General features: G+C 33.1%; 4 protein-coding genes and 1 pseudogene across 6 annotated transcripts; 2 read left to right on the top strand and 3 right to left on the bottom strand.

The window, feature by feature from the left end:
- Positions 1-4,384: 4,384 nt before the first annotated feature.
- LOC134246017 (uncharacterized) lies at positions 4,385-11,364 on the bottom strand. 3 transcript variants are annotated; one of them, XM_062728274.1, is made up of 6 exons: positions 11,095-11,364; positions 9,972-10,016; positions 9,769-9,843; positions 7,586-8,959; positions 7,092-7,287; positions 4,385-6,710 (listed from the first exon to the last, which is right to left on the bottom strand). In XM_062728274.1, exons 4-6 carry the CDS (start codon positions 8,759-8,761, stop codon positions 5,668-5,670), a joined length of 2,415 nt encoding a protein of 804 aa, XP_062584258.1. In that variant the 5' UTR covers positions 8,762-8,959; positions 9,769-9,843; positions 9,972-10,016; positions 11,095-11,364; the 3' UTR covers positions 4,385-5,667. The 3 variants fall into 3 exon arrangements, with proteins under 3 accessions (XP_062584258.1, XP_062584267.1, XP_062584276.1); XM_062728283.1 differs by having other exon boundaries at positions 11,101-11,364; XM_062728292.1 differs by lacking the exon at positions 11,095-11,364 and having other exon boundaries at positions 9,972-10,208.
- Positions 11,365-15,136: 3,772 nt separating this feature from the next.
- Positions 15,137-17,624, bottom strand: LOC134246001 (putative nuclease HARBI1; annotated as a pseudogene).
- Positions 17,625-48,470: 30,846 nt separating this feature from the next.
- LOC134245993 (uncharacterized) lies at positions 48,471-60,622 on the top strand. Its single transcript, XM_062728239.1, has 4 exons — positions 48,471-48,521; positions 50,419-50,678; positions 52,240-52,304; positions 60,255-60,622. The coding sequence occupies exons 2-4, from the start codon at positions 50,543-50,545 to the stop codon at positions 60,609-60,611; spliced, it is 558 nt and encodes a 185-aa protein (XP_062584223.1). The 5' UTR covers positions 48,471-48,521; positions 50,419-50,542; the 3' UTR covers positions 60,612-60,622.
- A 14,873-nt stretch (positions 60,623-75,495) lies between these two features.
- On the bottom strand, positions 75,496-108,463 carry LOC134246009 (receptor-type tyrosine-protein phosphatase alpha-like). Its single transcript, XM_062728261.1, has 27 exons — positions 108,336-108,463; positions 107,130-107,264; positions 106,183-106,407; positions 105,684-105,935; positions 105,153-105,290; positions 102,791-102,928; positions 86,029-86,169; positions 85,627-85,764; positions 85,020-85,126; positions 84,814-84,923; positions 84,628-84,707; positions 84,199-84,473; positions 84,010-84,097; positions 83,860-83,924; positions 83,205-83,241; positions 82,711-82,808; positions 82,238-82,366; positions 81,879-82,027; positions 81,316-81,451; positions 80,768-80,914; positions 79,954-80,041; positions 79,701-79,774; positions 79,290-79,424; positions 79,068-79,187; positions 76,847-76,995; positions 75,981-76,116; positions 75,496-75,769 (listed from the first exon to the last, which is right to left on the bottom strand). The coding sequence occupies exons 2-27, from the start codon at positions 107,182-107,184 to the stop codon at positions 75,680-75,682; spliced, it is 3,300 nt and encodes a 1,099-aa protein (XP_062584245.1). The 5' UTR covers positions 107,185-107,264; positions 108,336-108,463; the 3' UTR covers positions 75,496-75,679.
- Positions 108,464-119,403: 10,940 nt separating this feature from the next.
- Positions 119,404-135,635, top strand: LOC134245990 (uncharacterized; the record flags this gene model as incomplete). The annotated part of the gene is made up of 5 exons (XM_062728225.1): positions 119,404-119,659; positions 120,040-120,291; positions 124,186-124,416; positions 125,428-125,483; positions 135,498-135,635. Coding segments are annotated over exons 1-5 (933 nt in total), but the record flags the coding sequence as incomplete, so codon positions are not given.
- Between the last annotated feature and the right edge of the window lie 8,544 nt (positions 135,636-144,179).

Here is a 144,179-nt window from a genome sequence, read left to right as displayed (position 1 = left end):
CATTTACAACTTTGAAAGAGGCATCATTGATCATCAAAACTATACACTTAGCAGTTGCTAAGTTTGGTCACTTAATATCCATAGGCAAGGCAGAGGAACAAAAAATGTATTTCAAGTAATCAGTAATATCATAGACCTAAAGCGAATTTAGGTCTATTGTAATATTCAGCAATAATCAGTAGTGCCCCTACAACACATGGACCCCCGACCCTTGGTCCTAGACCCACACATTGCACAATTTTTGAAAAGTTATTTTTGCTTTTCAAAAATATTTGATTAATACCAAGGAGCAGATTTCAAACAAGCCATTCATAATTTTTTAGTACAGCCCCCCTCTATGGTACCCCTGACCCTGGGGCCTTGAAATTCACAATTCTGGAAGATAAGGATCCTTGTTCATAACTGTATAGGTAGTTCAACTGCTTAATACCTTTCATAATTTTGGTAGAGGCACTCCTGCTCATCAAAACTAAGCACTTATTTAATCTATTTAATACCCAGGAGCAGAGAAGGAGATTTTTAAAGAATTCATGTATTTTTTCACTATATAATCAATAGAGCCCCGCCCTTACGCTAGAACCTCTGACCCTGGGGCCTTAAAATTCACAATTTTGGTAAAGGCACTCTTGCTCATCATAACCTTGTACAGTGTGTATGTAATTGGTTTATTTAATACCCAGGAGCAGAGGAGAAGATTTTCAAAGAAGCAGTGGCGGCATTCGATTACGACTTTCCGTTCACAAAGGGAGCGCTCTACCGACTGAGCTACCGCGGACGGTAGAATTGAAAATGATATTAGTTATTATTCAGGCCAGTCACGTCCTATTAAACTATTCATTTACATCACATTAGAGTGATTATATCTTATTTCTATTTTTTTTTCTCTGTGACAACTCGTTGAAAGCAAGCAAAGTTGATTTCTTGATAATTTTACCCGAATGTGAAGTAGGCAAGTCGATAGGTCAGGAGCCAAGGAGGTCTAATACGCATGCAAATCTCGTGCGCATCTGTCTCTGTGTCCGACACCAAGGAGGCCAAATATGCGTGTAAATCTCGTGCGACTGCCTTTGTGTTGTGTTTTTGTCAGTGGGCGATGATTATTGATATTGACATGAGAGTTCTCGTGTAATTTAAATATAGGGTGAATTCACCATGCATCGGATACCCTTGTACTTCAACAAGTTCTAGCGATATCGCTACCGACGGAAAATTATCAAAATGGAGTTTAACATTTAGTTTGTGATTAAAATATCAATTTGGGACACAATTATATGCCCTTTATTGAGAAAATATCCTCAAAAATCGAGTTTTTAGTGATAACTCAAATTTCACCATGGATCGGACATTGTTTACCATGCATCGGACAGACGGTATTTTGACCAGAAAAATATTATACCTTTATCAAAGTGCTTTAAAATGCTTGATATGGATATATTTTTATCTTTTATCTAAGAAATAACCCTCAACTTAAATTTAATTGACGATATCTTTGCACAAATGTAGAACGATTCGAGAGACCTCAGTCTGCCTTAGAAACGCTTTAAAATGCTTATAATGCGGTAATTCGCGCCCTTTTTTCATGGTTTATCATACTATGGTTTGTAGAAATAAATTGAGTCAAATTCCAGACTCATATATCAATAACTTGTATTTTGACTGAAAATATGGAGTTTTTATTTTCTATTTCCGCAAAAAACAACTGTCAGTTAGGTTCTGTATGAAAATGGTAGTGATTAACTTTGCATCAGAAAGTGTCCGATGCATGGTTAATTTTTGTCCGATGTACGGTGAAATGAGTATACTAGTAAAAATCAATTCTAATAAGAATTAAACAAACATTGAAGTGAAATTTCTTTATAATCTATGTAAAATTACCAATCCCTGACAAAATTCACCAAAGTCCGACTCGTTTCGTGACAGTCGAATTTAAAAGAACGATAACTCTAAAAAATGCAAAATCATAAATTTCGGGTTATTCCCCTTTGGTGATGTAAAATATGACGTAACTCCAAGGCCATTCTCGGGGTATTTTTATCACAATATGATAAAAACAATCGGTATCGTTAAAAAAATTAAATCTTCATCTTTAAGACAGAAACAAATACATACACAGAACTCTCAAGTTGAAAGAGAGTTTATTGCCTAAAGTTGTCCGAAGCAAGGTATGTGTCCGATGCATGGTGATCTCACCCTATGTCTACATTTTAAAAGTATAAATGTACAATTTTTTCACAATGAAATGGAATTATTAGGAATCACTGTCTAGTTAGTATAGTACGCCATGGACAACAATGATAGTGGGAAACATTGGATAATTATTGCTTCGCCTTTTATGCAAATTATCCAATGTTTCCGACTTTCGATGATGCTCTGGCCTACTATACTCACTAGACATTAAGTACAGGTCTCTGTAAGAATCAGACAAAATGTATATAAAAGTGAATCATGAGGGTTCTCAGAATTCGATGATTTTTCACATATAGGTTTCTCTTACACTATGAACCACATATGTAAAATGAAAATTATTTTGGGTCCTGGTTACTATGGAAACATGGCCAAAGAAATTTTCCCTAGCAACCAGTCAATTTTCCATGTGGATGGTCAAATATATCACTAAACTTAAAGGCTCGAAATTGAATGTGTATATTACCAGAGGGGTTTTTAAATAATGTTATCAAAAAGATAAACATTTAAAATGATAAAACAATGTAATACATAGACTTTTTATTTTAAGATATTTCTTTTACAGGCAATGGAAGATATGCATGTTTTGCACTTTTTGCTGATTCAGCATTTTTGTTAATTTTGACAATTTTCAAGGCCATATATCTAAAACTTCTGGCATGATACAAGAGTATGGTATATTTTCCATAAGGGCAGAGAAACATCTTTTTTGGAATTTAAATTCAAAAGTGTGTTTTTTATATTTACGGTCGGTTGCCTAGCAACAAAAATGGATGTTTTGATTAAGAAAAAGAGACAAATTGTCAATTTTGCGAGTTATTTATCAATTATAATGTTATCGGTGGATACCAAAATCAAATTTTAAAGTAGGAAAATATTTCTGAGACTTCTTTATAAATCCAGGAATTTTGTTCAAATACTAATCGCCATAGCAACAGGAAATTCCCCCTAGCAACAAAGGAAATAATTTAACTTTTGACATGCACTCATGTATGTTTGTAAAGATTTTTCAGAATTTAATTTACCACAGTGATTAAAGAGCTTCGGGAATTTTTTTTTTTTTATATAATTTATTAACCCATGGCAACAACATTGTTAATACAACTTTTCATGCTCAGTGATCATGTAGATATCATGAAAATTATTTAGCGTCATCTTCTATAATGACTGGAACATTTATATAGGAGGTGCACATGTTGCATGAACTGTCTCTGAATTTCTCAAAACTCCCTTTAAAGTCTTTAATTCTGTTATTTAAAATTATGCAAAGAATTTGTTGCTATGCGTCATTGTTACCATGGCAACATGTCATAAATTTTGGAAACATGACATTTTTAGCATGTTGAGAGTGTTATTCTTCTTCAAAACAGAGCAGTGCTATTTAGAAATAAGCAGAAAAAATATGCATCAATTAAAATTTGAATCAAGAGGCCCAGGGGCCACATCATTATTAATGCTTTCAAATTTTTCAAACTTTGTTCTTCAAAACAGAGAAGTGCTATGGAAATAAGCAGAGGACCTATGGATGTATAATTATGTGTCATTCTTTAATTTTTCTTTTTATTCTCAAGATTACAGCATTAGACAAATTTCAAAAAAGTAAACAGATTAGCTAATATAACATGCGTTTATGCTGAAGTCAGAAAATCTAGTGGACTCCAGTCTCTCAACCTGATTATATCCTTATCAAAACTGCTTGCTTGTATTTCAAATAATGCATAAAGAAGAAATCAGATTCTGCAAAGATAAAAACATTTTTTATTCAATTCAAACAATTTGAAATGAATTTAATCTTTTAAAATTAAGGAGCATTTAATGACATTGTGTATTCTATTTATTTTATCTCTGTTCAGCGTATTGAAGTCAAGAGACATATATCTCACAATCATACATTTTAACACGTTTAACATGCAACATGTACAGTACATATAATATTTCTACCATGTATAAATAAGTTCAAAACACTGTTCTTGATGCACATTTTTTAAAAAATTTTCTAGATTACATTATTCGTTTTCATTCTGTGTACTAACATTACTAAGTAACTGTATCAATTTGAAGGCACTTGGTCTTCAGGAGTATAGTATATAAGTAAATTGTGTTAATGTTTATTTATCTAACAGTTCTGCTGAGTCCAGCCATGAAATTTAATTTTTAACATTGATATTAACAATAACAATAACTGTTTTTGTCTTTTGTTTTTGAGTTTTAACAATAACAAATATTTACAACCCAATTATCATTATTTCCTATCCTTTCTTGGAGACATGCTTGAAGAATACAATTATCATTTTAATTTAAAATAATTAGTATTCAAGGATTTTCTTTTCCCTGATCAGTTCAAGAGGAAATTCACCCAATTCACAATATATTACCATACAGTGATATGTATTGTTTAACCTTAAGTACTCTTTTACCGAATGAAAAATGTACTTATTCAACATCTTAAGCTTCATGCCTTCAGGCCTTCCTTAAAATTTCAGTTTCTAAAGACTACTATTTTTGTATTCTGAACATTTACATACAATGAATCAAACATATTTTGTAGACCATCTGTCATTTATGAGATTTGTACTGTATCATCAGCATACAGAAGTAAAAATAAATAATTCATTTGTAGTTCTATTATGCATGTATATGTAGTTCTAGCTATGGACAATAGGTAGATATAAAATTGTTTTTAAAATCATCAACATATGTACATTTAAAACAATAATGGTGACAAAATTTCACCTTGTAATACACCAGCTGAAAATTTGAAATACTCTGATATAATGTCCCATTATGTTTTATACAAGCTTTCACATTCTGATAAAGCGATTTAATCATGCACATCATCTTTACATTAATGGCATATGATTTAAGCTTCATCCTTAGACTAGATTATAGAAAGCTTTTTCATAGTCAACAAAACAGCAGTGTAATATATACAATTTTTCCCTATTTCTAACTAAAGCATCTTATTTACCACAGTTTGTAAAACAACAAGATGTGCTTGTGAAACACTATGCGCCCAGCAACAACAAAGTTTAAAAACATATCTTTAGCATAAAGGTCTCAGTCAAGGTCAGAAGGTCATAGATCTTGGTGTCATTTGAAAGAACTTGATTAATGTAGTATGCATACCAAATATGAAATCTCTATCTCTCATGGTTCAAAAGTTATGGTGAAGATTAAAAAAAGCTATCTTCTGCATATAGGACACAGTCAAGGTCACAAGGTCATAGACCCTGGTGTCATTTGAAAAAGCTTTATAAGTGGAGTATGCATATAAAATATGAAGTCTCTTTCATTCATTGTTCAAAAGTTATGGCTAAGGTTAAAGTTGGCAGACAAACAGACACACAGATAAACAGACAGACAGACAGGACAAAAACAATATACGCCTCAGATCTTTCGATCCGGGCGCATAAAAATTACATTAGTGGTACTGGTATTGTGTTTAAACTAGAAATAGGTCCATACAAACAAACTATCAATGTTTTAAGCATGAGAAGACTGTACATTGTTTCTGATTTCCTGCATTTCAATTTCATACAGAACATGTTCTAGGTACTCATCCTCCTCCATCTCTTCTTCTCTGTTTTTCTTGAAGGAATCTTTGCATTGAGATGTTAATCTCGAGAAGTAAGACATTATCTGGCTCGGTTTTAAACAATCCTGGGCTGCAAAGATACGCTTACCATTATCATCAGTTTTTTTTCTCATTTCCAAAGCAACTTCTATAGGATTAGCCTTCTTTCCACAATCTTCACCTGTCTTGAATACATCTTTGAGGAAATCTCGCACATGCTGCTTAAATCGAACTTGTTTTCTTTCCTTTCGAAGAGCCCAACCTTTTGGTGCAGCACTTTGTTTGGATTTATCATACCCTGATGTTGATGGAATGGAGATCGGCTCTTCACTCTCTGTGACTAAATTACACTTTTCTGCCCACCTCAGTTTCACTTTGTCAAACGTAGATAAATCTGTAGTTTGATCAAATTCATAGGTGTGCTTTTCAAAGTACATATGTTCCTCAAAGTCCTCAAAGGTACAAAAACTTTGTACGCAACCTTCCTCTGAACAAGGGAAACACTGATGGGGCTCCTTAATAATAGTTGGATTCCGTATGTGACCTTCTTGCTTCTCTGGTTTCCTGAAGTCAGATAAGATCTTTAGACCTGTCGAATTTTGCTGTGAAGAGACCATTGAGGATGTCTCAATAATATTTCCATTTCCAATGCCATATGCATGGTATGTGACCATCTTAGAAGCCTCTACTTCCAGATCTGTAATGAAGCGTACATCCCTCCATTTGTGATTGAATATCTGCTGATGGCTGTAATCTACTGCCACAACTGCTACTTGGCATCCTGTAACTCCACCTCCACTATCTAAGGCCATCTTCATGTCAGCTGGGAACTTGATGTCATTTCCATCCGCAACATGCATTCTCATCTTCTTCCTTAGATGAGCAATTTTGGCGTCACAATAGGATTTTCCTGATTGTGCTTCACTAAAGTTGTATCTCTTAATCTCAATTCCTGCAAAGAAAAATTTTATCATATTAATGCAAGGAAAAAGATACAGCTTTAAAATATAATCAAAATAAAATTTTCTCTTTTTTCTATTAATGTATTCTTGCTCATCATAACTATGTACTTACACATGTCTGAAGTACATACAGTGTACTTGTATGCTTTATTTTTACTGAAATACACATTTAAATTAAAAGTTTTTCTAATTTAAGTTTTTAAAAAAATACCCTTTTCCACATCACACTATTTATCAGCCTGGTACACAAATATCATCCAAAGGACCAGAGGTGATATGGGAAAGAATATGTATTATTTTCTGTTTCTTCATTTTCTTATCCTGGTACCTTATAATATATGCAAGGCAGGTATGTCAAAATGTACATTTACCTGATCTCTCAGATATAGATGGAATCGAACTCCACAGATATCCATTATGGTAGCACCCAGCATTGTCAGACCTGATGAACGCCTCTTTGACAAAAGGATACTGCTTAACCACAGCTGAGAGGGTATGCTCTAAGAGGGATGCTACACTAAACCAGTCCTGTTTTCCACTTTCCAAAATGTGCACCCAAGTGCTATGCTGAAAAAAGAGAAAACATACTATGATATATAATACATGTATATATATATATATATATATATATATATATATATATATATATATATATATATATATATATATATATATATATATATATATATATATATATATATATATATAGTGAACAAAAACACTGGTTTGTATTAAAATTAAATTCTATATCCAGGACTTGGACAATTTTTTTTTCATTTTTTCAAGATCTTAGTAATTTCTAGAGAAAACTAACTGCATGAGTAATAATTTACTTATTTCCTTCTTTTGTTTACTTAAATTTTACCTTCAAAGTTCCTTTGTCATCTTTTGTGATGCCAACTGTAACATGCCAGGAGATCCCTTTTTGGCCAAACCAATCAGACTGCTTCTCTCGATGTAAAAGCGGGAGGCACTTCATGGCCCAGTCCATGATCAAGAGTATTTGACATGTTTGCATGCCATCTAGAAGATCCACTCTACCACGATCTTGGTTTATCGTTCTTATGATGTGAGCCTTCCATGCTTGGATGTTGTTTACTGCCTCATTGACATCCAATGCCTCATCATCCTCTAAGTTTAAGGAGCACAGCTGATCTAGGACCATTGATAGATTTTCACACTGTTGACAGCTGTCTACATGATCATGATTGCACACTGACTGAAATTTGTCATCGTTGGTGTCGCTGCAAGCCCATGTTATACAATGGTCAGCACATGAAGAATTCACTGAAACATGAAACTTGAAGGTTCTCTTCAGATAGTTTTGACTTTCAGAGAGAAGATGTCTCATGGTAGCCTTCTTATCCATGTCTATGATGCCTTTAAGCTCAAGATTGTCAAGGATGTTATTCAAAGACTTGAAAGCAGCTAGGCCATCAGCTGTAATATTATCCAAGCCGTAGAGATTCCGACGCTTAGAAGCCGAGCAGGCACATAATATTCGGAATAATGATGCCCTTGAGAGCGGTAAGAAGCCAGTGTCCTTGCAATGTTGTTCATACAAGTCAATAATTGTAGAATGGCAAGCAGTCCGAAGGACATCTGGGATAACTATTTTTTCGCCTGAATCAAGTTCCAAATCCTTTGTACCATAAGACACAAGTTGATGAAAGGAGGAGTTGAAAAAAAATGACAGACAGTGTTCTAGTTTGGTTTGGTCCATTTTTTGTCTTTTCTTTGGTGGTTCATTTACCTTCTGAAAGATTTGGTCTGGTGTAACTGCTCTAACTTTGTTGATATGGTAATTTGTAAGTCCTGGAATTCTGTTCTTCAGGTTTTCTTTTGTCGACAGTCCAGCCATTATAGAAAGAGTATGGTCTTTCACAGCATTGTAAGAGGATTCATAATAAATTTTAGTCAACTGTTGCATTAGATGCTCAGATTCTTCGTTGGATTTTGTGGGTTGTTCAGGCTCCTTAATGAGTTTCAAAAGCTCTTTCGACTGTCCGGGAGCAACCATTTCCAGTACACTATGGACCATCTGCGATGCTTTTTTCTGTAAGTAATTTCTGTTTTGAGCTGTTATGTCTTGAAGAGGTTTCTGCAGTTGATATTTCAAGGGGCTAAATTTTCCCTTTGATATAGTTTGGATTACACTATTAAATGCCTCAAGTCCGGTTGTATTTTCATCACTCCAGTTTGAGGTCTGTGACAGGTGAGGACTCTCCTGTGATGAAAACTGAAAATCAAAAGAAATCAAATTATTTATAGTTGAGAATCTGAATTACAGTGAAGACATGTTTTGTCATCATCATGTAATCTATGATGCTTATAAAATATTGAGAAACCTAGCTATTTAAAGTTGAGTACGATTAGTAAATAATATATGAAATTATAATTCAAATTTTAATCAGTAGATAGGAGTGCACTATAATAGGAATTAATTATCACAAAGAAGATTTTTTTCATAGATCTCCCCACATACATATTCACATGGAAGACTTTTACATGATTTGAAAGAAGAGGCCCATGGGTCGCAGAGCTTGTGAGAATTTAACACTTCCCCCCAGAGAAAAGCAGATACCAGCTATATGTAGTTCTTTATGGTTTCATTCTACAAGTATTAATCTAGATATTCCCTTGATCATTATGGCAATAGAAAATTTTCAAAGAAAATTCCTACAAAAATCTTTGATCCCCTTTGTGGCCACATCCTACCCCTGGGGTCATGATTGGAACAATCTTAATTCTACAATACCTGAGCATGTTTCCATATATATTTGCTTTATATTCCTATGTAAAATTGTCCAGTGTCGCCCCACCATACCCCGAGGGTCATGATTTGAACAAACTTGTATATTTACACTGTGTAATAAATCTTTTACATAAGTTTCCATTTACTGGCACACTGCTTTTTGAAAAGAAAATTGAATCCCCTTCACCCAAGGGTGCTTTGTGATAAGTTTGGTTGAAACCGAACCAACAATTATAGAAAAGTTAAAAATATTAATAATTACAGATGACAAACAATTAAACAAAATTATGTACCTGGTCTGAATGTTCAAAGTATTCCCCCTCAATTTGATCATCTTCAAATGGTTGCAGACTATAAGCAGCACGCCTCTGTAAAAAATTGTTTAAAATCAATGGTGTTATAATTTTGGTGATCAAAGTCTTTCAATTCTGATTTAAAGATAACCTAATTTATAAGTACTAATATTCCCAATCTGCTTCAGTTAAGTTAAATGTACCTGTGTGACGGCAGATAAGACATTCTTTTCATCTACATTTCCAACCTAAAAATTTAAATAATACATATTAAACAATTGCTGCATTCTGAGAAAAGGCAATATGTACTAGTTCCCTACTAACATGAGTAATGTGATTCCAATAAAGATTGAAAATGCCTCCGTTTCTTCAAAAAACGTAGAAGTGGACAGACAGATGGACAAAACCTATAGTCCCATTGCCTGTTGGGGACTCATAATTACATACATCAGGATATGAAAACTAGCTAGTATATCCTATATGGTTACAGTGTGCTTAAAATGTTGGTAGTCACAAGAACAATTGTGTCCACAAGCTGCAACAAACACACTCATAATCCCCTCTGCAACTAGTTGTGTGAGTGGATAAAAATTATCTAAATCCATATACCCCACCAAAGGTTCTCTTGATATAACAGCTGTTGAAATCCATATTTTCAGTCTCACAATGGCTAATTATTTAAGCTTTGACATCTTAACTGCTCAATTTTGATTATATATTATATACTGTAGTAAGTAAAGACAGAAACAAATGAGGATTAAAAAGGCAAAGAAATTGCAATAACCAGAAAATTTAATGTTTTGTAGTTGGATATATTTCACTTGTCTTTTTTTCCTTACATTTTAATTCATGCAAGTGCTTCACTCTCTAAATATATATCCTTAAAATCTTGATTTTTTTTTTTAAATTTCAAGGTCATTATATAGTTATTGAGATGTCATATACTCTGTAGTTAAACCATTGTGAGATTGAAAATATTGTACATGTAAATGGAATTTCAACAATTGAACATCTCGAGAATATTTGGTACATATAGTCTCCGTCAGGGTCAAATTCATTTAAGCTCTTTCAATCAGAACAGGGAATATTTACAATGTCCATTCTTTATTAGGAGAAGGAAAATATTGAATTGTGTTAAGTCGTTGCATGTTTGAAAATTTACTTTAATAGTACTATGATAAAAAAATCACATATTCTTTCACACTGTGACAAAACCATCTTTTCCCATCAATAAATCATAACATACATGGGTTGGGCAGTTTCCCTTATTCCTAGCAGAAACATAGCCATGTACGTGCTAAAGCATTTCATTTTGATATAAATTACCTTTACCTTCAAGTCTGTTTGAGTCAGGTTTTCTATATGAACATCAGGAAGATTGTGCACAAGATCTATGCACTTGCGACAAATGCCTACAATAAAAAAAATTATTATTTAATACCACAAATTTCCTGTTTACTTTGTGTAATTGCATTTTTAAATTCTTTTATATGATGACTTCATATGGTCATTTTAATTCTTTATGATCTTGTTACAAAAAAGTTATATAATATTCCATTTGTTTTGTCAATGTGAAAGGCGGTATAAGAAAATATCACTGATTATATTCATATAATTAAATTTATTTTTAAAATTTGTATAGTTTATATTTAAAACGGTGTATGTGAAAATGTGCCCCCCCCTTTCCACCACATTCACACTTCCTAAGAACATCCCCTTTCATAATTAGGCCTAGAGCAGTATGAATTCAAAATAGCACTCAGTACTTTTACACATAGGGCCTACCTGATCCAACGGGTACCAATGTGGATAAATTTGAGAAGACCAGCTTGCTCATGTGAAGTGAAAAACTACGGTAAGGCTTGGCTTTCCCTTCGTGAAATGGATACTGGCATGTCGATTTCTTTTGCCAAGCTATGCCGAGAGTGTCTCTGTGAAATGGACACACGGTGTACAAGTTGAGATCAGTCTCAAACAGTCCACATCGAGCTGCAATCAATTGCCCTTCGCTTTCAATATCGTTGCCACTTATTGCACACTGTCTTAAATGATTATAAATAGGTCTGGCACATTCACTTAACTTCTTCAGTCCAGATTCACTCGGAAATCGTGAAGATACAGCGCATTTTGTATTTACTGCATTTAATATACACACGACAGAACAACTGTCACTGACGTCTGACATATTGTTTACATCAGCAACACAGAAGAGCTCTCAGAGGGAAGTAACTCTTATTAGCACAGGGTTTAAAATTAACGCTCGCCCACTCGCAAATTGCGAGTAAAATTTGGTGTGGGCTCATAAAATTTATAACTTGCTCGCCCACATGGCGAATGAAAATTCTGCAGCGGCCGAATTCATTCGACTAGTCCCCTTACTGAAAAACAGACATTTCCACATATTATTTTATTCAAAACTCCCAACCAATGAAATAAATCACAGCAGCATGGTCCTATTGTACGTAAATATCCTTCATCTTTTCCATTTAACAGTACTACATGATTTGTGAAAGCCCAAAAACGATCTTTTTTTTCTAATCCGAATTTCCTCCATTCTTCTGCACACGGTTGATACGTAAAAGATATACAATTTTAATAACTCCAAACTACCTTTTCATATAAATTATAAGTGTTTTTACTTATTACTGTTTTAGATATGTTACAGTTAAAATATTTAACATTGAAAATCTTATTTATGTACCATTGTCACTTCATCGGTTGAACTTGAAGGAGCAAATACATGTATACGTATTCCACCATGTAAAAAAAAAGGATAGTAAAAGTGATGCATGAATTTAATTTTATTTCCTTTGATTAAATATTCATATGACATTTGATTTTCATAAAGTAAGAACTCCAATTTTAAACAAATGTACTCATATTAATACACAATCATATTTTATTTGTATCTACTTTTGTCCCAGTGTCCAAAAAAAGGGAACCATTTTTTTTTTTTAAATCACAGAAACTGATTGTGGGCTAACAAATTTAGCTGTGGGCTCCTAAATTTGAAATGTTAGGAGCCCACATGGCTAGTAGAAATTTCAGTTAATTTTAAACCCTGTTAGCACTTGACCTGTTGAAGGCCAATTTTACAATTTTGTATTTCAAATAAAAACAAAACACAAGTTTCATTTTTTTTTTAATCAGAGTTTTTTTTTAATTAATGAAAACACGTTACAGTATGCATTTTAGTTTATATATCATAAGTTGATCATTTGTGTGTAGCCCATGTAAATTAACGTCTCTAGCTAGGCCTATACGTTATAAAATTATTAATAATAAGTCTCTGTCTTGGTGTCTGTCCAGAGTCATACGCGCTTCAGTTACATTATTTGTTCAATGATTGACTGCAAAATATTAAAAAAAATTAATTTATTAATAAATGAATATGTTACAATAGGCAATTATATATCAACATGAAAACAAAGAAAAAAGTTTATAGTTTTCGTAGTCATGCATGCATGTATTAGCACCCCCCTTTTCCTAATTCTACATATATATTAAATTTTAACTCCTAAATATTTGTACATTTTTTCCAGTAATAGTATTGTTTTTTAGAATAACATTTTTTAAATTGATCAAGTAAGATAAGTATTCACAAAATTGTAATTGTGAAAACCATTTTCATAATCCTTCTTACATTTATGGTTCTTCAATTGCTTTATGTATAGAGACTTTATGATATAGAGAGTTACATGTATATACTTTAGCTCGTCGTAATGTATATTATCGTTAACAGCTCAGAAATGTTGTCATGCATTAATAAAGTACAAAAATTACTATTGTTAAAGTTTAATACAATTTTTTTTTTCAATTTACAATGTTATCATTTCTAGAAGAAAAAAAAATTAAATCTGTAAATGTGCATGTCGAAAGTTAATTTATTTCCTTTGTTGCTAGGGGGAATTTCCTGTTGCTATGGCGATTAGTATTTGAACAATATTCCTGGATTTATTAAGAAGTCTCAGGAATATTTTCCTACTTTAAAATTTGATTTTGGTGTCCAACGATAGCATTTAATTCGATAAATAACTCGCACAATTGACAATTTTTCTCTTTTTCTTAATCAAAACATCCATTTTTGTTGCTAGGCAACCGACCGTAAATATAAAAAAACACACACTTTTGAATTTAAATTCCAAAAAAGATGTTTCTCTGTCTTTATGGAAAATATACCATACTCTTGTATCATGCGGGAAGTTTTAGATATATGGCCTTGAAAATTGTCAAAATTAACAAAAATGCTGAATCAGCAAAAAGTGCAAAACATGCATATCTTCCATTGCCTGTAAAAGAAATATCTTAAAATAAAAAGTCTATGTATTACATTGTTTTATCATTTTAAATGTTTATCTTTTTGATAACATTATTTAAAAACCCCTCTGGTAATATACACATTCAATTTCGAGCCTTTAAGTTTAGTGATATATTTGACCATCCACATGGAAAATTGACTGGTTGCTAGGGAAAATTTCTTTGGGTTCATGGCCATGTTTCCATAGTAACCAGGACCCAAAATAATTTTCATTTTACATATGTGGTTCATAGTGTAAGAAAAACCTATATGTGTAAAATCATCGAATTCTGAGAACCCTCATGATTCACCTTTTGTCTGATTCTTACAGAGACCTGTAAGACATTCCACTTGTGTGTTTCTTTATTAATGTGTATATACCCATGTATGCCCTGGCTAACATATATACTGAAGTACTATGTCGTCAGAATATTTTGAATGAATTTTAGCACACCGTACAGCAGCTGATCATGAGTGGTAGCGGCATATTTAAAATCGATATGCTTCAAGTTTTCTCTTTATTGTTAATAATGGGGTTTCAAATTTTAATTCCGCTATGGGAACCAAATAAGAATGAAGGCAACGCAACATTTTAAATACACTCACTGGGAGATGGTTTAAAAATGATACATTTTTTTAAAAGAAAATATTATTTGTTAAATATTGTGTTCTGTAATTTGCATTGACTTGACATATTGGCATAATTCAGAAGGTGTCCTAAGCTTCAACCTGATTCAATGTTTTCTTGTAGTTTTCTCTTTGTTCTTTGAAATGAAGCTCTGTCTTGTGGAAATTGGATGATCACTGGTAGTGAATTCTCCCTTCACTGAAATTCTCTGCTTGTTGTAAGAGTCTTATTTCTGCTCAGCTCATTAATTACACTTGGGTTTTGGACGGCTGCAATAATGTCTACTAAGCTCTCAGGTTTACTTTTTTGAAAAATGTGATATATATACGTCATAAGGACGAATAGGTTCTTGTTGGAATTCTTCTATTTGCCTGGCGTAGGCCGTATACGGATTGATATTTGCATGATCCGAAACTATGCAATCATACCTAGAAAGACATTTTTTATGCAAGCTGAATTACATTGGAATTCTTTATCTGCATTAGTTTTCTTTTCATTGCTCCTTCGGCATCATTCTCAGACCTGCCTACCCTTCCGCTTTTGGCGTAATTCTTCCGCTTTTTACCACAAAAATACGCTACTACGCCACTTACATCAATTTTACGCTTTTGATATTCTGGTTAAAATTCCTTAATGAACTTCTAAATTCAGAGTAAAGTACGACATGCTGATATGAAATAAGAAGTTCTTATAAAGGTAATTCATAGACAAGTTCGAAATTGTACCGAGTATACCTGGTAGTTATATGTACATGTAAACTGGTTTGGTGAAGATTCGGCACTACTTACGTTAACTATTAAACGATATTGTAAAACAAACAATCTCAATTAAGTTTATTTAACATTTCTTAGAACAAGATAGAGAAATATGAGTGTTAAAAAAGATTTCAAAAACGCATTGTTAAAATGTAAGATTTGTTTTAAATTCAAACGCAAGCATTCATGCAGTTTAGTGATTTGATACAAATTGACCAAATGCTTCTTAAAGGGTGTACGGTTTAAATGAGTTTGATATGGATACTTGTATTTTATTAATTTTTTTTTTTGCTAATGGATGATTCGAAAAATTATGAAAAGTTAATGCCAGCTTTGTTTAGTAATGTACAATTTCGGTTGTTTTTGAATGAAAAAAAAGTATTATAGTAAAACAAACAAAAATATAAAAACATGATTGATTACGCTTTTACCTCTGAAATTCCACCAAAAATATACCGAAATTACACCCCTGCAATGAAAAGGGTACGCAGGTCTGCATTCTGAAGCCAGGGATAAACATTAACATGTCCTTGATCATCTTCATCATCGGAATTATCACTGATAATGTCATCCAATCGGTCATATTGTATAATGCATACATATGTATATTATGAAGTATGCATGTTCAAACATATCCATTTCACTTTAAAGGTTGAAATACTCGAGTCTTATCGTAAATCGTATTTCAAGTATTCCAAACGAACGCTCATTAACTTGTCTTTAAGAGGAGAGCTGCAGATCGTAACGACGTTGGTGGTGGTTCAAATGGTCATTATCGCGGTATGGTGTTAGAGGCCACTGATTGATGGGATACGCTGCATCTCCTAAAATATGGTAGCGTCCATGTGCAAATTTTCAGCTTCCAGACAGTAGAGTTTCTAAGTACTTTAGCATCATGTACATGTACCTCCCGGGCCAGCCAACATCTGTAAACTGTAAATCATTTTTACAAACTGCCTGAAGTATTATTGAACGAAACTAGAATATATTACTTTCTATATTATAATACGAATTGGTATTAAATATTGGTGCTACAATTGGTATCTGGCAACCATCAATGGCTCCAATCACACCAGGAAAATTATAATCCCCCATTTCATCAAAGTCTCTTGCAATGTTTGGAAAATATGCAACATATGGCCATTTTGTTTATATGTTGAAAAAATATCAATCACAGCCCTTATGACCTGTTTTTTGCTATTAAGAAAATAATGTTCACTTACACCAAGGTGGTCACGTAGTTCACAGTTTCTTCAGATGCCAGGTACCTTAAAGTAATTAGAATTCTTTTCTCGACTGGAATTGAGGGCCTTCAACCAGAAACAATACGTGTACTTAATGCTGGATGAAGAGCAAGTTTTTTACACAAAAGTTCAAGAGTTTCTCTGTTCATCTTAAAAAAAAACGTTTAAATAAGTCTGTTAGGTAGATTCTATAATTTTAGGCAGATGATTTTTGCTTAACAAAGGTCTGTGCATACAAGAATTTTCCTAATAAAATTGCAAAGATAGACTGGGATGTTCCTCCCCCCTCCACAGAATAATTTGACCAATATATATATATATCTATATATATAGAAATTCAGTTTAACCCCACCCCACCCCTTCCATATCAAATGCAGTGGGACCCCTTTATAGTCCTGTAGCAATCGGATTGATTGATTGACTATATACAGTTTAAAGTCCCTCTCCAGAAAATTTCACTGATATGGAGACGTCACCATTGCCGGTGAAGGGCTGCAAATTTAGGCCTATGCTCGGCACATACGTGTATAGCCTTTGAGCAGGGAGGGAACTTCATCGTGCCACACCAGCTATGACACGGGGCCTCGGTTTATACGGTCTCATAGGAAGGAGCAATCGGATTGAGAGAGAGAGAGAGAGAAATGTTTTACATTAAATTTATTATTGAGGCCGAGGGGAGAGTACGAATACCTTTTCTTAAACCTCGTGGAAATAGGTTTCTTTTACCAACATATTACAACGGACGTTTGTATACTAGGCTAACAATACATGGGTCTCTTCACATAAAAAAATGAAGAAGTACATTGCATTAGTGTAGCTTACATTATAGTTGCTCCTGAAAAGGCAAAAATATCTTCTAAATCATCGTCTTCCTCATCACCTGCGAGGAAAACATTTATCATGTTTATCGCAGCAACACTTCCTACAACAATAATCGTTCACGGTAGCTCAGTCGGTAGAGCGCTCGCTCTGTGTTCGGGAGCATGAGTTCATATCTCGGCCGCGACTGTTCTATGTCGCTAAAAAATGGGTAGCAACAGTTACTGATCCTTCGCCATGCGCTCGGCACTTTGAAGTGAAAGTTGCGGGTCCTTCGGATGAGACCTTAAAAACCTAGGCCCCGTGTCAGCGACAGGCGTGTGCACGATAAAGATCTCTCACTGCTCAATAACCCTGAGTGCCGAGTAAAGTTCAAAATTTGAAGCTCTTCACTGGCAAACGGTGAATTCTCGAGAGAGACATTAAACGATATACAATCAATCAATCCTACAACAATGGCACCCAATGGCTGAAATTCACTGGTTTCCGTAGACAACCGGATGAATATTGACTCGTGAAAAAAGTAAACCGGCTTGTCGCCCGGATGTCTCAAACAAGTGTTCCCACTTATTTCTATAATCAGCTACACAATTTTAGCCGACCTAAGCGAAGACTAGTGCGTTGCAATGTAGCAGCGAACTTCCAATGATTTTAAATACCCGAATATCTACCTTATACGACTACGTGACTGAATCCTGCGTAGCAGGGATTAAACCTATTCACCCGTAAATAATAACCACAAAGTAAAATTATCATATTAAGAATTTCAATCCCTAATGGTACCAAATTCTCTACCCTTAAATGTCCGTCAAGTACACAATACTCTGATATTGTATTAAAGCATTTTATAGTGGAAAAGGATTACCCACGAGAAATTTTCAAAAAGTTCATTAATTAAGCAGTAGTTAAATAACAAAGATTGCATTGAAGTCTATGGGGAAAGGCGTTTTTTTCAAAATAAAAATTTAATTAATTTGAATATCAGTTAATCCTGTGGTGGAAAGATGCATTGAAATATAAGAAATAGAATGATAATTGAAAACAGTTTTTTTACCAGCTAATTTTTTTTTATTGAATTTTTATTAATTAATTAAGAAAGGGGAGATAACTCTTACCAAAATTCCAGGTCATGAATTGGGACACATCCCTCTAAATATACTTATAGTAATAAATGGGAAGTGTGTCTAAATAAAGAGCTGAGTATTCAATGCCTACTATTATGTCTCCAATTTCATTGAATTTCTTCCTGTTAGGGATTGACGACCTTAAGACACACAAACTCTAGTTAAAGTCACCAAGACACCATAGCTATTAACAGGACACGACTTTTGGTTAGACACAAGCTAAAGTCAGCTAGACACCATAGCTAGTCACAAAGACACTAGGGAACTGGGTCCCTGGGCTGAGTGGTCTAACTAACAATTCTGTTGTTTCCCGACACAGCCCAGGTACATGTACCCTTCCCAAGTCACCTAACTCTTTGTGTCACCTAAATCTGACAAAGAGTTACACCAAAAGTAAACGAAAGCTGAAATGATCTCTATATTTATACTATTTCTCCTATGCCTGATTTCTACTCATTGGTTAATAAATTCTAATGATTTGATTGGCTAAAATATCAAAACTGACTGGCTACACATAATATGATTTGATTGGGTGATTTAAAAACCTATTTCAATCCACTTAACTAATTCTGATTCATTACACATATTATCTCAGAGCAGTGATTGTCCACGTTTTGTACGCCCTTTTTCTTTCTTTTCTGCTTGGGTTCAGAAAACCATTTCTTTGAATACCTTTTCATTGAAAGGTAATTTCTCACCATTGCTTGTGTTCATATGCAGTAAAACTCTCTTACTGACCAAGCAGATTAAAATAAATAAAAGGAATGAAATTGTAAACAACACATACAAACATTTGATTTAAGGTCCAGATGCCTTTAGAAAGAACTTTTTTTATACATGCTTTCAATATTTGTAATTTGTCGACCGTTTCAGGTTGAAAGTCATCATTCAGATAAGTAATTTCTTGCAGTCAGACTTATTGTCAGTGTGGCTTTATCATGCTGGTTTTCTGCACACCAAACATATACCTTGGTGATGTCTTGCATAGGCTTTTATGACACATTTTCTCATTCACTTTAAAAGAAGTCTTACCATTTATGTGTGTAAGTATTCAACCAAGGATAACCCTGCCTAAAATTACAAGTGACAAAGAAATTATTAATGATTGATGATTCGTGTATATCGTCTAGACTTTTTTCTAGACCTAAAAAACCTAGGCCCCTTGTAATGGCAAGCGTTGGCACCTTAAAGATCCTTCAATGCTCAACGGCCCTTTGTGTCAAGTTAATGTCAAATTTTGAAGCCCTTCATCGGTATATGATGACGTCTCTATTTCAGTGAAATATTCTCAACAAACGATCAATCGATTTTCTTTTTAACATCTGATTTTACATTCAGTTAAGATGGAGATCTGGTGAAAAATGGAAAAGAATCGCAGCTTATTTATCATAAATCACTTAAATCAGATTTCGAATAAATGATTCATTTTTTTTTTTTACGTTTTATGAAATGATGAAATCTTTTTACTTTTTTTCAGTGTCATTTTAAAAATACCAGTGTCTTAGATCCACTAACTGAAACCACCACTGTACTTTTTCTATTGCTACTTTGAGGCTGTTAACCGACATTTAAAGTAGAATATTAATTAAATTTACAATAATCACTATGCGCGTATTTTTTTGAATATAGTTTACGGACATCACCCTTTGCCAAGAATATTCTTTTAGAACTAAGGACTCTTGTGCGGTCGTTCCAGAGATCATTTGCAAGAAGAAGGTATGCTTTCCATACAAATTTTTTCCTGTGATTTTCTAAAAAATGAAACTGGTGTAAAATTTGAAAACTCATGCTTTTCAGATAATTGAAATTCAAAGCAGAAAATTCATACAAGTCATTTTTCTCACATGTGTTTTTCAAATGCTATTTATGACGTCAAAAACATGCATTTTCCCGTATTTTCTTATAAAGTTGCAGAAGATACCAATTTTCAATGGAATTTTCTTTCAGATAACATTGTCCACAGGCATCGCCCACAAAAATCTTGAGATATGTGATTTGTTATTGAATTTTGCACAAAATATCAAAAAATAAACGTGGGCGACGGCTGATGACACTGTTTTCTAAAGGAAAAACACCCTTGCAATGTGCCATTTAGAGGCTTTTTCCGTTGAAAATAAAGAAATGCTTCACATTAATTACGTCATATTTGCAGAATGGTAAACCTTCATGCCATATTCTTTCCTGATTTATCAGAGTCATTTATTAATATTTAAGCCAGCTTCAAAATTTTTTGTTGTCATTACATTTTTAGGGCGCTATAAAGCTAAAACCATATCTTCTTCTTTATTGTTATAAACGCTGAAAATTTAAATGCGCCGTGTCTGGGCCCGCCCATTCCAATAAATCGTTTAAATATGCCGTATCTACACAGTGCTTTGCAATGTGTATTCTTTTCTATTTACCTTCAGTGCTTTACTGATAAAACTGTAAAATTCTGGATTTTGTATTCTGATGGTATGTAATGTTTTAATTCAAAACACGTAATTGTAGTTTGTAATTGTTTCGTTCTTGGCCCTAAACGTATTTTTACATTCCAGGTTTTATTCCAAGTACATTTTAGTTTTTATATTACATTGAATCTGGTTTGTGAAATCAGCTTTCTTCTTCGTCTGTCTGTTCCTCCGTCTGTTTATCAATCTGTTCCACCTGATATTTCACATTTTTTCATTACGCATGCAGATATCCCCTGATATTTAAAATGTGATTTGTATGTCTAGTTTTATGTTTAACCATCTCACTGATTTTTTTAGAGAAATTGCGCTTGTAACGTTTTTAATCTAAGTGTTCTAAACGCTGTTACAACTGAGGAATAACTTGCCTTATTATATCAGAAATGTTCCTTGAATATCTTCATTCAAAGATCTTTTGAAATCTTATTTTTGAAAGAAAGGTACAAAAAGAAGTTATTTTATTTTGAAATAAGAAAGTACAATATAATACAATGTACAATATAATACAATGTTAGTTACGAAATAATGCTAGTAATTTAAAGACAGACTTATATAACCAATATTTGTCAGGAACACAAATACATGAATACTGTACTGACTCTGTTGAAGATGATCATCATTATTACTTTGCTTGTCCTAAATATACATCTCCAAGAAATAAACTTTTTCAAACAATTCAAGATATTATTGATTATGATCAAATTAATGACCTCAATTTAGTTTTGTATGGTAGTCCTAATCAAGGACTAGGTATTAATATTAATAATGCTAACATCGCAGCAACCAAACATTTTTTTGACACTGTCAAGTTAAATACTTCTGCCAACATTTTCTAAGTGGTACTACATGATTGTAATTTTTTTTCAACCCTTTTTTCCTTGGTTCTATTTACTGTGTTTGTCTATTTAGTTCCATACCTACATATTATGTGTGTTCATTGTGACCTTGTAGTGAAAGGGCTAAAATAGGCTTTGCCTGCTGTCCAATCCAATTCACTCTGTGAATAGATTTTGTAAAAAAAAAAAAAAATTAATGTAGATATTGTTCTTGAGCGGACATGCGCTCTGTAAATTTTGTAGCAAATTTTGTATATTTCCCCTTTTTCTGAAAATAAATACAAAATCCGAAGAGTTTAAAAACAATTGAAACTATTATTTTTTTTAAATTTTATTATTAAATTTGATTTCTCACACAATACAAATTATAAAGTTTAGCAAATTCAAAAAAATTCAAAATATGACTTTTCTGGGGGAAAAATATGTAATATACTGAATATATTATTCTTTGCTTTTATCATTCATATTATAAGTGAACCACGGCATTATAATTTTAGTGTTTTCTGCTTGTATACACTTTGAGTTTATCTTGATGAGTTTAATGTCAAATTTGCATTTTGTTTTGACGGAATACATATTTATGTTTTTTTAACCTGCAGTTTTGATTTTTTTTTAACAGTGAAAAATGTGTTACATGTTCACGTATTAATGTTATAATATAAACAAGTTACATGTAATATAGTCCCTTTTTGACTATAAGATATATCACTTCTTAAGAATATTTGAAATACATATTTTCTTTATGTGAAAACAATTGTGCATACATAAAGAAAAAAAATATTACATGTACAATTCAGACCTCATGTACCCAAAGCATAAGTTACTATGTTAACGACATTGTTATGCTCTAAAAAGAGTGTGATAATACCCATTTTATTGTTGAATTTAAGACGCAGATGCTCTCTCAAATACTGAAAAAAAATTAAATACCAAGCCCATAAACCTCTTGTCTTTGACTTTAAAACATTTTTTTACATACAACTATACTTGAAGTAGGACAAAGGGTATTTTATGTCAGTTTATGCACCAAAAGTACAGAAACAAGATACTTTTTTATTTTCAGATTTCCATATATTCATCCTAAATAGTTATTTTGTATAATTTCTGACATATCCTTTTTTAGATACCTTATACCTTATTCATGAGATAGCCCTGCTAAACTGTATCATTCTCAGAATATCTTTGCTCTTTGAAATGCACTTTATATTTTTTCTTTTAAACTTTTTTGTCAAACTGTCCACGTTTGACGCGATAAAATCATGTATATTTGATATCGTCTTACCCAATGATTCCGCCAGCCCACAACATTTGACTACGTACAGGTAATAGGTTAATGCAAATATGAGTCATTTTTCTTCATCAAGCTTTGTTTGATCAGCATAATATTATTCATTAAAAGAACATTTAAATTATTCCGTTTCATGCGCGTAATTATAACATAGAGGGACTAATATCGTGCGATGCTATGTGTGTAGTAAATAGACATTCATCGTCAAAAGGCAAATCAACCTCCCTCTGCGTTACTTTCAGATATTTTGGTACACATCACCATTAGTATATACACTCAATTCGCGACATACAGAAAAATTATTTCTTGTGCTTTAAACAAGTTGATTATGACATACAAGCCATCAAAAGGAATTCTTTAGAATATTACCTTTTATTGTCGAAATTATTAGATTGTGTTGTGTAGAAAAAGCCTGAAGATCAAGATAATTGTATATCGTAATTGTTTTTTTAAATTGTAACCTAAGCCTAAAACTAAAATATATTTTAATAAAAAAAACATTTATTATTCAAAATTATACCTAATATATAATATTTATGTTACTCATTGAAATACATATTGACCAAATTTGATTTTTGTATCAAGAATATGGTTAACATGTGTACCAAATGTTAAGGACAGATGATACAAACAAACTTATGCCAAAGAAATTGAAAATAACAACTTTGGCCATGTTTAAACGAGTAAAATGAATAAGTTTCACCGCGTAGTTTTTTTTTTTATATTTATTCAAAATTTCACAAAAATAGGATTTGAGGTGAAAAATATTTGTATAGATTAATAAGGATGAGTTCAGAAGGCCAGACTTATGAACATCACAGAAGGTTTACAATTTCTTTATATTCTTGAAATTTGTTATTTGTATCATTTGCAATGAAATTAGGCCCAAAAAATATATACCGATCCAGGCATCCATTTTGTGTTTGTATCATCTGTCCTTAAAAACGAATTTAAAATTTAAATAGAAAGACACACAAAATTTCTCTTAAATTTCTCATAAATTATTTTGGTAACATTGTTACATTAAAGTTTTGCAATTTAAGAAATTCAAAACTATCTATAACAAGATTGTTATAGATAGTTTTGAATTTCTGAAATTGCAAAACTTTAATGTAACAACATACTTAACTACTGTAACACTATTTCCTCAGTGTTAAAGTTAAAATTGGAAAAAGATATTGCATACCACAAGCAAGACCACAATACACATTCTGTACATTTCAACCTCTCCCATGCCGAGGATCAATTTTCCAAGATGATTAAGCAGTAAATTCTGAAAGCGATGACGTGAGGACTATAAATACCTGTATTTTTTGTCTTGTTTAATAGTTTCTGTAATAAGGATTTAAAATTAGGATAATAATTTAAGCCTTCAACTACCGGTAATTTTTCAAGTTGCACATATGGTAAAACCATTTGATATAGATCTGTAGGTATTTGAAATTCTCAAAAAAGATTATAAATTATCAAACAAACATTAAACTAAATCAATAAAAAGAACAATAATTAATATTTGGTGCGTTGAATGTTTTGTTTAAAGCTCAAGAGAAAAAAAAGACCAACAAAGTGCCGATTAATGAGTAATCGTTTATAGGAATAACATATAGCTGGGTTGACCAATACGGAAATGTTTTCACTCTACTTAAATTAAAGGAATTGAATAAATGAGAAACATACTATATTAAAGACCTTAAACTCTCCCACAGTTGTAATATATAGGGGAAATGCAATTCTTTGTATTTTGTGTGCGCATTGTTGTGCTTCGATTCATCTTGATTGATTGTAAATGTATATTGTGTAACGTTTCTCTCAAGAATTCTTTACTCATAAGGACATGTAGACGCCACTACTTGTCGATGGAGAGCTGCAAATTTTGTCCTTTACTCAGGGTCATTGAGCAAGGAGGGATCTTCTTCACGCCAGTACCTACTGCGACGCGGGACCTCGGTTTATACGGTCTCATCCGAAGGACCGGTATTTGTGTCCCACAGTGGGATTAGAACCCGCGAGGATTGACTCCTTACTTCTCGACTTTAGAGCAGACGCTCGAGTTCATATGAGTTTTACATGACGAGCTTTTCACATAAATATATGATGCAAAAGTAAATTCACTTGAATTTTTATTTAAATTGTGTGAATATCATACAAACGTTTCCACATGATAAAGTATTTATACCCGGTATTATCTTTTCATGAATTTAATGAAATTTCAAATAAAAAGATAGTTACATGAAGATCATCTTAGCCACTTTTCCCTGTGTACATACAGTACAGCTCACGAGTTTTTGCCCCCCCCCCACGGTGGGAAATACACGGTGTAAAATACTCCGTGTACACGGTGTGCGTATATTGCGATTATTCCAGAGACGCACCGTGTAACACCGAGGACATTCCCGTTTCCTTGGTGGACCCTCCGTGTTCCACCGTGCGAAAAAAATACGGAAGAAAATAGTTTGTTTATAAAATAATTTCAGTTATAGAACTTTGAAATTATAAATAATAATCATTTAATAGCTAGAAAAAAAATTAGAAAATGAAGATTGACTTAATACAAACAGCTCGTGTGAGTTCATAATATAACAGCTTCGAGGTGTAAACTTTGGTTCGCCATTGACGGTATGATTGCAAAGTATATTGCATATATTTAATTTTATTTCTCTTGAATTCATATTTCATATTTATTTGAAAACAAGAACAATTATACATGTCTATTGTGCAAATAATTTTGTTTTCAATATAAGCGTTAAATCCGCATGTACAAATCCAAGTACAAGTACATTGCCGTTTATCTTATTCAGTGCGAAACATAGACACGGGTCGATAATTTTAGCGATTATTTACTCTGTAAAATCATTGTTATAAAAGGACATTCACAAATATTAAATATATCAGATAAATAATTCAACATTATCTGATTCCTACATCGTAAATAAAAACAATGAAATAACAAGCAAATTCAAAGAATTGTGGTCCCCCGCTTTCGGTATCTTTGTGGGCAAGATATCATTTTTAGGGTCAAGGTCAATAGGTCAAAGTTTTTGGTATCCCATGAAGGTCTTGCCATAAAGAATACTTATATTTAAAATATGAAAGTCCTAGTTTCTACAGTTCAAAAGTTGTGACCAAGGTTAACGTTTTTAAAAATAGTTAAAACTCCAAGGTCAAAGGGTCAAAGTTCTTGGCATGCAATGAAAGGTCTTCTCACAAGGATTACATACGTGAAGTACGAAAGCCCTAGCCCTTACCGTTTAAAAGTTATGCTCAAAGTTAAAGTTTTTTCAGAAGTACGTAAATCTCTAAGGTCAAGGTCCAAAGGTCAAAGTTGTTGGTATCCAATGAAAGGTGTTGCCTCAAAGAATACATGTGTGAAATATAAAAGTCCTTGTATCTACCGTTCAAAAGTTGTGACCAAGGTTATGATTTTTAAAAAGTAGTTAAAACTCCAAGGTCAAGGTCAAAAGGTCAAAGTTCTTAGTATCCAATGAAAGGTCTTTTACAAGAATAAAATATGTGGAGTATAAAAGCTGTAGCCCTTACCGTTCAAAAATTATGGTCAAGGATATAGTTTTTTCATAAGTACGTAAATTTCCAAGGTCAAGGTTAAAAGGTCAAAGTTGTTGGTATTCATTGAAAGGTCTTGTCACAAAGAATAAATATGTGAAATATGAAAGACCTAGTATCTACCATTCAAAAGTTATGGCCAAAGTAAAAGTTTGGAATTTTTAAGTAAAAGTAGTTGAAACTCCAAGGTCAAGGTCAAAAGGTCAAATTTGGTGGTACCCAAAGTAAGGTCTTATCACAAGGAATACACATATGAAATATGAAAATTATAGCTCTACTAAATCAAAAGTTATGGGCAAGGTTCAAGTTTTTGTGACGGACTGACAGACTGACGGACCGACGGACAGACGAATGAGATTGATTGTCCCCTCGCTTTCGCGAAAGCGGGCGACAAAAAAATGTCAAGTCAGTATATTATGATATTCTTACAGATTGTGAATATACCCCTATTTTGCAGGAATAATATTAAAAATAGTGTAGACCACATTTCAGTGAAAAAAACTATAAGTTGCTACATGCAAGAGAAATAAACCTTAGTATTCACGATAAATTCTTGTATGTACATGTAGTTTGGTAGTTGACTATAGTTGTATATGTTACAGTGAATATGTGAAATCAGGAATTTCATGTACTTCCTAAAACATTCAGTAAATACATGTATTTACTGGCTGTTTAAGGAAATACGTGTAATTACTGAATAGCTAGGAAATTCGTGTATTTACGGAAAATTTTAGCCAATTTTACACGTTTTTACTGAACAAAGCAGGATGAATAATATATGCATACCCTTTAAAACATTCAGTAAACATACAAATATTTTGATATTAAAATATTTGTATGTTTACTGAATGTTTCATTTCGTTGCATTATGTGTATTTTACAAGGGGAGGGGGTGAGTGGTTTGTTGCATTTTTTAGGAGACAGCGACAGCATAAATTTTTTTTTATTTATCAATAAGATGCTTCAGGGTTTTAAAGAAGAAGGTGTGGTTTTAGCTTAATTGCGCCCTAAAAATGTAATGATATCAAAAAGTTTTGAAACTGGCTAAAATATTAGTTAAATAAATGACTCTGATAAAGGAAAGAATATGGCAATAAGATTTACCATTCTGCAAAGATGACGTCATTAATGTGATGCATTTCTCTATTTTCAACAAAAAAAGCCTCAAACTGGCACATTTCAAGGGTAATTTTCCTTTAGAAAACAGTGTCCACAGCCGTCGCCACCGTTAATTTTTTATATTTTGTGAAAAAATTCAATAAAAAACCACATATCTCAAGATCTTTGTGGGCGATGCCTGTGGACAATGTTATCTGAAAGAAAATTCCAATGAAAATTGGTGTCTTCTGCAACTTTTTTTTTTTTTTAGAAAATACGGGAAAATGCACGTGTTTATGATGTCATAATTAGCATTTAAAAACACATGTGAGAAAAATGACTTGTATGATTTTTCTTCATTGAATTTCAATTATTTAAAAAGCATGAGTTTTCAACTTTTACACCGGTTTCATTTTTTAGAAAATCACAGGGCAAAATTGGTATGGAAACCATACCTTCTTCTTTACTGTCAAAAACTGTAGCATTGTATGAATATCTAATATGAAAGTGAGTTAAAGTATGTTGTGATATAGAAAACACATTCCAGTAAAAATGAAAGCAGAGTATGATTATATTTTAAGTTAATATTTACAAATAATACATTTTCAAAATTTATACATACGTGGGTTGTCCCAAAATTCCGTAGACAAGCGTTGTTTTGTAGGAACCCTATGTCATACATTGATGAAACTTCGTATATAGATTAAACCATCACTATCTAATAAACTTATGAACAAATATGAAGTAACTACACAAATTATTCCAATTTAAAAGACACATTTCATTGTCTGGTTTAGGAAGGCGGCGCAATACCCAAATGTTGCAATTAAAATTTGGTATATTAGATTTAAAATCCTACGGAAAAGTAATTACTACCACGTATTTTTTTAATGGAAATGAAAATTCTAAAAATTGTTTAATTAACTATATTTTGTCAAATTTTGGTGTTTATGCTTTGATAAATATGAATTTTATAACGTTTTATATACATGGGGTTGAAATCCAAATTTTTGAAAAATGGCGGCTGCGTTGGCCCAGGCGGCGCACTGGACTATGATCAAGTATTTTGATCCTAAATTCACTCTTACAGAAATTTACCAGTCATAAATGTTTGGTAGATTAGGAAACTTCTTCTCATCCTTAGTATTTAAAATGACTAAAATGGTTTCTCTATGTATATGTGAATAACAGTAACTAAAATAAAAGACAGGGCTTAGAAATAGACAAGAGTTCTATTGTGCAACTCCTTTAGAGAAAACAGATACAAAGACTGTAGAAATATGACTGCCGTCATGAGAAAAGGGCCCTTATTTTTTAACGTCACAATGCTCAGAAAACGACTTCAAAGTTGCGGTATTGTAAACACGGAAGTAAAAAAATGTCAACTGCGTTTCGTGATATAGAAATAAAATTGGATTTCAAAGTGTAACAAAAATTTTGATCATTTGATGCAAACATTTTTAATAGGGATATAGTACGATATTATTACTATTTAATACGTGAATTTATTCATAATTCTGTATAAGTATTTAACTTGATGTTGATATACGCGATTAAACGATTTCTATTCATGACTAAATTAAAGATGCTGCAGATTTGTTTTTGAGAAATTTCCAAATGCTTAAATTTGAATTCATGTTAAGAAGTCTTAATATTAAAAGGTATATTCCATACATGTTATTGTACCTTTTTTCAGAGAGAAAGAAAGAGCGAGAGGTCTATGCACTTCTAGAATTACTGTTCTTATAAGCGCTTCTTTTTTTCTGAGAAATATATGCCATAATTTAAAATGTATTTAGCCGTTTTAATTTTAATCCATAGTGAATCATACTGATGTACCCCGATAGCAAACCTACTGTGAACTGTTGATTTTAAAATGTGTGCTAAAAAAGGGGGAGGGGGTAAGTAAACAAGCCAAAAAAAATCTCCGAATAAAAAGACAACCGGTTAAAGCTAAAGCTAAAAAAACATAACCCCTCTTTGATTGGATAGTAACATGGGAGATCCAATTAAACTCTCTACATCAACAATAGGTAATTATATACTAAATCAACAGTAAGAGAATATGCTAAGGGAAAAAAAAAGAAAGAATACGGAGGATGGGGATGCCATGAAAATTTTGCTAAAATAAATTTTGTTTTAAAGACTAATTTGAAATGATCCAATAAATACATGTTTCATTTTTCTTAAATTGTTCCGATGAAATGAATGAATGAAATCCCACTCGAAACTGAATTGCAATATGTTTAGGAATTAAATACAGCTATTGTATAGACTTTTCCCAAAAGACATTTTAACCAATTTTGAAGAAATCGACAGTGATATTATAAATGAGATTATTTATAAACCAGAAAAAAACGTCGGCCCAGTATAGATTAAGCGAAAAGATAGGTGAAGAAGTATAGCTTTCCGAAAAAAACGACAGACCGGAGAGCTACAGTGCCACCCAATGTAAAAACTTTATATTTATTGCACACAAAAAGTTGCGCTTAGTTCTGGATTAATTCTTCCAAATTCTTAACTCAATCGCGAAAAAGATAGATTTAAGAGAAAATACCTTACTCCTCTATAAAGTACTCTCGTAGTTGACATCTGTAATTTCCAAAAGTTATGAAAATGTTTTAAATCATAAACCACTTTAGACTTTAGACAACAATTAAAGAAATCTAAATTTTAGAATGACGAAAAAATAAATTTAAGCACTGGTGATGTTCATTGCGGAGAAAGGACGTTCGTGCAAAACTTTAATGAGCGTGAAATAAATTTCACTGACTACTGAATTCGTAATATGAAGGAAATAAGTCTTGTTTTACGTTGACATCTTCAACCCTGATAAATGACGTACATGTATCTAAATATCCCGCATATCTCGACATTAAATTTCCGTTGAAATCGACATACTGAAGTTTATATCATAATCCTAAAATGACTCTATAGAAAGGAATTAATAAACAAACAAATATTTCTGCATTGAAAGAAAAATACTGTCTATATTACAGGCGCACGCAAGTAGCATCGGGGAGGGGGGGCTACATTGAAAGTCAAGTTGCCTCCCCCCTCCCCCTCCCACCACCACTTTTTGTTGCAGCATAGTCAAATCAGTGCACAATAGGACAAAAGCAGTGTATTATGTTTGATTAAGAAAAAATGATACTGCACTGCAGGAAGTCTGAACCTACCCCCCCCCCATTACGGCGAAACTGGATTCGAGTTTGGACAAATCCCACTATTTGGTTGACAAGTTCTTTGTAATGGTAAATTGAATTTTTATTCTGGCTGTCTCCCACCCTCTTTTCAAATGATGCTACGTCACTGAGTTGTAGGGGACAGGCGAAATCGAGTCATATATATCTCGAGAAAGTAGTATGTATTGAACTAATAACTAAGAAAAAATGGATTAGAGCGGTAGATTATTACTCATACAAAAACATAAACGTGTGTTGGACGTAATATTTCATTTTTGGTTAAGACAATCGCATCGAAATGTGAAAAGCTTTTATTAGGTCTGGTGTCAGATTAGCCAATGTCACGGAGGAAGATTAATAGATGACCTTTCCTAGCCGTAAACACTTCTTTTGCTTGTCAAGAAATATTTGGTAGTTGAAAGTGCCCACAACTGAAAAAAATATAGCTCTACCCCCCCCCCCCCCCCCAAACTGAAATGGCTTCTTACGGGCCTTCCTTTATTGCGTAAAAATATATTCATTCAGTTTCAGTTTCAAATAGATTTCTTCAAAATTGTAATGGAACCATAATTTCGCACAGAAAATTCAAGCACCGTTTAGTGTGCACATATAAAAAAGATACAAGAACAGCGCAATTAACCATCTCTTATTAATTATACAATATACATAAATCATTTTCTTTAGATCATAGCAGTGATTCTTGTCAAAAATATATAAATTTTATGTTCAAGTGAAACAGGGTAAAGGTGCTTCAAAATTAAAAAAAAAAGGGGGGGATGAATGTGCAGAAATATTTGTGGCCGATTTTAATTGTGATTTTCAAAAAAAAAGATTAGAAGTTAAAAAACAGTTTCAATTTTAGGTACAAGTTCAAAGAAAGTTTCGATTTAAGGTACGGTATATAAACCATTCATAAGACAATCCTTTGACATCTTTTGCCTCTTTATTATGTCTTTACTCCATAACTAAGACAGGCGAAGAAAATAATTTGTATAAACAATTGAAGCTTAGTGCTTTTAACATTTTTAATAAAATATTTAAAAAAGTAAACTTTAAAAAAAATCCGCTTGCATGGAAGTAGCTATAGCGAACATGAATACAATTCATGCATTCATATTGACATTTTTTAAAACAAGTTTTACCTATCTTGGCGTATCTGCATTTATTTCTCATTTTTCGGTGATACAGAACATATATGGTGTTTTGATCCTATCGTAACAGTTACTGAGAAAAAAGTTACGTGTGTGTGTGTGATGGTGAGTGAATGATGAATTTTGATGACTGATGAGAAAATTATTTTCTTTTTAATATCGGGATCGAAGTGCTTTTTTGCGAGGGGATGCACCGTTTTGCGCGCGGTCTCCTTCTGGGATTCTCTCTCTCTCTCTTTCTATTTCCTCTAATGTTTAAGTGTTACAAGTGCTTTATATGTATTATAAATTGAGTAAGGTTAATTTATATCAAAAGAATAATTTGAATGGATTTAAACAAGTATTATTTTTCCTACCGAATATATTATAATTAAACCGTTCCTAGATTTTATCTAGACCCACATCCCCCCTTTTCGATATTACTAGATCTGCTGTAAAATACATGTAGTAATAACATACGAAATCCCATAGAAATAGCCATATACATGACTAGTCGCCTAGAAGAAAAAATATGAATATTTTCTCAAGTTTTTAATTTCCAAAACGATTGAGGTTATCTAGATAGTGTTCTTTTAGGTTTTTGGGGGAATATTGAAATAGACAGAGTCGACGTCATTACGTTTTCAGTGAGTAACGTCAAAGTCGTTTTGGTGCGCCTTACTAAAATGCTTCTAAAATACTGAAAAAGTGAGATATTTTCAAAATTCTTGTATATTTGCATTCAGAAAGAGTCTGGCTATTAAAATTAACCAAAAAGTCAATTTGTGAAAATTTGACCTTAAGGGCCCTTTTCTCGTGACGGCAGTCAATTATAACATTTTCAAATTATTATCATTACATTACTTGTACATGCATATACTTTGTTTACATATTTTAATAATTGACCATATCATTGTTATTAAGATATTTTACATTTATAACTATAACCGTTTCGTTTAATCTAAGAATTTGATTCTGGTAATTGAAATATTTTTTCCAAAAATGTGAACCGTTGACATTTGTATTTTTTGACGTTGCAGATTGCTCCGGGTGTAAGAGAACGATATCACTTTAAATATTATTACTCGAAAAATTTCCAAGTAAACATGATAAAACTTCTTAATTTATCTGCCAAGAACACGCTTTGTCCACCCAGAAAATTTTATAAAGATACATTAATTTCTTTAAAAGATATGCGCTCAGTCTACGAAATTTTGGGACAACCCTCGTAAATAAAAATTTATTTCAAATATTATTTATTCACATATGGTATGCTCACTGATATGAACATTGATTATACTGTGCATCTATTCATATTTTATATGTAAAAAGTATTGAAAAGTTCATTAATTACTGTAACATGTATTTCCTAACTAAAATTAGTAAATATGTGTATTCCCTAAGCAAAACAGTAATTTCATGTATTTCCTAAAATTCAGGAAATTCGTGATATTCCTGATTACACATATTTACTGTAACATATACATTCACAAGAAAATCTGGCAGTTGTATGTCCCATTGATTTAACCTGACATTTTGAGACATAGAAAAATTCAATTTCTTTCAACAGGTCTGGACGATTTCTAAATATGGAAGTCAAGAACGATAACCGAAAGTTGCTATAAATGTACATCAAGTACACGTAATTATTTTTCTGTCCAATCAGACAACAGCATTTTTACACACCCAAAAACATATATTAAAAGAACAAAAAGATAACATGTGCGTTTGTTTTTTTCCTCAAAACGATTTTTTTAACAAAACATCTGTAGAATTAAGATGAAAACTTTTGAAGAATAAGGTAATCCCACATTTTTACCGTGAACAACCTTGACATTTTTATCTCGGTAAAGAAAAAAAAATATTGCACGATAGAATGTAATCGGTTACAAAGGTAAAGATTGCACCAGCAAATTTTTTTATCAAGTTCAATTATAACATTTACTAGAATATATTATATGATGGAAAATATAATTTTGCTTAGCCGTCCGATTTTCATCGATAATGCTTAAATTTCATGTGTATAGATCAACTCACACAAGTGTTGACTATACACATATAGTTTTGAATTATCACGGGTTTCATGAGCGCCGAATACTTAGCTATGCAGAATTTAAATGGGCATAAGGAAAGGCGTGTAACGTGGAAAGAAGAGAATCCTGTAATACTACATGAATGCGTTTTATCCCATACCTCGCATATCAGATTCTGCATGGACTACTAGTATTCTGTAATATACACTCATAAATAATAAATTAAAGACTGATATCTTTTCGATAAGATTTTTATGCCAGGCTCTAAAAACTGAAAATTTACCGTATTGATATCAATTTGTAACGTAAGTAAAACCTTTGGGATTGCTACCTCGATCCTAGAGACAGATTTTTTTTTATCCCACTTAAAACGTATTCTAAGCTTTCAAGTCGTGTTTGTTCACGGTAGAAATGTCATAAAAATTATATAATTCCCAACTGCGCATAAAGTTTACAAAAGGTTTGTTCTAAAAAAACTTTTGAGCAAAAAACTTAAAAACCACGTGTTTTATTTATTTTCTCATGGTTTTGTCTAAATGCTGTTATCTGATTGGTCAGAAGGATTAGTGCCTTGTTTATTCTGTGTATTAATAGCAATTCACGGTTATCGTATTTGACTTCCTTATTTAGAAATCGTCCAGACCTGTTCAAATATGTGGAAGTATTTCTACCTGCGTATCGGTTATTCTTTTTTCTTGTATATAAATCGTCTGCGATCAGTACGAAAACTTTAGGAAAAAAAGTAAAAAGAAAAAAAAAAGTGGCGAACTTCTAAAGCAGCATTCTAAAAAATCATCTTTAAATCATATATAATTTACTTTTTTCATAATAATTAAATCGATTTTAAGGACAGACAAGACGTTCCTTAATAATAGATGATTTTTTAAAGAGTTTGTCATTGAAGTATTGCTACTAAAACATGTTTACTCACAAAAAATTTAGGTACCTTACCAGGCATTTCTGCAAGATACCAGGTGCAGTTTTTCTTATATAATCCTTTGTGAAAGAAAAATAATTTTCCAATTTCAAATGTTTAAGTGTTTGGATTTTTAAAAAATGTTAAGAATCTGGGGCTCGTAACATAAAGCTTGCTAAGTTTTTGACTTAAGTAGGGTCGTAAGTACGGTTTAGGCACAATCTTAGGACCTGTCTAAGTACTACTTAAGTATATCTTAAACCGTAACATAAAAAGAACTTAGCTAGGTCTTAGCTAAGTCAGACTTATGTTAAAAACATTTTATATGAGTCAACCTATGGTTTTTGATTTTATATAGATATATTGCTAAAAGTGATTCTATTAGGGTTTTAATGAGTTACAAATTAAAGTTGACGTCCTTACCTACCGGTTAAAGTTATGTTAGATTAGATTTCGTATTAAAATTATAATTATGTTATAAATTATACGGAATTTGAAAACAAATACCGCACGGTCAGAAAGTGGCGATTTGTGGTTCATTGTAAATGTTCACAATTGTTTTATCACCTGAGATGTTTTCAGTTTACCTTTTGTAACTCTTTTGTTTTGACAAATGTTCACTTACCCTGTTATTATCGCAGACAAGAAAAGATAATCGACCGCCTATCCACTTGAAATTGAAACTCTAAGAAAAAGTTCAATACATTTTGAATCCCCACGATCATTCTCTTTCTTTTCTGTTTTTAACAAATTATCTCAACTCATAATTTCATAGTGAACATACCGATTCATGGTATATTACTGTGTTCAATTTATTTCTATAACCGACGCCCCACTAATTTCAGACGTATCCCTAAAATTTTGTATTTACATGTATGCCGTGTTGGAAGTGATTTTGGAATCAGTGACCCCCCCCCCCCCCCAACGAAAAAATAAAATTCTTAAATCAGCGTCAAATAGAGATAATTATTTTTTTTAATACATAATATGAATAGAGGAACGTTTTAACATCGAAAGTCAACACTTAATAAGTCTAAATATATGTACAAGAAAGTTAAGATATACTTAAGTCACCTCTACCGGCCGACTAAGTTTTGCTAAGATTGTCAAATCTTAGTACGCTTCTAGTTACGGTCTTAAGTTTTAGACTGTACTTAAGTCCTACTTAAGCACGGTCTTAGACTTTAGTAGCCTTTATGTTACGACCCCCAGAATGTTAGTAAAATTCTAAATATTTTGCATACGTTACGAAGATATACAAAACAGATTTTGAGGAACGTCTCGTCTGACCTTAATTCAGTTCTATAGAGAGAGAGAGAGAGAGAGAAAAGAGAGAGAGAGAGAGAGAGAGAGAGAGAGAGAGAATTTACTTTCGTGTTCATCTTTCCGGGTTTTTTTCACATTCTCGTATACATAATATTTGTACCTCTCTAATTTGTTTTCTTCTAGAAATCGAAGTTCCCTGATATCGAGGAATTGCAGATTCTCGTGTAAATTAGTGTACAGAGTCACTGCTTGGTCAATATTTATTTCAAACCTGTTCAGAAATGCAATAATTTCCAAGCGTATTTCTCGTAACAGCAAGCATTATTTTTTAATTCATAGACTAGTGTTTAATACTTCATGTTAATGTAAGTAATTATTTCAAAGAGATTTTCTTTATTTTATTTCTTGTAAAGTGTGTAAAAAAGCAAAACGAGAGAGAGAGAGAGAGAGAGAGAACCCCTTCTTACATTATCTGTATTTTTTTTATTCTTCGTTTTATTTAAGTTACGTAAGTCAAAATAAATCATTCTATATTCTATTTAATGTCCTCAACTTAGGTTAATATTAAACCCATTTAATGCAATTAATTCGTTCTCTATACATGTACATGTATATGCTGTACGCACGAGATCCTAGTGCATCACCTGTCAATCAAAATCGCATGACGCTAGGTGACCTTGAAAGTCTGTTTACGCGGACAGAATTTCTCTCGTGATTTGAAACATTCTTATGGTCAGTTCTGAGTTAACACCTGTTTAAAAATATATTGGGTCTCTGTCGGTGGGCCAGGGGCGCCGCATGTTTAACACACCTTTCAAATTCTGTAGCTCTGATCTTAGAAAGTGTATAACACACTCAATTGATATTGAAACCGAAATTCATGTTCCAGTTGTCACTACAACAATAATTATAAACTTACATGTACTTTGTTAATTTAATTATCCTTTTTCAGACACAAATAAGCATGTATTGAGATTTTTAAAAACATAACATAAATTTGCAGACTTCTGAAAAAGTTTTAATCAGCTGATTCGTACCACTTTCTAGAAGGGGGGGGGGGGTAACAAACCATTTCTAAAATCGCTAAATATCTATTTATGTTTTCGCAAACTTTTTTTTCATACGATCTTGGAAAGAAGTAATATTTGTACTGAAGTTAGTAGATTTCATTTGCAAAAAATTCTTATGATGATTTTTGTATTCAGCATGTAAATTGATTACTACTTTCATTAATAAAATTTATCTGATTATCATCTCTGCTTGTTCAGAAGATTTAATATTTATTTCCATATTTTACATTATTTACTGTATTGTATTGTTAAGTTCTGCACTGTTATGAACTTCGATGACGAGGCTTATTTTTGTTAAAATGAATATTTGCTCCATGTTTTAAAAGCAAACAGAGTAAAACAAATAACTGATTTACTATAAAATGACCGATCACTGGGGAAACAGAAACTACGAATTCTACAATTAACTCTTTTAAATTAAACAAATTATCATCAATGTTCTACATTTGTATATCTATGCATTTATCCTCAGATTTTTTAAACGTTTTCAGGGTTCTCCATCTTTTGAAATTTTACTGTGTTGCAGAGTTTACGAGAAGAACTGAAATTTTGCGGTATTTTCGCGATCAAATTCGCAACTGAACTACTTTTCATTATAATTATAAAAGAATACATGCAAACACTTTTTTTTTAAAAAATCGTTACACAAGTGGTATGGTCATACATGTTGTAAAATAAAAACAAAGTAAATTCTGGTTTATACTGTCGAACTAGTGTACAAATTATTTCGAAAGTAAATTTGCTGAGATTTTTGTAGTTTTCTTGATCGAATATAACCGATTAACAAAAAAAAAAAAAAAAAAGAAAGAAAGAAACCCCAGAATAGTGTCCTCTACAAAAATTTGAATTTTTCAATTAAAATTTGTATATGACAATTTTAATTGAAAAATTCAAAGTTTTGTAGAGGACAATAGTAAAATACTGTTTAGAGTTCCTTGGAAATTTGAAATAATCTATTTATATTAATCATTAAATGATTACAGTACGATGTTATGTTTGACTTACAATGCCAACATACACGTAACTCTAGAGACGTTGCTGTAAAGAGAAGACATTTTTAGATCTTTATTTAATTGAAATATTTTCAATGCAACTACCAATTAATCGTTACATGGAAGTGTGAAAACAAATTATTTATCTTTGTTCTGTCATGCGTCCAGCGAGGGTTTATGAGATAATTGAATATGCAAGGTGAAACTCTAAATAAGTGTTCTACCTTTTAGAATTGAAAGACGGTAGAATTGTTTTAAAAGGATGACTGCACTTAACGCCGGTTTTTGGGTCTTTTTCAATCTCTGTTGTCACATTTATTTTTGTTTTTGTTTTTGCCTTAAGTCATTTGTTATAGGGTTTGGTCTATTTCCAAATGAAAGGCAATGTATTAAAGCTTATAAACTGCGTTGCAATAAAATAATTTGTTGTTTTCTTACCCCACCTCTCTGCAAATATCGGGAAATTAGACTTATCTGCCCTTGATTGGAGATAAGATTTATAAATATGCATAGGAGGCGGAGCTAATATTGTGAAGAGTGGTCTAAAATTAGAATAGTTACTGTATTTATATGTCGTGCATTCTTTCTCTCTCTCTCTCTCTCTCGGCATATGTTTGTCACTGTTATTTTTTAAGTTTTCAAATAAAGTATATAACTAATAACAAATAACATCAACCGGTAGAAGTAGCCATTGATAATCAACAGCAATGGTTTATGTCAACAATTCGCGTGTTCGAATATAAGTGCCGACTAGCTCAGTCGGTAATGCACAGAATCAATAATATTAAGGTCTGGGATCGAGACCCACTAACAACATTAATACTTGCTTTATTTTTTTCTCTTTTTATAAAAAAAAGAAAAAAGAACGTTACAATTACTTAAGTTTTTTCTTAATTTCTTCTCCCCGTAAATCAACGTGATGGGGATGGTATGATTTCATTTTTATTTACTGGATCTTACTTTGGATATTCATGATAAGCGATGGTTCAAAACATAATAAATAAATCTCTTTTTTCTTGTAGACTACGAACATGTAGAGACGTATAATACACTCAAAAATATATAGATATGTTAAAATTAAACGCTTTTGAGATAAATATAAGAATAATCTTATAGATATCTAAGAGAAAAAAAAAAACCCATGGCTCGATGGGAATGGATTGAAACAAATATGGACAATCACTGTCGCCCAGCAAAGTGCGTGTTTTCTTACACATCAAGCAATGGAATTTTAGTATTCACAGAGTTACCTGGGTATAGAAATCACGTGGTTAATTATAATATTCAACAGGTAACAACGTGGTCAAAATGGCCTGTGTACTATAGAGAAAGTGAACACACGAAGAAACAGTTTTTTTTTTCTCTTTTTAACCATGAGCGCATGTTTGTCTATTGATCTCCTTTTAATATGAGGTAATATATATAAATATACAACTACCATAAAAAGGAGAACAATAGACAAACATGCGCTGACTATGTATTAAGCCTGTAAAAAGATGGGCGTACGCATTATCCTATGGAGATTTCAGAATATGCGATGACCCCTCCCAATAAAAATGACTTCGAACTTAGTTAATACGAAATTTTAATTAACGTAATTACACAAAGTTGCATTTAAGACGTAGGCCATTTCTACCATTAAAAGAAATATGCCCATTTTTAAAATTAATTATCTCGCAATTTCTAAGTTTCCTTAAGTGCAGTCATCCTTTCAGTAAAAGAGAATTTATATGTTTGGATTTTCTGATTAACACAGATCTTATTGTGTCGGCAATGTTTTTACTGTGTCATACGCATAAAAGAATAATGACTGCGATGGAGAAAATTCTACTGTGTGGGATCCAACTCAGTAAACAAATCATGGAGAACCTTGTTGTGCATTTTCTTCTCTGTTGCCTTTAAAAAATCATAGATGATTAGTTGACGTATGTTTCTATTTATCGCCTGCAGTAAAATAAAGACATGACTCATACGCAATCGATAAGGTATATTTCATATAGAGGAATATCTAATTCTATGGAACTTGTGTCCAATCCTTTTTACACGTTGTCAATTAAATATTCAAAACAAGCAAACAATATTTCGTGTCTCTCTCTTAATTTTATTTAATGTTCTTAAACAAGCGATGTAACCGTTCATGCTCTTTCTCGATGGCTCTTGATGCCACATCTGAAATATTTACGAGTTATTTATCTGAAAGCCCCCAAGAAGTAAATGTCAGAAAATGTATATTTACAAAAAACTTGAATGCTGTTTGTTATGAATGATTTACATGAATTGTACACTTATATTTGCATTTCTGTTGAGTATGAAGAAGTGTCCTTTCTATTCATGTTGCATACATGTATTTCATTTGATTAAATGAAATATGTTAGAAAGGACTGAACCATTGGTATAATTTTAATTAAGACCGTAAATTATAATTGGCGTGTTTAAAATAATAGTTTATAGTGAAAGCGGATATCGTTGAGCTTAACCATTTTAGTTTGTTTCACTTTCTATATTTATTCAATACTTTGTTTTCTTCAATTTATAACGCCTTTTACGTTTTAATTATGAAATATGTAATAGAATATGTTTTAATTTCGAACAGATCACATTTATTATTTTGTTTTTCAATTTAACATGCTTCAATAATAGCAATGACTACGGATCATGTACAGAGAAACTGGCATATATAACTTTAGTTCGTGAAATGATTTTAGTCGCTACAGCAAGGTTAAATCTACATTCAAACATCGTGTCGAGCCAAGGGTTTCTGATACGCTACTCTCCTCATAAACCTTTGGTTTAGTGCTATAAAAAGGGAAAAAAAAGGGTTCACAAACGTGAACTCAGCTCTTTCTACTAGGTAGGGACTGATTGCGTTTTTGAAAAAAGTATGTAACAAATTAGAGCTTTTAAAGAGTAATTAAGTAGAAGGTATTGAATTGTGTTAATTTTAAATAGACTTGCAGAACAATTATTTCTTCAAAATAAATCATATTCACAAATTTTGCAAATAGCTTAAGATATTTGACGACACTTTAGCTATTAAAATGGCATACTTATGGATTGTTGTTACATTTTCTATCCTCGATATTAATTAAGAATCAAACTATTTCCCGAACGCAGAAAGCCTAATATAGAAAAATTCTGATTGGTCAAACGATGTTAACCTACTCCAACCACAACTTGAAAAATACCTTTCCTTTTTAGCTCACCTGAGCCGAAGGCTCAAGTGAGCTTTTCTGATCACATTTTGTCCGGCGTCCGTCTGTCCGTCTGTCTGTCTGTCCGTAAACTTTTCACATTTTCGACTTCTTCTCAAGAACCGCTGGGCCATTTTCAACCAAACTTGCCACAAAGCATCCTTGGGTAAAGGGGATTCAAATTTGTTCAAATGAAGGGCCACGCCCTTTTCCAAGGGGAGATAATTACGAATTAGAGAAAAATTAATGGCATTTTTAAAAAATCTTCTTCTCAAGAACCACTGGGCCAGGAAAGATGAAACTCATGTGGAATCATCCTCAGGTAGTGTAGATTCAAGTTTGTTCAAATCATGACCCCCGGGGCTAGGGTGGGGCCAAAATGGCCAACCCAAGTTTTACATATGAATATAAAGGAAAAATCTTTAAAAATCTTCTTCTCAAGAACCACTGGGCCAGGGAAGATGAAACTCGTGTGGAATCATCCTCAGGTAGTGTAAATTCAAGTTTGTTCAAATCATGACCCCCTGGGCTAGGGTGGGGCCAAAATGGCCGACCCAAGTTTTACATAGGAATATAAAGAAAAAATCTTTAAAAATCTTCTTCTCAAGAACCACTGGGCCAGGGAAGATGAAACTCATGTGGAATCATCCTCAGGTAGTGTAGATTCAAATTTGTACAAATCATGACCCCCAGGGCTAGGGTGGGGCCAAAATGGCCGACCCAAGTTTTACATAGGAATATGTAGGAAAAATATATTAAAATCTTCGTCTCAAGAACCACTGGGCCAGAAAAGCTGAAACTTATGTGGAAGCAACCTAGGGTAGTGTAGATTCTAAATTGTTCAAATCATGACCCCCAGGGCTAGGTTGGGGCCAAAATGGCCGACCCAAGTTTTACATGGAAATAGTTAGGAAAAATCTTTAAAAATCTTCTTCTCAAGAACCACTGGGCCAGGAAAGATGAAACTCACGTTAAATCATCATCAGATAGTGTAGATTCAAGTTAGTTCAAATCATGACCCCTGGGGCTAGGGTGGGGCCAAAATGGCCGACCCAAGTTTTACATAGGAATATGTAGGAAAAATCTATTAAAATCTTCTTCTCAAGAACCACTGGGCCAGGAAAGATGAAACTCATGTGGAATCATCCTCAGGTAGTGTAGATTCAAGTTTGTTCAAATCATGACCCCCAGGGCTAGGTTGGGGCCAAAATGGCCGACCAAAGTTTTACATAGAAATAGTTAGGAAAAATCTTTAAAAATCTTCTTCTCAAGAACCACTGGGCCAGGAAAGATGAAACTCATGTGGAATCATCCTCAGGTAGTGTAGATTCAAATTTGTTCAAATCATGACCCCCGGGGCTAGGGTGGGGCCAAAATGGCCGACCAAAGTTTTACATAGGAATATATAGGAAAAATCTTTAAGAAGCTTCTTCTCAAGAACCACTGGGCCAGGAAAGATGTAACTCACGTGGAATCATCCTCAGGTAGTGTAGATTCAAGTTTGTTCAAATCATGACCCCCGGGGCTAGGGTGGGGCCAAAATGGCCGACCCAAGTTTTACATAGGAATATAGGAAAAATCTTTAAAAATCTTCTTCTCAAGAACCACTGGGCCAGGAAAGATGAAACTCATGTGGAATCATCCTCAGGTAGTGTAGATTCAAGTTTGTTCAAATCATGACCCCCTGGGCTAGGGTGGGGCCAAAATGGCCGACCAAAGTTTTACATAGAAATATATAGGAAAAATCTTTAAAAATCTTCTTCTCAAGAACCACTGGGCCAGGGAAGATGAAACTCATGTGGAATCATCCTCAGGTAGTGTAGATTCAAATTTGTTCAAATCATGACCCCCCAGGGCTAGGGTGGGGCCAAAATGGCCAACCCAAGTTTTATATAGGAATATATAGGAAAAATCTTTAAAAATCTTCTTCTCAAGAACCACTGGGCCAGGAAAGATGAAACTCATGTGGAATCATCCTCAGATAGTGTAGATTCAAGTTAGTTCAAATCATGACCCCTGGGGCTAGGGTGGGGCCAAAATGGCCGACCCAAGTTTTACATAGGAATATGTAGGAAAAATCTATTAAAATCTTCTTCTCAAGAACCACTGGGCCAGGAAAGATGAAACTCATGTGGAATCATCCTCAGGTAGTGTAGATTCAAGTTTGTTCAAATCATGACCCCCAGGGCTAGGTTGGGGCCAAAATGGCCGACCAAAGTTTTACATAGAAATAGTTAGGAAAAATCTTTAAAAATCTTCTTCTCAAGAACCACTGGGCCAGGAAAGATGAAACTCATGTGGAATCATCCTCAGGTAGTGTAGATTCAAATTTGTTCAAATCATGACCCCCAGGGCTAGGGTGGGGCCAAAATGGCTGACCAAAGTTTTACATAGGAATATATAGGAAAAATCTTTAAAAATCTACTTCTACAGAACCACTGGGCCAGGAAAGATGAAACTCACGTGGAATCATCCTCAGGTAGTGTAGATTCAAGTTTGTTCAAATCATGACCCCCGGGGCTAGGGTGGGGCCAAAATAGCCGACCCAAGTTTTACATAGGAATATAGGAAAAATCTTTAAAAATCTTCTTCTCAAGAACCACTGGGCCAGGAAAGATGAAACTCATGTGGAATCATCCTCAGGTAGTGTAAATTCAAGTTTGTTCAAATCATGACCCCCGGGGCTAGGGTGGGGCAAAAATGGCCGACCCAAGTTTTATATAGGAATATATAGGAAAAATCTTTAAAAATCTTCTTCTCAAGAACCACTGGGCCAGGAAAGATGAAACTCATGTGGAAGCATCCTCAGGTAGTGTAGATTCAAGTTAGTTCAAATCATGACCCCTGGGGCTAGGGTGGGGCCAAAATGGCTCACCCAAGTTTTACATAGGGATTTATAGGGAAACCTTTTAAAATCATCTTTTCAAGTACTTCAAAGCTATGATTAGTGTCATAAAATATTAATATGGAATCATCTTCAGGTAGTGTAGATTCTAGTTTGTTCAAATCATGAACCCCTGGGGGGTTAAAATTCAGCCCCCCCCCGTAAACTTTCAGTTCTGATCTGATATGTGCTTTTTCCTAGCCAATGTGCTCAGGTGAGCGTTGTGGCCCCTGGGCCTCTTGTTTATGCTGCGGTAGCCAAATGATTTATAAGGAGAGGAGCATATCAGAAACCCTTAGCTAACAAAAAAGTACTTTTTTGCAAAGAAGATGGGTGGATAAGGCGGACGAAGCAGTACAACACGTCAGATTTTTATTGCTAGGGGTTCGAATCCCACGAATATCATCTTATATTTTTATAAAATAAATTTTTTTAACGGGATTTTTTTCTCTCAGAATTTTTTTTTCATAATTTCATAAATTTAAATAATGAGAAGTTAATTTAAATACTCAAATCTCATACTGAATATGATTTCTTAATATCCGACGCTATAGGCATTCTGCCCGCCTTGTTCACCCATCTTCTTTACAAACCAAACTTGAACTAGGTACACACCAATTTTAATTTTTGTTTTTATAATTCATGGGAATTAAAACACTTGATTTTAGTATGTATCAAATTAAACCATAACTGGTAATATTTATGAGCCGATTTTTTTTATAGTTGTAACGTGATCTCATAATCAATTTCTCGATCATCTTCATAGGTTGATTTAAATATGGGAGTCCTAAGCCTAGCTACCGAGAATCACCTTTTAACACCGCAGCTGTGCTTAGATATATCGAACGTTCTTTTAAAAAATCAATCAGATCAGAAATCGTAAAAAATAATCATGACAATTTAAAAAACCAAGGCTTATATTATTTGATTTAGGAAACGAATATAATATCTTTCCTTTGAAAATAGGACGGAAAACCTCATCAATGCCCGGTCAAAGGAAAAAAAATATAATATTAATTTCTTATCATCCAGTATGATTTTAAATTAATAAAATTAAACTTTAACTTTAATTACTTTCACTTTACTATAAATTTACGCATAAAAAAGCGCGTACGAAAAATAGCACATTAACGTTCACGTTGCTGAAATTCAAAATGACTATCATTTGTTTCAAAAGAATTAAAAGATTAACGGCATTTCCCAGCTGTGGTAGCATAAAAAAAATTTCTTCACAGTCTATTGTTCATACCAGTTATCTCAAAGACAAACATTTAACAGATTTATTGCCTTCTTACTCTAACTGTATTGTTGTTATGCAGACTTTTGATTTGTTTAGCGAGGTGGTAATTCAAAATGAAAGAAAGTAGACTATTAGTCAGGAAACGGACAAAATTAAGGGAAATATCTATCAAAGTAAAAGTATTCAATAATTCCGGCTGCTTAGTGCAAGCGAATTTCCATTGATACAGTAATCAAAGAATTAAAAAAAAAACATTTTCATTCAGAAGCAATTAATTTTTAGAAATGAAATAATATATTGCATAAATAATATGATGATTTTTTTTCTTTACCAGTAAAAGGTGTCTGGAGAATAAACCCTAGATCATTCATCAGCTTTTCATCATGGATGGAGTTTTAACAAGAAAGCGTGCTAAAATTGGTAATTATCTGAGGAAAAAATTATAAGTCGTCCGTGCAAATGTTCTAGTCGGCATATAAATATTTTTAGCTCTTCTGAGCCAAAGGCTCAAAGAGCTAATGCTATGGCCATTTGTGCGGTGTGCGTTAACTTTTTAGAATATGGGCCATAACTCAAGAACCCCTTGGCCAATCAGTACCAAATTTGTCACAGGGTATCTTTGGCCCAAGGGCTACCATTTATACTAAAATAAGGGTTGGGACCCTAAAACAAGGGGAGATAATCAGGAAAACAAAACCAAAAGTACTGGTTGCTAAAAAATCTTCTTCTCCAGAACCACCAGGCAGATTTTCACCAAACTTACATACAAGGATCAGAATATGTTGAAGATTAAAAATTGTTCAAGGCATGACCCTGGGGCAAAGGGCGTGGTCTCAAGGTCACTTCAAAGTTGACCTTAATTTACAATTAATAAAAACGTGTATATTTTTCTTACTATAAGGACTAGAATCATCAAATCTTGTAAGTTGATGCATCTTACGACTTCACATCATGTTAACTCAAAAGTAGGTCACGGTGACCTACTTTTTAAATTTTGAGGGGATTTGTTTTCAAATTGATTTGAAGGCATATTTTGGACACTTTTAGGCCTATGATCATCAATCTTTGTCAGTTGATGCATCTTGGGTCCTTGAACAATGTCAACTTAAAAGTAGGTCACTGTGACCTACTTTTAGAACTTTATGACTTATCCTTTTAAAAACATTAAATCCCATTATTTCAGACACTGGGAGGTTTAGAATCATCAAATCTTGTGCTTTGATGCATCTAGCGACCTTAAAACATATTTATAACAAAATAGGTCACTGTGACCTACTTTTTAAATTTTGCCGATATTTGTTTTCAAATTGTTTAAAATGCATATTTTGATTACCTTCAGACCTACGATCATCAAACTTGGTCAGTAGATGCATCTTGGGTCTTTGAAAAATGTCAACCAAAATGTAGGTCAAGATGACCTACTTTCGACATTTTATGGCTATATTTCAGTATCTTAGGCATTTATTGGCTTAGAATCATCAAACTTTGTGAGTGGATGCATATTTAGTTTTCGGAGAGTGACGACCAAAAAGTAGGTCATGGTGGCCTACTTTTGACATTTTATGGCTTTATTTAAGTATCTCCGGTACTTATTGGCTTGAATCATCAAACTTTGTGAGTTGATGTATCTTGGGTTTTCGGAGAGTGACGACCAAAAAGTAGGTCATAGTGACCTACTTTTGACATTTTGTGGCTATAATTAAGTATCTCTGGTACTTATTGACCTAAAATCATCAAACTTTGTCAGATGATGCATCTTGGGTTTACGGAGAATGTCGACCAAGAAGTAGGTCACAGTGACCTACTTTTGAATATCTCAGGTACGTATTAGCTTAGAATCATCAAACTTTGTCAGTTTAGGCACTTTGGGTTTTCGGAGAACGTCGACCAAAAAAGTAGGTCACTGTGACCTACTTTTGAATATCTCAGGTACATATTAGCTTAGAATCATCAAACTTTGTCAGTTTAGGCACCTTGGGTTTTCGGAGAACGTCGACCAAAAAGTAGGTCACTGTGACCTACTTTTGACATTTTTTTGCTATATTTGATTATATCTGGTACTTATTGGCTCGGAATCATCAAACTTTGTCAGTTGAGGATCTTACGGTTTCATTGAATGTCCAACAAGAAGTAGGTCACGGTGACCTACTTTTGAATATCTCAGGTACTTATTGGCTTAGAATCAGCAAATTTTCTCAGTTTAGGCATCTTGGATGTTAGGATAACGTCGTCCAAAAAGTAGGTCACCTTGACCTACTTTTGACATTTGATGGCTATATTTAATTATTTCTGGAAGTAATTGGCTTAGAATTGTCAAACTTTGTCAGATGATGCATCTTGGGTTTTCAGAGAATGTTGACCAAAAAGTAGGTCATGGTGACCTACTTTTGAATATCTGAGGTACTTACTTAATTAGAATCATCAGTCTTTGTCAATTATTGTATCTTGAGTCCTCAGAAAATTCCAATCAAAAGGTAGGTCACTTTGACCTACTTATGGTATTTGATAATTATATTATGATATCTTCAGTCTTATCTGGCTAAATATCATCAAACTTTGTAAGTTGATGCATTTTGGGTCTTATGATACTAATAGAGTTGGAGGCTTCTAATAGAAGTGATAGATTGTACAATTTATCAGAAGAGCGATTCAAGGCCCTTGGGCCTCTTGTTTTTCACATAATTAATTTTTCCTTTTCAGATGTGTGTAAAGAAGTTCCGTACAAATGCACAAAAGTTGAGTCAAGGTAATATGTTTTGGTACTCACAGCTTGTTCCTGAAATAATACTTAATTTTTTTTATGAATAATGCTTAATTCTACGAAAAACCATTGAGTTCATTTTCAAAGGTTAATAAAATAATTTTCTCGCGTAATAATGTGAAACTTTCGCGAAGAAAAGCGTAACTTTAGCGTAATAACGCGAGGCACTTTCGCGAATAAACTCGTAGCTTTCGCGATATAATACAAAACTTTCCTGACCAATGCAAGTTTTATTTTTTAACCTACGAAATTGAGCTCAATGTGTTGTTGTATATATCACCGTTAGGGAAATAATTCTGCTTAGAGGGAAAAAAATTAGAATTCTTCTGTAAAGGAAGAGAGAATTTTATGTTAGCTATATGTATGTTTCTTTGAATTACACCAAATATAATACATGTATTCAATTTCCTTTAATATGTAAGTATTTATTTTAATTCAGATATTTTCATTACATGCATATAAAAAACTTTCAAAAAAGAAAGTCTCCTTTCACTTTCATATTCCTCTACAAAGCAGTCTAAAATTATTAGTATTATCTTTAATTAATTATATATTAAGTTTCTTATGACTGAAATTTTGCCATATTTGTATACGTATCTGGTATAACATTTAATATTATTGTTAGCTGACATTTCATTTTAATTGTTGTATTCGTCTAAACCAGACCTTGATATTTTTCTTTATATTACTTTCATGATTGTTCTAGATCTTTAAAAATAGACTTCACAAGATTTATTCCAATTCGCTTATTTCTCGGCCAAGAATATTATGTTTCCGTGACAGTAGAGTTGAGAAGAACATTTATATATGTCTCATGAACATAGTGGTTACTGTGTAAAAACTTACTGCATCGTATGAGTCCATATGACGTGTTTTTTTTTTTTCGAAAATCTGAATTTCTCATGAAACCGATAGGACTTGGATACCCAGAAACATTGGTATGGTATTGTGAGAGAAGTGTCTTGACAATTTATAGCTTACAAAAGGGTAGACAGAGTTCTAAATTGTTCCTTTGAAATTCTGTCATAAAAGTTGATATATTCAATTACAAGTAAAGTTGCCAAAAGGTATAAAATAAGTATTTGTTATACCCCCCGCAAACGAAGTTTGTGTGAAGGGAGGTATATAGGAATCACCTTGTCCGTCTGTCTGTCTGCATGTCCGTCTGTCTTTGCAATCGTGTCCGGTTCATATCTTTCTTACAGAGAGACAGAATCTACTAGTCCACACTAAGATTGCTCATGACCTAAGGGTGTGACATGTCCTCGACCCAAGGTCATTTGGGGAAGTTCAAGGTCACTTAAAGAAAAATGTCATAATTCGTATCCGGTCCAAAACTTTCTTATGGATAAATTTGGTAGGTTCTCATTTCACACAAAGATTGCACATGACCCAAGGGTGTGTCATGACCTTGACCCAAGGTCATTTCGGGAAGTTCAAGGTCACTGAAGAAAAATTTCATAATTTGTGTCTGGTCCATATCTTTCTTATTGATAAACTTGGTAGTTTCTCATTTCACACAAAGATTGCCCATGAACCAAGGGTGTGTCATGACCTTGACCCAAGGTCATTTGGAGAAATTCAAGGTCTCTGGTAGAAAAATTTCATAATTCATGTCCGGTCCATATCTTTCTTATGGATAAACTTGGTAGGTTCTCAATTCACACAAAGATTGCCTATGACCCAAGGGTGTGTCACGACCATGAACCAAGGTCATTTGGGGAAGTTCAAGGTCACTGGAAGAAAACTTTCATAATTCGTGTTTGATACATATCTTTTTTTATGGAAAAACTTTCTTCTGAAAAACCCAGCGGGGGTATTTTGCCCCGTTTGGACAGTTCTAGTTTGAATTTGCTATAATTGACATACGTTTTTCCTTTAGTTCATCATGCGAGTCATCCAAATTATACAGTCCAAAAGTGTCCTTCATCACATTTGAATATGGCCCTGCAGAACTCAATCTTTTCAAATATGTCGCAGATGAATACCAATACATCTGGAGAAAAATGAAAGAAATATGGATTTTAAAAAAAGACAGTGAACTAGCAGATGGACTATTTCTTTTACATGGACACCCTTTAAACATTAAAAAATCATGCATGGATCTGTTTGGTTTTGATGCTACGACAACAAATTTTGAAGGTAGGTTTTATAAATAAACTGATTTTTTATACTCTAGTATGTTAAGTTTCAAAAAGACGTACAACATGCATTTCATATGAAAAACAGACAATGATCCCATTTGGAGAAATAATGTGCGATATAATATAGGCATGGAATTCCTCGTCACAGGAAGTGATCAAAGAAATCAAATATTTCAACTTTTCTTTTATGAATCTTTTTTTTCATAAATTTATAGAATCCTATTTGTAGTTTCAAAATATATAAGTCCCAACGGAAACAAAAACGACAACTTCCGGTTACAAGAGAAAAACTACATAATTTGAGTATTTTTCTCTCCCATTAATTCTTTTAAAAGATAAAGTATTTGCAGTGATTTTTGGATATGTTATTCAAACAGCAAATGTCTAGAGTAAACTCAAATATCTTTTAAAGTTCGTTTCCGGTCGCGTGATTTCTTTTCCTCAAAATGAGATATTACCATAGTTAGATCTCGTAAATGGTAGGAGATTAAGATACCAAACTTTTCGGAGTGGTAGATCTTGATGAGTAGGCAAATCCATTTGGGTTGACATTGTCCGCCGGTACTTCCGGTTGTCACAGGAAGTGATCAAATAAATCAAAAATTTCAGTTTTTCTTTATGGAATCTTTCTAAGTAATACATTATAACATCTTATTTGTAGTTTTGAAATATGTCACTGGAAACAGAAATGACAACTTCCGGTTATGAGAGAAAACTGCATAAATTTAATATCATACTATCCCAAAAATCCCTTTTCGAAAAAGAGTATTTGAAATGATCTTAGGACATTTTAGGACATTTTATTTAGAATGAAATGTCTAGAGTTACCTCAAATATCTTTTTTAAAAAGTACTTCCGGTCACGTGATTTCTTGTCCTCAAAATGAGAAGTTAACATTACGAGATCTCTTAAACTGTACCAGATCAAGACACTAAACTTATATGAATAATAAACCATGAAGACTTTGCAACAGACATAGGGTAAAATGCGTCAGCCGTCTCTTCCGGTCGTCACAGGAAGTGATAAAAGAAATGAAATTGATTTTTGTAAATTTTATTAAGACTATAATTATTAAGACTATAATTGTCTAAAGTAACGTCGAGAATCTTGGCAAGTTACACTACCGGCCATTTGTTTTTCTGTATTCATTTCAAATATTATATGCCTTATTAACATAGATAAAAGCTCATTCATACAGATAAATTGAGGAGAATGGAAGACCGTTTTTGTTGCTGTAGCAACAAGAGTTTATAGTTCTATTTATTGTTGTTGTAAAGTTTCAAGTCCCAACTGCTTATCTCTTCCTTTGTTATAAGATTAGTATTAGCCAGTAGAGCTACAGTCTCGACAGAGACGACGTCTGGTTTAACCTCTTATTTGTTACTAACCATGCCAACAAACAAATAACACACAATTCGTAGGTCAAATTTGGAAAAGAACTTCCTAAAAAAATTATAAGTTGCAAAGAAAATATGTTTAATATGAAAGCACAATTACGACCAGTTTTACTCTGTTGATACATCTATTTTAATAATTATTTACTTTTATTTACTTTTAAGACAGAGAAAAAGTTCCACCAGACGAAGATTGTATTGTTGTTTGCTATTTAAGGAAGAAAGAAAAGGTACAATTATTTATTAATTATAGGTCATATAAGGATTAAAATAAGTGACCAACTTAATGGAGAACAAACTTGTCCCTAACGGACATTTTCGGTTGAGTGAACATTTAAAAAATAGCGACTACAGATCTTCAGTATGGAGTGCATTATGCACAGGAATACTTTAAGCAAAGTATATAAAGTATTTTAAACTGCTTTTTTACACCTTGAATGGAATGTTGTCTAACATCGCTAAGGGTTTTTTTTAACATGAACTACATCGCATATGTAGATGAAATACATACCATACAATCTTGCTTTCTTAAAAAAGATAAAATAAGGTTGAGTTAATAAAATAAAATTGGTCCGAGAATTCCAGGCATTTAAGAATCATTCCAGTTTGAAGACACAAGAAAGCATTTTTGATGAACACCAATATATAAAATTAACTCGGATAGGGAGCATTGATTTTTAAAGGGGTGGGGGTGGGATGTTAGAACAGTCAGAAGAATTATCAAGTTCTAAGAAACCTGACATATAAAATAGGTTCCAATATCTTTCATCACTTAATTATATTCATTAACTACAACATTACCCTTTTTAACTATACTGCAACAAAAATTCGGAAGGGTGGGGGCCGGGCAATGTTTAATGCACATTTTTAACAGTAAAAAGTTTTTTAAAAACATTAGGGGAGCAGGTCCCCCTGATGCTACGTGTCTGTTCCTTCACGAGCCAAAAAAGTCATCAGGTGTGCTTATGTGCGGGATAGATACATAGAGTAGCTTTATTTTTATAATTTTTTTTATATATTGCATGATTATAAAGGAGGTGGGCTCCACCGCCCCCTTCAGGTTCATAATACCATGAATTTCATTTGTCATTCTTAACAATTTATTCCTAACATCTCGAAAATTTTGTGGAATACGTTCCCCGTACTTTATTTGACGTAGTAAAGCTTACGCCGGCTTTGAGCCTCAAACGTAATCGTAAGTTTTATAACCTACGTTTCGAGAATGTACTCGACTTTTAACTTTCGATTCAGAATTTGAAGCCAAGATTTATATCTAAAGATGATTTAGAGCCAATCTCCAAATTTCTCTTTCGAACTTGCCCTAGCCAATGTTGATAACATACTTGCAAGTTTATTCATGTTAGTTTCAAGGGGTCAAAAATACTGAGGTTCATATATAAAGAATATATTTTATCGTTTAATAGTATTACGGTTTTGGCATTTGTTTTTTTTTTTGTTTGTTTTTTGCGCAGATGTAATATGATATTGTATGGAATCCTTTTTTGTTTTTAACTTTTTTTGGTTTCGAAATGCAGAATCGAATGCATCTAAAAACCATTTTGATTGGTTGGATTGTATGTGTTTCATTTGTTTGAATTAGTTATTTCATTTTGGCACAACATGGTTTCCACACTTCTTTATCCATAGTCGCTATCAGCTGTAGAAGTTCACCCAACCGAAAATGTCCAGCAAGAGTATAAAATGAAGGATATGGCGATAACGAACAGTATTCAATGTTGAAGTCCATAATTCAATACAAAAAAGGAGCAGAGCAAACACTGACCTTCAAAACATCAGAGGTAGGATCAGGCGCCATTTGGAAGTAAGAATCCCCTGCCGACTTGTGACACCCACGGTGTGCTCCTTGTCATGATCAGGAAATAACGAAAGTCCGTCGTAAATTCAGTGTAAAATTAATGTAAATTAGTATGAAAAACGTCATTTAGCATTTGACTCAATGATAAATTGTATTTGCTGACAATGGCATTGTATCGACCAAAAACATAGAAATGATGACTTTAAATGAGGCTGTTGATATTCTTGTTTCAACTTGTTTGTCAAAAATTTACCTCCTTTTAGAAATTGTTCATACGTTGACCATGTTCTTGCGTATCGAATCAAGATATATAAACTCCGTATGCAGGTGATGAAGGTTTATTGCTGCATAAGTAAGGAAAATTTGCCGATAGGAAAATTGATTGTTCGATTACTATAATGTCTTTTAAGTTTAGATACCCCAAAACTTTTTATTCTATTTTCATAGTATTTATGAACAGATGATCCAAACATTTTTTTTCTTTTGAGGAGACATAAAATCATGACACAGGTTTAGAAAAGTGGATACTTCCTAGACTTTTTTCTCATAAGAATCGGAAAATAAAAAAAGTGTAATATAAACGTTTAAAAGATATATCAAGCGAGGTGAATTTCAGGAGGAAAAACAGAATGGAAAAAAAACAGCATTATCACATAGGCTGATTTTTAACAATTTGCATTTCTGAATAAAATTCACCTAGCTTGATTTATTTTTCTTAACTTTATATTACACTTTTAGCGCCAAGATTACATTCATTACAAGTTTGTTTTCAACTTAAACCTCCACCGAGTGTGTTTGTCCACATTTGTAATTCATTGAAATATTATTGATATTTTCCAAGTCTATTTCATTTTCTATTTTTTAGGAGAAAAATCCTCTTATACTGAAACCTGTGACATGATATTAAGTCTCCTTCAAAGAAAAAAAATGTTCGTATGATCTGTCCTCGAGTGATTTAAAAGAACTGTGTTAGAACCATGTCATTGGAAACATGTTGTAAAAATGCAAAGTTTCCTTTACGTTAACATCATTAACATCATTTTGATCTCCTTGTAAACTTAAAATAAATAAGATAAACATAAAATTCCTAAGAGGGGGTGTTAGAACATTTCTTGGATATATTATTCATTTGCTACATTCACCAAGTCAGATTATTTATTAGAAAAACCTACAAGTTCTCTTTCTTCTCTAAGAATCAAATGTGCTTAGCTGCAAAATAATCGGTACAAAATTAAATCAAACTGCGCAAAAAATGTTCTTTAGTTAATTTAGCCAAGCTAATAACTCGTGACAGATTATATAATATCTTTTAATAGGAAATTTATACATTCGCACTTTTCTACTCTGATTTAATGTTGATAAGGCCGAGAACCAAATATCATATGACATGAAAATCAATAGACATAGTAAAATATCAATTTAAATGATAAGCTTATCGTGATCAAGCAGCGTAAGAAACTATCGAGCAGATTCCTTATCATGAAATCAAACTCCAGTAGGAGTCCATATGTTTCATAGAGCAAACACGATTAAGGATATACTTAACCATTAAAACAAACTTTAGTGATAAAAATATTTATAAGATTAATAAAACAATTTTGGAGTTGCTGTGGGCCCTGTGGTCTCCTTTCAAGATTCTTACATGTACCATGTAGTTTTCTGCTTTATATTTCAAGACAATATCGTTTTTATGAATGAGTTCTTTAAAAATTGTATTGAATATACAGATGGATACTCAGGGTTTTTGTCATGTAAGTATTTATTCTGTAGACCATCACATATGCATGCTCATGTGCTACTACTGAGGGTGTGCATGATTCATGAATATATCACTTTACGACTTTTTAAAGATTAAATATGATTTTCGAATCAAAAAATTGCTTTACATTTGATTTATATCGAATCTACAGGTTATTAGTCTGATATAAATTTTCCGTTCCGTTCCGCTTTCCATTCCTTTTTCCGTTCAGAGTTTTAGCAACACCCATTTGTATTTGTATGCGAAAGCTGTTTGCTTTGTTTCCATGTTTGTACAGATCATCAAAACTAGTTAGAAGGTCAATGTACCTCCTCAATTGTCTTTCATCTATCATTATTTGTAACTTTCAGAAAATATAAATTAATAAATTTCACCGAAAAAGGGCATTTTACCCCAAATAATGAATTTTAATCAATTGCATAAAATCATTTATTGATAAGAAGTTATACAGTGTAGACATCTACAGTTAAACATGAAGAAACAGAAAATAGTTTTAGTGCACATCAAACGCGATAAGCAATGGATCACCTAGTTGACTTAATGTAACCCAATTACAGGAAAAGGAGAAAAGGATTCAAATTCACATATAAATTTAGCTAATACTGATTAAAGTCATTCTTCTCGTACCCTGGCATGTTTATTTTTTCTTCATTATTGTACTTATACAACTATGTACCCGAATGCAATCCAAAATCTTAAAATGTCGAAACGGACATAAAGTTATAAAAAATTGTGAAGTTTGTTTTCATGGTTTAGTATATCTTTGATCGTGTTTGCGCTATGAAGTATGGACTCCTACTGGAGTTTGATTTCATGATAAGGGATCTGCTCAATAGTTTCAAAAACTGCTTGATCGCGATGCGATAAGCAAGCATTCAAATTGATATTTTACTATGTTTATTGATTTTCATGTCATATGATATTTAGTTTTCTGCCTTATCAACATTTCCCATCAGAGTAGAACAGTGTGGATGTATAGATTTCCTATTAAAAGAGATTATATAATGTGTCACGAGTGACTGGCTTGCCAAAGAGAACTATTATAGCTGATCAGTCGTTTAACTTGAAAAGAACAGAACATTTATGCGCAACTTGGTTTATATTTATATCAATTATTTTGCAGTTAAGCACATTGATTGTAAGGGGAGAAAGGGAACTTGTAGGTTTTGCTAATAAATATTTTTAATAATCTAATCTTTTGAATGTAGAAATTGAATAAAATTGAGTAAAATGCTAATGAAAAGCTCTACCTCCCTTAGAAATTTGATGTGTATCTTTTTGTTTTAAGTACGAAAGGAAATATTTATTACTTAAACGTACCGGAAATAATGCATTTTTATATGCATTGAAAAGGAAGACATTTTTGGATAATTTGAAAAAGACGTTAATGGTAATCTTACAATCAAACTCTATGATAAAAGTGATGCCTTTAACTTTGAATTTTCAATTGTCATCTTCCCTTTTTTATACTCCTTAAGTATTTTATATAATTATAACTATTGAATACATAATTTGTACCTTTGTCACCTAGACATGTTTATGGAGTTTAAATCTCTTAGTTGATGTCATACGGAAGTGAATGTCATAAACAATTTCTAATGGGAATGGTAAGGTATTGAGAAACAAGTTGATGAAGCAAGAATATCTGCAGTCTAAATGAACGTATTCATTTTGTAAGTTCTATGCTCGACACAGTGATCTTGTAGGCAAATATAGATAAATGTATCATCAAGTCTAATGCTGACTGTTTAATGGACTTTTGAGTTTGAATACATATTTCAGTTACTGCTTATACAATATTGAAGAGTTAACAAACTTTTTCAGAGAGTCTGTGCCAACTTCCTAAAAGAAAAAGAAGCAAATAGGGAGCCCCCTTAATTTGGAGATATATAACATGTATATTTTGAAGCAAATAATAAATACAAAAATTTTTAAACAGATTTCATTGCTTATTCCTTATTACCTATCGATTAATTACAGCACCAACCAGAGTAACTAATACCTAAAGTACCCTAATAGATCACTTCTACACCAATAAACCAGATAACATGTGTGAAGTAAATGAACCTTTTATAGCCATCTCTGATCACTATCCAATATGTGCCACTTGAAAAACAAAATGCATGCAACAAAAAGGAAAACACATAGAAATTCAGTATAGAGACTTCAAAAAGTTTGATGAAAATAAATTCCTCCAAGACTTAAAAGATGTAGACTTTAGCATTCTCCTCCAGTTGCATGACCCTAATGAAATACTAACTGAATTCTATGAATTATTCAATAGCGTACTTGATCAGCATGCTCAGATTAAAAACAAACGAGTAAAGAGTGAAATTCGTCCTAAATGGTTGACACAAGAAATAAACAATGCTAGACACTTACGTGACTCTTACCACAAAGAAGGAGATATGGAGAACTATCGACTCTATCGAAACAAAGTTAGACTTCTTATAGACAAATCAAAATCTTCTTACTATAAAACAGCAATTGAACAGAGTTCAAATCCCAAAGAAATGTGGAACTATCTTAATCAATTAACATGTAATTCAAAGAACATAACTCCATCTCATGTATTTTCTGATGGGGAAATTGTTGATAATCTACAGGATATTGCAAATACTTTTAATACCCACTTCACAGATGTCTCTAACAAGCTTCTTTTGGAAATGCCAAAACATGATTATGATCCTAATATATTATGTAATTTTGTTAGGTCTAAGCTTGATGAGGAAACCTTCTTTACTATTCATCAAATTGAGGAAAGTGAAGTTTTTAACATGTTAAATTCTCTAAATGTCAATAAATCAGCTGGCATTGACTTTATTGGGCCGCGTCTTTTGAAAGTCGCATCTAAATATATATGTAAACCTATAACTCATCTTGTTAATGCTAGCATAGTAAGTGGTATTTTCCCGACAAATTTAAAACAAGCCAAAGTAACACCTATTTTTAAGAAAGGTGACAAAGCTGACCCGAATAATTATCGTCCTATTTCTATTCTACCAACTGTATCTAAATTGATAGAAAAACATGTAGCGAAGCTAATACAAAATTTCACTAATGAATTCGATCTGCTAACACAATCCCAGTCGGGATTTAGGGCACTCCATTCTTGTCAAACTTCCCTTACAAAACTAACAGAAAGTTGGCTTAATGCAATGGATCGTGGTGAACTAATTGGAATTACATTTATAGATTTTAGTAAAGCATTTGACTTGGTGAATCATGACATTCTTCTAGAGAAATTAACCCATTACAAATTTGACCAAACAGCTATAAAATGGTTTAAATCGTATCTTTACAATAGGACCCAGTGTGTTAAATTTGGAACATGTGTCTCCAATACTCTACCCGTCACAGCAGGAGTACCACAAGGGTCAATTTTAGGTCCACTTTTATTTTTATTGTACATAAACGACCTTCCTTTACATGTAAACAATTCAAATATTGATATGTTTGCTGATGATGTTACTTTGTACTCTAATAATCATAATGCAAGATGTTTAGAAAATACACTAAATTCAGATCTTTGTGAAATTGAGAAATGGTGTGCTCAAAATCAAATGGTATTAAATGTAGATAAAACGAAATGTATGTTAATGGGAACACAACAAAGAAAATCAAAACTAGAAAATCCAAATTTACAACTTTATGCCTCAGACAAAACAATTGAAATGGTTGAAACTGAAAAAATTCTTGGTGTACATATTGATGATAAGTTACAGTATGCGAATCATATTGATTCGGTCTGTAAAACTTTAAATTATAAGTTATTTACTCTTCGTAGGATTAAAAAATTTCTCCCTCTTCATACCAGGAAACTATATTACAATGCTTATATTTTACCATCTATTAACTATTGTTTGACTGTTTGGGGTAATGCCCCTAAGAAGGACATGGACAGACTATTTAAACTACAAAAAAGGGCAGCAAGGATTATTCTTGATGCAAGTCCTGATTCTTCATCTAAACCACTATTTGAGAAACTTGGATGGTTAACTATTTATGAGCTAGTTGATCTGTACAAATACATATTATTATACAAAATTTTCAGCGGAATGACTCCCGAATATCTTCATAATTTATTTGAATTTCATTCTTCAACTTCCTATAACCTGCGATCTGAAACTAATTACGATCTTAAATTACCAAAATTTCATACAAACTTATTCAAGACCTCTTTTCAGTACTCAGGTGTACATCTATGGAATAAACTTCCACAATACATTAGACTCTCTCAATCTTTACAAGCATTTAAACGTAATGTAGAAAATTACATTATCAGCCGTCGCTCAATTATTTGAGCATATGTTTATGATCGTCATATTTCTGTATTGTCATATTTGTGTACATGGACACTGTATTCGTAATTTGTGATTGTATTTCCTATTATATATGATGAATTGTATCTTGTATCTTTTTGTAATTGATGTATAGAGGGCCCTGGGGAAGAATAGTGCATGCACTAACCAGGTTACCTTCTTTAAATAAAGTTTTATTTTTATTATTATTATTATTATTATTATTATAGAAAAATCTTTCAAATAATATAAATATTTATTGTTTTTTCCAAGAAATTGATAAATATATTCATTTATAAAACAGGTACAATTTGAAGAAATTCGGAAAGCAGTGAAAGATGTCAAGCCCCCCAGATTGTTTTTCGTTGTCGATTCAGAAGTCAATAACGAAATAGAAGCGCAGCTTAAACGTCAACGCTTTTGTCCACAGTCTCATGTCATTAAAGCTAGTGCCGACAAAAGTGTTATCTACGATGAATTCCACAACATATTAGAAGAAAAACTCAAATTGCTATTTCATGAAGTGGAAATGAAAACGGGAACCCGAAAGGTCGCTGTGTTCAAAAATCAACTCGAGTCTCTTCGAGAAAAACTAATAGAAAGAAAGCGAAAAACAACATTCCAGCTTACAGATGCTTGCATTAGAATATTGAAAACGTAGGTGGTGAATATTTTTTTAACTGGGTATTTTTTGTGTTTTCTTACATGCAATATAATATAACTCATCACATCAAAATTTTGAGCAAAAAGTCCATGAGTGTTTAACTCACCTCAACGAAGTTGAGGGGAGCTTATGTGATACCCTTGGCGTTGGTGTCCCTGATTAAGGTGTTTCGAGATTCGTTCTTTGTAAGAAGTTTTATGACCTGCATTGATCATACATGCGTAGAACATGCTTCTTGTGTATATTTCCTCGAACCAGAGAACGTTTGAGACGCTGCAATTTCAGCAAAGGAGTGACCAGTGTTACAACGCACTTTGAATTTTTTTTTCACTTTTTTTAAAATTTTAGTCTTTGATAAATTGATGTAAAGGTGTATAGGGGGCATTAACAGAGGAAAGCTTCAAGCAACTTAGCATTTATCATAATAAAAAGGGGCCAATTTGATTGTTCAAAACTATGAAAATTCTTTCTCTCTCATACGTTTTACTGTACTTTAAAACTTCTAGTTTTAATCTGTTTTAATTAACTTCTTTATTATTGAAAGTTTTCAACATCATACCAGTTAGGTAAATACATAATTATATGAATGCTTTGAGTAAAGCATAGACATCGAGACTGGGCGAAGGGCCAGGGGAGGGGATGGGGGGCTAAGCCCCCCACTTATTTTGGAAAAAAATATATACATCGTATAAGCATTGAAAATGCAGCGTACCCTTTTTAGGTTTATTGCTCCCCTCCCCCGTTCGTTACCGACGCCTATAATGTATTGGAAAGATAAAGATTTGTACTGAGGGATCTTATACCCGTCGTCTCCTCTTTCCGACGGGAGTAAATCAATTCATTTTTGAGGTTAGGCTTAGTATTTTGAAAGATAAGTAACAAATAAAATCTTTCCATGACTAAAACATGATTTTTTTTTTCAAAGTGCGTTAAGGTGGCTAAGGACACCTGACCCCAAAAAAACCTGTCAATAGATTTTGTTGAAATTTTCACAAGGTGTAAAGGGATGCCTAATGAACACTTAGTCAAAATATGAACATGGCATTGTGGGTAAATTACGGAACCAGGGGGTAATGAGTTACCTCCCCTTTCCAGTCACTCCAAAAATCATAATACAAGATAATTATTACCCATAAAAAATTTATTGTGCAATATGCATTCAATATTAAAAATTATTTTTAAACAATATTGATACTATTAACTTATTTTAACAATGGATTGTCTGAACATATATAAATTAAGAGAATAATCCATGTAGAACATTTGAAATTCGACTAATTTGGCCGTTTTCATGCACACAAATTTGACATTTTTTAAATTCTAAAAAAAAATCTGTCCAATAGAATTTTTATTTTTTATCATTATATGAAAGATCTGCCTAATACTATTCTTCACTCAAAAAATCTTGGTCACATTGAGGGCTAATTAAGGTACCAGATGGTCCACAACTATCCCCCCCCCCTCTTTTGGTTTCCCGTCGTAAAGGTAAGAATAACGATTAAAGTGGCTATTTAAAAAAAATGCATAGCAAATTAGGGAAAAACAACTGAAGAAATAAATCAGAAGTAAAAATCAATTGCTAATAAATGGCTAAAGAAAATATTTTTATGAAATAATAGTACATGTAGAGTAATAACTTGAAGAGTTACCTCCCCTCTCCCCTCACAATAAAACATGTAATTAAACCAATATTGAAATTATCCATAAAAAGTTCCTCAACAAAATTAAAATATGAATTTATATTTCAACAATAGATACTTGAACAAAAATGTAATTAAAAAAACAAAAATATAATTAAAAAAAACACATTTAAAAATTCTTCAACATGATCCCTTTTGATTACTTTCATGCAAACAAATTCTGTGTTTTCTTATAGATTTCTAAAAAAATATATTGTATGACAAAAATGTCCAATACTATTTCTCACTCAGATATCTCGGCTGCATTAAGAGGTAATTAACTATTAAGTTACAGAATGGTCTAATACATCCCCTCCTTTTATGCATCTCATATTGTTTTCATTGCAATGTCAAAAATCCCCCTAATTATTAACATGTCAAATGCATTCTACTTTGTCCGAAAATACATTTTGGTCATACAGAATGAAGAAATCCATCTGACATAGCACTGCAAAATTCACAAATTTCTATTTCATAGAATAATAAGAATATCATTGAAAAAATATGATCAGTACTCTTTCAAATTGATCAAAAGTCATTTTATTCCATGAGCAGGTAGGATAATAACATTTAATAGGCCATTCCAAGTCTTTTTTTCTGTTTGGCATCCAATCGCACCTTGGTTTTTGACACCTACATGTATCAGACAATCAAACAAAATCAGAACCCCTACCCTTGATTATTTTTGTTGAAATCTTTGAGTTCTGTCAATTTCTCAAATATGTACAATAAACATGTCATAGGTGGTGTACTTTAGGCATTTATTATTTTGATTTTGCTGAAGAATACATATTTCTACCAGAAAAGCAGATTGATGAAATAAAATCCTCAGATTTACACTATTATTACAACTATAGACATGATACACGTACATTCTGTGTTTTATATTTTGGTTCATATTTTTTTTTACAAATAGATACATGTAGGTAGGTTTTTGATTGAAGGTTGGACGCTAAACAGAGAAAAAAAACTTAAAATGGGCTTAGTCTAAAACCGTCCTTGACCTAAGACATAAAATTACATAAACTATACCTAAAAATTAAAAACAAAATGACAATACTGCACTGGGACATAACACTTGATGCAGGACATTTTATATAAAAAGTTAAAAAAAAAAGATTCTACATGAATATCTGGAGCAGCTTATTAAAAAGCCTGAAAAACACTCACAGTGTAGATTATGCATAATAGAGAATATCTGTTGATTGGCTTATTACTAAACCCGACATCACAAGTCGACATTAAATTATGCATACATTTTTTTTAAAAAAGAATAATCTACACTCTACAGCAGTGTAATACTGCAACTGACATATACAATGCATAACATAGTATGTTAAACATGAAAGGCTGCATGTGGAGTGATCTATTACCACACCAGACATAAAACAGGGTAGATTAAATATGAAAAATGGAAAAAAAAATCTATATGTGGAGTGATTAGTTTCCACTTTAAATGTAACACTCAATCAAGAGATACATGTACCCGTAATATAAAGCTGACAAAGAAAAGTAGTCTATTAACTATGTTAGTTTATTTTCAACAAGCGATTCTTGTCCTGCTCTTTTTTGGAAGGGATAGAAAATCATACTTCCGTCGAGCTGCAGTATAGTTGAATCATCATCAGCATGAATGGTCTGGACTTCACATTCATATACATACCTTGTACTCTGTACTGATGAATCTATCTGTAATTTATAAAATTAAACAAATACAATATTATCTGCAGTCAACGTCAAAATATATTTCCCACAATGTCTATATCTTATATATAGAATTTCGGTGAAAAAACATGTATATGTAACAGGAAAATAGAAAATGTATGGATGGACCGGGAATCAAACCTGAGACCCCTGCATCACTAGTCATGTGCTATACAGACTGAGCTACCCTGGACGATATATATCCATGGCCCAAACCATTACATATTACATACATGTATATATAACTTGCAAAAGTTTACACCTCATACATGTAAATTGCCAATTTTCTACACTTATTAAATCTGGCATAGAAAAATTTAAATGATGACTTAACCATTATCACTATTATGCTGACATCAAGATCCCCTGGTCTGCTATGGGTTGGTGGTCCTATACCAGAAAGTACCATCTTGATGGCTGAAAAAAAAATAGATCAAATAAATATACATGTATACCAGCAAAACCAAAATTTAATTATATTAGTTGATTGGCAAATCACTTTTTAACCAGTAAATCTAACATTAAATTAAAATGCCCCACTGCCTGGCCAATATTCTAACTATACAGCAGCAGTAATATAAAGATTTGTCAATTTCATCAGACCAGCAAACAACATGTAAACAGTTTCAATGTTTACCACACTGACACAGTTTTTACCAGTGAAGAAAAACAAAATTAATCTGTCCAGGGTTCGACACTAAGGGTAGTCCGCTGGCCCGCGACAACTGAATATTGAGTTTGGACTACTAAAAATGCCTTTAAACTTGCCCAGGGCTACTGTAAATTTTACCAAACTGAAACACTCACTCAGAGCAACAAAAATAATTATAACTTACACAAAATTTACCTGATTATTGATAAATTAATTTAATTTTCAAACATGTTTTATCCTCAAAATTATTTTTGTAAGTCAAAATGTAAATACTTTAAAGGTGAATCGAAATATCGTAAATGATTATAAATGTGGAATTTTTTTAATAGAAAAATATCTTAGGTACAATCTGACAAAAATTAGGCCCCCAGTGATCTTGGAAATAAAAATAAATTATCTGTCCTTCACTGTAAATACATAATCTGACACCCATAAAATTTGCCCCCCCCCCTCCCACCCCCATCAAATGAATGACAGTCCCTATATTACATTCTCTGAAATTACTAACGTGAAGTTTAATGCTGAATTAAAATAGGCCTATTATTATGAAAGTATGTCATGTAAATATCTATAGATATGACTTACCAAGAGCTATACTTTTAAGTTGATATCAAAAGTGATCATAATCCTCTCCATCGTATTCCTTTCGGGGCCGGGATTTCCCTTGGAAAGTGTCGGTAAATCCATAAATAGTACAGTACTATCAGTCCCATTTACATGTAGGCCTAATGTATTGATACAATAAACAATAAAGTACCGTGTCACCATCGCTTTCAAAGTTTTTGGAAAAGATACAAACGATTGCCTTTATCACTGTGACTGAGAGCATATAAACTGATTTCTCAAGTTCCTCATCTCAACAAACTTCGTCCCTCTTTCGTTTTCATCCATGTCATATCATGAGATTCAAACCAGCTGCGTCGTCTGCTTTGGAATAGGGGGTGCTAGTCGGTCGTTTGCGATACACAGACATTTTAGTTCATAAAAAGGTTTTATTGTTTTCTGTTTCTTAAGATGTTATATTCTCTCATTCGCTCTAATTTACTTGATCTACCTTTACAGCTGAGCGTTCCTATAACGTTTCACGTGTACTTTTCTCGAAGCACGTTGTTTACAAGTTGCAGTCCGCCATATTGAACTATGCGCATTTCCGGAATAAGCCAACCGAAAAATTCTTAATTTAGAATTCACATGCAATGTCACGTGATCGCTATCCGTAGCTACGTTAAGTGTCTCCATGGTAAAATATATTGATGTAGACTCTTAACGCACTTTGAAAAATTTTTTCAAAGTGCGTTGAGTTGGTCCCAAATTTAAAGCACTTTGAAATTCTTTTTTCAAAGTGCGTAATTTTTTCAAAGTGCGTTGCCACAGACCAGGTTCATGTTTTTGGAGCAGGTTTATATTTTTGGTAGAGTTTTTGGTGTAGGTCTCATGTCCAAGTAACTGTAAGCAATATGATGACCCTTACTTGCAAGGATGATACAATTTAATATAGCTCTACGATGCACAGTATCACACTTACTTCCGATGCTGGATCTGACCTACATTTTGCAGTTCAAGTGAACAATTTAATGTTTATGGTTCAATTTTCATTTCCAAGCAACTATGAAACCTATGATGACCAAACTTGCAAGGATGATACATCTAGGGATGCACACTGATAGATTTACTTCATATGCTGGATTTGACTATCATTTTTCGAATGAGTGAATACATGTAGGTTAATGAGTTGGTTAAGGTCCCATATCCAAGTAAATATGAGCCCTATGATGACCAAACTTCTATGGATTAAACATCTAAGGATGCACACTGACAGACTTGTTTCGGATGCTTGATCCCACATTTATTATTCAGATAATGGACAAGGCAAACGTTATGTACCCAAGATTAACACTAAGAAACTACAAGGCCTATATCAACCAATTTGCATAAATCATGCATCAAGTATGAACACTTTTTAACTTGCTTCCGTGCTAGATTTGAATTACATTTGCTTGATTGGCGACTAGTTTGAAGTTTTTGGATATGTCTATTTCCAGGTATCTGCAAGACCTGTCAGAAAAAACTGCATAAATTTTGTATTTTGAGGTGTGAACTTCAAAAGTGTTAGTTAATTATGGGACTTTACATTACTTAAACACAACAATCGTTAAGGTGAGCTCTGTAATCTCTGATTACATATGTTTGTATAAAATAAATATTTCCCCATATAATTCTATTGTAAATGTACCTGTAATTTGAGATAGTCCATAAAGAATACCTAGACGGAATATTTTTGTCTGGGCATGGCATGTATACTTGAGTCGCTTGAAGTTACACATGGTATACAATTAATCAGTTTTCTTTTGTAATTTTCACACAGTATAAGCTCAATCAGCTCCCTTAGGTCAGCATTTGTAATGTAGTCGTTCTTAGTAAATACCTGGTAAAGCTTATTTTCTGATCGTAATATTGATTAGGGTTTTTATTCTAAATTGTTATGTTTTAATTTCTTTACTGAATTGTACTATCGAGCTTTTATTCTTCCTGTTCAAAGCATAGTTCTCCAAGCGTATGCGACTAATTAATAGGAAATTCCGTTTTCTCCCTGAGCAGTTAGTTTACCTCTGACTGTACTTTTCAAAATTGTTTTAACGCCATGGCCAGTTCCATATTTGTATAAAATTGATATAGCAAAAGAAATCCAGAAAACTGGAGCGACTACCAGACCAATAGGTCTCTTGAACATGCATAAGACAAAATCCTGTATCTGTTGATGCATATCTCAAACATTTTGATCAAAAGTATTGATAAAACAAAACATTGTAGAAATATGACCATATAGTACTCGCTTTCAATTTCAGTGGCCGTACTCTTGGCGTTAAAGGCTACAGGCTTAGAGGAAAGACTTTATGTATTTTCGTAAATGAAAATGCCAAGGAGAACGAGTCGAAACTTGAAGAATTAAAAGATTCAGTAAAAGATAACTTCAAAGGGAAAGTTTTGTTACATACCTTAACGGATTCATCGTATAATCCCCACTGTTCTATCAAATGTGGTGGTTATATTGTGAACAGTGCCAGAAATATGCAAGGAACGATAGGTGTCTTTGCCGAAATGGGAGGGAAAATACCAGAAAACCTAAATTCAGCTGAAATGGCAGGGAAAATACCGGAAAACCTAAACTCTTCACAGACCATTGCATTAACCTCTGGACACATCTTCATGCAAGAAGAATTTGCTTTCACAGAAAATCAGTGCGATGAAATAGGAAGCTGCATTTGGCCAAACAAGAATTCACATCCACGAAGAAACCTGCACGATATAGCTGTTATTCAACTCCACGCATCTGTTCTTGAAAAACTCAATAAGCACATATTAAACGAAACATTGCTTGAAAAAGATCTCGAAGATGCCTTTCTAAATCACAGACAAGTGTTTAAATTTGGAGCAGCAACAGGAAAAACTATCGGAACCATCGAGAAAATAGATAATTTTCAGATGTTCGGTGAAAAAGTAATGATTATTATTCAAAAACGCACAGTCGGTGACCAAGAGAAATTTTCTGATAATGGAGACAGTGGGGCAGTTGTTTTGACGAGAGATAGAGGTAAACTATATGCAGTCGGAATGATATATGGAGGTGATTTTGATCATCGGCAAGCAGAATGCAGAAGTTCTTCCAATGAATCCATTGCTATCAATTTTAAGAACGCATTGGATCGTTTTAGGGGAGAAAGACAGATCACCGTCAAATTAAACAAAATATGAGGGACAAAAATGACCTTCCTATAAAAAAAGGGGGGATAACAATACTGCAAACTTTATATATATTTCTTGGTTTAATGCTTACTGTACTTCGGAATATTATAATAATCATTAACTTTGTTCATAGTTCTGCTGAATTGTAAGTATTCAAATTCTACTGTATAAACATTTTTTTGCATATTGCATTTAATCGAAATATATGGAGATGGTGAACAGGAAATTAAGCGAAACAGAATAGGTGCAGAGCAAACAAAGACCCTCAAAAAAACATCAGAGGTGGGATCAGGTGACACGGAGGAGTGACCATCAACTGCCAATCAGGCACACCTGCTGAGTGTGCCATATCATAATTTGGAAAAAAACGGGATTTTCTATTATTTTAGTTTCATCATGTTGTTTGTCAAAAATTTTCCTTATTTTTGAAATTCTATATACACATACATAGAACATGCTCTTGTGTATCGAATCAACTGAGATATATAAACCCCATATGCAGGTGTGAAAGATATTTAGCTGCATGTATAAATAAAGGAAGTTGACATTTATCCATCTATGTAAATAAAAGGTAGTTCATTTTGGGGGGGGTCATTAGAGATTGATTAATTTTAATGTTCAGAATTCTTTTTGTAAAATCACAAAATTATATTAGGAAAAATAGGCTTCTAATTTAGGGACCCGAGTAAAGGGACATATTACTTCAAATACAATATACGTTATTGTGTCTTTTGCGTTTTTAAAAGTCAAATTTACCTTTTAAATGGCTCACTCGTTTTTGGATTTAATAATGATAATGATAATAATAATACTTTATTTAAAGAGGATAACCTGATTAGTTCAAGCACTAGTCTTTCTCAGGGCCCTTATACATGGATAGTACAATTATGAATACAACAGTACAGCGGTATATTACATAAGTGAAATACATTTGAAAAAAAGTATTCATTAATTATCAAAACATAGAGACAAGTTACAAGAAATGTTGCGTCCATTGGTAGAAAATCTTTCTATAATTTTAGGAAAGGACTGTGCAGTTGGGGAAAAACAAAGTTGTAAAGGTAATTTGTTCCATAAATGATCGCATAAATATTGTTAAAAAAAAATTAAACAGATTTGTTCGTTACTTTGGTAAACTGAGGTCATAATTGGATTCAAAATGTATAATTTAATTATTGAAAGAAATGAATTCAAAGGAATCTCTCAGGTAATCAGGTTTCATATCATGCAGTGTTTTGTAAAGTAGTATACATATATATTTGTGAAAATCTATCAATTCATATAGAGTCGGCCAACCAAGTTTCACAAATAATGGTGGTAAATAGCATCTAGTGCCACATCTAATAAATTTTTGCTGCTCTTTTTTTGTAAATTATTAACTCTTAAACAATAATTTAAAGACGGCAGAATGAATGCATTATAAAAAAAGTTTTCGTGTCTGTAATGGGAATTTTTTTTTCCTAATGTAAATAGTAAAATATATAGACATCATTCATTTAAGATAATTATACCTACCTTGATTCATGTTTGTATTTTTTATGCTTTGTTTTTGATTTGATTTTGTTTGTAATTATAATGATTGTTTTGCTTTCTGCAATTATACTTCTACATGTGTTTAAATTTATGCAATCAGAAACTGTATATTTATCTTTCTCTGAAAATTGTTATGTGTACTACTAGTAATCAGAGGTTCAGTTTGGTTTAAAATTAACATAACAAGTTAAAAGAAAAATGGCCGCCAATAGGTAATCGAAAGAGGGACATTATTCAGTTATTACGAAAGGAATAGCAAATGGCTTGACGAACCATCCAAAATTTATTAACCACCTTTTCAGCAATATCGAACAGTTAAGCATTTTTTATACTATCTTGCTAACAGTATTTGGACAGAACACATTAATATTGTAATGAATTAAACTGCGGCCCATGACATACCTAATTTGTTAACACTACTATTATCATCATACTATTTATCACATGCCTTACATCGAAGGAATGAGTTATAATCATAGGCGTCGGAACCGGGGTCTACCCCCCCCCCCTTTGGCAAAGATAGACATTATATAAACATTAAGAATTGGGTTTTACCTTTCCTTGTTGGTAAAGCCCCCCGCCTTCAATTTTCTTAGGACGCCTATAATAATGCTATACATCTTAATAGTCTACAAGGAACTGGATACATAAAATAAGATGTGAGAAATACATGACGTGTAAAGGCTTCCTGTATATATAAGTTTTACATTCAAATCTGCTATTTTTTGTTAAATATTTAAAATCATCTGTGAGAAATACAGTATAACAGTTTCTGGTAAATAATTTTAAATTATTTAAAATTAATCTGCTATTTTGTTTAAAAAAAGGGAAATTTTATAGGATTTCTTTATGCTTTTTCATTAAAACAAAAGATATAAAATTACACATCGTGTCATATTTTTGAAAGAGATAGCGTTTTTTTGCAGAAAATTTGCATGATGATAGATATAATTTCATAAATCAATATCAGTAGTTTCATACATGTATGTCCTTTAGCAGACAATACTTTTTTTAACACCAAAGTTGCAAACACATAAAAATTATTTATTTAATATGTATTTCATTTTTTTAACCAATATATTGATACAAATAAAAAGTAAAAGATATTAAACAGAGTCCGAGTTTTCTATTGCTTATTTGCACCAACCACAATGTCAAATATCAGATAATGTTATTCATGTATCGCTGTATAAAATTTCCCAGAGTAAAGATGTCATCAATAAAATTAAGAGAGAAGCAATTGAAAGTACATTCGGGTTTTCAGAATGTACGTATATCATCTCAGTAAATGAGACCAAGGAAAAATATATTCAGTATTTTTACCTGCAATTCAGAAGATAACAACGGGTGGAAAAACACAAAACGGTACTTCTAATAATATTATTTAATAAAAACTTGATAACGATCCAAAACTTTGCGTTTCGCCACTATCTGTGTGTCGGGGTTGACAGTACAAGGTCGTATACGACGATCGTGTATGAAACAAACAATTTAAAACAAATACAATGAAGGGTAACTCTAAGTAGAAGGACATATTTGATAGAATTTATTAATACTAAACATTTGATCTCAAGTAGATGTGGCACCAAATGGCTTGCGGTCAAGGTCTTTATTTATGCAATTATTATGCACATGAAGACATATTCAATAAAATTAATAATAATAAATATTTAAAAGCAATAACACGTGGGACCAAATGATGCCATTATTACGCAATGCCATGTACATGGAGCACTATAACAAAATCAAAGTACTGAGAGTACTGATAGGCGGAAGCATGACTGCAAGTTCTTATGTGCAAAACTTTAATGACACGTGTTTGAAGCATACTCTATCTTATAATGGGGGGGGGGTGATAAATATTTTGATGGATTGTATATGTAGTATTGATGCCAAAGAAAAAGAATAAAGAATTTGTCTCCCCTTTGAGGAGGAGCCATGAGAATAGATGAAGTCAATAGCAATATGAATATTCTAACTTTTTTTTGTAATGTATAAAATGTTGACATTGAAATGCAAGTTGCAATTATACACTAAATTTATTATGCAATCTTGTAAGATATGGTTTATTGGGACAAGAAATGGATAATTATAAAATTTCACACAAAAATGAGTACTCATGGGTAATAGAAGACAATAAACATCACAATTACTGCTTTTTGTTTTTTCTGTATAAGTTGACTCAGTACCAATGAAACAAAGTCTGATTAAACAGCAAATTAAATAAGAATGTAACATACATAGAAGACCTTACACAGATTTACAATAATTATGCCTGTGATTCGAAAAAATGTTTTGACTCAAAGCACGTATTACCGAGGTAGAACAAATCACAAATCTTTTATGCTGATGACAGGTGTCACTATGTCCAAAATAAATGAAATATTTTTTTTCATATACGTATAGCTTCTGCCATGTAAAATCCTTGAACGCAAAACATTTTTTTATTCCTGTGGTAAATTTGTCTTTTGGGATTGTAAAACATTGGTAAATGCATGTGTCATTTGTGGAAATCCCAATATCAGTGAAGATTTCTTTTCTGGAGATTGTCTCCACCATTCCCCTGAAAACTGTCTCTCTTGGCAGAATTTTCTACAAATTGTGTAAGTGAAAAAGAAATAACATGATGTTTATTTAGCAAAAATACCTTTACAATTTATCCGATTTTCAATAAATGAATCAAGGACTTCAAATAACCTTTTTATGATACATTAAATATATTTTCTGGAGAAGTCAACTTAACCGGATACTGGATCCAACGTCAAAGTATCGAATGCTAAAAAAAGGTACTCGGATGTATATTATTTCTTATTTCAAAGTACATATTATTAATATCAAAAACAAAAATAGCTGAAATATGCAAACAGAAATAAGTATGTCTTTATTATATACAACTGTAATATACCATTATTGTCTTTACATGTAGCTATAAATATACAGTAAAACCACTAATTAGTGATCAATAAGCAAGCAGTCACAGGACTGTTTTTTTTTTATTTTTTGCTGAATGGCTTCAATGATTGTTTTTAGTAATTATATAAACATCATTTAAGTATTTTCAGTATAGAGCAGTGAAATCTGACATGCATAGAAATGCCGCTACCCACTTCAAAAGTGAGGAAATATTTAGAAATAACAAAAAAAAAATCAATACAGTTGAAAGTAGTTACTTAGTTACTTTAGTGTATATACTGGGAACAACTAACAAATGAAAAAAATATGAGACTAGCGATCCCAAAAACATCCCTTCCTTCTCTTTCGCTAGTTTGATAAACAAACCTGCACAACAGTTTATCCTCCTTTTGCATTAGTCTAATAGATTAAAAAAAAACATTTGTAATTTTTGGTGTATTATTTGTGCATTTGTTTTCTATCTGATAAATTAAATTAAGTACCAAAAATAATTTCCGATAAAAATAAGGTTTATTTAATAGCGTCCTCTTATTCCACTACCTTAACAATAACTCAACCGACATCAACAGCCAAACAAGATACAACTTTAACCCTAACTTCACATGTAACATCACAAACCACAACCGACCCGATAACAAAATGATACTATCATCGAAACCCAAACCAACTGCAACTCCAGCAACAATAGCGGCAGACACGGAAACATCTAGTGAACAAATGGACACGCACACCCCAATCCACACTAAAGATTCTACAGAGTCTACACATTCGAAGTTGTCACGCACTCATTCGATTCTTGGGGCCTAGGCTGCATTTTTTGGCGATGAAGCAGTAATTATGGTCACGGGAATAATAGCCAGATGATGCAAGAATTCGTGAGTATTATGTTTTTTCCAATTCATTTAATATATATAATGAGAATAGAGATTGACCTCATAATATTACAAATTGCCAAAAAATTCTGATGTTATAAAAGCTCAGAAAAGGTTTATTATCTTCCAATAATCCCTGACCATGTTGTGTTACTGACGATGTTATCAGTCACAATTCGGCAGAGTTACATTTTTCTACAAAAGCAATTGTAAGAGATCTAAAACTAAAAAAATAATGTCAATTGACATGCATAAATCCGTTTGTTTTTAAAACAGAAATGATAATCCAGAAATCCAGCAGAAAGACTATAGACAGTTCAAGGATTGGAGAGACTTCGTCCTTTTTAGAAAGCCTTTGTATAATATTGATTATTTCTCAGTCTTCGATGACGATTTGTACATACCACATGCATCTCTACATAATTTCAAATCCAGAGAAGGATCTCTTAATATCAGTCAAAGAGGACATCAGAAATGTTGATTTCTACTTATCCGAATCCATGCCTGAACTTTTGCTCGCCTTTATTTCTACAATTTTGTAAATTCTTTGACTTTCAAATTGTTACATACACATGTAAACACATTTTTTATATAAGGTTTTAATTGCGAATGGAAGCATTGAAATTGCTGACAATTTGTTTTAAAAAAGGAAACGAACATTGCATATATGATATGAAAGGTAGAAAATAAATTCAAACTATTTCCTCCAGGGTAACGTCATTTGTATTTATTATAATGTATAGATAGGTACTTATGGGTTCAAATGTTTAAAATCAGTAATCATTTAAAGACTGTGTTGTTTATATCTGTTGATGAATGCACGACTAGATAGAGAAAAAGAAAATATACATAAGGGATTGAAACTTCAATTTCCAATTGTTATCCAGGTTAGTACTTGGGGTTTGATTTAAGCAAACTTGAATCTACGCTTGCTGAAAAATATGACTTATGAAAGCCATGCTGTTGTTGAGAAGAATGTTTTAAAAGATATTCTACATGTCGTTCAAACCGTTATATCTTATTATAGCCCACCTCTACCCCCATGACCATGATATGAATAAACATGATTATGCCCTAGCTGGGAATGTCTGATTATGAACTTATATCACTAGTCATGGGTAATCATTATTCATGGATGACAAATTTTAGCGTTTACCTCTCTTACATATGTCTTTTAGTTCTGCTATTCTTTAACGGAATGAAAAATGTATTAAACTTTTATAATTGGATTGAGATTGGCATGATTTGTATTGCCCACATCGCTCATCACGACGACCAAACGCGTCTCTAATTTTGAAGATTTCACTATTGGCAGTAGACCGTTTCATGACAAGAATTACAATGGTCTTCACTACTTTAAATATATTTATTAGTATAAATTTGTAATTGAAAGAAAAACCAAAAGAATTTGCACTTTAATAATTCACATCACTGTACTTTTTAATGTTAACTATATAAGAAAGAGCAAAAAGAAACTGTCAAAATTAAACAAAAAACGGATGAATGATTTGGTGTACATTTTAAAACTATTTTCGAATAGAACTTACATAAATAAATAGAATACTTTTTGGTTCTCAATCATTAAATATAATGTAATTTTCTGCAAGACTTTACAAAATTTGGGACATGGCATTACCGATATTATAAAATCTTTAAGAACATCTACATTCTTCATAGTTTTCAAGGTCTCTTTATGAAGGTAACGTAAAATTTTTAGACGTTGTCGATTTCTTACCCAAGAAAAATTCCCAAAGGCAAAAGTTATGTTACAGAAAAAAAAGAAATTTTAAACCAAATATCCTTGTAATTTTATTGAATAATAGGGGAACGATTCTTTGATTGTCAAATTTAGGACACATTTTTGACATTAATATGACATTTAAAACATTTTTTGTCTCTACTTTTGTTTTGTTTTATATTTATGTTCGTATTTTACAGGTGCACCTCTGTATTCATTAGATGTTTTTTTTATTGGTTATAGTAGATATTTTCAGCGGAAGAGTCATCTAGAGCCCGGATATTATTCAACACACAGTTGTATATCAATCCATACTCCTCCTACAATTCAAATTTATAAAATTAGTTTTTTATATATAAAAAAAAACTAACGGATTGTTTTATCCCTTAGCAACTCAAGTTTAAATATCTTATCCTCTTAACACATTTTTGCCATATTTTGTTTTGCCAAATAATTTGCTTTACGTTTGATACATTTGCAAAATAAAAAGAGTCAACTTCAGGAATTATTATTTCATGTTCTTAGAATTACCATTGAAGAACATAGTTCCGGTCGTCTTATTTGTAGTTGTCTGACCGTTGTGAAAATATCCACCTCCCCGTCCATTTGTAACTGTTGTATTATATTGTAGACAGCACAGAACACTCCACATAGATCCGCACCGTTCCTATTAAAAATCAATAACTGTATACAATTGTTATTAAGCGTAGCGAGTCCATGACTTTTAAGTTTTAAACACTTCCTTTAGAGTGGAAATAATCTGTAGTTTGATCTATAATCAGAAAGGGGAATATCGAACAATGTCTTATCTGAAAAATCTGTGAAAGAGCAATTTTTATATAAAACAAACATTTAGGTCAAAGTTGGAAAGGTGTTTTAATCTAAATGAAATATGCTAATAACAAACGGCCTCAAGAACGATTATAAAAGTATAACATAAATTTACTAGGACTAATTGTGTACACAATATTGACTCTACATCGGAAAGAAATAATAAAAATTTTTTGGTACGTTTCAAATGTAAGATAATGTAATGGAACATAATTCTGAAAAAAATGAATGTTTTGTCGACATCTATGTTCGGAAAACTGGCTTTCGCCAAGACACGCATGCTGGATATCGCTCTCGATCGCTATATTGAAGATCCTGTCCATTTTGTCAATAAATTGCTTAATTTGGAATTCAGCATCATAATTCATCATGCTGGCATACATAATTTAGACGGTTATGATTCTATAAACAATACAAATATGTGAAGAGGGCCTTGAACACAATTCAATGCAAACAAATTAGCATAGCTTGAAAGAGTTATCTCTTATCAGAGTATCGATGAATTTTAAGAACATTCTTTAATTGAAATTATTGTGAAAATTCATTCTTATGCAAATCGCTTTTACCTGCTAACAATAGTTACGGGGCCCTCCGGTTCATTGTTTGAAATAAAAGACACTAAACCAAGGAGCTGTGATACGCTTGTTGAATGATCCGATGGCTTCAATCCATACATAGGCTGTACAATTGCAACAGACGATGCTTCATCATTCATCTAAACATATGAAATATAGAGAAAACTTAATAAAAACTCAAAAGCTCATTGAATCATAGCCCGAAATATCTTTCCCGACTTTCTTATGAACGGTTCCTGGCACGTAATATATCAAAATGTAAAAACGTCTGAAAAAAGTTAGATTTTTCGGTATTTACCGGGTGGCAGTAAATACAAATTTTACAACATGCCAACCATGTTGTGAATTTTGTATTTACTGCCACCCGGAAAATTCAAAATTTACAACATGACAGAATAATTAAATCAGATTAAGCAGGAAACAGATTAAACATGGATCATTGAAAATCATAAGAGGTGTAATCAGGTGCCTTTCCCTGGATAAAATCGCGTGTGCTCATTTACAAAACCTTTCAAATGATTTACAAATAGTATTTAAGTATGCTCAAATGCTCAAATGAGAAAGAAAATTAAAGTTTTTGCCACAATTTATATGAAAAAGCGTTGAAAATCAGATGGAGTAGGGTTGTGTTTTCTCCCAGGAAACTATTTAATATATTAAGCAAGTCAATTTAAAAAATGAGGTCGATGTTTTAGTGGATGGGAGATGCAACACAGATAAAATGTTTAAAAATCATTTCAAGAGGTCAAGGCCAAGGGGTCAAAAATCAAAGCAGGTTTGGAAAAATCTTGTCACAGGTAATGTCGAGTTTCATATTCAATATTTAAAGCCCCATCTTTTCTCAATAATTTTTTTTAACCAAGTGAAAGTTTAATTTTTTTGAGAAATAGGTCAAACCTCGAAGTCAAGGATAAAAAACAATGGTATACATTAAAATGTAGCACACACTTCCTTTAAGTATTGGAACTCTTCACCTCTAAGGAAAAAGACAATAAGGCTCAAACTACGTTGCGTATGTCCTTAAATAACAATTACAGAATAATTGTTCACGTGCCTGATTTTGATTCTCTCTTACGAGGGCTGTTCGAACATTATTGAGACACTGTGTATATTTTGCTTTCAAATGAACGTCTTTCGGTGAAAATTTGCATATACATTTGACATACACTGAGAATTGATATAAGCAAAATATTTTTAACAAATATTAAATATTTTATGTACAATGGTCTATAAATGCGTCATTAGTAGGGGTACCCGGAGCAGTCTCGAAATCAGATATTGAAAATATGTAACACCAACTTTCTAACTCTTCGTGGACCCATAATAAGAGCAAAAAATAATTCTGTTTATGTTATAATTTTTCAGCTGTCATTCAAATTCGTGTTGTGCAAATTTGTTAGAATTTTGATCAGGAATATGAAGATTATGAAAAAATTAAGCGCGGTAGAGAAATCTGCTAAGAACAAAAAAAATGGATTTTGACGTCAAGGGCGGAGCAGCAAACATACCTAAAATTTTGTGTAGCGCAATGTAGAAATCTTTTGCAGACTCAACGACCTGCTAATACAATAACAACGAGAAAAAAATGTGTTAGGGTTTGTTATTTCATTGCTATACATTTTTTTAAAAATTCAACCAGAGTAAAACAAAAGCTCCGGACGACCATCAGTTATTACGTACGGTATTAACGTAGTTACGGTACTAATATCGTTGACCTGCGTTGCACAAATCAGCACTGCATGATTTTAATACATCCTTTTCCACAAATGAAAATTTTACACTCAGGTAGCAACAGCATACATTTTTAAGGAACTTTAATAAAAGAGACTGTTTGGTTTTTGTACTGTAAAATGTAATTACAAAGAAGAAAAAGTATACATGCTTCCCGATCGTTTTACATGCGAAACCATCGCCGGCTGACGTGACGTTAAATGACGTAGCGATGCTGCTCCGGGTCGATAGACATACGCATGTTTATCATTTCACCGAAACTTTTCTTATTATCATAGGAATTAGAAATTTTGCAGAAGTGTTTTATTCGTTCTCTATAAAATGTTGATGAATTTTCATGAAAGTATCTCCGTCCTTTATGCAGTAAATGAAATTGTCTCAATAATTTCTGAACAACCCTCGTACATGTAATATATATCGTTGAAACCATGCAGTATAACAAACTTTAAAAATGCATTTGCACTCAGTCAATAATACTTACCCCATTGCTAACAATGTGGACTGTGGTACACTTAATGTTGGTGTGTTGTTCCTGTTGACAATGTACGGTGAATGGCGGTATGTTCTTAGAACGATGAGCGTCTGGAAGCCATACTTTACTCTGAAGTACGTAAATCAATTCAGCTAAAGGTCAAAGTATTAACTATAAAAATTGTTAGAAATACAGCCACTTTTCTTATTCCTAAGAAAAAGATATATTCACCGAGTCAATATCTGTCAGAGGATCCATACAAATCACGATATCTGATTCATGGTCAGTGAGCAGGCGAAGGAAGTCAACAGCGTCCTCCTCTGTGGGGTAGTGAGTTACTATGAATGCTTTCTGGTTAGTGTAGGACTAAATAAATGAAAAAAAAAATTCTAAATGCAGAACGAGACATTATTTTTTTTTAATTTGACAAGGTAACGTGTTTCTTCTTATTTAGATGTACAGTTTTCAAAAAGACATATTCATAGTCAAGATAACTTGTTAAAGGGATTTTAATAGTATGGCCTTCATTGCAAAGACACTGCTTCAAATTAAAAATTATGAACCAAACAACATATCTTACTGTACATGATGCCCAGTGAAGTTTCTTCCTCCATCGATATAGATAAATTTAATAATACGTACCTGAAGTGTGATTGCATTGATATAGTTGCCGCGTTTTGGAACATTTGAAGACAGGAAAAGACTGAACTTGTCAACTGTAAATTAAAACCTTATGTAGAATTAAGCATTCATTTTTATAAAAAAAATATTTTTTTCATTATTTTTTTTAATTTTCTCTCTCATTAAAAAAAATAAATGGTTCTTCTTAGTCTTCATTTTAAGGAAAATTCACAGACCTCTTCCATATTAACTTCTCCGTTCACATATGACTTACGTGGCAGAACAGACGATTTCCTATTTCCATGCTTTAAAGCATTTTTGTAGTCTGCTTCACTGTACAATGGACGGACTTTTAAAAGATTCTAAACATAAACACGTTTATAACTATTAAAATTCCTTCCAAAATTCAGGTCTAAAGCAGATAAGAGACTAAACATAAAAATTATTTTTTTTTAACTTTAGAGAAGTAATGACATAAATAAGGTACTCAAAAATATTCAGAATATTTTCATTTTTGTTATGGCATAAATGAATCTAGATACAGGTTCTTAATTCAAAAAGCCATGTCTCAAAATCCTTCTTTTTTAATAAAATTGTCTATATTTCTAAGTCTCAGGTAAAATGCAAAATAATTGCTAATCGTATACTTAAACCAGGGCTTTTACCAGCCTCAAATTTTTGTTTTCAATATACCCAAAATCTTGTTCTAAGCTATATATTACTATCGTCATTTGTTCATCTTTGAAACCTATTGTTTTTTGCGCCTCTCAGACTCATTTGAATTCTTTTGTGTTTGAGTTTGTTGTGCTCTATTTAACTGAGAAAGATAATTTGCAGGTAACAGTGATGACCATTTAAAACATTTAGCACAATTAATATTTGCCAGCTTCTACAAAATAATTGTCTCTTGATTTTAAGGCCAGCTGCTTCAACATCTTGTTAATTTAATGAGATATAAGATTTGAGTTCGAGGCCCTTTCCGAGGTTGTAATTTGTCTAGCACAATGTCATTATGAATGAATAAGTTCAAATTAAGTTCTTTAAAGATTCTCTTGAAACGTATTTTGTGATTACGAAAATCAGAGTACCTGAAACTCCTTTCTAAGTTCGCTCTCATTCGCTGGTTTATCTCTGGTCAATAATTCTGCCTTCTTGACAAATTCTGTTCTGCTACACACACGTGATGGAGCTTTGAACATTTCGTTGAGAACCAAAAAGACTGTTTTGTATTGTTCCTGAAAAGCAAACACTAAATTAGGTAGATATATACAATGTACTCAAAAGTAATTCGGCTCAATCTTGAAAAGAACTTGTCACAAAAATAACAGAAAATAACATTGATTTTATATTGTGTTATATTTTGTCCAATAAGAATACAAAAACATGCATCACACATAATTAATACGGCAAAACCGTAGAGTCATTGTGTAAAATTTTCGAGGAAATTAAGACTGGTTTCGTTAGCGTTTAATTTCGTGAAAGATGAATTGACTAGTCATGAATATGACATTTTATTTTTCGTGCTTAAGTGCCTTAGCAGGTGTTTTTACCTTGAAAAAAAAATAGTATGCTATTTGCAAAAGTGATTGATTTCATGGTTTATGTTTTCAACACATTACATGTATTTGATAGTTACATATGTTTGGATCATATTCATCCTGTTTTCTCTCATTGTCTTCACGTATTCTGCGATGTTGACTCTGCCATGTTTCTGGCCCTCCTGGTGTAAAGCGTCTATAGCGATATAGGTACCAGTCCTGCCAATACCGGCACTAGAGACAAAGAACTTTGAAGTTTTAAAATAATGTCTCAATGATACGCATCTACACAATGAGGCCAATAACTATAAATTAATTTCGGAGTTGTGGAAATAAAGATTTAAAATGTATGGAAATTTTATGAAACATGTTGAAAATGTGCAGGTAGGAATGACATGAATTTAAATATGGAAAAAAAAAATTCCAACATTTTTATTAAAATTTAACTTAAAAATTTTGAAAAAAAATTTGAGATCACTTAGTAGTTTTTAGAAATATTTATATTTGTCCGGTTGTCAATAGTATGAATGGTATTTTTTTAATACACACCTGATAAAATGAAACTGTGTCTACCATGAAAAACATAACTATGGCAATATTGAACTTTTATAATCACCATATTCCTGAGAATTCTCATATAAAAACATTTAACACTTCTGACCTGCAGTGCACTAATGTTGGACCGCCATATTGCTTTTCCCTGGTTCTAGTCACGTGATCATGGAATACTACAAGACAGAGCGGTTCTGGAGTCCCATGATCCGGCCAAGCAGTATAGTGGTATTGTGTAATCAGTCGGCTATCTTTTAACTGAAGAACAAAGACAAAATTAAACTAAATACAGTTCGTCCTATACTAATTTACTGAGATATTTTTTATTCTACTAGGATAAAAGAACAAATTAAAATGATATTCCAGACCTTAATGTAAAGAGAGAATAAGTTCTAAATTTTGTTAAAGCTTACTTTCTTTGATTTTTTTTTAAATTTCTCGGTAATCAGGTTTAAAAATAGAAATTACCCCTTTATGTGTGATTTTTATTTTCCTAATGATATAAAATGCGTAGATTTTCTCTTCCTCCAAACTCAAAGACAATACACCAGATGTAGACGATTTGTGTAAATCAGGCCAATATTGAATACATTTGACCTGCAAAAGTTAATAAGATGCTAAAAAAAACATGAACTACTTGTCATAAACTTTTTTTTTTACTTATTTGCAAATAATAAATTTAAAAGCCAGGTTATACTGAAAATGTATAATATGTTTTGGGGTAGTTTGCGCCTTTTTAAAATTCCATTTCTTCTCTGTCATTATGTGGAAAAATACGAATTTCAATCATCAATTACAATTAACAACAGAACTTTATCTTCTATACCTTTTTACGAGTATTATATTTGCAATGGTCACTTTATTTTACTATTTTTATTTATGACCCTTTTTCCTTCATATTATCTTAAATGGTATTTTGAAATAATTTTCATGCTGGTTACCTTGTTGTCTTCTTTCAGATTGGTGAGCATGACAATTTGTCTGACATTTTCCTGCCATACCAGGGTCCAAAAATCCGACAGTGTATTTTGTTTCGGTCCTGCAATGTATATTGTATATTTGAAGTAAATGATAATTTTATAAAAGAACATATACCGTATTAGACAGTGGAAATATTATTGAGACGCAAATTTAGCGATTTCTCCTTAAGAAGTAGTAATTAATTCTAAGCGAGAGGTAACTTCAGCGATTTTAAAATGATTACTAAAGAAGCTTTAACATATAAAATGCAATTGATTTTTTTAGCGATATTCACTTTCAGTGATCTCATGACCATCGCTAATAATGCCAAAATTTAATCCTCGCTAAAAATTCTTTCTATAAGGTAAATTAGTAAGTTTTAATCCAGATAATAATGGGTTTGGTTCTCATACATCTTACTCATTCCTATATTATAGCTTTTTCTTGACTGTAACCAGGAATTAATTAAAATTACCTTGTGCAGCAATATATGCATTCATTTTTTCTAAACTCTAAAAAGAAATTGAGAGGATTATTAAATAATATATATGGTGTACATGTGCTGAACATTAACAATGCATATCGTTTAAGGTACCTGAGCAATACTAGGACTAAATTTTATAACCTCAAATTTCAATTGTTTATAAAAATACCCTGGTATCATTTTAGAGCATTTTAGAGTAAAAATGGATTTACCTAGAGGACACTCATTTACATGAGAAGGAATTAATCATTGAAGATTGCATTGAAGTCTATGGAAAGAAGTTAGTTATTAAGTTTTGAAAATTAAAAAAATAAATACTATGAATATCAATAAAAGCTGTGGTGGAAAGATGTATTTATTATTTTCTTCTTTAGATAGATTTTATTATCAAAGGAGGATAACTCTTTAAAGACAGGACAAGGTCATAATTAAGGACATGCTTCACTCTTACATGTTAACACTATGCGAATAAAATTATTTCTTAAAAATATTCTGAATATTCAACCAATACATATCTATTATTATGCATTCAATTCCATATAATCTGAGGCATATATTGGTTTGATACCTTAAGATATATAAATATATTTTCAAATAATTATTATCCCCAAAGTAAGAGTTTGAATAAAATGCTTCCTTTACTTACGTCGATAAAGTTAGCGTTAATATAGTCAGGTTTCCTGTTGGACAGTTTCACTCTTGAATGATCATCTGCAAGCAATAAAATTTTTATACTATTTAAAAAAAAACAGTTTATATCTTTCCATCAAATCTTAAATGAATGTATAAAACCTACATGGAAAGGTTGTTTTGAATCTATTTTTAGGTATATTCTCTGAGAGTTTCCCCGCCTCACAAGCTTTTCGTTCACCATATGGCAACGTCTGTAATACAAAATAAGATACATCTATTCGTTTGCATTGTTAATAAAGTTAACTACCTAAAAAAAAGTTTTCTTTACTTCATATTAAAATACGAAACTTACTGCGTACTCTTTCTTGAATCCGTCATCTTCTTCCTCTTTATATTCTTTGATAATCTTTTCTAATTTATTGATACTGATATCTGGAATTGATTCCTCGTTTATATATAAATCACCGTATGGATTTTCCTCATGTAATTTCTCATCATCATCCATGTCGTCTTCTTTATCGTTGTTTTTGATTTCCAGTTCATCATACGGCTGATCTGATCTTGCAATATTTTGCTGCCCTTTATGGTCTCTGGAGGGCGAAGATTCCTCCAAATTTTCATAAATATCTGTGAAGCCAGTCGTCGTATTTATGGTTCGGGTAACTTTAAGGTAAGTGACAAATAAGCCAATTTGTAATATTGTAGTGTCAAAATCGCATGCATTTGTTTGCTTAAACATAAGAAAACAGGTAAGTATTTCATATATTATACATGTACTTACCATTCCTAACGGCAAAATCTGTTACCTTTTTGTTATCTATATTTATTTCACCTGGCTGTTTGGTTTTCAAAGATCGAAATCTACGTTCAAAGACATATGTATTTTTCTTATTATTCACATTTATATAAATCTAGGGATTAAAAAAAACACATTCTTTTTCAATACTTAGTTCAATGGTGTCCTTACCTTCTGAAAATTATCAAGGAAACTATAATTATAATGACAATTGCAAAAGCTGCGACGACACCCCCTATCACTCCAGCATGGATGGAATCAGATGAATCATCGTTATGGGACTGTAGAAAGTGAACAATGGTTGTTAGACGAATTACAAATAAAACATGTTCATCTTTAATCAGTGTTTGGTAATAAATGTTATAGATATCAATTACCTCCACGTTAAGCAAGCATTTTCCCGACACGTGGTGGCATGTTTGGTTCAGACAGCCTGTACTACAGATTTCTCGACACTTAGCGCCCCAGTATGGTATGCTACAAGCTTGAGAAGAAGTTTTGTCAAGTACCACTAATTTCGTTTTAAGATACAAGTTGAAGTTACCCTTGATATGTTACTTGACTTTTACGATGAACGCTGACTTTTACAGTCGACGCTTACTTTTACACTAGGGCTATGTACGGTAGCTCTTTTATGATATTAATATTTAGCTCAACATTTAATCAAACGGAAATAACGGTTATTTCAATGCACATATATGTTGTCCTTGAAGAAAACGACAACGACCCTACCCTCAGCTCCCGGTCTTCACAAGTTAGTGCCCCTAACACCATACCTATGACCACAAGAAAGGTTTTCTTATGCATTATCAATTCTGTACCTCTGTACATGATACAAGTTTAAATGTCCAAGTAAACGTCAACTGTAGAAGTCAGTGCTTCTCGTAAAAGTCCAATACAAGGTTGCAAATAATAAACAGAAAGAGTTAAACAGGTTTTCATTGAAATTAACACGATTAATTAATAAATTATTGGAGTCCTTACTTTCGTTACAGAGGTTGCCCATGTATCCAGAGGTACATCCGTTAAAGCACGTGCCATTAATATGGTCACATTGTTCATTGTCAAGACAGTTTCCACAGTTCTCATTGCAGTTAGCACCGTACATTCTACCATCACATTCTAAGAATAAAATGGTTTTTATGTTTGAATGTAATATTTATAAGAATAAGATTTAAGTTTATAACAATCTTTACTTTAAAATTTTCAGTCGATATCCTTCATTTATCTTAACATGTTCGAATTCAATTACAATGTCCATTTAAAAACAAGTATTACCAAAAAGATATACACGTTTTCGAAAACGTCAACCGAACTCTTCAGTTTTTTTCTTCTTACATCATTCGTTGGTAATATTTTCCTTAACTTCAGTACAATAATACATACTTTGGTCACATCGGATCCCCTTCCACCCTGGCTGACACCCTCCCACACACTGTCCAGTAAATCTGTCACACGAGTTAGGTACGCCGCAGTTATCACTACATCTATATCTACAGTTCTTATCATAATAGCCCGGCAGGCATGCTGAAATTTTCCAAATATTGAAATACCTTTAATCATTAGAAAAACCTGTATTTAATTTGTCAGTTTAGTATTCTTCATTAAAATGTACGTGGATTGTATGTCAAAGTTAAAACACAACGTTCGTTTGATGTTTTTCTTAATGTAAGAAACTGACAGATTGGTTGATTGTTGTTAACCTCCAATTCAAAATCAATATATAAAAGCTATATTTTTGTATTAATTCGCATCTACAATATCAATTCAAAGACATATTAAAAATAGTGAAATACAATCATCATCATCATTTACAAAAAAATGAAAACTTATGGAACGCCAGAGCTGTCTTAAGGGTACAAAATATGCATCATGGTGTCAGTTCGATATAACATTAAGTCAAACCTTTATATCATTAAGTCTACTTAATATAACATGTCGTCAATTCTTTATATCATTAAGCCCACTTTATATAACATGTCGTCAATTCTTCATATCATTAAGTCTATTTTATATAACATGTCGTCAAATCTTTATATCACTAAGTCTATTTTATATAAAATGTCCCCATTTCTTCATATTATTAAGTCCACTTTCTATCATATGTCGTCAAATCTTTATATCATTAAGTCTATTTTATATAACATGTCGTCAAATCTTTATATCACTAAGTCTATTTTATATAATATGTCGTCAATTCTTTATATCATTAAGTCCACTTTATATGTTAAGTTGTCGATTTTATATATCATTAAGGCCACCTAATGCGTAATGCAGACTATTCTTCATACCATTTAGTTCACTTCATATATTTATACATATAAATACATATTATGTAGGCTATTCTTTATATCATTAAGGCCACTTTATACATTATGTTGTCTATCCATTATATCATGAACCCACTTTATGTAATATGTAGTGCAGAAGCTATACCATGCTGACAAATCAATGTAGTATATAGTCGGATGCATAATAGCATCCAGTCAAAATACAAGAATGAAAGTATAAAATCATCAAAGGACTGAGGGTACTCAGGCGCAATAATTTTTGACAATTATTAATCAATTCTTAAAGAATCAATGCAACAGTTAATAACTTATTAAGACAAACATTTGAAGGAGAAATATACTGAAAGAAACTCTATTCTTTTTCATGTCCATTTTCCCAGAAAGAACAAGGGCGCTTTTGATTGGTATTCGACAGGAATTTGATTGATTGTATATTGTTTAACGTCCCTCTCGAGAACTTTTCACTCATATTGAGACTCCACCACTTGCCGTTGGAGAGCTTAAAATGTTTTCCTATACTCGGCACTCGGGGCCATTGAGCAGTGAGGGATCTTTTTCGGGCCAGCAACTTCTGCAACACGGGACCTCGGTTTATACGGTCTCATCCGAAGGACCGGTCTCCACGTTCCACAGTGAGATTCGAACCCGCGACGTTAGGATTGAATCCTTATTTCGCGATTCCATAGCAGACGCTCTAATCACTGCGCAACGCGGGCGACTAATCTGGGCGCACTTGAAAAGTGAAAATTTCATTGATCTGTTACATGAAAATTTATCATTCTTATGATGAATCGGGTTCCTGTGAAATAGGAAAGAGGAGTATTTTCTAGATGCTTTGTTTTGTTGAAAGATAACTTGAAAAGTGGCTAGATGAGAAATTTGGTACCAAATATTACAATCTTTACACACGTCTTTCTAAACATTTTGTATCTGTGGGTCATCTTATCATGAATTTGAATCGTTATATGTGTGTATTTAAATCAAAAGAAACAAAAATGTGTTTAAAATATGGAGGAAAGACAAGGGGACTACAAAATGAAAAATGAATGATACGTCACCGGACCAGTGCAATAAAAAAGAAATTTGTTTGGTTCGATCCTTGCACGGAGCGTTGAAATTTTTCTAAATAAAAGTACTTGCATTCTTTTGATAAGTTTAATTTTATGTACTGATATATATTTTTGAATGGATGAATTTCGGTCCCATACTACTGAGAACGAAAACATTTTTTCCATCCTACTGATTCGAAAATGCACATGTACTTGGAATTGAATTTAACTATCCCCTATTATCTGATATAAGTGTTACTTATATTTTGGGAGGCGTTTACATTATGTCACAGTAGTAATAAAGATAAGTGGACTTTTCCTATGCTTGTTCCTCTGTAAAGTGTCTCCAGTCTTGGTCAGTGGACCAAATCTTGAACATTTAAACAATAATTATTCAGTACAGATTGATTAATTGTATGTTGTTTGAGTCCCTCGCTAGAATTTTTCACACATATGGAGACACCGCCACTTGCCAATGGAGAACTGCAAATTTGTCTTCTGCTCGGCATTCAGGGCCATTGAACAACGGAGGATCTTTTTCGTGCCAGCACCTACTGCGACACGGGACCTCAAACGGTTTCACCAGTCTCAACGTCCCTGAGTGACTTTTGATCCCGCGACGTAAAAATCAAATCCTTACTTCGCGACTTAAGAAAAGAGACTCTAACCACTGCGCCACGCAGGCGACTGTTCAGTTCAGATGATTCCTGCATATCACACGCTAAATACGCAAATTTTTAAAGACTAGGAGTACCATAGCTGCTTCAAATATGTACCCATTTTACCACTACAATCTCATACTGCCGTAAATAATACTAGTAGTCGTATGGCAACTTTGTACCAGTAACCAGTCAATGAGAAGTAAACTGAGTAATAGCTTAACTTCAGTTTCAATACTAAGAGTAAACAAATTACAGGCCAGCTGTCGTATTCCTTAGACCTGTCAGAGAGCTAAAAAGGAATTCTCTCGGAAGTAAACTAGACATTCAAAAAGTCGGTTTCCTATAGTCGTCTAAGCTGGTAAAAGTTCTTTTTTTATGATTTTCTGAAAACGTGCGACCTTACCTGCCTTCGAGTATTTGTATAATCAAGTAATTAAGTCAAAATTAATTGTCTAATAGTATTAATTATCAATTGTCTAAAATACATGTAAGTATTAATACATTATAACGCCTAAGTACTCTCAGTCCTTTTTATTAATTTTCTTTTACTGGCTGGTAGTTTTTGACAGCATGCATCTGACTTTGTAGTATATCGATTTGTTATCATAGTAAACCTTTTGTATTAAATTAAGGAATCGCTGTCTAGTTTGGAGAGTATGCCAGGGCATTAACGAAGCCCGTTATGCTAAAATTATCCCATGTTTCCCACTATTGTTGATGTCCCTGGCATACTCTCCTAACTAGACAGTGATTCCTTATATTTCCATTTCATTGTGAAATAAAATTGTAGACTTAGACATTAAAAATGTAGACCAATAGATTTAAATTACATGAGGACTTCCATGCCAGTTTCAATTGTCCTCGCGAATTGACGTCAAACACAAAGGCAGTCGCACGAGATTTACATGCATATTTGGCCTCTTTAGCGTCGGACACAGCGACAGATGCGCACGAGATTTGCATGCGTATTAGGCCTTCTTAGCTGCTGACCTATCGACCTGCAGAATTATCAAGAAATAAACTCCCCCAACTTTCAAACATTATCACAGAGAAAAAAAATGGAAATATTATTATATAAAGAAGACTTAATTATTTAAACAATAAAATGCTTTCTTTATTTGTTGTTACTGGAATGAACGGAAGCAGCTGTTGCAGAAAAAAATACATAACCTGCGTAAGCGGGTTATGTAATTTTTTTCTGCAATAGCTGCGACCGTTCATTCCAGTAACAACAAACAAAGAAAGCATTTTATTGTTTATATTTATATCTGTTTAAATAATCAATTAAATTAGGATTTAAAAGATTAATTATTGTATTAATGATGCGAACGTCTTTATACGTTTCATTGATGGAACAGCCACTGATTAAGAAATCTGTACAGGCGACCTGCCTACTGTAGTTTATGCAGTGATGAACGCAATGGGGTTTCTTAAGAAATAAAGGAGAAAATATTCAGTGGATGTAAATATATAAAGAATAGACTACATGATATATAAGTGGACTTAATGATATAAAGAATAAAGTCATAGACTACATCATATATAAACAACTTAATGATATTTAAAATAGACCTCATATTATATAAAGTGGACTTGATGAAATAAAAAAAATAGACTACATATTATATAAAGTGGACTTAATGATATAAAGAATAGACGACATATTATATTAAGTGGACCTAATGGTATAGAGAATTGACGACATGTTATATAAAGTGCACTTAATGATATAAAGAATAGCCTACATAACATATAAAGTGGACTTAATGATATTAAGAATAGACAACATAATATATAATGATATAGGGAATAGACGACATATTATATTAAATGGACTTAATGATGTAAAAAATAGACAACATGTTATATAAAATAGTCTTAATGATATACGTATAAAGAATAGCCTACATAACATATAAAGTGGACTTAATGATATAAAAAATAGACAACATATTATATAAAATAGACTTAATGATATAAAGAATAGACGACATATTATATAAAGTGGACTTAATGATATAAAGAATTGACGACATGTTATATAAAGTAGACTTAATGATATAAAGGTTAGACTTAAGTACAGGTCTCTGTAAGAATCAGACAAAAGGTGAATCATGAGGGTTCTCAGAATTGGATGATTTTACACACATAGGTTTCTCTTACACTATGAACCACTTATGTAAAATGAAAATTATTTTGGGTCCTGGTTACTATGGAAACATGGCCAAGAAATTTTCCCTAGCAACCGGTCAATTTTCAATGTGGATGGGCAAATATATCACTAAACTTAGAGGCTTGAAATTGAATGCGAATATTACCAGAGGGGTTCTTAAATAATGTTATCATAAAGATAAACATTTCAAGTGATAAAACCATGTAAAACATAGAATTTTTATTTTAAGATATTTCCTTTACGGGCAATAGAAGATGTGCATAATTTGCATTTTTTGCTGATTCAGCATTTTTGTTAATTTGGGCATTTTTTAAGGCCATATATCTCAAGCTTCCGGCACAATACAAGAGTATGGTATATTTTACATAAAGGCAAAGGAATATCCTTTTTGGAATTTAAATTCAAAAACGTGTGTTTTTTAATATTTACAATCGGTTGCCTAGCAACAAAAATGGATGTTTTGATTAAGAGAAAGAGACAAATTGTCAAATATGCGAGTTATTTAAGGAATTTAATTTTATCGGTGGATAACAAAATCAATTTTTAAGGTAAAAACATATTTCTGAGACTTCTTTATGAATTCAGGAATATTTTGCAAATACTAATCGCCATGGCAACAGAAAATTCCACATAGCAACAAAGAAAATAAATCCACATTTGACATGCACTCATTCACAGATTTGATTATTTTCGTCTAGAAATGATGACTTGGTAAATATTAAAAAAATAGTGTTGAACTTTAAACAATAGTGGTTTTTGATCTTAATTAATGCATAGCAATATTACTGAGCTTATAACGTTAATAAAATTATACCATACAAGGAGCTAAAGTTATTCTCTAAAGTCTCTGTAGATCAGCATTTTAAGACCATTTCTCCGTAATTATCAAAATTAGTTGGCAACTCATAGTTAAAGATTTGGATTTTTTTCTATCATAGTTTTAAACAAATGTGTGATTGATTGTGAAATGTAGAAGTAATTTTGAATTATAACCTCGGTTGCCATGGAAACGGGATACAAACTTTCTCATTTCCGTAAAGCATGAAAATCTGCTCTTTTCATGAAGATGTCCAGAAATGAAAAGAGATGTGTTTTTGTTTGTGTTTATTTTTTTTTTAAATCAATGCTAGAGATTCAAACAAGTGTTTACGGTTCAATTTTAATTTCACACTTGTCAGAGGTCAATGATGTTAGAAGCTGCAGATTTGTAGCTCTCCGAAAAAATAATTTGACAGATCGGAGAGCTACAGTGCCACCCATTGAGAAAACTGTATATTTATTGCGCACAAAGAAGTGTTTATCGGTTAATTTCTCCATATCTTTAAAACTATAATCTCAAAATATTACCAACGGTGTATTCCTAGCCTAATTTTTCACTGTTTCCACAACAAAACATACCTTATAGTTGTTGTTTATAGCCCTCCTGGCCCTGAAATCGATATCATAGAAAGGAGTATTCCACTTAAGTATATTAGCGTGGTCCCTTTTTACATCCTTGGTTTACTGGATATATAGTAGCAATGGACATTTTGTTTGATTTCATTTTGTATAACAAAGTATTTCTAATAAAATCATAATTATTTCATAATGAATTATTGAAGATATCAAAAAGTACAAGCCGATTTTTAACACCCATCGCGCTAAAAAATGCCGGAACTTTTCCCCTCCATCAGACTACGGTTTTTCTTTTACATGTAAATGGGCGGAGACATTTATATTAGATACTATCAAAAGAATATCCGTGATATATAATATTTTTCTTTCAAAGACTAATTATATGTTCATGATTCACAATCAACAACAAATTTTTAATTTTCTATTCACAAAACTCTAGCAATATGAATAAACCACTATAACATGATTAACCAAACACGTCCATATGCTGACCGATACAAGATCTGACTACATTTCAACAGGGTGCTTGCTTGCACGTTTACTGTGGGCATTTACCTGTAACGACACAAATCCACGTGGCTTGTTGTGATTCGAAACAGGTCATAAAGAGGTTAATCGCATGTAAATGAAGACAGCGACGAGGTTCAAAATTACAATACTTTTAATTAGAAAACATAGAGCACAAAGTTGTTCAACAAAGATATTTTTACTCAACCTTTAAAAATATAATATACACAATATATATCAAACTCGACTCTGAACAAATCTGTGCTCGGTGTTTACGGAGGCTTGAAAGTGTGTACCTGTCAGTGATTTCTTTTGATATTCATGAAAATCAAAGGACCCCAACTTCAAAACGTAGTTTCGAATGCTGTGTATATCTATTATTTGACATTTTTAGATGAAGATTCAAATAATAAAGACATTAGTTATTAATAACATTTAATTTTAAAAGCCTTTGATAAATGTTCGAAATTTGAGGAGTAACCGGGGACCACAGATAAGCCTTAGATGAGACTTGTCCTTTCGTCCGTTTATACTGCCATTTTGGTTTGTAAGACAATTCGACCCAACGCGCTTCGTGTAGATGTCAACTACAAAAGTACTTAATTGAAGAGTACGGAATTTTTTTAAATCTACATTTTTTGCAATTGAGGTAAGAATTTGGAAGAATTAATCCATACAAAAGCGCAACTTTTTGTGCGCAATAAATAATTAGCTTTTTCAATAGGTGGCACTGTAGCTCTCCAGTCTATCAATATATTTTTCGGAAAGCTACAGTTCTGCAGCTATCATGTTAGGTACTGGTAAATATCAAAATATGGAAAATTTTGCTGTTTAAAGGCATAGTACATATATAGTACGATCATTTACAAATTAAGCATAGAAAAATAAAGGTCAATATCTTATTATATTAAACATTTTAAATAACAAATATCGGTGGGCAAATGATATGCATAAAAGAATTTAAAGGTGAAAATTAATTTTTTCTGCATTCTATATAATTTTTTAAATAAATCACGCCGGGAGCAAGCCCCTGTGCATTTTTCTTTCCATTTTTTGGCTTTCATGCATTTAACCCGAGATTCCTCTGCTTTGAAAATTGTGACACCTGAAGGGGCCTCTGCCCTGACTCTCCCCTTACCCCGGTACATTTCGCAATAAACATATTACATTAACCAGAAGTCTCTGTCGAGACTGAAGCTCTACTGGTTTGTACTTATAGCAAAGGAAGAGAAAACTTTTAAGCAGTTGGGAATTGAAACATTACCACAGCAATAAAAAAACAAGATGTGTTTGTGAAACACAGATGCCCCCGTATGGCAACATAGTAAAGATTAAACTTTTCTTAAATGCAAATTTAATTAATTGGTAACAAAAGTAGGGTATTCTCACTGGAAAACAATTTTGAAATTTGAAAATAAGCCAATGTTTAAGTTTTTTTCAATAAGTACAAAAATCTCCAGGTCAAGGTCAATGTAATTGGTATCAAATGAAAGCTCTGGCAACATAGAATACTTATGGAGAGTATTGAAGCCCTAGCCCTTACCGTTCAGAAGTTATGGCCAAGGCTAATTTTTTTTAAAAGTAGGTCAAACTCCAAGGTCAAGGTCATAGGGTCAAATTTCTAACTTGTTATCAAATGAAAGGTCTTGTCACAAGAGTTCAATATGTAAAGTATGAAAGCAATAGCCCTAACTACAATGAAGCGCATTGAAGTGGTAAAATTTTCCGTTCGAATGGAACGTTTTGAGCTATATTTAGAGTGTTTATTGTCATCTTTTGACACGCCCATTTCTTTAGAAATTGATAAAACGGTCAAGTTGTTTCTTCAAATACCTGTAGAACAGGTTTTCCATAAATATAATAGCCAATCAAATTGAGGATCTAAATAAGCACCGAGTAAACACGTGTTCGACCAAAACATGTGTTGTGGTAACTTCAATAGACATGATAAGTTCAAAAATATGTACATATTCGTTGCAATTTGTGTTTAACAGAAGCGGGGAGTATCTAACTCCCTCTTCTATTTTTCTTAAAGCTCCATTTCAGTGTAACTCATGATGCTTGTCGCGAAGAATGGGATGTCCTAAAACTACGACGAATATTACTTTCTCGTTTCTAAAAATGTGGGCGTGTCATTATGTTATAATTGACCTTCAAAACATGACTCAGAACTTTTCATCCAAACGGAGAATTTTACCACTTCAATGCGCTTCATTGTATTTAAAAGTTACGGTCAATGTTTGCATTTTTCAAACTAGGCCAGTATCAAAGGTCAAGGTCAAAGGGTCAAAATTCTTGGTATCAAATAAGGGTCTTCTCACAAGGATTACGCATATGAAGTATGAAAGCCCTATCCCTTACCGTTCAAAAGTTATAGCCAAGGTTAAAGTTTTTTCACAAGTAAAGAAATCTACAAGGTCATGGTCAAAGGGTCAAGGTTGTTGGTATCCAGTGAAAGGTCTTTTAACAAACATTACATATGTGAAGTATAAATGTCCTGGTGTCTACTGTTCAAAAATTATGGTCAACTTTCAAGAATGTATTCTAATGACAATCTTGAAAGTTGACCATAATTTTTTAACAGTAGACACCAGGACATTTATACTTCACATATGTAATGTTTGTTGAAAGACCTTTCACTGGATACCAACAACCTTGACCCTTTGACCTTGACCTTGTAGATTTCTTTACTTGTACTGTATTCTTTATAATTCCATTATACAAGCTAGCGTCTCCTATCTATTATTATCATCACTATTAGTATAATTATCATTTTTATTATTGTCTTAAATTTATTATCTTTTTTTTTTCTTCTTTCTATGTGAAAAGTTATTTATAGCTTTTCTTTTTTCTTTATTATATATGAAAAGAATCATCAAATGTTATTTATAACTTTTCTTTTTTCTTTATTCTATGTGAAAAGAAACATCGAATGTCAATGTGTAATGTAGTTTATCTGTGTGTTATTTATATCATTGTTTGTTATCAATAAAAGAGAAAAAAAAATGGTCAACTTTCAATTTCTTAAAAAGTAGGTCAAACTCCAAGGTCAAGGTCAAAGGGTCAAAGTTATTGTTATCAAATGAAAGGTCTTGTCATAATAATCAAATATGTTAAGTATGAAAGCACTAGCCCTAATCTTTAAAAGTAAGGGTCAAGGTTTGTTTTTTTAAAGTAGGTCAATCTCAAAGGTCAAGGTCAAAGGGTCAAAGTTCTTGGTATCCTATGAAGTGTCTTTTCTCAAGAATTCCATATATGAAGTATGAAAGCCCTATCCCTAACCGTTCAAAAGTTATGGCCAAGGTTAAAGTTTTTTCACAAGTACGGAAATCTACTAGGTCAAGGTCATAGGGTCAAAGTTGTTGGTATCCAGTGAAAGGTCTTTCAACAAACATTACATATGTGGAGTATAAATGTCCTGGTGTCTACTGTTCGAAAGATATAGCCAAAGTTAAATTTTAAAATTTTCATGTAAAAGTGGGTCAAATTCCAAGGTCAAGGTCAAAAGGTTAAATTTGGTGGTACCCAAAGAAAGGTCTTGTCACAAGGAATACACATGTGAAATATGAAAGTCATAGCTCCACTAAATCAAAAGTTATGGACAAGGTTAAAGTTTTTGCGGACAAACAGAGAGACAGAGAGACAGACAGAGAGACAGACGGACACGACAAAAACTATATACCCCCGAAACTACGGGGGCATAAAAACTTCGTTCACGGGGGCATAATAATAATCCTTTAAGTCTCTTTATGTTCTTAGTGTAGTCTACTTGCATGCCACATGATATTAAAATCAGACTTAAACTGTATTTGGTGTAGCATTTTGAGAGTATTTAACAGAAATTTCTATTTTTAGTAACCAAAGCAAAAATGTTCATCAAAGTCAAAAACTGATAAACAGAATTGTGTATCTTAGTGTAGTCTACTTGTGTGCCAAGTTATATTGAAATCAGACCAAAACTGTATGAGGAGTTGCATTTTGAAAGAATTTCACAGAAATTTCTATTTTTAGTAACAACGGCAACACCGCTCATCGAAATCAAAAACCGATAAAAAGAATCATGTATCTTAGTGTAGTCTACTTGTGTGTCAAGTTATATTGAAATCAGACCAAAACTGTAGGAGGAATAGCATTTTGAAAGAATTTCACAGAAATTTCTATTTTTAGTAACCACGGCAACACCGTTCATCGAAATCAAAAAACCGATACACAGAATTATGTATCTTAGTTTAGTCTACTTGTATGCCAAGTTATATTGAAATCAGACCAAAACTGTAGGAGGAGTAGCATTTTGAAAAATTGTTTACAGACAGACAGACAGACAGACAGAAAGACGGACGGACGCATTACTATCGCATAAGCTCTTCTGGTCTCTGACCAGTAGAGCTAAAAACACCTTGATGAGAGACAATGAAGACATATGTCAGGTTAGACAGTGACCGACACAATCTCTACGTAACACTGTATGTATATACTTACAGTAGCTTGCTTTTTAGATGGTTAGATGTTCAAACTAGCATGATTTACAATTTTTACCACACTAAGTTTTCCTCATGAGCAATCTTTTTATGAAGTTACAAAATGCATCTTGGTGTACAGGGGCTTGCTCCAGCTGTTTAAAATTTTTTTATTGAAATATCATTGTTTGTATAATTGGTATATGATATTTTTATTTCAATTTTTTTTACAATAAAAGCACACCTTCAGCTAGCACCAAATTTTTTTAAATGCAAAAATACATTTCCTTTATTTCCCTTAACTGTAAAGTTGTGGGGGCGGGGTACTTTTCAATAAACATTTCCTACAGTGATAAGTTACGTTCGAAAAAACGGGGGGTGGGGGGCCCATCCCCAGGGCCTCCTGTTGCTACATCCCTGATTTAAAACAATTGTCCAAATTGAGTTTAATAAATCTACAATACATCAATAGGGAATCAATGCCCTAAGCAGGACAAATACAGAAAAATTGCCTCCAATTGTCCAAAGTCAATACTTGCCATATAAATATGGGACTAAAATAAATATAGCCTAATATTTTGCACTGTAAATTTCTATCCCTAGCGTTCATAGCATTTTTTATCACTTTGCATGAAATGATATATTTTTACCAAGCAATGGATTTCGAAAATCAAAATACATCTTTCGATGTCTACAGCCGCCTGCGTGGCGCAGTGGTTAAAGCGTCTGCTCGAGAGTCGTGAAGTAAGGAGTCAATCCTTACGTCCCGGGTTCGAATCCCACTGTGGGACGTGGAGACCGGTCCTTCGGATGAGACCCGTGTCGAAGTAGGTGCTGGCACGAAAAAGGATCCCTCCCTGCTCAATGGCCCTCAGTGCCAAGAATAGGACAAAATTTGCAGCTCTCGACCAGCAAGTGGTGGCGTCTCCATGTGAGTGAAAAATTTTCGTGAGAGAGACGTTTAACAATATACACAATCAATCAATCGAAGTGTACAAATTCTCTGTAATTTTGTGTGTGTGTGTGTTTTAAACTTGAAAAGCATTTATTTCAAAAGATTAGTCAAACTGTTTTTGTAACTTACAATGATATAGTGGTATTTAAAAAGAGGGTTGTTTTGATGTATTCAATAGGTATACACGTATACATCAATACACTAAAAATTGTACAACAAGTATTATTTAGAGAACGAGACGGGTTCTGTATCGTAGATACAAATAAAAACATGCATATTTTACAGTTGAAGGCTTGTTGTGGTTTTGTCCCTGGAAAATGTTTCAAGTCTCTTTTCTCTAATATTTTGTTGTACATGTATTTCAACCTTTACATGTAATTTAGCTGCAGATCTGTAGCGTTATGGTTTTATATACTTGTCTTTGACCATAACGCTACAGATCCCGTAATGCGAAAAAGGTGCAATTTACGGCGCAATATTTCTTGCGAGCTTTTGGGGAGAATTTTTCCTTTTTCTAGCATTGGTTAATCAAATACCTTTCATTCCCTTATTCTAGACACATTCTGTAGCCAATATATATATATATTTTATCTACCTCCCAACCATTTATAGTTGTCTCTACAGGCAATAAACTCGCTTGAAGTGAATTTTTAGCAATCTAACATAGAATTTCAGTCAAGTGAGTTTATCAGTTGTAGAGATAGCTGCAGATCTGTAGCTCTCCGAAAAAAAATATTGATAGACCGGAGAGCTACAGAGCCACCCATTGAAAAAACTGTATATTTATTGTGCACAAAATAATGCGCTCGGTTCTCGATTTATTTCTCCATGTTTTTAAAGCTGTAATCTCAAAATATTACTAACCGTGTGTTTCTAACATATTCTTTGACTCTTTCCACAACAAATTAAATATTCCTCATAATTGTTGTTAATAATCCTCCTGGCCCTGATATTGCAATCATCGGACATTTCGCTTATTTATACTGCCATTTTGGTTTCAAAGATAATTCGGTCCAATATGCTTCGTTCAGATGTCAACTACAAGAGAACTTGATAGAGGAGAGCGTAATTTTTTGAAATTTTCCATTTTTTCCAATCGAGGTAAGAATTTGGAAAAATTAATCAAGAATCAAGCGCACTTTTTTGAGCGCAATAAATATACAGTTTTTTCAATGGGTGGCACTGTAGCTCTCCGGTCTATCAGTATATATTTTTTCAGAGAGCTACAGATCTGCAGCTATTGTAGAGACGACTATAAAGGGTATAGGTAGATGGATAAAATATATAGATTATTAAATAATGTGTTTAGAATTAGGGAGTGAAAGGTAGTTTATTGACCAATGCTGGAAAGTGGAGAAATTCTCCCAAAAGTGCGCAAAAAAATATTGCGCCGTAAATTGCACATTTTTTGCATTATGGGATCTGTAGCGTTATGGTGAAATCAAGTATATAAAACCATAACGCTACAGATCTGCAGCTACATGTAACTGTGAGATTGACATCGAAAGAAAACTCGTCTAACTTTTATGGTCTGGAACCTTGCCACTTGTTTGTTTAGGTACAAATGTTAACTATAACACTTTTATCATGTTAAAATATGCCATATTTTTTTCAAAATTTATGACATGTTGCCATGGTAACAATGACACATAACAACCAATTTTTTGCATAACTTTAAGTAACAATGTCAGAGACTTTGAAGGAGTTTTAAGAAATTCAGAGACAGTACATACCACATGTACAGCTCCTATATAAATGTTCAGGTCATTATAGATGATATGGAGCTTAATAACTTTTCATGATAGCTACATGCTCAATGTTATTGCCATGGGTTTACCTTACAAGCATTCTGAGATTATTGCATAACAATGCATGTCCCCTACCGGGTTCCCCCTTTTCTCTAGAATGTCATTTTATAATATGCAAAGGTTATCACCAAGATAAAAGTCTTTGATGTTAAAATTTTTAGGTTATGCATGACTTTAATCTAAAAAAAATTAAAACACATAACGGAAATTCAACTTATTTTTTCAACATCTTTTGGCTTCATGTTTACCATGTTGACCTTTGGAATTTAGCGCAGCACGAACCCGATCTTAAAGAATTATGAAAAAAAATAAAACGCCATAAATCTGTCAAAAATCAATGAAGCGTAACGACATTCAAACTTAATCTGTAACTCACCAAGATACACTCACAAGCCGAAATTCAGGCTCAATATCTTCAAGCGTTCAGAAAATAAGTGCGGAAACCCAAGTAGGACAGACTTACACACAGACATGGGGACAGCTAGTCCGACGGACAGACTCAGAGGAAACCTATAGCCTTCCAGTTTCACTGGTTGGTGACTAATAAAGTACAAAAAATGTACTGAGGCTCTTAAATCACTGTGGTCTGTCAAACACTGAATAATCTTTACAAACATATATGAGTTCGTGTCAAAAGTTTTTTTCTTTGTTGCTATGGGGAATTTTCTGTTGCTATGGCGATTAGTATTTGCAAAATATTCCTGAATTCATAAAGAAGTCTCAGAAATATGTTTTTACTTTAAAAATTGATTTTGTTATCCACCGATAAGATTAATTAAATTCCTTAAATAACTCGCATATTTGACAATTTGTCTCTTTCTCTTAATCAAAGCATCCATTTTTGTTGCTAGGCAACCGATTGTAAATATAAAAAAACACACGTTTTTGAATTTAAATTCCAAAAAGGATATTCCTCTGCCTTTATGTAAAATATACCATACTCTTGTATTGTGCCAGAAGTTTGAGATATATGGCCTTGAAAATTGTCCAAATTAACAAAAATCCTGAATCAGCCAAAAATGCAAAACATGCATGTCTTCCATTGCCCGTAAAAGAAATATCTTAAAATAAAAATTCTATGTATTACATGGTTTTATCACTTGAAATGTTTATCTTTATGGTAACATTATTTAAGAACCCCTCTGGTAATATTCGCATTCAATTTCAAGCCTCTAAGTTTAATGATATATTTGTCCATCCACATTGAAAATTGATCGGTTGCTAGGGAAAATTTCTTTGGCCATGTTTCCATAGTAACCAGGACCCAAAATAATTTTCATTTTACATAAGTGGTTCATAGTGTAAGAGAAACCTATGTGTGTAAAATCATCCAATTCTGAGAACCCTCATGATTCACTTTTATACACATATTGTCTGATTCTTACAGAGACCCATACTTAATGTTATATCGAACTGACACCATGATGCATATTTTGTACCCTTAAGACAGCTGTGGCGTTCCATAAAAACTTAAGATACCATCGTTGGATTCAAGATCTCAGCATTTATTTAAATTGACAACTGAAAAAAAAATTTTTTGTTCTAATATGTGTTGAGTTTTGACACATTTCTTTGAAATGAAAGCATACAGGTGTACTTAGTATTTTTGTAGAGCACATAAAAACATGAAGTAATGTAAATTAAAACAAGATGTGTATGTGAAACACTAATACCCCCGTTTGGCAACATAGCGAAGGTTATGCTTTCTCAAATGCAGATCAAATATGTTGGTACCAATTAAGGCCTTTTTACATGAATATGAAACGCTAGCTACACCTGTTCCAGGGTTATGACCAAGGTTAACATTTTATAATACAGGACAAACTGCATATCAAGGTGAAAGGGTCAAGGTTGTTGGGTTCTAAAGAAATGCTTTGTCTCAAAAATTAGTATGGGAAGTATGAAAGCGCTGGCTTTTACCGTTCAAAGGTTATGACCAAGGTTAAAGTTTGTAAAAAGGTCATACTCTGTGGTCAAGGTCAAAGGGTCTAGGTTCTTGATATCCAATGAAAAGTCTTGTCACAAGGATTACACATGTGAAATAAGAAAGCTGTAGCCCCTACTGTTCAACAGTAAAGGTCAAGGTTAAAGTTAGTAAAAAGTAAGTCAAACTCCAAGATCAAGGTCAAAGTTTTTGGTATCAAATGAAAGGTCTTGTCACTCACAGGGATTAAATCTGTGAAGTATGAATGCCCGAATCCTTCAAAAATATGCCCTAAGCCCGGACCCTTAAAAATATGGTCAATCTTGTATTTTTAAAGTAGGTCAAACTCCAAGGTCAAGGTCAAAGGGTCAAAGTTCTTGGTATCCAATAAAAGGTCTTTTTATCAGAATTATATATGTGAGGTATGAAAGCCGTAGTATATATATATATGTGAAGTATGAAAGCCGTAGTAGTTATTGTTCAAAAGTTATATCCAAGGTTTAAGTTTTTTCATAGGTACGAAATTCTCCAATGTCAAGGTCAAAGGGTCAAGGTTGTTGGTATCAAGTGTAAGGTCTTTTAACAAACATTAAATATGTGAAGTATAAATGTACTGGTGTCTACTGTTCAAAAGATATGGCCAAAGTAAAATTTTAAAATTTTCATGTAAAAGTGGATCAAACTCCAAGGTCAAGGTCAAAAGGTCAAATTTGGTGGTACCCAAAGAAAGGTTTTGTCACAAGGAATACACATATGACATATGAAATTCATAGCTCCACTAAATCCAAAGTTATTGGCAAGGTTAAAGTTTTTGCAAACAAAAAGACAAACAGAGAGACAGACAGACAGACGGACACAACAAAAACTATATACCCCCGAAACTTCGTTTACGGGGGCATAAAAAAGGTATTTGATGAATGTACTCACCCGTCAGACATTTCGTACCATTAACACCCTCACTACACCCGTTGAGACATGTTCCGTTTATATGGTGACAGGTTTCTCCATTGCTACAGTTACCACAGGATACGGAACATTCCAGACCGTATGTTTTTTTGCTGCATTCTGTAAAAGGGGAAACATACACTAATACTAATAACATTGTACGTGGAAAACAATTCATAAACATTTTAATTTTGAATTCATATAATTGCACTTTAAAAAAATCTTTTGTTTAACCAATGTTTTGATTTGCAGAAACATTGAAAAAATGTTGACAGACCTTACCATTTCTTGTATGGAAATTGAAAAACACCTAAACCATTTCCCATAAATAGTAATAAAGGTTAAATTATTAACAGTTAAGATATTTTAATACAGTTGAATATCTCCGATTCAATTATAATGAGGAGTAGTGGAGTCCATTAAATAACAGGGTATGTACTTGATTAAAATACTGTGAAGTTTAAGAGTTGTAAAAATATTGAAATTATGTTAATGTGTCATAGTAGATCACAGAAAAATGATAATGAAAGAAAAATAAGAACATAATTTTTTGCAACATTCAAAATGCAATATTTACTGCCTGACGTCACGGCGTCAGGCTGTATAAGGATTGATATTTCCGAGGTGCGAAGAGAAGAGGTCACAGTTAGAGTTAGCCAGCAAAATTTTGTGCATGCTGATTATCACTGGAATTTGTTACCTCCGTTTCAGCAATCCATTTAGCAGAAAAAAATAACCGTCTTACAGATACAATATATTGATGTGTTTATTTCCTTTACTTTTTGGCATGTAGCTATTTATTTCATGCGATTTCATATACGGACTTGTCCGTTTGACCTTTTTTCTGCGTTTCCGTACTATTGGATGAGTCCATTTGTCTTCTAGGTAAGGGGTGTCACAATCATTTTGCGCCAAATGTCACGTGTACATCTTCGCGCCCTTTTCCTGGATGATTCTACCGCACTGAATGGGAATGAAAACTTCAAGTCTGTCCTTTTTTTCGGAATTTCGATTTGGGGAAATAACATATCGGTGATATTGTGAAAGAAGTTAGAACTTACTTCATTTGTAGTAAATAATATGAAACGGAAAAGGAGTTCTTAAGAGGAAACTGGCCAAATACACATATTTCTGATCATATCTCGCCCGAACTCGCAGCCCCCCCCCCCCAGTTTTCAGAGATAAAATTCTTTCTCCTATGAAACACAGAAAATAGACTTAGCAAAAGTGTCCCTCCTATTCCTATGTCCTATTCCAGGATTGAGGAATATAAGGAATCACCGTCAAGTTCGTTGGGTCATTTATGCATAACGGGCTGTTTCCAACAATAGTTGATGCTCTGGCATACCCAACAATCTAGTACTTAAACATATTCTGCATGTTAATCATAATGATTCATTTCTTGTAGTTATCATATTCTCAGCTGTCTTCCTGATAGTCTGCAGTTGAATCTAATTCAAAATTCTAATTTTAAAATTAATATTCATTAGTTCATTTTCCCTTATTTAATTACTACATCTTCTTAAACCATTTATAGAGTCGCGAAATGAGGAGCTGAGCTTTACGTCGCGTTTTCGAATCCACTGCAGGATGTGGAGATCGGTCCTTAGGATGAGACCGTTTAAAACCAAGTCCCGAGTCGCAGTAGGTGTTAGCACGAAAAAGATTACATAAAACTACTCATTGGTCCTGAGTTCCAAGTATTTGTAACATTCCACAGTCGTCCTTATACAACAAATGAAAAACAGATCAAAACTAATTTTTAACACATACAAAATATACCTGTTAAATAAAATCTCACTGTTCCTTTTCCATCAGACATGTAGCAACAGGGGAGGGGGGGGGTTGTCTCCCCCTTTTTTCCCAACCTTACTTTTACTTATATATAGGAAATGTTAATTGAAAGGTTGGATCCCCCTGTATATAACAATAAATTTATTAAAGGGAAATGCTAAAACAATTGGCACAGAAAGAACTTGACACTGAAAAAAGAAGGTCACTACCCCCTACCCCCCCCCCCCCCCCCCCCTAAATAGGATTTTCAGCTTTGGGCATATTCTTTTTTTGCGGATGAGTGAAAAAAAAATTCTTAAGCTGCCCCCCCCTTCAAAATCGAGGCTCTCCATTGCTTTCATAAGTAGCAAACAACTTAAAATTAATGCATGATGTTTTGTTCGACGTCTTCATAATTTACTCTAATGAAATAATTTCCCCTCACCCCAATGTAAACGTTTATATTTATAACTTATCATGATTATAGGTCCTATAGATATTGATTGCATTAGTCAGGCAAGCTCTTTTGAAAAGCTATTACTTGTAATCATTTTAAAGCGTCTTGTCTAACCTTGACTACAGAAAGGTCCCTGGTACCCTGGCTTACATCCGGGGCACTGGCCTGTGTTTATATCACAGTGTTCCTCTTGACATTTGTCTGGACATGGCTGGGCACAGTTCTCTCCGTAAAACTTCGGGCTAGCGCATCCTTATAAATGAAATATATGTAGATAACAAATAGTATCCAAGCTCATTGGTCCATAGAACAATACAGAATAGGATCAGAGCCAACACGGACATCCAGAACATCAGAGGTGGGATAAGATGCAATGGAGGAGTGAGTATCACCTGCCGACCGGTCACACCGCAATGTGCTCCTTGACATAATTTGTAAATAACGGGAAAAATTCCGTCGTCATTTCAGTGTATAGATATTGGACTAAAAATTAGTGAGTAAAACGCCGGTCAGCAATTGACTCAATGATAAATTCTAAATTCTGACAAGGTCATTGTATCGACCAAATAACATAAACATCTTATAAATTAGTAAAATGTGAAGGTATTTTTAATAGTAAGAAGAAATCGTTACAATATTACTTACCAAAAACTTGAAGTTCGCATAGTTCATTAAATGCATACTGGGAGTAATAACTAGGATACGTCAAATCCGTTCGCCTCTCGTTGTAGTATATGACATATCGTCCATGTACAGAGCAGTTTATTCTCTGATCTTCTGATGGAGTGCCGGCTACTCTTTGAATCTCATGGAAACAGAGATGACTGTTATCTTTAGAAGTAGTATTAGAAACGTAAAGAAAAAATCCTGCCATCCGTTGAACGAAAACGCTTGGACCTGCAATATTTTATTCATAGCTAATAAATAATCTATAATAAAATAAACAAATAAACTACTAAACTCTAGTCTAGCGAATCTACGTATTCAATAATTTGGCGTTTTATTAAAACGCAGAATTAGCATTACGTATACAAGTATGCCACGAATTATTTCAAATGCGAGCGTTCAATATCCAACATAATACCGATTATGCATACATTCACATCTATAATCTATATAATATTTGAAAGGTGAAGGTACATACGAGGTTGATTATCAGTCCTGTAGAATATGTTGATGTGACTAATGCTGACCAATCTCTCCAGATCTACTCTCCACGTTGCTGTCTGTTTTGCATTATTAGATATTGTACACTGGCCTCCTGGTGCTGAGCGGTCTGTATATCGTCCATCCACTGCCTTACCAGCTCCCCAGTAATTATCAGACCATGGATTCTCTTGATATGTAGGCCTCTGCAGGGCTAAATTTTCTGAAACAAATCAAGTGTATTTTTCATCAATAATTACTTTCAAATAATAAAAAAAAAATTCAAAGGCACATGAACCATGAAAATTACAAATTAATATCTATACGATGATCATAAAAATGACTTTACTTTCAGGTAATGTTCTGTCGTATTAAAATAAAAGTATATATATTCAGTATGGGGTAGTTTTAATGAAAATAAATAACCCTTAGGGCTTGGATGAACCGTTTTGGAAACGCATCCACAGGCGCGTTGACATTCTTGTAGCGTCAAGCCGTGTAGGTGAAAGTTTGTTACACAAACTCTTGAGATAACTTATATGGAAATGTTGTGATATTACAACAGGTCTTTGAATAGTTATAGCAACAAAATCCAAAAAAAACTTTAATCTTAAGGCCATATTTAGAATATGCTTGCGCTTCCTCTCCCACCTCAGGGAAATTATCGGGTCGGTAGGTGGGTGGAAATTTTTTTCTAATAAAATGTTAAATATTTTGTTGACGTGATAAGAAGGGACAAGGCCATATATGGATCTAGACTCTTGCAAGACAGGACAAATTCCTGCATGAGGGCACATTCTGCTCCCTTATAATGATACCAAAGCTTCTATAAAAATAACCTTTTGATAAATTGTTAACAACAGACGGACGGACGATCTACGTCTACATATCGCATATAAAATCTGAGCAGATTTCTGAGCAGTAGAAGTAATTAAGCAATCTTACCATAAGCTTCGGAAAATCTACCATATAACAGGAAATGAAAAATGACTAAAATCATAACGTCTGATTAGCCAATAAAATAACGCTTAGATTGTCATCTTTTGGCACATCTCGAAAAAGTAGACCTTCTCATACACTCTATAAAAGAAATAGTCAACAGTATAAAAAAATATTAGACTACTGGTTTAAAGACAGAAACAAGTATCTATATGTATGACTGATAAATCAGGAAAGAATATGACATAACGGAATACCATTCAGCAAATATGACGTCATTAATGTGATGTATTTCTGTATTTTTAACAGAAAAAACCTCAAATTAGCCAAATTCAAGGGTAATTTTCCTTTAGAAAATAGTGTCCACAGTCATCGCCCACTTTCATTTTTTGATATGTTGTAAAAGAAAACAATAAAAAATCACATATCTAAAAATCTTTGTGGGTGATGCCTGTGGACAATATTTCCTGTAAAAAACATTCCATTGAATATTGGTGTTCTCTGCAACTTTTGAAGAATATACGTGAAAATGCACATGTTTATGACATCACAATTAGCATTTAAAAACACATGAGAGAAAAAAAAAATATCTGTATGATTTTTCTGCATGGAATTTCAATGATTCAGAGAGCATTAGTTTTCATCCTTTACAGCTGTTTCATTTTTGTTAGAAAGATTTGTATGGAAACCATTGTTAAACTCAATCTGAGTATTTTAAAAGTTCTGTCTTTTGTAACTGACATTTGTTTAATAATAAAAGAAATTCAAATATGACTAAAAATAAATGTGCATTATAACAATTACGAACCAGAGGTACTGTGAGCAGTGAGCTCACTATATGATACCCCCCGCCTCCCATATGAATATAATGGCAAAGTCCATATTTTGCTATCGGAAACCCAAATTATGTGTCCTATCAAAAAGTAAAATAGTTCCGGATAAGGAATGGGTACCCCAAAGCGTAACAAACGGACAGGCATAACGATTACTCTATACCCTCCCGCTTTTCAAGTGGAGGGTATAATTACAAATTACAATTATATGAAATATTAATTTTGAGTAAATGAAAACACATTTTAGTCCGAATTATCTGACGTTTTCACTTGTTTTCCTTAACAAATAAAATATCAAAACCTACTAAAAAGAGCCTGAAAATTATACTTTGAAAAAAGTATCTCAGCCTGTTCTATTCGCGGGATGCAATTATCTTACCTTAATAGGGAAATCACGTCCACAAAATTTTGCCAGACCAGGAAGTTATGGTGCATTATTTATTTATATGTATTTAACACATGATTTAAGAGAAGTCATCAGGGCTTCAATAAACTGTATGCATGATTGAGTTCCGACTTTTAAATGGCTTGAGTTCAATGTCGTTTAGTTTAAATAACACAATAAAATGCGTCTTTAAATGATAATTTTAGAATAACTAGTGTGGACGTTCTTCCTTAGTATCATCACGTATGAAATGCATAAATATAAAAATTAAAATGCATGGTCATATGCCTTAAAAGACATTAAAGGCAGTTGTTTTCCGGATTGTTAAAAGTCAAGTGGCATTTTGGATGTACTTTAAATACAAGGGTCATTCAAAACATACGTACATGTAACGTCCCCCATTATTTTACTATATTATCTTTACAAGATCAGCTCATTTTCATATGTTAAACATCGATTTTGTCAATGTGTACATGTGAATTTCAATTTATTTGATTACATGGAACTCGTGTTAAAAGTTTCCACCCATTTGATTACAAGGCACTCATGGTACTAAGTTTTAAAAGAAGCATGTTCTATCACCACAGAGCACGCTCAACGTCGAAAACAACGTCGTCGAGAAAGTTTCTTGATTACTCTGCCTTTCTTTTCATTTCACAAAAAGTTTTTAGTGTCTTATCCATTCATATAAATGTACACCTTACACCTACATGTATTTTGTAACAACTTTCCAGTAGTTTGTTGGATTTTCAGTGTTTTTAATTAAGCGTAACACTGCTTTCATAAATTCCGCATCAGTGAAGAAAAAAAAATCACATTTCATAACGTTAATAACTGTTTTGCACGACTGAAAGAAACCCAATCATCAGGCTGTTCAGAACAAAAACAGTTTGCCCCCGATCCTCGATTTCTGGGCTTATTTACATGTATTAACACGTCTTAATATGATGTCATTTTGTGTTTTCTATTCTACGTCATTATCAGAAAAAATTATTTCTCTTTCAGCATCTTCATCCTTAGGTGTGTCATTTTGTACACATAGGGAAACGGTTTTAAATGTAGACAGACACAAACTTATGTAGCACCAAGGTTTATTGATTCATTCGGTCTCTGACATAAACATAACAGAAACTAGTGTTAATTGTTTGTATAACGGGAACCGTTACAGATGTTCCCCAAACGCTCCCCAACTCCCTTTTGTGCATAATTCCCATAAGACTTTTAAAAAAAAAGCTCAATATCGAAGGATTTCATAAAAAAATTAAAAGATACAATGATATCAACTATATGTCATTTAACGCATTGCACGCGCACGCACGTGCATTCACATGCAAGATGAACATGGCATGTTGTCTAAACCATAACATGTAACATATCTTTATATCGTGAGAATCAATTAAAACAAATCATAAATATATAAATGAATATATTGGCCATTTTATGTATTTCGTGCATGCACGTGGTGATGACCATAAACAGCTGAAGACTGCCGATAATCAGCTGATGACTGCACTGGTGTGTCATGTTTGTTAAAAAACTACAGAAAACAACTGCAGGGTTTGTACTCAGTATATTACAATTTAATTAAGATATTAGTTGATTTAAAAAATAATATTTACCTGTGCATCTGTGATTAAATAATGTCAATTTGAAATTAAAATCAAGCATAATTTAACAATGTGAAAAATTTGAAAATTTAATTACAAGAATTATGTGAATTACAAGTTTTTAATTATTTCAATCTTTACTTTTATAACAAGATAGAAGTTCATACTACGTAATTAATCATGAATAGTAATCGGTGTCAATTTTTGAATAATCAGCTTAATATTTTCTAGAAATGGCAGTCATTTTTAAAATATAGTAATTAATATTAAATAACATAATTATTCAATATATTAACTTTTTGCAATAAATATTTATAAACATGAAAATGGGGATAGACGAAGCTGGTATATTCCACAAGTGAGGGATTTGAGTTGATCCTCGTCCAGGTGGGTGAAGTCAGGCAGATTTTCGAAATCTCTTTATTAGGGCATCCCATAATGATATGGTAGAATTTATTTTTGTACAAATTCGATTTTAACTTACTCTCTATCTGTGCATCTGTCCATTTCAAATTCACATCAAAGCGGGGATTATACTAGTGAGCATTAACTAAACTAATGAATGAATGAATTAATTAATTAATCAATGAGCACTGGCTAACAGACATCTTGTTATATACTGTGAACTATACAAGTATATATATATCATTCAAATAAATACTTACTTATTGCAAATGGCACATACAATCTTGTCAATGTCTCCTATGTAAGGTATTTGGCTAGAGGATAGAATGTGCGCTAGATAATGCCATTGCTTGATTCTAGCATTGGCTGATTCCACAACCCACCGTATCTGTGAAATCAAATGATATAAAATACTAGTCTTAAGGTTTTGTTTTCCTCAGTAACTTATTTTAAAATAAAATAAGAGATTCTATTAAGTTTAGCGCAGTATGGGTACATGGAATGCATTTTAAAAACATATATTCAATAAAAGAGTTGATAATTCATGCAGAACATGTACCTTTGTCACCAATCACTGGTGTTAGCATTTTCTTTTGACATTTGTTCGTCTCCTTTGGCTTGGAACGATGGCATTTTGGTTTTGATCCCGAAGTCAAGAATCCCCAAACCCACGATCGACCACAAATATATCCTCCTCATGTACCCAATTTCGAATGTCTTCAATGTTACAGTGCATTATTTGCGTCAATATTGTGGCGTCATTGTTCCTAGCAATGTAGTGGCCTAACGCTGAAATAAAATAACCTGCTGTGGATACAATGATCATTGGTTTCACAAGCGGCCTTCCCTTGTGGAGACTAAAAGATTGGCTCTGGAACTTAAAATGGCCACTTTTGATAATATAAATGTAAGTTCCATCAAGGACACAGCATTGCCAAGAATAGTTTGGGCCAGAGGTCGAAAGTGTTCTTGAATAACCTGTTCTCTGGTGACATATTCAAATCTAAGATTTTCTCTGACAAATCCTCCATTCATCAGTGTTGTCCTAAACTGCTCTGTGTATGCTGGGTTCTGAAATGTTAAACAATGTAGATAGAATTTTGTTAGAATCCCCTCCTTTTAATTTTATTAATAAAATGGCCAAGCTGGTCCTCACTGTTCTGACTGGAGTCAGCTTTTATTATTCCCAGCAGACTTTCGTACTCCTTTGTATTAAGGCTCTCACTGCTGTCAAAAGCCACTCTAGTTTTCTTTTTTTCAGAACTTCCGTCCGCAAAAACTTGATAAGTTTGGAAACTCTAGTTTTGTTAAACATGGTGGTGTCTGTTACAGGATTGAGTTCTTCTCTTATGTTGTCACGTGACCAAAATCCAGGGTGTCAGCACATGTTTTATCTTAAGAGGCAAACATCTTCATTTTGATGACAATAAATTCTTAGCATTCATCAAATGTTGATTTTTTTCACATCGATGAATCTATTTATGAGCAAATGCGGTAAACTGTTTATTTATTTATTTTTTTTGAATTATTTATTTTGCTTCGAAGACTGCCTGAAATAAAATGATTCAACTTTTTCACCTTTGAATATCTTGTGCTTGCCATGCATTAACGCTTTTAACATTGTGACAGAGTTTTTTTTATAACGCTAAATTTTGTTTGCGGCCGATTTGATTCTTATGAATCGTATTTTTGGCGATCTTTCGAGATCCAGACTACTAAAGTATGTCACAAATACAACAGGCAGTTCTCCCTCATACACGTTTTTATTTGGATAAATACATGAGCTATATTTAATTTTATAAACTCCATGTATATTTGATTTTATATCTACATTTTTCGGACATATTTCCATCTTAGTTCACATTTTCTAGGTCATGTAACAATGATAAGTAGAGAAACTGGAAGAATTGTAAATTTTGCCACACGCAACAGATACCGCAGAATATGCCACAGTGCAGACAATGTGAAGAGGACTCATGAACTAATGACTGCCATATAAAAACTGGATGGGGAGTTCCAAAGCTTAGGAGCCAGACAAAGGCATAAAAATCTTGATGAGGATTTGCAAGAAGGGACTGTCATCAGGGACAGTGAAACTATAAAATAGCAAGGCCAAGTACCAACGAAATCGTAGCTTTGAAAAAAGTGATATGAAGCACACACTGATACATGTACATGCAGTTTGTATGATCTGAAAAAAGTGAAAAAGCTATAATGAACTAAATCCCAAGACAATATAATAATAATTCACCTTTCAATGTGTTACAGGTATTGTGTCAGTCAAAATCCACATGACTTATGTGGTATGAGGAAAAATATGGAGGTTTTAAGCAAACATGCATATGTGATCACAGCTTGTGTGGATCTCGGTGTGGGTATTTATCATCACTGACGACGTACAAACCACTTCAGCTGCAATAATACCGCTATCTTTACGTTGGAAGACTCGAAGTATATTTTACATCGATAGTTGACTTTTACATTGTACATGTACATGCTGATCGATTGCAGGGTTTAGGACATACACAGCCCATAAATGGAAGTTTAAATAATACTGTGGCAAGCAAGCTCCAAAATCAACATTCTTTTCTAGCTCAGACAGCAACGACTTTAGAGTGTACAAAAAAATGGGGCATCAGTCTACATAATAAAGATACGAAAATAAGATTTATTCTTGAAGTATTTTCCTCTTTTATATATATTTATTGAAATTATGTTTATCTTTCACATTTATGAATTGTAAAATTGTGAAAATTTACTATAAACTTTTATCGTCTGGCCTTAATTTCAGCATCTTTAGCTTGCCTATCAAAGAGATGCAGTAAATGAATATTTGCTGAGGTTCCCCATTTAAGAACTTAAATTAAAATTGTTGAAGGGATAAATGGCAGAAGCAATCAACATAATCAAATTTTTATCATTAAGCTGAGTAAGCTCTTTCACCCTTACTACTGGGTGCCAAATGCACTCACTAATATCCATATGTAAAGTATCAAAGTCCGGACGTGGAAAGCACTCCTTCGGATAAGACATAAACCAAGCCAGGGTCGGCAGTAAGTGCTATCATAAGTATCCCTCATTACTTATAATGACTCTAGGCATCGAGGTGTTAAAATTTCAACCCTGCACCGACAGTGTGGTGGCGTCTCCGTAGTAGTTAACAATTCTTTTAGGACGTTAAATAATCCATAAACAAAATCAACAACATACCTTAAAGCCCGGTTCTGGGGTATAAATAGCAGCCAATCAGGAAAATGGTGGAAATTTCAATTTTCTTGCCACTCTTCACTTCAGGGGATATTTTTTTGAATTCATACTTATAGCACCAATTACCATTTTGAGATAATTGTTATGTAAATAAAGTTTACTATTCTGCATAAGAAAATGCATAGAATATATTTCAATTGTTTGTAAAAAGGGAGAATTTATTAATTGAATTTCTGAAGTGACACTGATTTTCAAAATCTGCCTGTTTTGATTGACAGCTAGCAAAGCTCTGTTTGTATTTACACCGGAAGCTCTAATCTCTATGGACGCATTCAAAATGGCTTATGCCTAATTCTCTTACCTCAGCAAAGAGAAAGAAAAGTCCATTAATTCCTTTTATTTGATGAAGAGGTAAAGAACACACTGTATGTAAACAAGAACAGATAAAAGTGCATCCTGCTGTTTCAGGCTGTTATCAACTGACCGCTGTTCACAACGCAAAGTACAAGTAATTAGCACATAAGCACTGACCAGTCAACAGATAAGACTTGTATAGTATATGAAGCTGCAAACAAATGTAATTATGACAAAAATAAATAAATTTCATTTATTCGTGTATTTTAACTGTTAAACATGACATTCACCGCCATCGGTGTCCCATGTATGGGATATCCTTTGGGTTTGGATACCAAAATCTGACAAGATCAACAACACATTCTAGTAGAATGTCCCTACGATGGCTTGCAACATTTTTCAATCGAGGGTCTGACTTCAGCGCGATGTTTTCTTTCTTTGTATCGGGCATCAAGAAAAACACCTCTGTGAAAGAGCATTGTCCAAAAAAACTTTTACTTTTGCTTCCGGGAGGAGCTGTTTCTTCCGTCCGGTAACACTGCTTCAGAAGGCCACCACATCTGTGTGTTTTTCTCATCTGTGATGCAGGGTTTTCAAAAACAATGTTGACATTCATCACAGTTTTCATTCTGTGGGATACGGAATGTCCTCTCAAAGTCTTCATCACTGGTGTTTTGATTTTCAATAGTATCCCCTTCGCATAACATTTCATCTAATTCCCATTCATTAAAATTTATAAACTGAATAATTGTTTCCCTTTGTTCAGGATTCACTCTCAAAGAAATTACACTAGTCTTGTGTCCTAATTTTCATCCATTTTGCTATAAGAACGATGGCTGGAATTGGAGGGAAAGTTTTAGGGCATGGGGCACCAAAGGAGGTTTATTAACATGTTGTTGTCTATTTGGTCACTTTTGTAAAATTTAAAACTTTATTATTTTTTTGCATCAAAATTGTTATAAAATAAATACACTGATAATCTATTAAATATAATAATAATATCTGGGGGTTTTCTTGCATCATATTCTTTGACCCCTGAGGGCCCATCATGGGAGGTGTGGTGACTAATAGATTTATTGACATTTGGCGGGATGCAGGGAGTGCCTCCCCACTGTGAAAATATCTTAGCTTTACATGTTACATTGTAACTGGTCTATTCCATTTGATAATAGACAAAGGGTGAATTCAGATTATAAATATTTAATTGCATAAATACACATAATTTCAAACGCAAGAGGTGAGACTTGATTTTGCAATTCTAATATCAGTTTCATCATGAGGAGCAAACTTTGAACCATATTTGCCAGTCATCTATTAATTCTATTGAAAATGAGAAATATGACTGTATCCTGTTACATCACAAAAAATAGTGGCCTAGTCCGTAATAGGAAACCCACAAAACTGCAAGTAACATTTAATATAGTATTACAAGAAGATAAGCAAGTAAACATTGAAAGAATATAGAAAGTCAAATAATAGTCAAAAGAAGTGAAGAAAATGGCAGAAACCAAGCGAAAACGGCCTGCCAATTTCAAGTTTGAGATGCCAATTACTGAAGGAAAAAAGCAAGAAATAATGCAAAGTCTTCAGAAAGTAAGGGAGGTTTTGGTCACAAGTTACAAACCTGTCAACAACACTGACATAATGGAATCATTGCTGGATGCCTGGAGAAAATCCCTAGAAGTGAGTAAAAGTGATGATTTCAAGTCACCGGGAACGTATACCAAAGTAAAGAAGAGTCAAGTGATGCAGGACTTTTTTTTGTAACATCAATGCAATCTATCAAAAAACTGATGGATATTTCAGCAACCCATGGAAAGTACTGCAGAGGAATTCTAGAAATCAAAAAAGTCACTAAGAGAAGTCATGTGCATTTTTTAAAATTAAAATGTACCCGGGGCGACAGAGGAAAACATTCCTATATTTGGGCATCTTCTCCATACTTACCCAACGGGAAATACCTTGTTAACGAAAGAATCAACCATGCATTTCTATGCAGCGGAATGTTACCTTCTCATTATTCCCGATTCTGTAATGCTGCAGGTCTTGGAATTCTTTCCGTAGAGAAACGAGATACATTTTTCAATATGTATAAGCAATTTGTAAAAGAAGAATATGATGATTCGTGCACTACTGCTATTTTAGAAGAAGTTGGATTATATGAAAACCTGGATGGAATAGACATAATAACTGATGCCCGCCATGGATGGAGAAAAAATTCACAAGATACCAGTGTTGTTGCTATTGGGGAAAGATCCCATAAAGTACTGAATTGTGCCCATGTCTCGAAAGACATGAGATAGTCGGAACAAGAAAATTTATGAAGATTTTGACAATAGAGACATTTCTGTGAATGTACATACCCACGACAGGAATATGGCCATCAACAAATTTGTAAGGGAAAGGGAACATGGATTTACATGCAATCAAAACGATCTTTGGCATGGCATCAAGAGTGTTAAAAAAGCCTTGACTGATATATCAAAAGGACCAAGATATAAGGAAGGAAAAACATGGTCTGAAGAATTGATTGACAAAGTGGAATTGATTGACAAAGTGGAGCCTGTAGCAACACATTTTTACTGGGCGACCAAGCATTGTGATGGTAATTCAGCTACTTTGAGAAATCTGTTGGACAATATTGTGGACCATTACCAGAACAGCCACAAACAATGTCACCCCAGCTCTAGGTGTAAACGAGATCCAAATTATGAACCTTCAAAGGTTGTAATTGAGAATCCAGTGGCAGTAAAATTACTCAGAAGTGTTATAATAAATTCAACTATTTATAAGAATCCAGACCATTTTAATTTAGGGATAGATACGTACTTTGTGGAGAGTTTCAATAATACATTAAATATCTATCAAGACAAACGAATAGCATTTGGAAGTGAACAATATAAAGTGCGTGCTTTCCTTGGAACTTTGCATTGGAATGAAAATGTAAACAGAGAACATACTTCTACTTCATTCAAGACTGCTGACCCAAAGGCCCCTAGAAGACTAAAGGGAAAAAAGAACTATAAAAAGGAAACATTTAATTTTAGAAATAAAATATGGATGCGCTATATTAAACAAGTGTACTCATAATAGTCAAATTCAAAAGCTGTTGGTCCATATTTTGATAATAATGTAAACTATATCTTGCGAGCACACGCCTTGAATTATTTATTTAATAAACACAAAGAGATGAAATCTCCCTAATTTTTTATCTTCACTTCCTCCTCGTTTCTTATAAAAATAAAGTTAACGGGAATACCTATGATTTTTAAATAGCAACCTATTTGCATTAAAGGTAAGACCAAAAATATTTCTATTTTTTTAATACTTTTTTCCCTACATATATCATTATTTATATTATTTATGTAAATCCCCTTCAACCTTATGATAATTAAGTGATTCGAAAAAATGTTTTTTTTTTAAAATAATAATCCGTTTTTCTTGGTGTTTGCTTAACTTTAAAGTTGACCTAAGTAATTTCTTAAAATTGAAAAGTGATCAAATTACATTTTTAACTGCCCCTCAATACGCCATCCTTATTTAATAACCGTTATCGAAAGTATAAAGCCCCTAATACATGTAGCCTTCCCTCTCTTTCAATCAAATAACTTTGAAATCCCTTGTTTCAAGATTATTTTGACAAGTATAACGTTTGGTATTTTTGTGGTAAAAGTTGGTCAAATTCTTAGGTCAAGATCAAGGAGTCAATTGGTGGTTCGCAAAGTTCTTGCCACACGCCATACACCAAGTCAAAGGTTATAGACAAGGTTGAAGGTTTTGAAGACAAACAGACAGGGCCAAAATTATATACTCTGGAATCTTCGATCAAGAGTGCATAAAAAAAAATCTGACAATATTTTCATACAACAAATACCTATAATGTACTTAACCTTTTATAACATGTTTTTTCCCAGATTTCAATATTAACCAGATACGACTGTGTCAATTTTAAAAAGCATTAATGATAGTTAATCATTAATTGATTGATCATATATATATAGCTTTACGTCCCGTCCGAGAATTTTATCACACATGTACATGTAGAGCCATCAACATATACCGTTGAAGAGATTTAAATTTATACCTTTCCTTGACACTGTCTTTTAAAGTGTGGCAGAAGGGGTCCTTGTTTGTTTGTCCGTCCGTCTATCTGTTGTCAACTTAAACCTAGCTCATAATTATTTCGCGGTTTAGGGTAAGGTTTTAATAACTGACATGAGTGTTCATCATGGAAAGACCCTTCCCTTTGTACGAAAATCTTGATCATGTGACCCCAACTATGACCTTTGACCAACATTTGAAAATCTTAAACATTGACCATAACTATTGCATTGTGTTTCACAAAGTTTACATGTAATTTACCATTGCACAATACTATTTTTAAAATAAATGGTCTTCAGTATTTTCACATTTGCTACCCTTAAACATCTTTCAAGTGTATACATATCAAGAATCAATAGTAATTACCTTTAAATTACAAAAACAAATTATACAGTTATATATTAAACATGTCATTATACATGCATATATCTTGAACGTCTCTAGATTTTATTATTTGGAATAAAACATATATTTGGTTTATTGTGCAGGCATTGGTTACATTGGTATTTTGATTCCATGATGATCTTCCGTTTTGTCCTGTTTCTCAAATGTGTGACTTATATTTCCACCATTGGTAAGAGGAAAAAAAAACTTTTTATAATGTAAAAGACTGCATGGTATTTTCCTGCTGAAAAGAAAATCAATCAACCTACTAATATGTGTGAAAACTCATGTGAATCGAGTGTAAAAAAAAATTAAACTAGGTTCTAACAGTGCAATTGAAAATTTTCTACCAAATGTTCAGCAATAAAAGTTGGACAATGTGATATACAGTGCACGTTTACATGTAGTTACATTAGAGAAGTCCAAAAGAAATCCAGATGAAACTGTATAGGATAATAGGGCTAAATTCTGTAATTCCTTCAACTTTCACTGAATTTTCAGTTAGGGACCGATGTTACAAAAAAGGGTGTCTGAATTGTTACATATTTCTGGGTCTATTTTTGTTGAAAGTTATCATACATATAATAATACATTATTCTGAATAAAAAATTTTAAATTTCGGTGCGGTGAAACTTGTTCATTTTTATGACTTATTAAAACACGATCGACTAAAATTGACTAATATTTGTTTGTATCCTCTGTCCTAAACCGAATTGCAGAGGGTTTTCCCCGCGTTTCAAAAAAGCGAAACGTCTTGAAAGTTCAAAAGCATTTAAAAAAAATAATATTTACATGAAACTTTTTAATCATATTTCACAACCATACAAAATAACAGCAATTCCTAATGTATTTAGGGACTAAAATCACCACATTTTCTACTACTTATTAATACAAAAGGAAATTATTCAATTTTACTTTTAAATCAGCAGCTCTCTGTATTTTTAGTATTATTTCTGTAAACAGAAATTATATGTATAAAATACACTGAATGAAGTATTAAATAAATGGCTAAATTTCCCCTCTTCTTACAAGAGAATTTAGCTTTACAAAAGCCCGCCTGGCAGGAAAATAATTGGCAAGATAAAGAAACAGACTGGGGAGCAGAGAAGGCAGTGGATGGGCGATATACTGACCGCTCAGCAGGAGGAAACCAGTGTACAATATCAGCAGGTGGACAAACAGCAGAATGGGGAGTGGATCTAGGGAGAGTAGTCAGTATTAGTTATATAAAGATGTACTACAGGACGGATAATAAACCTGGTACGTATAAATTTCTCAGTATATATTAAAAGGGAAGATAGTATGATTTTTTAGATAATAAACTTTTATTCATTTGACATTGACGAAGAGGTTGCATTTGAAATAACAATATTAATATTACATGAAGTCGCCTGCGTGGCGCAGTGGTAAGAGCGTTCTGCTCTAGAGACTATATAAACCGAGGTCCCTTGTGGCAGTAGGTACTTGCACGAAAAAGATATATCCCTACTCAATGGCCCTGATTGCCTAGTATAGGACAACATTTGCAGGTCTTCACCGGCTAGTGATGGCGTCTCTGTAAAAGCTAATGTAATTGTCTAGAAGAACTTCCAACAACATACAATAAATGAATCATTTAATTATATATATTACATTTTAAGGGTCCTTCTTTGATCGATTCGCTGGGTATTTCCTATACGTTTCCAACAGTACCTTAAAAAACAATGGAACTTCAAGGCTCTGTTTTCACGACCATCAGAACGTAAATGGTACACCAACAGACGACCAGAGAATCAACTGCTCTGTGTACGGCCGATATGTTATATATTACAACGAGAGGAGACCGGATGTGACGTATCCTAGTTACTACTCTCCAGACGCATATAATGAATTATGCGAAGTGGAAGTTTATGGTCAGTTCCAACAGACAACTTACATGTAGTATCGTAATTTTAGCTCACCTGAGCCGAAAGCTAGAGTGAGCTAATCTGATCAAATTTTGTCCGTTGTCGATGTCTTTGCTGTCGGCAAATTTTCACTTTTCATCTTGTTCTCAATAAACACTGGGCTTATTCCAACCAAACTTTCAACAAAGCATTCCTAGGTAGAGGGAATTCAAGCTTGTTCAAGTAAAGGGTCAGTAGCCTTCTTCCAAGGGAGATAATTATGAATAAGTGACAAATTAATGGCATCATTTAAATATCTTCCCAAGACCCACTGGGCCAGAGAATACGAAACCCATGTGAAATCATCCCCAAGTATGGTAGATTCACGTTTAAAATGTCCAAGTATTGACCCTTTGGAGAAGGGTGAGGCCGCAATAGACGATCCAAGTTTTATAAAAAAAATACATAGGAAAAGTCTTTCAAATTACTCTTCCCGAGAACCACTAGGCAAGGAAAGAACGTTGAATCATACTCAGGTGGTATAGATTCAAGTTTGGTGAAATCATGACCTCCAGAGGTAGGACGAAGCCATGATTGACAATCAAAATTTTTCAAGTAATATATAGGATAAAATATTTGAATTGTTTTCCTCTCAAGAACAAGAAAGCCATTATTGCTGAGTTTAATATGGAAGCATCCTTAGGTAGTGTTGATTAAACTTTGTTTAGATTTTGACCATCTGTGTAGGGTGGACATAAATGGAAAATCATTTTTTTTTTAAATATGGAAGCATCCTCAAGTAGTCTCATAGATTCAAGATTGTTCAAATAAAAATTTCTGTCGTTATAATGTGGACACGATGTGGGATCAATTTTATTATAGGGATATTTACTATACAAAATATTTTGATAACATTTTCCCCCTCCCGTAAGTAAATGGAATTTTTCTAAGTCAAAGGGGCATGAATTGTCAAAAATGGCTCGATTGAACCCAAACAGAACTTGATTTTACTAGATATCTTTATGATGAATCCGTAAACAAAATTTCATTTTTTAAAGAAATTGAACAGAAACTGCAAATACACGTTTTCCTTAAGTCCAAGGGGTATTACTCCTAAATTTATCTATATATTTTGATAATAATGTAAAATAAATTTCATCTCAATATGTCCAATCTTTGCGAGGAAAGTGAACGGAAACTGCTGGTGGACTAACCGACAGACAGCAGCTAAGCCAAATGTCCTCCCCTCTTGGAAGAGAGGGGGGCTTAAATATCTTTAAAACTTTATGGAAAAGCGAATATATGACAAGTGATTTTCTTTTTATGAAACTAATAGAAGCACTCTCATGTGGTTTAAAAGAAGGTTTGTTTAAATCATGACCCACCCTTAAGGGGGTGGGCAGGGTGTTGCCACAATGTGGCATCAAAGTTTTAGATTAGAATATATAGAAAAAAATGTCCTTAAGAACAGGAAAATTATGTTTTGACAAAATAAACTTCCGCATGAAGTGAAGATCCATTTAAAAAATGAGCCCTTCCGTTATCTATTGAAGCTCAGCATCCCACCCACCCTCCCAATTTACCAGATTTTGATAAATTGTTTTTTGTGTTGACAATTTGATGCTGCTGTCTTTGATTTTCCATTCCCTTGGCTAACAGCAGAAGAATTCAATACATCCATTCATTCGCTTCAATAGATAACGGAAGATAGAAAAGAAAATTTCATCATTACAATGAATACAATGATGTACACAAAGTATCAATTCAATGATGCACAAGGTGTACTGGTAATTGATACACTATGGGTACAATGATGTATAATAATAATAAATAAATAATACGCGCAAAGTGTGTATTCACAAAAAGGGTGTTATGATATTCAATGATATATAAATCGGATATATAAATCGCAATGAGCAGGTAACAATGTATTCCAAAGACAATGGTCTACGTCGACTTTATCAATAGTACTTGACGTAGAATCAATAGCAATGGCACAATGACGGAAGCTTAGTTATTGGCCACTGACCCTGGTAGATAACAGGATCAGCAGCGAGCTTCTGGCAAATTATGCCATACATGTATGTCTTCACATGGGAGCTGATAAAGCGCGACGTGTTAATACAGTGTACATCCGCTATATGCTGCAAATTTTGCACATGCCATGACAAAACTGCTATTAATTACATGCAGTTATGCAAAATTAATCACTGCTTGTAATATATGAAGTATACCATAGAACAAGGGAAGTTATTTTTTTCAATTTATATTTCATAACATTTACAATAACTAGTGCATGATTAATAAACTAATTAAAAATGGAAATGGTATGTAGTGCTGCAAACTTTGACAAATTATTTTGAATATGCCTTCCTGAATGATATGGAGAAAGTTAGCAGACTGTGCTATATTAGAAAGATGAACACCCTCTGGATATAGGTTTGATGAGTACTCTTGAATATCTGGGTAGTGACTGAACCCCCTACACCCCTCCTCCTCCAACTTGTGGTAATGAACAATATAATGAGCTATTTATCCTGATACGAGCGTTGTGTGAAATAATTTCTTGGCAGTATTTATGACCATAAAAATTTATACTTTGGTAACATAACTGAAAACGAGACAGAGTCAATATCATCAACTTTTGTAGTTAGCAAAGGGACTCCGACAAGGTTAGATTTACCAATACTATTACCCCACAATGAATCATTCTGACGAGTGGGTTCCCATATTGGTGCGTAAAAACTTCATTTCTTTCTTTTAAAATAAAATTTAACAATATGCCATGTCCATGTGAGTGCAACACCACGATAAAGTTAAGTAATGTTCACTCATATACGGGAGTGCTATTGTGTTTCCATGCATGAATAACAAAAAAAGTCAAATACAGGCGTGGATAAAATAAAAATTGACATTCATATATTTTAATGACAAGTGCAAGCGCTAAAATTTATTTGCGCCAAGGCATTTCCACTTGCGTTTGCGCTAAAATACGTATGTGCTAAATTTTCTCATTTTACAGTAAATATGCTAAAATAGCTTTTTCGAACTTCCACCATAATTTTCCAACAATTACAGAGATTTCAAATTTGGTATGCATAGTCCACTCATTAGTGTCTTTCAAATGACACCAAGGTCGATGACCTTGTGACATTGACTGTTACCTACATGTATATGCTGAAATAGCTTTTACGAACTTTATTATCGGTAGGCGCCTAGTGTTTCACAAACAAATGTTTTTTTTATTACTTATATAGGATGTTATGATACAGGATATTATGGAAGATTTTGTAACCAATCATGTCCAGTAAAATGCCAGGGACAGCAGTGTGACGCCGTTACTTGAAATTGTTTGAATGGTTGTGTACAAGGATATCAAGGGCCACACTGTAGCTATTGTAAGTTACGAAGTATATATCGATATATCAATAGTTTAATCATACAAGATTATCTATCCTGAAGCTTCTCACAATAATTTATACCACTGATGAACAGCAAAATTTTGAGAATTAAGGTGAATTTTGTCCATTACTGGAACTCTTTTTAAATTAGAGGCTCTTTAGGTAAGTTTGACTGATATAACATGTCGGAGCGGAAAATACAGAACATGTCGATTTCAGTTTACATTTTAGAGTTATTGAAAAGTCACGAAAAAGTTCATTTCCAGACTATGCTTTACTTGCATTGATCAATATTTTAATATAATACACATTTTTCTGTTCTCAATCAACCACGGCCAGAATGAGAGAAAATCGTACATTTTGGCCGTGGTTTGCAACGGTGGTCGCCCGCACGGTGCAGTTGTTAGAAGGTCTGCTTTCGATTCGCAAAGTATGGAATTGATTCTTAACGTGACGGGTTGGAATCTTAGATAAATAAAATTTACTGTCTTTTGTTACAATATTGAATGTTTTTCACAAGTGAATTTGGCTTTGGGGAGACCTGCTTGGCTGCAGCACAAATGGTCATTTACACGCAGAATCTGGGGGGCAGAGAAGGCAGTTGATGGACAATATACAGACCGCTCAGCAGCAGGAAACCAGTGTACAATATCAGGCCCCGGATATCAGACTGCAGAATGGAGAGTCGATCTACAGGACATTGTCAGCATAAGTCATATCCAAATCTACTATAGGACTGAAAACACTCCAGGTAAGCACTAGAAAATTAAGGCATATAATAAATTACATTGAGAACATGATTATGACGTGCTTTCAATTAAAATTTTCACAACTATGTTTCGAGGCCATTAAGGAAAGTTACGGATATTAAGAAGAGTAAAAATTATTATTATATTTTAAATGGGTTTCTTGAATAGTTTAAGAAAAACAAAGAGTAGTGTCTTTGTTAGCATTTGGGCTGAGAGAATTAGTGCACGAACGGTATAAATTATACTTCTTTAATGAAAGTACTGTAATAATTTCATTAAAAAAAATACCAGGGAAAATGTTCTTCTTTGTCCACCATATGCAGATTATCTCATTGACTGCATGGAACTCGAGGATCTCATTTCTTTTATTATATAACTCCTTCTAAACTCTCGCTTGGCTTGTGGAGGTACCGGGATGGCTCAATTTCGCTATTTTCTCTCTTATTATATAATTCCTTCTAAAGAACTCGGTTCACTTCCTATCATATTTGGCCCTGACAATTTCCAAAAAATTAAGTTTAAACTGAATCAAAACTATATAGTGGAAATAAATGTTGGATATATGCTTGCTTAAAATATATATAAAAAATTTGGGAATGTGTCCCTGTTTAACTATTTAATGGGGGTCAAAACATGCAAGGAATGCGTATTTCCGGAAAAATTGTTAAAAATCAACTACTTAATAAACATGTTCTGTTACTTTAAACATGGTGCCCACGATATCACCATTACAATTTTTTGCATAAAGAATGCTTTTAAAACATTGTTTCAACTGAGAAAATTTCAAAGTGGTGATATGATGGGCACCTATTGAAAAATGCTTTTAAGTAGTTGATTTTTAACGATTTTTCCGGAAATACGCATTCTTTGCATGTTTTGACCCCCATTAAATAGTTAAACAAGGGAACATTCTCAAATTTTTTATATATATTTTCAGCAAGCATATATCCAACATTTATTTCCACTATAAAGTTTTGATTTCAGTTTAAACTTAATTTTTTGGATATTCTCAGGGCCAAATATGATAGGAAGTGAACCGAGTTCTTTATGGACCAGCGCGGCTGCCATGGTTGGGGAGTGAAGATGTAACCCAACCTGTATAAAATGCAACCAAGACAGTCAAGATTCAGCTTTCCACTCTTTATTAGGTCACCTGAGAAATTCAGGTGACCTATTGCTATCCGTTTTCGTCCGTCGTCGTCCGTCGTGTGTTAACATTTTCAGCTTCTTCTCTGAAACCACTGAACCAATTTCTACCAAATTTAGTATACAGCATCTATGGGTGAAGGGGAACAAAAATTGTGAATTTCATAGTCCCCACCCCCCTGGGGCCTGAGGGGTGGGACCAAAACCACAAAAATTAGTGCAATCTTTAAAAATCTTCTTCTTTACTCCTGGACATCAAGCAGGCAAACTGTTGAAATGAATATATGAGCATTGAGGTCTCTACCAAAATTGTGAAATTCATGGCCCCAGGGTCGGGGGTTCTAGTGCTAGGGCGGGGCTATATAGATTATATAGTGAAAATGCATTATTTCTTTGAAAATCTTCTTCTCTGCTCCTGGGTATTAAATAAACTAACTAAGTACATAGTTATGATGAGCAAGAGTGCTTCTTCCAGATTTTTGAATTTTGTGGCCCCAGGGTCAGGGGTTCTAGTGTTAGGGCAGGGCTCTATTGATTATATAGTGAAAATGCATTTATTCTTTGAAAATCTTCTTCTCTGCTTTTGGGTATTAAATAAACGAATTAAGCACGTAGTTATGATGAGCAAGAGTGCCTTTTCCAAAATTGTGCATTTTATGGCCCCAGGGTCAGGGGTTCTGGTGTTAGGGTGGGGCTCTATTGGCTCTATAATGAAAATGCATTTATTCTTTGAAAATCTTCTTCTCTGCTTCTGAGTATTATATAAACCAACTAAGCATATAGTTATGATAAGCAAGAGTGCCTCTTCCAGATTTGTGAATTTTATGGCCCCAGGGTTAGGGGTTCTGGTGTTAGGGCGGGGCTCTATTGATCATATAGTGAAAATGCATTTATTCTTTGAAAATCTTTTTCTCTGCTTCTGGGTATTAAATAAACAAACTAAGTACATAGTTATGATGAGCAAGAGGGCCTCCTATAAAATTGTGAATTTTATGCCCCTGGGTCAGAGGAGGGGGGGGGGCTACATAGTCTGAAAATAAATTAACGTTTTTATATCTGCTCTTTGATATTAATCAACCATTTTGTTTTAAAATTTGCAAAATTTTGAAATGTGTGGCCCCTGGGTTAGTGGTTCCTTTGGGGTGAGGTGCACAACTGGGTATACAGTGGAAGTGCATTTTCTCTTTGTTACTCTGATCTACCTCTGGGTATTAAGTAAATAGAGTAAGCATGCTAAGTTAATAATTATGATAAGCAATGGTGCCTCTTTCAAAATTGTGAATTGTGAATTCCATGGCCAAATTCAAGTGTTTGAAAGTTGTTACTCAATACTCAGATGACCTATAAGGCCCTTGGGCCTCTTGCTAAATTAAACAATCTATTGTAATCGTTATGATTACAATAAATAATTTCTTACAATATACTATAAATTATACTAAACATTACACGTTCTAATATAAAAAAAAATATATATATAATTTGTTGATAAATTAACCCATGTGAAAATTTTAATGATTTGATAAAAACCGCGCAAGTCTAGAAAATTATCTCACCTGTATAAAATGCAATCAAGACAGTCAAGATTCAGCTTTCCACTGAAGTTCTGTCTATCCCGGCCACTCATTTAATACTAGGTATACCTTAGTAGATTTGTAACTTCGAAATTTGCAATAATTACTTTAATTTTTTATTTGAATTTTAATTACTATTATTCTGACGTTGAGTACTTTTAAAATTTCTAATGCACTTTTAAAATAATTTCCAATCTTTTGCATAATCTTTAAATATTTGTTGTAGCTAATTTATTCAAATATCTGACCTCTGGTCACTTCATTACCATTGTTTCCTTATTCACACACATTCTGAAATTTGTTTTTATCTGAAAACCTTTATTACTGTGTGCAATTTATCCATGCTTGTTATTTTATTTAAAGTATTACCTAATATTTTTCACTAATATCCACATTTCTAAACCCGTGACAAGATATTAAGTCTAAAGAAAAATAAAATGTTTCATCTGTCCTTAAAAATTGTATACATAATCTATTTAGTGGACGGTCGTTTTTTTTTTTTAAATAAATTTCGCTGAAGCTTTTGTGAATCTTAACTTTAAAATATTATAAAATGATAATAAAAAAACATAATTTCACATCTATCATTGTCCTTAAACAAAGGTCCAAAGTTGTTACTACAGTAAATCAAAGTTCCAAGGTTTTATAAGACCACTTATTATTTCCCTATAAAACTCTATACAAACCTTCAGTTCTGTCAGTACTATACAAATTTAAATTCAGACAAAACCTTGGCATAATTTGAAACTTTATTCTAAGCGCGTAAAAAGAGGACCGGAAAGGATATAGGGTTCTATGGCGATCATAGGTCAACATTGCAGTTGTTTACAACTTATAGCGAACAGCAGCAATTAACACTTTGCCAAAAGCATCAATACCCACTCATACAATCTGCCCTGATAATTCTATAGTTCTTGTAATCTTCCTACATTCCAAACAATATTTTTAGAATGAAAACATACATACCTCAATTCAGCCGGTCAATCAGGCAGCAGATAGCTTGTTTTCGCGTATAGATTTATCGATGAGAGTATCATTCAATATGTTATATTTACATTTCCAATGTCTTTGTCCGAGATAAAATTACCAATTGTAAATGTAATTTATTTCTTCATGAATGTTTTGGCGCGGTTCCAAAAAAACCACGTGCAGGGCGGGACAACACCTAGAGAGAAGCAGGCTTGGAGCCCGTGGATTGGCGGAATCAAAGCATGTAAATATAAGGAATAACTGTCAGATTTTTTTCATGAATTCATGAAGATGATCAATGGATTGGCTTGTGTGATAATTTTATGCATAAAAGCCTTCGGCGTTTATGCAAATTATCACACAAGCCAATCCATTGATCACTTCATGAATTCGAAAAATAAGACAGTTATTCCTTAAACCATCTTGTGACGTGTTGCAGAGACAGTTATGCATTCTTTAAAACCTATATTATAATATATATATATATATATATATATATATATATATATATATATATATATATATATATATATATATATATATATATATATCGGTGAGTTTTTGAAAATGCAGCCGATCAGGAACATTCGGGGTTGATTTTCCAATTAACGGCATTACTACAAAGATAAGCACTATAAACAGTGCTTATAACTTATCTTGAAAAATGTTTGAGAGGTTAATTAACATTTTCTTCTGACTCATCTATAACAATAATTATTGTATGATTTAATAATACTTATCTTTCTGATTGGCCGAAATCCAACTTTGTGGAAGAAATACTACTATATTTACCTGCACGTGACATTCCAGGTGAATATAAGGATTCATTTCCTCTTCATTGATCTAAACATAGATCGGGAAATTCCAAATTGATAAAAAATTGTTTTGGAAAGCTATTCAAAAGACAATCTTGTCTTTTTTGGGTTGGATTTTTTTGGTCAATTCAATGATTTAGCCAACTTGAAGTGCAGTATTCATCTCACCCTTCGGGCTCGGTTAATATTGTACTCTTCAGGTGGCTAAAGCATGGTATTGACCTAAAAAAACAGCAATACTTGTATAAGATACATTTTGCTCAAAATTTACAAAATCCCAGAACTTTCAAAAAGAATTCGAGAAGTGCCTATCCCATGAATAGAAAGGTCCCTGGTATTTGCTTTAAAAAGTATCTCATTTGAATAAGTTTGCTCTGACTAAAAACTATCTATGGCAGTTAAAGATAGCTAGGAAGGCACTGTTGAGGTCTCGGCTCTATTTAAGAATTTAACCAACACTCTTCTATCAGTTTCTTTTATACTCCATGGATCCTTTATGGATTTTTGACCGTAAAGGTTCTCTGGTTTCTTGATATTTCGTAGGTCCTGGTGCATACATGTACTACATGACATTTGCTGGATTTTTCGTCTACGTTTCCAATGACACGTCCAGGAACAACGGTATTCTTTGCTTTCATCAAATACAGAATAAGACTGGTACACCTACAGAGGATCAAACTATAAGCTGTCCGGTAGACGGCCGTTATGTAATATACTACAACGAACGAAGACCGGATGTGACGTATCCAGGTTACTATTCACAGTATGCATACACTTATTTGTGTGAATTGGAGGTGTATGGTGAGTCTCTTTGCTTCTTCAATTTTTTATAACATTTTATCCTCATCACAAGTTTTCTTGTAACAAAGTTGAACATAGGAATAAGCTTGTTATTACTTAAACAGGATGCCCTGGTTCTAGATATTTCGGAAAATATTGTGAGCAATCATGTCCAGAAAACTGTCAGGAGCTGAGATGCAATATGTTTACAGGAAACTGCTTTAAATGTAAACCTAGATATGATGGTTCTCACTGTCAAAGTAAGTTAGAAGTAGGTCTGGAACGTTCAAAGAGAGATGCACATATTTATTTAGGCGTTTAGGGAATGTTGAATTTGATTCTATGAAAGGAATTAAGAGCCATTCTCTGTAATGATTTGAAATTTTATATAAGAGCTGTGGCACGCATAGTCTCAGAATTTCTCCAAACTCTCTACGATAAAAGTCATTGATACCCTAAACTGAAATCAGGCAAAAATGGTTGCTATGTTTTAAAGTTACAATGGCAACATGTCTTAAAGTTCGAAAATGGCATTTTAAAACATGTTTAGAGCCTTATTTAGTTAACATTTGCGGCAAAAAAAAAAACAATTGGCAATGACTGCTTCCAAAAGTTGAAGGTCAGATGTCTCAAATGCATGATAAACATGTTTGGTGAATCATCTATTACATACGTTACTATGGTAACAAAGTATTCAAAAGTAAAAAAAAAAAATCATTGAAAGTCACACACGTAAAAATAACAAGAGGCCCACGGGCCTTATAGGTCACCTGAGCATTATGCAACAACTTTCCAGTTATTGAATTTGATTCATGTTTTAAGCCAGATGCTATATGGCATTCACAATTTTTAAAGAGGCACCATTGATACACTTAGCAGTTGCTTAGCTTGGATACTGAATACCCATACGCAGGGTAGGGGAACAATATTGCATTCCAACTAATCAGTAATATTCAGCAATAATCAGTAGTGCCCCTAACACTGTGACATAAACCCCTGACCCTAGGTCCACACATTGCACAAATTTTAAAAAGGCACCCTTAAAATTGCCTATCAAAAAATAAATAAATGTTTTATAAATATAAAGGAGCAGATTTCAAACAATTAATTCATTTTCAGTATATACGTAGAGCCCCCCCCCCCTCTGACCCTGGGGCCTTGAATTCACAATTCTGTAAGATTAGGGCCCTTGCTCGTCATAACTATTTAGGTAGTTTATCTGCTTCATACCCAGAGACAGAGAAGAAAATTTCAAAGATTTAATGTATTTTCACTATAGAGCCCCGCCCTAACACCAGAGCCCCTGAACCTGGGGCCATAAAATTCATAATGTTAGAAGAGGCATTCTTGCTCATCATAACTTTGCACTTAGTTAGTTTATTTCATACCTAGGAGCAGAAAAGAAGATTTTCAAAGAATTCATGTATTTTCACTATATAATAAATAGAGCCCCCTCCCCCCAACACAAGAACCCTTGACCCTGGGGCCATAAAATTCACAATTTTGGTTGAGGCACTCTTGCTCATCATAACTTTGCACTTAGTTAGTTTATTTGATACCTAGGAGCAGAGAAGAAGATTTTCAAAGAATTCATGCAATTACACTATATAATCAATAGAGCCCCCCCCCCCCCCCCCCCACAAACACACAAGGACCTTGGGGCCATAAAATTCACAATTTTGGTTCAGGCACTCTTGCTCATCATAACTATGCACTTAGTTAGTTTATTTAATACCTAGGAGCAGAGAAGAAGATTTTCAAAGAATTCATGCATTTTCACTATATAATCAATAGAGCCCCCCCAACACCAGAACCCTTGACCCCGGGACCATAAAATTCACAATTTTGGTTCAGGCACTCTTGCTCATCATAACTATGCACTTAGTTAGTTTATTTGATACCTAGGAGCAGAGAAGAAGATTTTCAAAGAATTCATGCATTTTCACTATATAATCAATAGAGCCCCCCCCCCCCAACACCAGAACCCTTGACCCTGGGGCTATAAAATTCACAATTTGGGTAAAAGCACTCTTGCTCATCATAACTATGCACTTAGTTAGTTTATTTAATACAAAGGGGCAGAGAAGAAGATTTTCAAAGAAATCATGTATTTTCACTATATATAATCAATAGAGCCCCGCCCTAACACCAGAACCCCTGACCCTGGGGCCATAAAATTCACAATTTTCGTAGAGGCACTCTTGCTCATCATAACTATGTACTTAGTTGGTTTATTTAATACCCAGGAGCAGAGAAGAAGATTTTCAAAGAAATAATGCATTTTCACTATATATTTATTTAGCCCCGCCCTAGCACTAGAACCCCTGACCCCAGGGCCATGAATTTCACAGTTTTGGTAGAAGACTCAATGCTGATTACAATCATGCAAACAGTTTGACTGCTTGATGTCCAGGAGTAAAGAAGAAGATTTTTAAAGATTGCATTAATTTTAGTGGTTTTGGCCCCACCCCTCAGGCCCCAGGGGGGCAAGGATCATGAAATTCACAATTTTTGTTTCCCTTTACCCATAGATGCTGTATACTAAATTTGGTTGAAATTGGTTCAGTGGTTTCAGAGAAGAAGCTGAAAATGATCAAATGTTAACACACGACGGACGACGACGGACGAAAACGGATAGCAATATGTCACCTGAGTTTACTCAGGTGACCTAAAAAGCAATTATAGGATGAAATGTGACCAAATAATAGAAAAAAAGAGCCTTAAAACATATACCAAGAACAAAATATGATATTTTATTTTGGTTGGCAATGGTTGCCAATTCAAGGTTTTTATACCACAGAGAGCCTTCAAAGTAACACTCTGTATGTTTAAATCTGATCCTTTCTTTTAAAAAAGCACATTTCCTCATAACTAATGATCAATTTTTAATGATGTCTGTGTGCTCCAAATTTGAAAAAAATCAGATAAGATTCTTTAAATATAGCGTTGCTATGGAAGTAATCAGAAAATATATGCTTAAGGTCATTGGCAACGAAGGGTTTCCGGAGAAAAAAGGTTTATACCCAGGTTTCTTTACTTATGAAAAAAAGTCATTGAGAGTGATCTCCCGTATGGAATTCTCTAGGCGCTGAAAACAAAGAAAAACATATGTAACAGTCTGAGAGGTAAACAAAAACACGTGTGTTTTTTTATCGGATATATTCAACTCTACAGTAATAAAAGAAAAGCAGCGATGGGTTTGTTTACATTGTGTTGAGGGGGCAGACAGTTAACAGGTTGTCATTTAGAATAGGTAAATGATTGCTGGGAAGTGTAAAGGTATGAAATAATTATGCTGAAAGTGTTGATAGCTAGGTGGACCGAATGAGAACGATTCCATAGATTGTGTGAATGATGCACCATTAAAAAGTTACTATAAATCCTTGCAAAAATGTTTTTTGACAGTTCGTTTCCAATTAAGTGAATTATAGAATAGAAACAAACAACCACTCTCTTGATCATTAGGAATATTGTTTAGATGTTATTGCAGTAAAGGGAAGTAACTCAAAATTAAAGAAAAGTGCTGGTATTTCTGTGTTTTGTTTCAATATTCGCATTTTCAGCCAAATTATATGCATGTCATCGAAAATAAGGTTGCAACAATGTGTTTTATGTATAAACCTTATGAAATAAATGGGTTTTAGAGAAAACGTATGGTTAAAAATAATATAGGCCCATTTTATCAACATTTTACACAGGAAATGCATTGAAAATTGTCAAAACATTGATTTGACAAAATCATTAAAGGAAGGCTGGCTTGATGGGTAAAAAGGACCTGAATTGAACATGTTTGGTACCATTAAACCTGTTCAAAAAATCTTGAAAAATTCTATACGAAAACCAGAAACGTTGCCAATGTCCTTAAAAACCTGAAAAAATATTTTTTTTTCCTTGGATACGTACCCTTAAAAGTAGATTCGCAAATTTTTTTATGATTGATATTTATTAACAGCTAACTTGACTTTTAATTTTGACTATCATCCAATCTGTAAGTGGATGCAAGAAGTTGGCACACAGGGTTTAATATTGATATAAAGTTCACAAATGTGACCAGAAAATATATGCTTAAAAACCTGAAAAATATTTTCTTTCCTTGGATACGTACCCTTAAAAGTAGATTCGCAAAATTTTAATGATTGATATTTATTAACAGCTAACTTGACTTTAAATTTTGACTATCATCCAATCTGTAAGTGGATGCAAAAAGTTGGCACACAGGGTTTAATATTGATATTAAGTTCACAAAATCGAACATTTTCCCTTCTTGGTAACCATACCAACAGTGTTGTTTTCTTCATCAAATTTTATCAATATATGATATTCAACTTCAATTCTAACAGATAAGTACTATTCAAGCTGAGTCTTTTAATTTGTTTCTTGATTAAATGGCAATTTAATTCTTAATGCATCGAAAATAAATTCACTTTTAAGCACTGGTACATTGTTTCCATGGTAACACTGCAAAGTAGCAATTATACCCAATTTTTCTTATGGTCTTGGTGATGCAAGGTCCTAAGGATGCATATTTGCCTTGTCTTGAATTTTCATGTTTTTCTTCAAGACAGTAGCATTAACCCAATCTTAGTAACATGGTTTTGCATGGTTACACTGGCAACAATAAGTTATTTATAGAATAATATTGCTTATACTTATATACTTAAGGTCAAACATTTTCATTGCTATTCTTAAGTCGTTAATTGAGCTTGAGCATGAAACACATACCATTAGTGAATTCGGAGTGTTTTCAGCATATTTCAGCATTTTAAATGTATTCCAAATGTACACTTGGTTACCACTTACTTAGAGATATATTCCAAACAGTTTCTTTACAGTGTAAGTGACATCAAGGTGTCATGTTTTGTGAGAATGGTTTGTTTGCTTTTTCTAGTTTCTATTAAGCCACAATCAAGATTTAAAGTGGCTGAAAATCTCATCAAAATCGGTGACCATGCGTGGCAACGACGTTTAAGTGGTTACAGAGAATGACTATTTAAATTATTTAATGTTTATTTATTTAGAAAACGAATGTAAAAATTTCTTAGCATGTTTTTAAAACTTTACATATGAAAAAGTATTTCATATGATATTTATGTTGTTTTTTTTTCAAATTTGAAAATTATGCGAATTCTTTCTTTATACGATATTTACGCGATATGCTCTTTTTTAAAAACTCATATGAAAATCTTGTCAAAACCCCTTGAAGTTTTCAGACACATGTCATGCCTTAATTTTCGTCATTTTCTCATAAAAAGAAGATTTGGATGATGTTCTTGTGAAGTTTATAATTATGTAACTTTCATATAGGCTTATTTTGCCTTAGTCTAAACACCAAGAAGTAATATATTGTTTCAAAATTTCAAACTATAAGGCCTATTTATGAAGATTTTTCTTTAAGCAAAATTATTTAATGTTTTCATAATTTTCTTGAAGATTGTAAGAGTCGAATGTACGGGGCTCTCTGTAATTTGACTTGCGGCCATTGTCTAAATGATACACAGTGTCATCAAATAAATGGGTCTTGTGTACATGGCTGTGCTCCTGGATACGAGGGGCCATCTTGTTTCAAACGTAAGAATCATGAAATTTAACAAATCAGCATTTTTTTCTATTTTTTTTATTCTAAGCCAATAATATTGGTTTCATATTAATCCTACTATATTCATGTAACTTGTACTTGAATTATTTTCCAATAGGAAAAAATTATTTATACCATGCTATTAATTAAAAAATAAATGAGGACTTGCAAAAAGATAAACCAATGGAAGGAGTGTGAGTAGATACTAATCTGTTTATTTTTTTAAGCATGTGATGATGGAATATATGGTTCAAATTGTAACAAAACCTGTGGACACTGCCTTGACGGAACTTCCTGTCACCATGGTAACGGTCATTGTTTACAGGGGTGTTCACCAGGGTATGAGGGATCTTCATGTTACAGTGGTGAGTGATTGCTATCAATTATTTATTAGTCAACCTAAAATGTAGAATATCTATAGATCAGTTTATCTAAATTGATTTATCATGTTCTCTGTTATTTTGTACCATTACCCAATGGGGTAAGTATACATGTATTAGACAAATAAGCAACCAAAAAGGGAAATAAATATTCATAAGTGTTTAACGACTAAAAAATTAAATCCTTTTTTGTAATATTGCTGCAAACAGCAGGTATAAAATGTACTTCTTGAATTATCTCAAAGAGTTTGCCACTGTTTCAGTAATATACCAAATTAATGTGCTCATGTTTCCAGAGAGGTCCTTATTCATTACACATTTTTCATGATTTATCACATCCATATACTTAGTCCATTTCGAAACATTTTAAAAATTTAAACAATTAGGGCAGCATGAGTCCAAACCTTACATATATTATGAATTTAAGAATGTAAATTATATTGAAGAATGTGAAGGTAGAATGTATGGACTTGGCTGCAGTCAAAAGTGCCTTTGATTATGTGAATTGTGTTAGAAACTTAAAACTTAAAAAAAGTCGTCTGCTTTGTTGTTTAAAGAATGTGACGATGGAAAATATGGTGCAAACTGCAACGAAACCTGTGGACACTGTCTGAATGAATCACAATGTCACCATATAAACGGTTCCTGTTTACAGGGATGTTCACCTGGATATAAGGGAGAGCTCTGTAAAAGTATTAAGTCATCATCGCTTATCATTCTAAATTGACTTCAAATGTTTTACGAGGGTTGTCAAAGAAAACGCGAACATTAAAGCTGACATGAATTCTTAAAAACGCAACATTTTCATCTATGTACGACTTGTTTCATACCAACTATAGCCGTATTCCGCCATATTTCTTTCAGATACCTTGTCTCATTGTAACGATATATACCCCAAAGCGCTCGTTACAGTTGAATGATTTTAGCTCACCTGAGCCAAAGGCTCAAGTGAGCTTTTCTGATCACATTTTGTCCGTCGTCCGTCCGTCTGTCTGTCCGTCTGTAATCTTTTCACATTTTCGACTTCTTCTCAAGAACCACTGGGCCAATTTTAACCAAATTTGATACAAAGCATCCTTGGGATAAGGGGAATTTAAATTGTTAAAATAAAGGGCCAACTCCCCTCAAAAGGGGAGATAATCAAGAAAAGAGAAAAATAGGGTGAGGTCATTAAAAAAATCTTCTTCTCAAGAACCACTGGGCCACAAAAAGCTGAAACTTATATGGAAGCATCCTGGGGTTGTGTAGATTCTAAATTTTTCAAATCATGATCCTCGGGGGAAGGGCGGGGCCACAATGGGGAATCAAAGTTTTACATAAAAATATATAGGAAAAATCTTTGAAAATCTTCTCAAGAACCAATGGGCTAGAAAAGCTGAAACTTATGTGGAAGCATCCTGGGGTAGTGTAGATTCTAAATTGTTCAAATCATGACCCCCGGGGGAAGGGCGGGGTCACAATGGGGAATCAAAGTTTTACATAGAAATATATAGGAAAAATCTTTGAAAATCTTCTTCTCAAGAACCACTGGGCCAGAAAAGCAGAAACTTTTGTGGAAGCATCCTTGGGTAGTGTAGATTCTAAATTGTTCAGATCTTGACCACCGGGGGAAGGGCGGGGCCACAATGGGGAATCAAAGTTTTACATAGAAATATATAGGAAAAATCTTTGAAAATCTTCTTCTCAAGAACCAATGGGCCAGAAAAGCTGAAACTTATGTGGAAGCATCCTTGGATAGTGTAGATTCTAAATTGTTCAAATCATGACCCCGGGGGAAGGGTGGGGCTACAGTGGGGAATCAAAGTTTTACATAGAAATATATAGGAAAAATCGTCTTCTCAAGAACCACTTGGCCAGAAAAGCTGAAACTTATGTGCACATGGAAGGATCCTGGGGTAGTGTAGATTTCAAAATGTCTAAATTATGATCAGTGGGGTAGGGTGGGGATGCATTATGTATTAAAAGGAGGAAATCTGGTAAAGAACAGAATGGTCAAAGCTTCTCAGGTGAGCGATGTGGCCTATGGGCCTCTTGTTTGGTTTGGGCATCGACTTGTGCACATCTCCGATGGTAAAGCATATGAGAATACATGAGGAGATCAAGACATTTCAAAACCACAATAAACAACATAATAATCATATTTCTCAATAATTATTGATTTGAATCAAAAGAAAAATGCAAGTTTGGTGAGAAATTTAGATGCAAGTCACGCGTACGTATTTTTACAGTGCGCCAATTTATGCAGAATAAACTTGAAATAAAAAGCAGTAAAATCTGCAAACACATTTTGAAATTATATCATTTGAATGAAACAAAACAACCAACGTCTTTGATTTGCAGCCCCTATGCAATTGGTGCATATCGAGAAAACGCCCCGAACGCTGTAAACGTACTCATACCTGGTAATAAGGTTACTGCATCCGTTCGAAGATGTGCACAAGTCAAGTGATATACACCCTGATTTCCATTTATTGAAATATGCATCACAAAAAAAGAAATAAACTCGGTAAAAGCTCAAAAGTAAACACACTGTCATTACTCCGTACAGACTAGCAGGCCGATACACTTAGTATATTGTACGTGCTGATCAGATTTTGGTCAGGGAAAATATCACAAGTTGAAAGAGAAGTTATTTGGTATTGGCGCGGCTGAAGAGGGGGGGGGGGGTATTATAACTGCTGTTCATAAGCTATAATTGTTAATTGTCTATCTACATGTAGTTCTAATACACTGTATACATTCTATACAAAGTCAGGTATATAGTCTGCAGTTGGTTTGCGTCGCAAAATTATTCATTTTTCAATTATAACTGATTATTTTAGTACTAATCTCAAATCTAAATCAAGTAATTTGATGTACGGTAATTATTTACTTCAAATCTTAAAAGCAATAAACCAGAATACAATTTTTTTTATGTGTATATAGATCTATACGTTCTATACGTTCTTCAACACACAAACACACGAAGAAATGCCATCCCCTGTTCAGATTGACATCTAGGCATTTGATTTTTAGGCGGGGGGGGGGGGGGGGGGGCGTGCAAAAATAATTGACATGACCGTTATCTAAATATTCTTGGAAGACAAACATCTCTGCCGAATTCAATTTTGAAATTTTTTTTAAATGTGTCACTCCGACCACAAAGTATTTGCATTTTGAGGAATGTATAAATGTTTTATAATTATGTTGTTATAGAGAGTCGAACGAGATTTCAGTATCCCTGCCTGATAGTCTCGCTATTTTTTTTTTATATGAAAATAATTTCTGTAGGAGTATTTGGGAGATAATTTTAAAAGCTAGGGTAGGGATTTTTGACACTGGTTGAATACGGATAATTTTTATTTACTCTTTTTTATATCAAAAAGAAGTTAATTCCTTTAAGCCACCATTAAGCTGCAACTTACAGGTGCTTAATGTCCAAACTTCATTAAGCTACCATTAAGCCACCATTAAGCTGAGCTTAATGGTGACTTAATGGTCAACCCTCATTAAACTTTTACGCATCTTATATAGAATCTTTGAACTAACTTTTAGTTATTTTAATATCATTTACGCAAAATCTATTCCAACTCATAATTTTGTCTCGATCATAATTTCAACGAGTTTTTTGTTAACATGCATAAACTTAATCACTGAGAACAAAGTTAGCTAACAGCCACAGGGGCTTGCTCGAGGTGTCTTTTTTTTCTTAAAATCATTTACAGTGATAATAAAACAAGACATCCTGTATCAGAACCGTATATTATTTTTTTTTTATATAAATCATTATTACATGCGTTGTTTTTATTTTTAGTGTATATGGTTTTTAAAAATAAATAATTATTACACACCGTGTGCAAGTCCTTGTGAAATATCTTAAATTTACAATACCAAAAATCAATTTGTTATTAAAATTATCTATATTCATGAACACAAAATATATATTACTTTTTAAAAACAAAATGGTATTTTTATTTCATGTGTTAAAAGAAACATTCCGCTACAGAATTCACAGGAATATAACTATATAATCTCATGAAAAAAAATCTCTGTCCTTTTTTTTTTGGAGGGGGGGGGGGGGGCTACTGGTATACAAAAGATTGACTTTTACCATGAAAAACTTTTTAATGGCTTTTACATCATGAATAATTCTAATTAATTCGTTGTTTTTTTAATAATGCAGCGGTAAGTATCTGTCAAAATATAGTCGGTCTTCAATGATTGTTATTTCAAAATCGATTTTCAGAGGAACGGCCGATCAGACTAAACATGACATCCGACCAGATGTATACACATTGAGAAACGGGGTAAGATTAACAGATGATCAGTGTACAGTAAACCGACTGGTCAGACAATAGACCTTAATTCGGAGTCCCCCCGGGCCCGTCCCCGGTTAACTAACAGGAAACTATACATACACAACGTACACTGACAGATTTTAATGATCAATTATTTTTTAAAAAAAATAAATTTAACGCAAGCATATAACAAATTAAAAATTATGATTCATCGTAAAAAGTCAATTATTTTGATACCCATTATGATACAAAAAGAATTGAAACTGAATATGATATTCTAAAAAAAAGTTTTTGTAAACGTGATTAACCAGGTAACTCTTACGCGAGGATTGTCACTAAATTGTTGACATAGAAACCGTTAATATCCGCAGTATATTAAAAATAATAGTAGAATCTGTTTTTTCCTCTTTCTTTTTTCGATGATAGACTTTTGTGTTTTATTTATAATTAATTTATTTTCAATCATGATTTAATGCTTACATTTCGAAAATTTTCGAATAACAGAGCGAAGAACTCAATCACATTACATCAATCTAAAAGCCGAACTCAGTGTAGAAATATATATTAATGTGTTAAGATCCACAAATAAAATTGTTTATATTTTGATTAATAAATCAGTTCAAGACTTTTGGAAATGTTCAACAAAATACTAGAAAATACCTTTACAAGTCCAAACAAATTTTGAAAAAAATAAAGGTTAAATATTAAATATTTTCATTGCATTATCAATAGCGGCGATAGCCTAATGGATAAGGCGTTCGCCTTGCAATCTTAAGGTCATGGGATCGCGCCCCGACTGTGGCGTTTCTTTTTTTATTTTTGGATTTTGAATTTCGTTCTTTTTCATTATTTTTACCAAATCAAGATATAAGCGAACTCTACATTTATAATATTGATAACAAATCACTATAAAAATAATTTTTCACCCATATAAACAATATTATCGACTGCGTAATGTGACTTAATGGTGGCTTAATGGTAGCTTAATGGAGTTTGAACATTAAGCACCTGTAAGTCTAGCTTAATGGTAGCTTAATGGTGACTTAATGGTGGTCTAAAAGTTACCATTAAGGACCTGTAAGCCACCATTAAGCTACCATTAAGCTACATTTAAGCACCCATTAAGGACTTTGAGTTGGCTTAATGGTAACTTAATGGTGGTGTAAATGTTACTTAAAGGTGCTTAATGGGGACTTAATGGTGACTTAAAGACAACCATTAAACCACCATTAAGGACCTATAAGCCACCATTAAGCCGGACTTAAAGGGTGTGTTTCATCTTGTGCAAGGTTTTACATAGGAATATATAGGAAAAATCTTGAAAAATCTTCTCAAGAACCACTGGGCCAGGAAAGATAAAACTCATGTGGAATCATCCTCAGGTAGTGGAGATTCAAGTTTGTTCAAATCATGATCCCTGGGGTTAGGGTGGGGTCAAAATGGTTGATCAAAGTTTTACATAGGAATATATAGGGAAACCTTTTAAACTCTTCTTTTCAAGTACTTCAAAGCCATGATTAGTGATATTTATATGGAATCATCCTGTACTGTAAATTCTAGTTTGTTCAAATCATGACTCCCTGGGGGTTAAAATTCAAGTTCCATCCCCCACCTCAGTAAACATTCAGTTCTGATCAGATATGTGCTTTTTCCTAGCCGATGTGCTCAGGTGAGCGCTGTGGCCCCTGGGCCTCTTGTTTTTTTCTAGGAATTTCAGCACTTCGACTTTTGGGGGAGCGTGGGGTATGCTTTCATTCATTGTGCATAGAATTATAGATAACTTTAATCAAATTATATTAGGTCTAATAAAGCCAATACACAGTATTTATTTGATAATAATTAATCATGAAGAAATCAATCTGTTTCAGACGTTTTCCTAAATCATTTTTATGAGAGTGTTAATATGCATGTTTTATTACACCCCCCCCCCCTCCTATCACAGGAAAATATCTTCAAAAGGTGAATGATTCGTAATAATGCATGCTTTATTATAAATTTAATGAATTTAAACAATGTAATCATAAATTCTATCTGCAACATTTACAGACAAGAGTAATGTTTAGTTTTGAAAAAATTACTTGCATTTTTTTCAATCAACCCCACTGAGCTTTCAACCTTTGATATTTTACCTGAACAAATAAAATGATCGGCATGGGCCACGTGTGTCCAAGCATCTTTTACTGTTGAGTTAGCAATGGATTACTGAGATGCATTTTTCAATAAAAGTAAAATAGGATAATTCTTTCGACATGTGCACATCCCTGTAACGATAGCAGTATATTCAGGTAAATGTTTTATCACTGCGTTTGATGCGTTTTCTCGACCTGCATGGATTTTTGCTGTATATGAATGTATTCCTTGTTAGTGTATTTTCTATATTGCAGCAAATGCATTCAAAATTAATTTAATTCTCGGTATAGTTCTATTGTTTGGTTGAATTCTTACTTTTCAAACATGTATTTGGTCAGTTTATTCAGTTTATGGACTTCTAAAAACTATGCTATCGGAGATGTCTACATGTCGACAGCAACGCTAGAAAATCACTTAAGTGAAACACTTCTACAAGGCTATATATAGCAGGTACAGGTGGCCAAAAATCTTCGATAAATATGGCGGAATTAAAGAAATATGGCGGACAAGGGCGTACAGAAATGTAGTAAGTCGTACAAAGATGAAAACTGGTGCCTTTTTAAGAGTTCATGTCAGCTTTAATATTTTCAAAATCTTTTGTTTCACTCAGGTGCAGACTAGAAAGTTGAAAATTGACATACATTTTTATCATCTTTTCTCGAATATTGGCTATCAACTTGATTCAATGAAATGTCCTTATACATAATATATTCCGCTCCGATAAACAAATCTTAAAAATCAGCTGTCGGCGCAACACTGACTACGTAAAACGTAGCTTGCAGTGTTTGTGAATTTGTTCTGAAAACAGCTAGAGTCACAAATAAAATTTATTAAAATATGAATTCGGCAATGTATTCTTTAAGTGAAGGAATTATATATCTCAAAAAACCAGTGTTACCAAAAGATTCCGAAGCTTATTCCTTTAATAGACAATACCACATCTCGATCATAAACATAACTGATCGAATTGTTCAACAGAAATCTTGACGTAGGCTTAGACATCCCGTTCATGTCTTTTCAGTCTGTCTTCATTTAAGTGGTCTATTCTCTTCTATCGGGTAACAATGAAAGTCATTGGATTGATTGATTGTATATTGTTTAACGTCCCTCTCGAGAATTTTTCACTCAAATGGAGACGCCACGGTATGCCGGTGAAGGGCTTCAAATTTTGACCTTTACTCGGCACTCAGGGCCATTGAGCAGTGAGGGATCTTTATCGTGCCAAGGCCTGCCGCTGACACGGGGCCTCAGTTTTTAAGGTCTCATCCGAAGGACCCACAACTTTCACATCAAAGTGCCGAGCGCATGGCGAAGGAACAGTTACTACCTATTTTAAGGACTAGGTGAGTCGCGGCCGAGATACGAACTCAAGACCTCCCGATCACGGAGCGAGCGCTCTACCGACTGAGCTACCGTGAACGGTGAAAGTCATTGGAAGTCATACCCCTTCAACTACAGATAAACCCGTATCGTGGTTTTTAGCTCCACTGGTCAGAGACCAGATGAGCTTATGCGATAGTAATGCGTCCGGCGTAGGTCTGTCTGTCCATCTGTCTGTAAACAATTTTTCAAAATGCTACTCCTCCTAAAGTTTTGGTCCAGTTTCAATATAACTTGGCACACAAGTAGACTACACTAAGATACATAATTCTATATATCGGTTTTTGATTTCGATAAACAGTGTTGCCGTGGTAACTGAAAATAGAAATTTCTGTGAAATTCCTTTAAAATGCTACTCCTCCTACAGTTTTGGTCTTATTTCAATATATACTTTGGCACACAAGTAGACTACACTAAGATACATAATTCTATATATCGGTTTTTGATTTCGATGAACGGTGTTGCCATGGTTACTAAAAATATAAATTTCTGTGAAATTCTTTCAAAATGCTACTCATCCTACAAATTTGGTCCGATTTCAATATAACTTTGCACACAAGTAAACTATACTAAGATACATAATTCCGTGCATTGGTTTTTATTTTGATGGGTGGCAAGGATCATTTTTCTATTTATTGCTGTTTTAAAGCTCAAGTAACAACTGCTACTTTTCTCTTCCTTTGTTTTAAGTATAAACCAGTAGAGCTACAGTCTCGACAGAGACTTCTGGTTCATTGTTAAC

This window comes from Saccostrea cucullata, unplaced genomic scaffold (assembly GCF_032062105.1).
Source record: "Saccostrea cucullata isolate Sc308-1 unplaced genomic scaffold, CSIRO_AGI_Scuc_v1 ctg2481, whole genome shotgun sequence".
Classification (NCBI taxonomy): Eukaryota; Metazoa; Mollusca; class Bivalvia; order Ostreida; family Ostreidae; genus Saccostrea; species Saccostrea cuccullata.
Note: the sequence above shows the minus strand (reverse complement) of the source record. Positions and strands in the feature narration are given on the sequence as shown.

Bases quoted from the DNA above. Each gene is read 5' to 3' on its own strand.
- LOC134246017 (XM_062728274.1), bottom strand. From the start codon at position 8,761: ATGGTCCATAGTGTACTGGAAATGGTTGCTCCCGGACAGTCGAAAGAG. The intron at 7,288-7,585 runs GTAAAATTTAAG...CTCTTTTTTCAG, and splicing joins ATGACAAAGGAACTTTGAAG to CATAGCACTTGGGTGCACAT. The intron at 6,711-7,091 runs GTAAATGTACAT...TTTTCTTTGCAG, and splicing joins ATCTATATCTGAGAGATCAG to GAATTGAGATTAAGAGATAC.
- LOC134245993 (XM_062728239.1), top strand. From the start codon at position 50,543: ATGAAAGAAATATGGATTTTAAAAAAAGACAGTGAACTAGCAGATGGA. The intron at 50,679-52,239 runs GTAGGTTTTATA...TTTACTTTTAAG, and splicing joins TACGACAACAAATTTTGAAG to ACAGAGAAAAAGTTCCACCA. The intron at 52,305-60,254 runs GTACAATTATTT...TTTATAAAACAG, and splicing joins ATTTAAGGAAGAAAGAAAAG to GTACAATTTGAAGAAATTCG.
- LOC134246009 (XM_062728261.1), bottom strand. From the start codon at position 107,184: ATGATTTTAGTCATTTTTCATTTCCTGTTATATGGTAGATTTTCCGAA. The intron at 106,408-107,129 runs GTAAGATTGCTT...GATTTGTTTCAG, and splicing joins TAGATTTTCCGAAGCTTATG to AAAATTTAGCCCTGCAGAGG. The intron at 79,188-79,289 runs GTGAATATATCT...TACGTACTTCAG, and splicing joins CTCTGACAGATATTGACTCG to AGTAAAGTATGGCTTCCAGA.